A 142,286-nucleotide genomic window follows, 5' to 3' on the forward strand; every position below is an offset into this window, starting at 1 on the left:
CTTTGCCTTAATTTCTTCACCTGTAACTCGAAGATACCTTAGGCCCCTTCCAATAAATAAAATCCTAAGATTCCTTGACCCTATCTTTTTCTTAGGAGATTTCTTATACTGTCATCAATTTGAAGTCATAAAGACCCCGCGTCCTAACAAAATTCCTGAGAAGTACAATCAGGGTGAGATTAATACTTCACTTTGCGTAACGGTTAATAAACCATCTTTATTACAGATACCCATTTGATCCTTCTCACAACTTGCCAGTCAGTACAGCGCAGATATTGCCCATCATAGATGAGGAAGTGAGGCTTAGAGAGGTCAGTTTAGCTCCTTAGGCCTTGTAGCTAAGAAGTAGAAGAGGAGGGTTACAAATGAATTATTATTTTTTTTATGACTGAGACAATTGTATATTTAAAATAATCTGACCTAAAGAATACTCTTTTGAAATGAGTGGATTCTTTTCTAAACATTTTGAGGTTTTTATTTCCCTTCCGTAGGTCATTCCCAAACCATAAAGCACTAACCAGGGTTAGAGATAAGAAAGACTCCGTACACAAAAGAGAGCTAGTGTCCCTCCAGACTGGTGAGCACTTCCCTACAGAGGATGAGCCCTTCCATTACACGATTTATTTCTCCAGGGACTAATTCAATCCAAGCATCAACAACGAAACACAGACTATTACGTTCAGATTTTTAAGAAAATATTATTATAGTTAGTATCTAAGTGTACGATTTACGCAAACCAAAATTAAAGAAAAAAACTCACCCACCATCCTAATCATATCAACAAATCAAATCCTTTATTTTCCTGTATTCTCTGCCAGCCTTCATCTTTATATATATATATGTCTTTGCGGGTTGGACTTATAGTGTACATGTTTATTTTAAAGTATCGGGAACCCAAACTTTCATAAGAGGAAGTCTCCATTTTAATAACTGTCTTTAGATTATTTTTTTCATCCCAACCGAGTTTACTTTGTGTTTGCTTATTGTTTTCTCTTGAATTTCTATCTTTTTCATCAGAAGTTCAAAAGGTATCCAACCTGGTTTGAAGGAGATGTTTTTGGGTGGTTTTTGAATAACATACAGTGGGGACGGTCATTACTTTTATACTACCAGGACTCCTGAAACCAAACACATCTAGGGATTTTTCCAAATTTCTAGGCATTCGAGTGACTGAGGGACAGCTGTCTGGAGGTAGGAAGTTGGAGGCTGAAATGAGGACCTATATGGTTTTTCTAGCTTCTGGACCCCTTAATTCTATGACAATTCCTGGTCAATACAGGTTTCCTGGTGCAGATTGAGCAAGAAGTCTTATGTTAAGGGCTAGAAGGGGTTTGCGTGGGTGGTAAGAATGCTTGTTTTCCTGGTTAGTGAATATACCACGAGTTTTATATCTTGTGTTGTCCTGTGGTAACTGAAGCCACTGTTGCCATGGAAAAGGATGGCAATTTGAATGAGATAATTTAGAGTGGCCCATGGAAATCTGACTGGGCAGTTGCTTAATGTACCAGACATAGTAATTGTGACGTGATACATATCACTTCAGTTTCCTTCCGTTGAAATGACAAATAAGTGAGAAGCTAAATTGTAATTTGATGGCTTAATTGTAAAAAAATTAATCTTGGTAAAAATGCTAAAGATGGAACAATTCAGAAGCAATTAGAGGGGTTATTATAAAAATACTATGATTATTTGAATAGCATTTATATCGTAGCTGAAGAAGGCACAGCAGTCCTCAAAACTTTTAGTCCAATTTCCGACACTAAAAATTCTAAATCCAGTCTAAAGTCAGTAGTATAGGGTTTATTCCCATCGATTTCTCAACTTTGTAAACCTGCACACGTTGGTTGGTTTTATCTGTCACGAAATCCTTTATATCGCTTTTATAAAACACCACATCCTTCTATAAAAAGTGACTGGAAGAATCTAAAATTGTAAAATTGCACGTGCCTGAGCAGAAAACTCCTATCCTGGGATTTTCTCACAGGCGTGCCTAAACCGACCTCTGCTCCTAGCAGGTAAATTGCCAGTGTCAGCCCAGAGGAAACCCTGTTGTGGGATTTCTTTTTTCCCCTTAAGCTGATCACTTTTTAGGAGGAGTCCCAGCGGCATTCTCTAGTCCAAAGTCCTGGCCACCAGATTACCATCTTTTTCACCCATTTGCCAACGCCCCCCCTTTCCAAAAGCCCTTTTTGGAAAAAGGTCCTCTCGTGATCACCCTGTTCCATACAGTTCCCAGCGCCCCGAGTCTCCGAACGGCTTCCCCTCTCCAGTCCACGATCCGGGGTCCCCCAAACCACTAGAGAGGAAATTCACACCCCTCGCCCCCTTGCCCCGCGTCCCGAGGAGGCGCTGGGGTCGGGTGTGGGTGGGGAGGAGCAGGGCTTCCCGGGGTCCCCCGTGGGCCCCTTGCGCCCCCCCGGAGGTGTGCAGGGGGAGGGGAGCGCGGGTGGGTGGGACCGGGCCGGGTGGGGGAGGGGAGGGGGGAGGAGGAGGAGGAGTGTGTGTGCGAGCGTGTGTGGCTGGGGGAAGCCATTGCCTGTTTAATAGTTGCTGTTGCTGCACTTCCGCTTCTCTCCCAGCGAGAGAGAGACACGAGTGGCCAGGCCCAGCCGCAGCCGCAGCAGCAGCCGCCGCGGCGGCACGGAGCAGCCAGACACAAAGAGAGGTACGGGGATCCCCCTGCCGCCCGCCGCCCCCCGGCCGCGCCGCCGGGCCTCGGGGACACCCCGCGCCGCCTCCCCCGACCCGCGCCGCCCGGGCCGCCGGGCACGGGGCCGGGGGAGCGGAGAGGGGCCGGGGAGCCCCGGGGGTCCGGGCCCGCCCGCGGGGGATGGGCAGGGACCCCGGGCCGCGTGGGGTGCGGGGGCCGCCGGCGTCGGGGGCGGGGGGGGCACTGGGGCTCGAACTGTCAGCGCTGCCCCGGGAGCCCCCCACTGGCCGCCCAGGGGGCCGGGAGCGGGGGAGGGGAGGCGGGGGAGCCCCGTTTTCCCCCGGGGCGGGGGCCCGCGGGGATTAACCCCTCCAGGGCGGACAAGCTCATTGTTATTCCTTCGCCAAGGAGGCCGAGTCCCCCCGCACCCCCACTCCCACCGGGGGTGCCGATCCGGCGTGTGCTCGGGACCCCCGCCCCGACCGCGCAGCCCCGAGCCGGACGGCCGGGGGGCGGGCGGCGCGAAGGGGCGTCGGGGCGCGGCGGGGGCCTTGGGCCTCGTCGCCCCGGCCCCCCCCGCCGGCCTCTCCCTTCCCCCACTCGGGCACCCGCTCCCCGCCTCCGTCCCCCCGTTTCGGCTTCCTCTCTTACTCCTCTCCTTCCTCCTCTCCTCCCGACCTCGCCAAACTCTGCTCCTGGCCCCCCGCCTCCCCGCGACCCCCGGAAAGCGGACGAAAACAGCCAGAGGCCGGCCGACCGCCCGGACCTTCCCTGCTTGCCCCGGCCGGGCTCCCGGTGCCCCCGCCCGCCCGCTCCCCTCCCTGCCCCGAGGGGAGCCCCGGGGGGGGCGAGGGAGGGGCTGCTAGCTGCGCTCCCGACCGTTTTCCCACCGCGTCCCCCACTTAGGGCAAAAAATAAACAAGCCGCGTCCGATTTGCGAGAGCCGAGATGGGCCTGAAGACTTTGAAAAGCGAGTGGAGGGCGGTGGGCGGCCGGGTGTACCCCTGGCCAAAGCCCTCCTGACAGCACCCGAGTTCCTTATTTACACTGGCCGCATGGTTTGTGTGTTTCTGTTTTGTTTCCCTCCCCCTGCAGGGGCAGTTTGCGGGGTGGGGTGGGGGGTTCGCTATGTCGGATGACGATTCGAGGGCCAGCACCAGCTCCTCCTCATCGTCGTCCTCCAACCAGCAAACCGAGAAAGAAACAAACACCCCCAAGAAGAAGGAGAGTAAAGTCAGCATGAGCAAAAACTCCAAACTCCTCTCCACCAGCGCCAAGAGGTACCGTACCCCCCCACCCCCAGCAGGCTTCCTATTTCCCGGACTGCCTCTTGCTGCCTTCGGTCTGCCTCCAACGAGGGCAGCTTAAACGCTCCTCACTGTTTATGTGTTCTTAAAAAGGAAAAATAGGGCCTTGGAAGCCTTAATTATTTTTCTCTATTGCTTCTTCTGTCTTTTTCGTTTAATCCTTGTCCACATGTAGCGTTGTGGCTTGCCTCTCCCTTCTCTTGCTGAAGTTTGTAAGAATCCTCATTACTATTATTAGTGACCCCCAAATCTGATTTCAAATTACTTATCCTGTTAATCACTAATCTGTGACCCTCCCCAAGGCTGTCATCCCACCTAATTACTAATACCTGCCCAGACAACTCTATCACAATGAATTCTTACTTCTCACTTCCTCCTCACCTGTTGCACATATGATCTGTTTTGAATAGAGCTTTCTCCACAAATTGCATAAGGAATAAATAACTCATATTAGAGTGAAAAATTTAATAGGTGGAGATGGGTGTTTTCGGATGGAATTTTGAGAGATTTTTCTGACTTGGAGAGTTTAGGCTAGTTGAATGAATCAATAAATGATGTAAAGTGGTTATTCTAGGCTATTTTGGAGATTCTTTTTTGTTCTCTTTGAGAACTTAAATTTACCAAATTTCAGGGAAACTCCAATTTTTTCATGCTATTTCGTCTCATGCTGTAAATGTTTTTATTCAGGTTGAATTCAAGCAGTGGCTTTTTCTTTTCTCTCTTCCTGTCATGTGTCAAGAAGAAGGTACTTTTTACCTACATCATCCTTCAGTAATATCCTCTGATCCCCATGACCCTTAAAGTGATCTATGGCAGATTCGTGGGAACCCCACAAACCCTTTCATAAATCCTGTTGTCAGACGTACAGTCATTAAACTTTAAAGTGGCAAACCAGAAAGGTAGTAAGGATTACTACCAATGGTAGGTTAGAGTTATCTTAACAGCATGTAAAATAAAATGGAACATGAGGCTTTAGATCTTTCCACTGAGAAATGAGCCCAAACTCAGCTTGAATGCTCTCCCTGGCCTGAAATTTGGAAGGCTGGTGAAGTGCTTTGGGGATCTAACCATAGGAGGTTGAAGGAATGACTAGCTTGTTTTAAACAGTGTAGAGTTAAGAGGCAAGATGCCTTGGCAAGATTGTTCTCATTTTCAGAAGGTTAGGCTGATTGCATCTCATCTTCCCAGGACTCCTAACTGGCCCTCCTTGGTTAGCCCTGTGCTGGTTCTCCCAGAGCCTGGCATGTACCCTGCTCAGTTTGATGGGGCCTTCCCTAATCTCCCCTCTTCTCTTCCCAGCCTCTGGGCTCCCTGATCCCTCTTAGGGCAGCTTTTGGCCTGACCTAAGGCAGAATATTTGCTTGAGGTCATTAGTATTTTTATATTTTGCTGGATATCCCTGGTGTACATGAATATATTTGAGGATAAAGGCACGGGTGTCAAATATAAAATAGTCTGCTTTGTGTCAGCAAATTACAGAGGGGGGTTTTTCATTAGACACAATTTGTCCATTTATGCTGAGGAGGTTAAAAACTCATTTGGAAATGCTTGGGAAAGGTGTAAAAAAAAAAAATGGAAGGTGGGAAGCTACCCGCAGTAATTTTACTTACAGGGTTATTTAGGTCCCTGAGTATCTTGCTGAAAGAATGGCTGTTAGTGTAAAGCAAAGCTACGGTTAACAGTAAAGATGAAAAATAGGAGAGGGACAGTGGGAAAGAGTAAGGGTAAAAGTGATGTTAGTGGGACCCTATAAATGCTGTTCTGGGAAATATATTGATTTGGAAGGTAGGTGTTGCCCATAGAATTGGAAAAGGCATATGTACCAGGAGATAGAATGAAAAAGAAGCCTGAATTGGCAGACAGGTTACTTAACTGCATATTGGAAAGTAGTTTCTAGTACACGGTTAAAGGAGAGACGCCATTGAGGGTGAGAATTACTGTGGAGCGTATGTATGAGTTACTCTTACAAACCTTTGACCAGTACTGTCGAAATAGTGCAGATGTTTGTTACAGAGATGAAGTGGATAAAGCTGTCTGGTATTGCACTTTCCAGGTATTAAAGAAGCGACTACTTTTTCAGTGAATATTTTATAGGAGAGGTTGGATTGGCAAGAAGTGAAGTGAAGATGTATTTTTATACCAGTTGTGCACAGGGGAGGATATTTTTGCCCACTTACCTAGGTCCTAACAGATACAGTCATTCTCATAGATGCAGGTTAAGAGTCAGGAAACCAGGGTTCCAGACTTTTAGCCTAACATAACAGTGAGTCAGACAGTGTCTCAGAACTGAAGGGTTTATTGATTGCAATAGAATTGAGCAGGACGCAAGTAGATGTCAGAGATTGTAAAAACCCCTTTCTAAAGTTGACCAGAGTTTTAGGGGACAGGAAGTGTCCTCCAGTAGGAAAGTTTAAAGAACTTCGCTAATCACCACGCCAATCATAAGTAAATTTCTCTTTACTTATATATAGAAAAGTTGCATCCAGGCAGCCTGTCTTCCTATCCTCAAAAAACCTTTGGAGAGAGAAAAGCATCCATCGTGATTGCTTTTAGAGTGTGTGTGTGTTAGTGTGTGTTAGTTTTTTACTACTGTGCTGCCTCGGTGAGCTTTTTAAGTTGTAACATAGCCCTTTAGGGCTTTATGTGACAGGAGCAGGAAAGGTTAGAGAAACAGAAAGACACCGTTCAGAAGGTGGAAGAGGCTTAAAGGCCTCAGACTTTGTCGTATTAATTGATGCTCCAAGCGCCTAGGTAAGCTGGAGACAAAGGCCAGGGCTTGGTGTGAACTGCCTGGTGGCGTCGGCCTAGGCGTGGGGGATGGGCCCTTTGTGAAGTCGCGGGCTGGTGCGGAGATAGGACACCGGGGGGGGGGCGGGGGGGGGCGGTGTCCCGGGCCCTGTGCCAGTGTGGGGTGCAGAAGTGAGAGGGGGTCCGGGCGAGAGCAGGTCCGGGCAGGTGGGCTGGGAGTCCGCGCGGGCAGAGCGGGCGGCCGGTGCACCTGTGCGGGCCGCGGGCCGGGGTGTCCCGGCGCGGCGGCGGCTGAGAGCCGGGGGCCGCGACTTAGCCCGCAACTTCGCCCGCGGCCCGTGTGTGCGCGCGGTGGGGGCGGGGCGCGGCGGGGGCGGCTCACCCGGGGGGTCACTGTGCGGCCTGCACCCCCCCAACCCCGACGGCGGCGGGTCAGTCAGCGCCTGCGGGGCCTCGCGGGGAGCGGCCATGTTGGCTTCGTCCCCGGGGACGCGGGCGGCCTTGGGGGGCGCTCTGCTGGGGATGGGGGGCACCCGAGGGGCGGGGCGCTCTGCCGGGGGTGGGGGGACCCGAGGTGCGGGGCGGCCTAGTTGGGGGGCGCTCTGCCGGGGGTGGGGGGACCCGAGGTGACAGACGGCCTGCGAGGCGGGCGCGTCCTCCCGATACCCTTCCCCGGGTCTCTGATTCCTCCGTGCAGGGCTGGTGTGACTGTGGCCCCTCACATTGTAATACAATTCTGCAAACTAGTGAGGAGCTTCAGAATGACTTTCTAAATGCAAAACTCCGAGAAATAGCGCTGCCTTAGTGTGCGAGGCGGGGTTCGAACCCAGGCCTGCCGGAGGGTGCCGAAGACCACGGCTGGGACTCCCTGCCTGGGTGGGCACGTTCTTTCCTCCACGTGGACTGCAGCCCTCGGGTGCGGGTCCTCCTCCCTGGAGAGGCGGTCGCGGCTGGCGGGGTGGGTTTGATGGCCTTGCAGGTGCAGGCCACCCACGCCTAAATGTCTTTCTCTCTGTCTTCAGGATTCAGAAGGAACTGGCAGACATCACTTTAGACCCTCCACCTAACTGCAGGTAAGCTCCCTTTCCATTTTCTTCTTGTTATATTTTTATCTAGTTTTTTTTCTTTTATTGTTATAAAGTTTTGCTTTTGTTCTTTGGTTATTGTTTGGGTGCCAGCATCAATTAACGACTGAAATTTAGTAACCTCTGTATAATATTTTGATGAGCCGCTGACCATTTCAGTACTGTGTTGAAGAGAAGTAATGGATTTATTTGGAGTGGACACTTTTATATATATGAAACAGAACTGTCAGATGAATTCAGAGATGTTTGCTTGCCTAGTCTTGGATCTTTGATAGGTCATAAGATGCTTAGGTAGGTTTTAGTTTAGAAAATTGCTTTGCTGTCTTAATCTGTTATTCAAGCGCTTTACTAAGTTAATAGAGCATAGAGTTAAATCAAACACTGGATCCTCAAACTTATTACATATAAATTTTGTGTTGGATTTTGGACAGACCAATTCAGAAAATAATTTGTGACTTTGATAAAAAGATTTTGCTTTATTTTATAGATTTAAACTTTTCCATAGGGATGTTTTTCCTTGAAACTGCTTTACTTGGACTGTATACATACGTGTCTCAGTTTGAAAACAATTTGATACCAGCCTTTGAAGGGTTTGTTGGTGACTTGATTTTATTTAAAATAGCCATTTGGCTACTCTTGAGTCAAGATGGAAGACTTAGTTTTACTGAATCAACAGTGAAGTGAGGAAGGACTTATTATATATTACAATAGAGCCATTTGAGAGCGATTAATAGTTCAGTTCTATTATTCCCATAGTTTAAAAGTTAAGTATAACAGTTAACCTAATTCTTAGTTCTCGGGACTGGCATTGGAATGGGATGTGAGATTTCAGAAGTGTACTAAACAGATTGGTAGAGGTAGTTGTTCCTGGCGAGGAAATAATTCAGATGGCTATACACAGAATTTAAAATGAGCGTGTGGAAGTAAATATTCAGGTTGAAAAGCTAAGTGAAATATTTTACTTATTAACACTGAACTTTCTAAACTGGTTAGTGGATTAAATGGAAACTTTAATATTGCCATTTCGGTAGCATGTGCTTAATATTGGTCTGGTGTAGGGTGTTCTTTGGTAAAATTTTGTCTTGTCAGGAAAGTAAGTCATTTTGAGTTTAAAATGCTCTTAAACTATAATCATTCTGGAGGATTTCTCTCAGGGCGTTAAGAATCTTTTCAGACTATTGTTCTAAACAGTGGAGAAATGGGCAAGACTTAGGGTGGTGATGTTTTTCTTTTTTCTTTTGGTAGAACCGCTGTTCAGGTGGAAACCTGTAGCTTCCCTTGGTTGGTTGTGTTGATTGCATGGGCATTCCCCGTGGTGGATCCGTGCTAGGTCGTTACCACCCGTTTGGTATAATGCCTCTTCTGTGTGTGTCTCCTGTGAGTTCAGACAGCTCTAGCAGATCAAATTATAAAGTTTTTAAAGCCTGGTTTCAAAACTAATAACATTTATCAAAGCATAAATAACTTTCTTGTGAATAAGTGTAGTTAAATTTAAACTTGTAAACAATTTGAAGGTTTTCATGGGATTAATCACTTTTTAAAAATCAAAGAAGTATACTTTAGTTTCATACCATTTTAGTTGAAAGTGAGAGATTTGTGCTACTGACCATGTAGAGCTGCTTATCCTTGCAAAACCCTCCTAATTACCCCTTCGAGGTGAAACCTTGAGTCTGACTTGGGGGTCAGGGGAAGCACCAAACTTGGTGGATACTAACTGGTGTTTGGTGGTTGGTGGCGAACCAACGTCAGCATACTTAAACATTTTGGAAAAAATCTCTTCCATTTCAGAGAAAACACTAGGCATTCTTATTCTGCAGGAGAAATGTGTGTTATGTTGACTTTTAAAAAAACTGCCTCATTTTCTGAAAACATTTTTCAGTAGGGCTGATTAGGTAATAAAAACTACATTTCCTACTTCTGGTTGACTTACTAGTGGTATTGACAGAATGTTTTACAGTAACCCTGATATTCAGCCGACTTAAGTGAGTTTGGTTTCATGGTTTGTGTTGGTATCTTATGTGATTGACTTACTTAATATATTAATGTACATTATTATTTGAGATGGAAATGGATAATTAGTTTGGGAAAATTTTTCAACATAAGCTTCCAATTAAAATGTTTGAATTAAATGATGTATTGAATGTATGCATGTTTATTTTTTATAATTTTTAAAAATGTTACTCAGCACGGAAGCTTGATAGCTTGGTTCTTATCAAGTTGTAATTTCATCATCCATGAATTATATTTTGAATGAGTTAAATAATTGGCTTTCAGTTAATATATCTTAGATATTAATCTTTTGTAGGACTGCCTTCAGTCAGTATTCAGTGTATGGTTTTAAATTTAAACACATTAGTATATAGCAGTTGGCACGTAGCAGCTTGTCGATAAACAATTGATTATTGCAAATCAGTGGAAGAATTGCTTCTCTTGAAGGTGCACTGCTTGTGTTCAGTAATTTTAGCACTTTACTTGGCAAAAGTATTTGATAAGTTATTGAACTTCAAAACTTGTGTGAAATGCAATTGCTAATAAAGTTATAATGTATAAGCACATCAAGTTAAATCCTTAATATTCTGTATTATGTTTAGTAGATTTTTTTTTTAAGAACAAAACGCAGAGTATTTTGAGTGAATTTTAGAAATTGCTTTATATTGCCATTTAAATCCACTTCCTTGGTATCTCTGAATTGTTTGGTTATATGTATGTATACAGATGAAATAATTTCCCAACTCACGTACCAGGCCTTTGGTTAGGCTTTTTTCCTTGTGTTTTGGCTCTTACTCGTTTAGGAAAAAATGCTGTCTTAACTACTGTAATGATTTCCTAAAGCACTGAATTGTAAAATTATGCCTTTTAGATAGCTGGTGACTGCTGGGCCACTGGAGTCAATTTCGTGGTGGTTATTTATAGCCCGGGCCTCAAGCTCTGCTAAATTGACGAGTTATAGCTGTGTAACTAACCTGTAGCCATAAATGTCTGTAGGCAGAATGTCTGCACATAATAAATGACAAATTTTGTCCAAGTCCTTTAAACTCCAGATTTCGCTTAGTAGATATACTGGAATTATGAGTAAATACTCATTTAGTGCCTTGAAAGCTAAAAATTAAGGTTGAGGAGAGGGTGCTATTTTAGGACGAAATGTCTTTGAGGAGTCACTAAACTAAATGGTGGAGGATAATAAAAGTAAAATTTTCTTTTATATGATTTGATTAGATTTTGACCATTATTTTCCTGTTTCCTAAGTATGTAAACCCAACTAAGTCACTGCTTTTTGTTTTTCTGGGAGAACTATTAGGTAATCAGATACAGTTGGTTTTAAAGTTTTACAGCTAAATCTCACTTTTTTGAAGATGATTTAAAGGCCACAGTGAAGAGCTTTAAAAATAAATGTAACACAGTTGTCTTAAGAAGTTTGCTCAACCTTCTTTTCCTGATTACTAATAGGGCGGAATGCCCCACTTGCTTACCTCAGTGTTGTAAAGTTGAAATGAGTTTGGAGTTTTCTGTGTGTGCTAACTGGTAATGTTAGAGCTGCGCATTTAGCTCCTTTTAATAGCTCATCTTTTTTTTTTTTAATAACATTGCTTTTTATTGCTTGTGTTTTAAATATAACTTTAAGCCATTACACAATTATAAGAATGTATGTTTTTGAAAAGTTGAAATGCAGAAGTCATGGAGTAAAGAGTGAGAGGTCTGAGGGGGAGGATATGGCTCAAGTGGTAGCGCACATGCTTAGCATGCACGAGGTCTCCTGGGTTCAGTCCCCTGTCCCTCCTCTGAAAATAAATAAATACATAAATAAATAAACCTGATTACCTCCCCCCTCCAAAAAAGAGTGAGAGATCCCCCTCATGACCTCTTCTGATCCTGCCCCTTGCACAGAGATGCTCCAAGTTAGCACAGATTGTTTCTGTGAATTTGCATTGTTTACATCTTGTGGTTTTATGAAACTTCCTGGCATTGGTGGTAGTAATAATGAGATATCAGTTTAGAAATTAATGGCTGCTAACCTTGGACTGAAAAGAGATCCTTTCCTTACAACAGTTAAGGCTTGTATATCCCGTCCACATTTACCATGTTTTAAATTCTTGTTTGGGTATAAAAAAAATGGGTTCAACAGAAGTCATCCTTTCCAAAATCCTCTATCATCTTACCTGCTGAGAAATATCCCTCCTTTTATATGGCTCTCATTCATCTGATGTTACTAAATGCGTTAAGGATATGAATTGTGACTTCAACATCTGAATGATGTTTAGTCTCAACATAATTTTCATTTGGAAAGTACTACTCCAGGGTGCTTCCCTTGATGTGCAAAAGGTCGTGTGGAAAAATAGCACTGGGAGACCAGAGTGTCAACACAAAGTAGCCCCATACCAGGGTCAAGTGCCTGGAAATTAGATCAGCACTTGGGGCCCGAATGGGTGGGAGGGAATTGTGTCCTAAATGAGTAGGAAGTCTTGTGCTCTTATGCTTACCAAAGGACTACGTATGTGGACGGCCTAACTGTGCTGCTGTCGTTTCTCATAAAGTTAAAAAGAATGACCCATCACTTCTGCCCCTAGTCCCAGAAGGACTGAAAACAGGGAGTCAAACAAATATTGAGGCAGTGTTCATAGCTGCTCATAATAGCCCAAAAGTGGAAACAAGTGTCCGTCAACGGATGAGTGGATAAACATACTGTGGTGTATACATACCATGGAAAAGGAATGAAGTTCTTCTACTTGCTACACCATGAATGAACTTGAAAATACCACACTAAGGAAAGTAAGCTTGACACAAAAGACAAATATTGTATGATTCCACTTAAATGAAATGTCTAGAATAGGCAAATTCACAGAGACAGGAAGATCAGAGTTTTCCAGGGACTGAGGGAAGGGAGGACGGGTAGTTACTTCCTGCTGGGTACAGAGTTTGTTTGAGGTGATGAACGTTTTGCAGACAGATAGTGATGATGGTTGCACAATGTTGTCAATGTGATTAATGGCATTGAATTTTACACTTAAAATGATTAAAAATGGCAAATTTTACAGTATATATTTTATCACACAAAAAAGGTAAAAAAATAAAAATAAAAATATACCACTGTTAAAATGTATTTTGAGGTAAAATTGCTTACAGTTTTTAGCAGGCAACGCTTCAATTTTTAGGGATTCATATAAAGGTTACTAATGTTAGATGCCTGTCACAAGCCGTGAGGGAGCCTGTTACACATAAAAAGTCACCGTCTTCAAGGAGTTCATTGTCTAGTAAGCATGGTAAGAAATGCACATACGGATTTTGAATAGTACCTTGGAAACATGGATATTATTTGGGAAGGAGTAAATGCATCTAACATGTTCAGAGGGGTGAGCTATTGGTTTGACCTGGGTGTGAGTGGTTGTGGCTGGAGCGCTTAGTGATCTGGGAAGGCTTCTTGGAGGAAGTGAGAAGTGGGGTGGGGAGGCATAAGGACAGCTGGAGTAGAGGAAGCAGTGTGAGCACAGACACAGCAGAGGAAAGGCAGAGAGGGCCCTGGTGGGCAAGAATAAATACGTCTGTGGCCAGAGAATGAGAAAGTGGGAGAAAGAACAGATCACATTTGTGCTCCTCAGTGTCATGTGAGGCTTTGAAATGTGGTTTACGGATGCTGGGGAGTCACTGAAACCTTTCTGAGCTAGAAGTGCAGTCCAGGTAGAGCTGAATGTCTGGGTAGAGACAAGGTGTAGGGGTGGAGGGGAGCTCTTTGGGAACCGGGAGACTTGCAGGCTGCTGCAGCAGTCCAGGTGGGAGCCACGTGGCCTTCCTGGCTGGGGACAGGTGGTGGCCATCAAAGTGGAGAGGAGAGAGAGGTGGAAAGCAGTGGAATCCAGAGAACTTCGTTGGCCATGGATTTAGATATGGAGGACTTGAAGGGGTCAGAGCCTCTTCGGGTGTTGGGGAGCATGGTGGTGCCATTAACAGAAGTAGATACGGTAGGAGGATGAACTGGCTTGAGGTGATGAGGTCAGATCCTGCTCCCCAGTTTAGTTACTTGCTTTGTTGACCATGTAACACACAGCTTAGCATATTGCTGCCACTTAGTAGGCCCTCAGTAAATATTTGCATTTCGATTGTGTATTTAAGCTTCTTATTAATCAGCCATTGAACTCTCAAATCTGTCTAGCCTACTTTTAGATTAGATGTAAATAGGTTATAAACTACCTAAAAGGCAGGGACCATGATTTCTGTCTTTGATTACAATCCTGCATGATTTTCCCCCCAATCTTTTAAGTTTGAAAAATTCAAAACACAGAAGAGTTGAAAGAACATTCAGGGAACACCCATCTTTCCCCCTGATTCATCAGCTGTTAAGATTTCATCGTGTTTGCTCTGTCTCTCTTATCTCTATATACTTATTTTGTGGAACCATTTGAAAGTGAGCTGCAGGCATCATGACACTTGTGTGTTTAGGTTTCCTTGCGGTGAGTCTGCGGTGGGCTGGCAAATGTAGGGGCTGGCACTGGCCTGGGTGTGTACGTTAGATCTGAGGGTGGGTGATAATAAGTACACCCGATTGCCGAGGGGAAGAGGAGAATTGAGAACCATGCTCTGAGGGATGCTATAAATTCAGGGTGGGAAAGCAAAGAGGACCTGGAAGAAAGAGAAGCAAAGCTTGGGGAGAGCTGCAGCCCTGGTGGGGGGGTGGTCTCTGTGAGCCTTTGAGTGTACAGTTAAGAGTGTGCATTGTAGACTGAGAGGAAAGAAGTGAAAAGGCGAGAGAGGGAGATGTGATGCATTTTGAACCTGCTTGTAGAGAAGGTGAGAGAATGGGCAACTGAGGTCGTGGGTGGAGAGCAGGTATTTTGGAAGCCCGGTGGCCTGGGCTTGGCCTGGACTTGACGCTAGTGGCCTTTTCTAGGGCACTGGAAGCATCTGTGGGCCTTGAGTAACACTCCAGCTACTTGTGTAAAGAAGCAGCATCTGTTCTCTCAGGGTAGACTTCAAGTTCCTTGAGAGCAGGGACTATGTCTTTCCATCCCTACAATGCCCACGAAAGAGTAGATAAACCATACATATTTGTTAAATTAATACACAAAACACAAAAACCTAATTCGGGTCTGATGGTTTAAGGGAACGTCCTCATTACCCTCTTCAGAAAATAATGGAAAGAGCTGGGGAAATTGCTGTCGCATTTTGCAGCTGGCCATGGCTGGCCGTCTCTCTGAGTTGGCACCCAAGCGGTTCTGGCAATTTTCACCTTCCCGGAATCCCAGGAGCTCTGGGCTGCAGTGTGATACAAAAGACAGCGCTGCGGGCTCGACTGAGAAGATGTGTACGGAGAATATCAATACCTCCGATCCGCCTGTTTTGACTTTACAGGACTATTGTTTGCCAACAAATGCGTGTGGGTTTAGGGGTGCCGCGTAAATTGGGCTTTCCAGAGACGTTCCCCCACATCCCAGAGCTGTTCCAAGAGCTGGTTATGTTCGAGATGCTGGCGCCCGCCTGAGACATCTGACACATTCCCCATCATCAGTGGAGTGAAACAGGGTTTCATAATAAGCCCATTCTTATTCCGCCTCTCTTATGCAGTCATGCTCTAAAGTGAAACAAAAGACCTAGTAACTGGTGTCAGAATATGCTTCTAATCCTCTGGGAAACTTCCTACTCTGCAGGCTAAGAAGCTCATCAGAGCTCCTTGCTTGAGAACCGTAATCCAGGAAGTGCTGTGTGCTAACGGCTCCTTTCTCGAAGCATACATGCACGTGATTGTGGATTGCTTTGTTGAGTCCACGCCACAGGACGTTGGTGAAAAAATTTGAGGAAGGCCAAAGTGGTGTCTTACCCAGGCAGGAAAGCGCTGCAAAGCCAACAGTTTTCATAGGCAGAGCATAACTGGGAGTTGTCACTGGCTTTGCTACCTGGGGCAGCATAGGGTTTACTAATACTTTAATTAACAAAATAGTTAAAAGCTGATTTCTGTCTGCTTTCTAAAGAACCTGAATATGACAAAATGAAATTCCAGGCCAAAAGGAAGGGGCTGTATCATCCAGCTCGTACACAGCATTCAGCATTGCGTTCGTTGCAGGCGTCACGTCCGGCTTGACCATGGTGACCTGTGTCAGTACTACACTTAAATTAGAGGATCTCCAGCGTTCGCATGACGGCCGTTACGTGTAACACGTGGACGTTGGGGTTTCTATTTAAACTGACTGGTGGAAAATTGATATGGGATGGACCCAAATAAGTTCTATAGAAAAAGACATGGAAGTGCATTTTCAAATAGCAATAGATAAAGCAGCTCAGAATGGCTTTGCTTAGAGGAAAGTTACAGAGTGGATACAGCTCAGAAAGTCAGAATTATAATCAGGAAGCAGTGTGTACATGAGTGACAGCGGCGTGAGCCAATCAGATTCTATTCATTTAAGATGCAGGCAGGCCTCGTTTTGTTTCTCCAGATTGTGCTTCGAAGATAACACATTTTTTGTAACTTCAAGATTTGTGGCAACCCTGTCTTGTTAAGTGACAGCAGTTTTAGCAATAAAGTGTCGTTTAAGGTGTGTCCGTGGCTTTTTTAGACATAGTGCTGTTGCACTCTGAGACTGCAGAATGGCGTAAACGTAACTTCCGCGTGCTCTGGGACACCAGTATGTGTGACTCACTGTGTTGCTTTATGGCAGTGGTCTGGACCCGAACCTGCATTTTCTCCAAGGTGTGTCCTCTGTGTGCTGCGCTCTGTGGGTGACTGACACAAACCTGGCCTCGGGCTTATGCGGCTTGAGTTTTAGTAGGCAGTACAGACCGTATCCAAGTTAGAGGGTTAGTAAACTGTACAGTAGTAAACCATAGGCTGGTAGAAGAAAAATTAACAGTGCAGTAATGGAGAATAATTGTGGGTGGCGGTTACTTGGAGAAGACTTAAAAAGACATTTAGGAAAAGACCTGAAAGATCAGAAGCAAGGAGATACACTTGTGAAAAGAGCACATCCTTGGGAAGAGCATCGCAGACAGAAGCACAGACACCGGCTGTGAGCTGGGGAGAGCCGCATGATACAGGAGCCTGTAGGCCAGGGCAGAGTTTGGATTTTATTCTAAGAACAGTGGGAAGCCATTCAAGGTTTTGAAGCAAGGAAGTGACATTATTTCAGTAGTGATTTAAAAGTCTTTTCCTAGCCTCCTTGCTAGCTGGGAGGAAGGCACGAGTTGGCTTTATTCTGCGCAGCTGGTGATAGTAGCTAGGACTGAGGTGGTGGCACTGAAGGTGGGTTTAGAACACCTGGACATGTGGATGGATTGCATATGGCCGATGAGAGAGGACCAAGAATGGCTCCAGGTGTCTGTGGTTTTAGCCGTTACGTAGATGATGGTGCTGTTTTATTGACAGGGAGAAGATTGGAATAAGGTTGTGTATGTGTGTGTGTGTGTGTGTGGCAGGAAAGGAAAGTGGGTCTTTTGGATGTGTTAGGTATGAAGTAGATGCCAGTGAAGCATCCAAATGAAGGTGTCAGATAGAAGTTAGCTATAAGTAACTGGAGTTCAGAGGAATATTGTGAACCCAAGACACATAAAAGCTTGAGATACGTATAGGGGCTCTTGACTGTCTGGGGAATACCTCTAGCTTACCTAGAAAGAAAGGGTGTGGTGAGAAGGGGGCTCAGGATGAAGAGTTGGACATCTTTAATTAGAGCTTGTATAGTTTGAAGGAGAAGCCAGCAAAGGAGACTGCAAAAAAAAGAAGGAAAATCACGAGAATATGGTGTCAGAAAGCAGTGAGTGGGAAGTGTTTTGAGATAGAGTGATCGTCAATTTTGAAATACACTGTTGAGGTGGAAAAAGATGGAGACCAGCAAGTAACCACTGGAGTATACAGCTTACCAAATTTGTTGTTAATCTTCAAGACAGATCCAGCGAGGGGCTGATTGTCAAGAAGGAAAGGATTTTTTTATTTCTGTTACTTTTCCCAACTAGAAGATTTCGTTGTGTTTATCAAGGGAAGTGATTCACTATTAACCAGATTTTTAATACTAATGTAGAATTTCTTGACATTGTGTATATTATTTCCCTTTGTGAGGGGTGTGTTCTGTCATTTTCAATGGATAGTCAAAGGAGTTGAGGAGGGTTCCTTTTCTCTCCCTTTACCAGATAGTGCTTTACTAGATTCAAGTCCCTTGTGATCTTTATGACTAACATTGTAGCATGGATACTGTATGTAAGTAGTGCAGGGTTCACATATTACAACTTGATGAATCCCTTTTGCTGGACTTAGTTTGAAAATACTAAGCAGTGGGTAAATTGGAAAATCAGTAAATTGCTGCTACTGTCCTTGAACTTTTTTTTTACATGCTTTGACTTGCATCCATATTTTGTGCTCTTCACCCTTGTGAATACACTAGAATGAGTGGGTATAAGTGTTTACTATTAACACAGCATGTTATTCATCATATTCAGTTTCTTTTCATTCTTTTAAGATTGGCTGTTGTGTTAATGTTTTATACTGAATGTACCTGGAACTCTTAAAGCATCATATAGGCATCATCTTTCCAGGCATCATGTTTAATTAATTTGTTTCAGATTATCCCAGGTCCTCTTGGTCCCAAGTAACTTGATAATTGAGATTGTCCCCTTTTCTGAGGTTGACTCCCAAGACACATACTTGTAAATTCCATGCAGTAAGCTAGGGGGCAATCAGACACCTAGAGTTATTGTTGAGTGTGGTTAACAGCTTCATATGAGAGTGTCCCAAGATGCAAGTGTTTATCTCAGTTCTTCCCATCAGAGCAGTGTGTTTACATAGCGGCTATGTAAAAAAATTCAGATGCCAGATTCCCATTCAGATTTAGAGGTATGGGGGGCTTGGGGGAAGAGTTACACAAACATCCTGAGGGATCTAGCTGGTGTCTTTTTATTCACATCCCAAAAGTTGTCAATCAAAGCACTACATTTTTAGTCTCAAAAAAATGGTATATTTCATTGACATTAACTTTGTTTAAAAGTGGGTTCTTTGGGTTATGATTGGTATTTTTCACATTTTAAAACAATTAGAGATAATCTTCTAGTATGCCCTAAGAGTAAATAAGTAGTTGGAGGAGAAATTACTTATGATATCCCTTATTCAGATAACTTTGACAAATTTCTAAGGTAAAATTAGCGATATAGGGTAATCATTTTTATCTGTATAATGTGAAGCTTCAGACTTGAATCCCGGCTCTGGGTCACTTGGTGAGATGCAGGCAGCTGGTAGATTGTGTCCTTTGGGTAAGTCAGTGACTCAGACTGCCTGGAAAAGTGACAGCAGAGTTCTGGGAGCATTGAGGGTAGAATTAAGAAATTTTCAGGATTAGGAGACATTCTGCGAGTGCAGAGTGCTGGAATCACAGAAGCATTAGGTGCTGCCAGAGGAAAGCAGATGGTAACGTGTGGAACCACAAGTGTTTTGGCTGCATGGAACTTTCCTCCCCAGATAGCTCAAGTTTCTCCTACCACCACTCATAACCCTTCCTCCTTTATAGAAATGCATCTCTGTTTTTCAAGGTAATTTATTGGAATTGGCTTTATAAAATTTTATTTCTTAGCAGACTTTGCTAGAACACATTTATCCTAAAGAAAAGGAGATTGTTGAATTGGTGTACATCAAAGACCCTAAAAGAAAACATTTGTTTTATAACAAGCACCCAGGAGGGTTTTTTAAAGATAAGTTTCCTCTACGCTAAGTAAATATTTCAACAAATGTATGTTAAGTGATTATAATAATGTGTGAGCAGAGACTGGCAGTAAAATAGCAATACCATATATTACTTAATAGTATGTGATACTCCTCTGGCCTTGGTGCTTTTTCTGAGTAACCTTTTGTATGAAAGTCCTCAGAATGCATAGCTTCATCCTTCAGCTAGACTGGTAGTCCCCCAGAAAGTGTTTCTTCTTTGTAGCTTAGTATTCTGAGATGTTTTCACATCTAAAGTGTATTTATTATGTAGTAAACATTGTCAAGTGATATAGACCAGTCCTCATATAAACTATATGTCAAAGACACAATTAAAAAAAATTTTATTGAGTTATAGTCAGTTTACAGTGTTGTGTTAATTTCTGATGTAGAGCACAATTTTTCAGTCATACATGAACATACATACATTCATTGTCACATTTGTTTTCACCATGAGCTGCCACAAGATCTTGTATATATTTCCCTGTGCTATACAGTATAATCTTGTTTATCTATTCTATATATACCTATCAGTATCTATAAATTTTGAACTTCCAGTCTGTCCCGTCCCACCCCGCTTCCCCCAGCAATCACAAGTTTGTATTCTATGTCTATGAGTCTGTTTCTGTTTTATATTTAAGTTCATTTGTTGTCTTCTTCTTTTCTTTTTTGAGATTCCACATATGAGTGATATCATATGATATTTTTTCTTTCTCTTTCTGGCTTACTTCACTTAGAATGACATTCTGCAGGGACATCCATGTTGCTGCAAATGGCATTATGTTGTCATTTTTATGGCTGAATAGTATTCCATTGTATAAATATACCACAACTTCTTTATCCAGTCATCTGTTGTTGGACATTTAGGCTATGTCCATGACTTGGCTATTGTAAATAGTGTTGCTATGAATATTGGGGTGTAGGTATCTTTTTGAATTAGGGCTCCTTCCCAGGAGTGGGATGACTGGGTCATATGGTAAGTCTATGCCTAGTCTTTTGAGGAATCGCTGTACTGTTTTCCACAGTGGCTACACCAAACTGCATTCCCACCAGCAGTGTAGAAGGGTTCCCTTTTCTCCACACCCTCTCCAACATTTACTATTTGTGGACTTTTGAATGATGGCCATTCTGACTGGTGTGAGGTGATACCTCATTGTAGTTTTGATTTGCATTTTTCTGATAATTAGTGATATTGAGCATTTTTTCATGTGCCTGTTGATCATTTGTATGAAAGACACCATACTTGTTAGAACCAAAATTTGAAATTGGTTTCATTCTGTCTGGTCATATTGTTGAACCCTGTGTAGATGTGGGGTTTTCTACTACATTTTACTGTAACTGTTTACATCTAGGTATACTGGGAGGAAATTCTGTGTTGTAGTACCTGCAAGTTAAAACACATGACTGAAAAAAAACTGAACAGCTATTAAGATCTTGGAGTCCAAATTAATTGTTAGGATGGAAGTTTTTGTGGCTTGGAGGATTGGATGCTCCCGTCTCTGTTTCTGTGTCCTGTTTCCTGTGAGGTGTGTATTGATGAGTGGATTTTCATCTGCTCTCTCCGCCCTTTCGGCAGACAGCGCACCGTTTGTCTTTTTCCAGGGCCGCTCTTGAAACCTTCCTACAGTTAGTGTTACAGTCCAACTGTCATTGCTTTCCCAAGATTTAAACTCCCCAGACTGGTAGTGAGCCTCTCCAGGGCAGTCATCTTCCAGTTCTGAAGCTTCTCTGATACCCGACAAGCCCCAAATCTAGGGCATGGCATGAGGATGGTAACATTTACCAGTTGTCGTTTGGCCTGAAGGAGCATAAAAAGAAGTGCCGTCTCGTTGTTGAATGGGCTAAGTCGAATCTCAGACACCTGGTGACAGTACTGCAGGCATAGTTGGCATTGACCTTTCTGGTTAAAATCTTTGTCAGTTCACTGTTGCGTTTCTTTTGGTTTGTTTGTTTTTTGAGGGGAGGTAATTCACTCTTGGGTTTCTGACTTTTTCATGCCCTGGTTTGCTTCCTCCCCTCCCTGTCCCTTAAAGAAAGAAAAGTTAGCCAGTTGGGTGAAGTTTTCTCAGAAATTTCTTCTGAACATACTCACTTGGGCCAGAAAACAGATAGTTTGTGACACTTGACTTTTCAAGGAAGAGAGATGATTGTGTGTATCCAGACTATATATATGAATTTCTGTTGGCCTGAACTTTTGAAGGTATGATTCATTCCCCAACAGGTGTTTACCAAGCCCACTAGATTAGTAATTATGTTCCTTGAATGGGGCTTTTTTTTTAAATTGAAGTATAGTCGGTTTACAATGTTGTGTTAATTTCTGGTGCCCAGCATAGTGATTCAGTTATACATATATATAATTCCTTTTCATATTCTTTTTCATTATAGGCTTTTACAAGATACTGAGTATAGTTCCCTGTGCTATACAGGACCTTGTTGTTAGCTGTTTTAGGTATAGTAGTTAGTATCTGCAAATCCCAAACTCCCAATTTATCCCTTCCTCCTTCCCCCTCTGGTACCCATCATTTACATCATGAGAATTGTCTGTAATAGTAACAGATTTTTGTTTGTTCCAGTTAAATCTGACCACCAGCTTTGCAAGTGTATTGAAGCCTGGCACGGTTGTCAGTGACTCAGCTGGGGTGGGCCGGGCAGTCTCCTACCTGCCCCACCTGCGCTCCCCGCCTGCCTGTTTTACTGTAACTCAGGCTGAGCAATACACATCATTGACGACACTGCCAGTACTCTGGTTTGTGCCCGCCCTGGCTTACTCCACTGTATGGCGCTTTGACTTAAGATGCAGCTGTAACCAGCTGCTCCTCACCACATTCAGTCGCTCATCTTAACATTCATTGGGCATTTCCTGGTGTGCCAGGTACGGAAGACAGAGCAGTGGACAAGCTCTCGTGGAACTGACATTCATGTGGAGGGAGGGACAGTTTTAAAAGTGCGTAAAACAGTTCTCATCCCAAGAAAAAAATTTTTCTGTTTATTTTTGTATCTGAATGAGACGATGGATGGTCACTGAACTTACTCTGATAATCATTTCATGATGTTCGTAAGTCAGATCATTATGCTGTACACCGTAAACTTATACTGTGCTGTATGTCGGTTATACTGCAATACAACTGGAAGGAAAAAATGTACAAAAGTAATTGCAGAAAACAATACTAACAAATTAAAACGGGCTAATGGCATAGTGAGCGGCTGGGCAGGTTGGAGTCTTGGTAGGTGCCATTTTAGAGAGATGGCCCTGAGTGACGACAAGGATCCAGCCACCAGAAGGGCATTTTTAGGCCAAAAGACACCAAATAGAAGGGTGGACATTATGAGCGAGGACTGAGAGTAGTAGGAGGTGAGGTAGGAAGGGCTCAGATTGTATTAACTTCAGCAGAAAGCCATTGGAGAGTTTTAAGTAGAGGAGAGAGATACCACCATCCTTGGCCTATATTCACACAAAATTCCCAACTCATAAAAAGAGAGCTTATGGAGATACTCTTTGTAAATATCCTTTTTTTTTGTTTTGGCCTTATGAACAGATTCACTGACATTTCTTTATATAGCATTTCTGTTATACCTGGATATAATATACATCTATCATACCTGTTGTATCTAGATGTCTTATATCTGTTATATCTAGAAATTTTATAAAAAATTAAAGACACACTACCCCAAATTAGTGTCTGAACCTGTGAGGGGCAGTGTAGCTGTACTCAGCGTGTCCTGACGGGCTGGTCAGATGAAGGATGCGGGCTCTGCAGTGCGCGTGCAGCGTTCAGAGCCCACGGCAGCAGCTGCTTCGTTGTCTCTGTAGTCTGCTTGCCCGGCTTCCAGCTGAGGTGCAGACAGCCGGACCCCACCGGTGTGGCGGCTTCAGGAGTCTGGTTTCTGCCTCTTCAAAGCAGGAACAGCAGATGAGAGCCTGGGGGCGGGGGGCAGCCTGCTGGATACCCTCCTAGGCCCCACGGGGTTAGCTGTGGTATCGAAGAGATTTATCTGCATGGTGTGAAGCCCCACATCTGTGTGACAGGACCGTGCAGAGTGCTCTCCAGTTTCCCTGATTTGGTTGGTGCTCTGTGGAGTAATGGTTTTGCCTACTGTTTAGTTATGGCAGCTGAAATAGTTTGGCTAAAACCGGGCATGTGGGCCAAACACAGGTGATAGGGCTAATAGACAGATTAGAGCAGGGATATGATATTCTTAGGTATGTGTCTGAAACTTTTAAGCCTCTGGTTTGGTTTGTTTTTTATGCTATAGAAATGGCCTGTGAAATGAACTGTAATTCTAGCATATCTTAATAAGTGATTACAGGAGGCTTAGAATTGCATTGGTAAGAAATTACATCATTTCTTAGAGAAGGGTACTTTTTTAACTGAAGGACTAGTTCTCATGACTTGTTCAGCTGAGCTAATAAGAAACAGTTAAGAAAGAGGCCCTTAGGAAAATTTTTTTGCCACCTACCATTTTAGAAAAAGTTACACGACATTCAAAATTCATACCTGTCATTCAGAATTCTTAAGGGGACAAAATTTCAGTGGAAACATAGCATGGGTATTTGCTCAGAGGGAACCTACACCAATAATACAAAATAATCAGAAAGCTTCAAGTAATTTATATTTAACTTTGAAGTGAATCTTGATAATTATATTGCGGAATGATATGAATGTGTCCAATATTCTGAGTATTCTGGGTATTTTGTATACTTTATACAAAATGATGAAGGAACAACGGGGAAGCTTGATTTGTGATATTCTGGGCAACTCTTTAGACTGACTATGCACATCTGTTTCTTTTTGCTTCGTATTCTGTGCTGTGGAGATTTTAAAAATAGAATAAAATGTGGATAATAACTACTGCAGCTAACACTCAAGTCAGTTTATGATTTATGATTGTTACCCTCATTTTGCAGACGAGGGAAGAGAAGCTTTAAAAGGGGTCCGCAGCTTGCCCCGGGTAGCCTGGCTCTTGCCTGGTGAAGCTGGTGCTGAGGGTGCAGCCGGCAGAGTCTGTCTGCCCGGCCATCATGCCCTTCCAGAACTCTGAATTGTGGACCTCGCTTCACCTTACGGCCCGTTCAGTTTTTCTTCAGCAAAACTGTGCTTAGATTTAGAAAGACAGGCTTATTTCACAACTTAGCTACTGGTATGTTTCATCAGGCTGGCATTTACCCCTCTGCATGGTCTCCAGCGTAGGCGTGATCATCATGGCATTCCTCTTGACAATTGAGGGATGCCACTTGCCCTGAGAATCAAGTGCCCCCAGTTCCTTATGTGATACATAAATGCCTTACAGCCTGATTCCAGCTTTTCCCCGTGTTACTTCACTCCCCCTTTAACTTACTGTGTTCAGTCTGCTCCCCGGAACGTCCTTCTCCCGGTTTCCATCCTTAGAGCCCAGACAAAAGTGATTCACCCCACACAGCTCTGAGCTGAGTCCCATGGCACCCTAACCCGTGCCTTTTCACAGCATTCAACACATGCAGTTACGGTCATTTGTGTTTGTCACGCCAGCAGAATGAGTTGTTAAAAATCTGATTGTTTTATTTCTATTTCTTGTGCCGAACACCAGGAGGTGCCTAAAAACTTTGACTGATTACTAAAACAAATTACAGATTTGATTAGTAGTAGTTGTGTAAATGTTACCAGTGCATTTCTTTAGATGTTAACATCAGTCACTAACAAATTATAGTCAAGTTGAAGTGATTAAACCACAAAGTCAGTTTTGATCTTTCATTGGTAAAAACAAAACTATTTCTGCTACTTTATGCAAATGTAATATTTATCCTTAAGATTTTAAATGTAGGTTTAATTTTTAAGAAATAAACAACATACCTAGTGATTTAAAATTCAGATCCGTTTTACAGTAAGAAAATGGGATCGTTATTTGGGTATTTACCAAAGCCAGTTGAAGCATTTGCTAGTAAAGGCACTTGAAGTTGTTGCGTTATAGATAGAATAAGTTACTTCCGCGATAAAATGTCAGAGTAACAGCCACCATCAGAAAAAAAGATTTGAGAATTTTTATTTGACTAAAATGATAAGCTGCGCAGTTATGTGTGCCTCTGTGTGTGTATAGCACTGAATTAGACTGTGGAGACACGAAAGTGATAGACGCTCTCAACATAAAATGACATAAAACAGGCAGTGAACAAGATACTGTATATTAAGTTTCTTTGGTGACCCTAAGGTTATCTGTGTTTGATTTTTTTTATTCATAATTCCTTTTCATCTGAAGTGTGTCATGTGACTGCAGGGATTCCCAGACCCCCGAGGAAGAGAGGAAAGCCCGCCTGTGGCTGGGGCTTACCTGCAATGCTGGGGGAGCAGTTGCTGGGGGCTGGGGAGGAGGGGACGAAAGCCCCTCATGATTCTGCTGTGCCTGGGGGGCAGTCCCTCCCTCTTTTCTTCTTGTGGGGGGGTGGGGGGAGGAAGTACTGCAGTGGAAGTTGTATCGATTGAGGGAGAAGGGAAGGCAGAGGCCTTTGAAGGATATGAGCTGAGAAGGGAAAGGGGTCTAGAGGAGAGAGGGTAAATTTCTCCTGAGGTTAGAAGTGGGGTTTTGCTTGTTTTTCCCCACAGACTACATTTACATCCCCTCATTTGCTCTTTTGTACAAATAAGATACATCTGAAAGAAGCAGGAAAAAAAGCAAAGGAGGAACCATGGACTGATTGGCTCTGCTGGACCTGTATTCCTAGAAAGAGGATCCCCAGAGTTTGCCCTTACTTCGGAATTTCTAGAGAAGCCCTGGCGTTGTAAGAATATGGCCACGCTACATGCTCCCCGTTTCCCCTCTCCTTACTACATCGATAGCTACACATTGGGAGTTTTGGCTCTAGAATAATTTAAAAGACATTTTTGCCAAGAAAACATCTTTGGAAAAAATCATGTATGTATGATTTGTTTTAAACTGCTTCCTGGCCCTCAGAACTCTGTTTTCCTTCCTTCCTTTCTTCTTTTTTTTTTTCAATTTATTATTCTTTAATGGAAGCACTGGGGATTGAACCCAGGACCTCCTGCATGCTAGGCACATGCTCTGCCTCTGAGCTGTACCCACCCTCCTTCCTTTCTTCTAATTGACGTATATAGCACTGTATTAATTTAAGGTGGGCAACATGATGATTGGATATTTGTGTATATTGTGAAACGATCACCACAGTAAGTCGAGTTAGCACTTGTCACAACACATAGTTACAGAATTTTTTTCTTATAATGAGAACTATTAGCAACTTTCCTCTCTTAGAAACTTTCAGTATACAGTACAGTGCTGTCAGCCTCCGGCTGTATATTACATCCCTATGACTATTTTATTACTTAAAGTTTGTGCTTTTTGACCACCTTAACCCATTTCTCCCCCACCCCCAACCCCGCAGCTGGTAATCACCAGTCTGTTTTCTGTATCTGTAAGCTTGGTTGTTTTTGGATACTTCGTGTTTATTAGTTTGTTTTGTTTTATGATTCCATGCACAAGTGAGATCATATGGTATCTTTCTCTGGCTTATTTCACTAAGCGTAATGCCCTCAAGGTCCATCCGCATTGTTGCAACTAGGAGTAGTTTTTGAACTCTTGGAGGAAGAGCAGTGTGACTAATGTTGGGGTGGGGGCCGGTTTGGGGTCTTGGTCGTGCAATGCCTGGTGCTGTGGATTACCCAGCACTGCTGTTCTCGCTCCTTTACTGCTCTGCATTCACTGAGATGTGGAAGCTGCCCCTGCCTGGGGGTGGTGCTCCACTGCCCTGTGTTTCCCCCTACCACCCAGTGCTGCAGGGAATATGTGGAGCCAGATGACTGACTGGTCACAGCGGGCGCATTGGCTCCCCCACGGAGTTGTGGTAATGGGACTACAAAAGCAGTAATTCTTACTATTAGGCAGTTACTATGGGGAGAGCTTTAAAGTATAGCAGCTCATTTAAAATTTAAACCATCCCTATTGGTAGGTACTGTTATCCCCATTTTACAGGTGGTGAAATCAAGGCACGGGCTCTATATAGCTGGTGAGTGGAAGAGCCCAGGCAGTCTGGTTCCAGGGTCCATGTTCTCAACCACTCCACTTTGGGGATAGTAAGGGAGTTCAGTCTGATACCACTTTTGCTATTAGTTAAGACTCTATGTTGCAAGCAACGAGAGTCCAGTTCTAACTCATTTAGGTAAAAAGATAAGATTATTAAAAGGACATGGAAGAATGTGAGTGATAGCTTAAGCACTGAGATGTTCTGGTTGACAAACCACAGAAGCCAGGGATTCTTTGCATCGCTCATCTCTGCTTCTCTTGGTGAGGGTGCCTTGTTTCTCCTCACACTGCGGGTTGCTGCTGGCTGCCCGCGCCATGCCTGGAGGAGCGGGACCACGGGCAGCCGGGGAGAAACTGACTCTTTTTTTTTTTTTTTTGCCAATTCTCAAACTTCTGGGTGAGGGGCCAGTTAGTGCAGTTTGCTTAATTTCTGGACCAACCAGCTAGTTTGGTAAGTGATCCAAATGGCACCAGGGTTGATTGTTAACTTAACAAAATGGAAGACAGCTCTTCATTTGGCTCTTCATAACTGGCCAGTGTGTCTCCTCAGGACCCTAAGCACTCTGGGGACGGGGACCATGCCGCCACCTAGCTGCACAGTGCTTGGACAGTGGTGACTGCTTAGATGCTTACTGAGTGAGTGAAGGGCTACAGGAATAATTTTCCTGAGAAAGGAACACTTCTAAAAATAGAATTCAGTTTTCTGATCATTGTCCAGGGAAGGGCACAAATACAAATAGTCTGTTGGAACATTTTCAGCAAGGGAGAAGGGACTGTATTTTTTTGGATTTTGAAATAGTGAAGTTTATTTTAACCGCACAGCACCACATCTCCGGCTCCTTCCCCTTTCCTTCCCTTTTCCCTCAGTCTGTATGTTTGTTTCTCAGCTCTGCCTTTTATTCTGTGACTCCCTCTCTCTCAGCAGAATATTACATGGAAATTTTTAATTTTTATTTTGTATTTTTGAAGTAGAAATTTTGTCCTGTGTAGTCCTAACCTTAAAAATGAGTAGTGGGTGTACCTCCCTTGAAAACAAACCATTTGGTAGTCATATATTAAAAAGTGAGAGTTTAATAAACTTATCCTAGTGGGGAAGATTTGTTTCCTAGACACTTTTGGAAGCAGCTACATTGATGAGTTAACTTACATGTAATACATAAATAAATTTAGTTCATTATTTTAGAGAATAATGTGTTTTCCCCCATTTTTAGATTATTAATACAATGATTCAGCCTGAAGCAGTAGCTAGAGTATTACATTTGATGCAGAGAGAAGGATGGTGGGGAGCAGGGGCCCCATTAGCAAAGCTGGAGGGGAGGGTAAGTTTTAAGTTTTACAGCAAATTTTGTTGCCTATGTAAAGAAAAATGATGGTCATGACTGTGAAGAAAGAGGCTGATTTAAGATACCAGAAGTTTTGTATCAGAAAATTCAGCTTTGATAGATGACTTAACAGGTTAAGTCTTAGTCCGTGTGCAACGTTTTTTGAAATGTCTTTGGGCAAGGCCCACAGTGCCTCATTATACAGTTGTGCAGTTATCTTTGCTGTCATGAGAGCTTGATTTTGAGTCTCACAAAATGTTCATCCAAATCTTAACTCTGCTTCTTAGCACTGTACCCTTGGGGCAGATCATTTAACCTCTTGCAACTTTATTTTCTCATCTATAGATTGGAGACAATAACCCCTATCAAATTCTCCTTCAGAGGGCAAATATTTGTCACCATTTAGGATGATTTTTCTAAAACAAGTCAAGTCACTTGACTTACTCACTTGAAGTCCCATAGCCCTTCTGCACTCACTGCTAACCCCCTTCCTCTGGTCTGCTCTTCCCTTCGAGGTTAGACATTGAATAATTTTTTCCTTTTCAGTTTTATTTTATAATTTTTAAATAAATGTTTTAATATTTATATGATGGGTGAATTCACTTCAGGCACAGTTTCTTCAAATAGGATACATCGGGATGCTCATGACACACAAGACTCACAGCTTTTCAGTTGTGAGTTAGGATGTCTTTACCTAACGTGTGAGCAGGAGAACAGACCACGGATCGAACCTGTTTCTTTTCTAACTTTATAATGTAGGAGGTCATATTTCAGAAACTCAGTTTTAATGGGGTAATTCTGGCCAGCTGTAGTTAGTAGGTTTTGGGTTTCCTAAAACCTCTGACTCCTGCCATATCCTTTAGAGGCTTTAAAAAAGGAGGCTTTAAACATGGTTCCCTTCCCCTTATTTTAAGTTACGGAATTTCTTTTTAAAGTTAAAGCTATACTGTATTTTGTTTTAGAACTTGTGTTGTTCCCTGGATTGCATACAGGTCAGTGTGAGGAATCACTGCTCCAGTTGATAATAGTTAAGAAAAAGATACTGAGTTACTTACTTGAAGTAATTGCTTAAAAGCAATCTAGCATTAAGTGTTGTATGTGTTTAGTGCGGTGGTTCTCAGTCCTGCTGCTGCCTCAGTTATATGTAATATTTTAAAAAAATATTCAGATGCCGGAGCGCACCCCACTAAACCGTTGTCTCCAGGGGCAGGCTCAGGCATCTGCATTAAAACAGGATGCATGAGCCAGGGGTGAGGGCCAAGGAAGTGATGCATATTTTGCATATGGTAGACTTTTGGTCCCAATTTCTGTTTTTATTATATAATATAAATTGTTAAGTAAAATAGAATAAAAAGTCATTCAATTTTAGAAACTTATTTTTTTCATTTTTCAGACTTGTAGTAGAAAACCTCAGGGTAAAGACGTGTAGCTTTATCAATTCATAAATATTTGTTTTTGGTGAATTGAGGCTGGATTAAATTTCAGTGTGAGGTTCCATGCATAATGTATAGAAATAATCCTCAGAGTGAATGATTTATTTCAATACGTAATAGTTCTATACTTAAAGGCATTAGGAAAAAGGTGGGGAAGGGTTCAGTGTTCCTCTGAGTTTCAAGCTATGTCTAACAACTTTTCAGCTGCTGCTTTTATGATCTGCTTGTAGCAGACAAGATATATGTATTTCAGAAAAAAAGTTTTGAGCATTTACTGCTGATGTTAAGGTTACTTTTTATGTTCCATGGGCCTTTTGCAATGAAAGCTACTTAGATACAGGTGAAATGTATGGAAGCAGCAAGAACTAAAGCATTTTAAAGTCTTGTGAATAAGTCTGGATAGCAGTTTTTGTAACTGAAGTTATTAGGTGTATCTCAAATGAATATCCAGCTAATAAAATCAGCCATCCATTCCTGGAATTTAGGAAACAACTGATTTAGAGTGCTACATAAAAATTATTTTCTCCGTTCACTTATTGCTTATAAGTTTCACCTATAATGCACTCACCCATTAAACGTCAGATGTCTTCCACGTGTCCGGTGCTTTATTGGGGAAATACATGTAAACAAGACTGGCTAGGCCCAGGCCCTGTTGGAGCTCTTAGTCTGGGGGAGCAAGGGATTTTAAACAGGAGGCAAAGGGGCTCTAGATGTTACTCTGAAAGCTGTGAGGTGCTTTGATTCTGCTGGTCAGAGGCAACTCTTGTTTTTTCTTCCGAAGAGCAATACTGACTTTTCTTGGAAATTTTAGAGCTGGAAGGGAACTTAGATCTAGTTCTGTTCCTCATTTTACAAGTAAGAACACTCAGGGCTAGGGAGGTGATGTGCCTTTCCTAAAACGGCAGAGCCGAGGAGGACTGGGGTGGGTTAGAACACCTGTCTCTAACTCCCACCCCTGTACGAGTGAGTGACGTGTGACAGTGTGGTGCCCAGAATCTGTTCATTCAGCACCTTGCAGTGATCTGCTGTGTGCTCTTTCTGTGATGGAAGCTGGCATTGCTCAAAGTGAAGAAGATAAAGCTCTCATCATTAAGCAGTTCCCAGTCTAGGGTGAAAGACAGGCAGCTTTGAAAAAGAGTTCATAAAGGAGTTACTTGTTTAGCGTGTGGATTAAGATGACAGGTTCTGGAATTAGACTGAGTTAAAATCCTAGCTCCCTCTTAATAGATGTATAAATTTAGGAGAAACATAAATCTATGCCCCTCAGCTTCCTTATCTGTAAAATGGAGTCCAAAATGCTTGTTACCTCATAGATTAGGGGGATTTAAATATATATTGTGTGTAAAGCACTTGGAACAGTGCTCTGCTCATTTATAATAGCTAGTATTACTATAAAAAGCATTTTTTAAAAAAAAAAGTATTCTATTCTTTTTTCCTGTTGTACATGAGGAAGTTGAAGCATAAAGACATTAAATAACTTGCCCGTGGTCACACAGCTAGATATTTTGGGGGCCAGGATTTAGAAACAGGGAGTCTAACCAAGTGCTCTGTTTAGGGGGCTGAGCCATATTGTGTTCGAAACTCAACACCAGTACTAGAAAAGCTCTCAAAATTCTAAGCATCCAGTATTCTGGTGTCACAAAAAGATAGTAATGTGTTAACTGTGAAATATTTAGTGATATATTTGCTTTCTTCTGAAGAGAGGAGTGACTAAATTTGGGGAATGTTGCCTGCTTCACCCAAGTCCAGCTTGCCACGTATTTTATTTTTAGCCACTGGCTGATCCCAACTTGAAATTCAGACGATTTCTGGTATGTTAAAAATCACAAGTGTCTTGTTGCATTTTATAAAGCATTGGACACAGTGTTTGGTTGTTGGTTTTGGCTTTTGGTTTTGTTTTTTAATTGGGGGGGAAGCCTACATCTGATCTGAATGAGAATGGTTTATTTGATAAGCAGCATTTTACCAACCTCAGTCTTTTGAGGAACTTTTAACATAAAGAGGATTAAATAGTATATGGTATATGCTTTCAATGGAAGACAGACTGGTCATACGGAAAATTGAAAATCATAAATCTTTATCATTCTATTGTAAATTTCCCTTTTTTTCTACCTATCCATTCATCTCTGTTGCTTTATACTACACAGTGATATTTTTAAGTCCCTGCGGAAGTTTTTCATATTGTTTAGTAAGTGTCTAATAAAGTGATAGCTGGTACCTGACTTTTAAAAAAATATTTAATATGGCTTTCTTTTTCAAGCAGCATATGGTTGGGCCTTTCCAATCTGACACTCTTTGTATTTAAATTGGGATGTTTAGACATTTTACATTTAATGTTATTGTAGATATGATTGGGTTTAGTCTACTGTCTTACTGTTTGTTTTGTTTGTCCCATCTGTTCTTTTTCCCCGTTTTCCTTTTTTCATGCTTTATTTTGGTTTGAGTTTGTTTGTTTCTAATATATGCTTTGTTGGATTACTGGCTGCACCTTTTTTTTTTTAGTGGTTGCTTTACAGTTCATATAATGCATTTTAAGCATATTACAGTCTGCCTTCAAGTGATATTATGCCCCTCTAGTATAGGATCCTTCAACATTTCTTCATCCTAACTGATGTGCAGTTATTGTCATAAATTTTATTTTCACATGTTATAATCCCCATAATACTTTGTTACTATTTTTTGCTTTAAATGCTTGAAATAATAATTTATTATCTTTTAAGGAGATTGAAGAAATAAAAAATTTATATTTTCTAAATATATTACTATTTCAGGCATTCGTTATTCCTTTGTGTAATTCCAGATACACACCTGTTACCATTTTGTCCACCGTCTTTTAACATTTCTTACAATCAGGTCTGCTGATGATGAATTCTTTCAGTTTTTGTATATCTGAAAAAATCTTTATTTCACCTTTGTTTTTGAAACATTTTTTGGGGTATAGAATTCTGTGGTAACAGGTTTTTCCTTCAGGTGCCTAAGGATGTTGCTCAGCTGACTTCTGGCTTGCATCGTTTCCTGTAAGAAGTCTGCCATCATCCTTACCCTTGCTCGTCCGTGCAACGTCTTCTTTCCCTGTGGTGCTTTTAGGATTTACTGGCTATCACTGGTTTTATGCAGTTTAATTATGATCTGCCTTGGTGTAGTTTTCTTCATGTTTCTTGTGCTTGGGGATTGTTGGGCTTTGGATCTGTGAGTTTATAGTTTTTATCAGATTTGGAAAAAATTGTTACCTTTAATTTTTTCAAAAATTTTTTCCTGCTCTTTCCCGCTTTGTATATTAGGCTACTTGAAGTTGTTCCACAGCTCACTGAAGCTCTGTTCAAAATCTTTTTTTTTTAAAATTTTTGTCTGTTTCAATTGAATAATACCTATTGCTGTATTTTCAAGTGTATTCATCTTTTTTTTTTTGCAGTGGTAATTAAGTGCTGTTAATCCCATCCAGTGTGTTTTTCATCTCAGATACTGTATTTTTAAAAAAAGATTTTGTTGTTTTATTTTGTTTTGTTTTGTTTTGTTTTGGTTTTTGGTTGGTTGGTTTTTGGGAGGATGAGATAATTAGGTTTTATGTTGTTTGTTTTAACAGAGATACTGGGGACTGAACCCAGGACCTTGTGCATGTTAAGCATGCGTTCCATCACTGAGCTACACCCTCCCCTCCCTCAGATACTGTATTTTTTATATCTAGAAATTTGATTTGGGTCTTTTTATAATTTCCATGACTCCACCTAGTACATTCAGTTGTCTGTCATTCATTTAGAACTTGCAGAATAAAAACAGTTCTTTGTCAATTTTATTATCAGTGTCATTTCTGGGTCTGTTTCGATTGATTAGTTTTTCTTCTCACATTTTCAGTTTTTTTCATATCTGGCAATTTTTTATTGAATACCAGACATTGTGAATTTTACCTTTCTGGGTGCTGGATGTTTTTGTATTCTTAAATATATTCTTGAGCTTTGTGGTTGAGATGCATTTAATTTACTTGGAAATAGCCTGGTCCTTTTGAGGTCAGCTTTTAAGCTTTGTGAATGAAGAGTGATGAGAACAGCTGGCCAGGCTCGCTTTTCCCTTTGCTGAGGCAGTAGTACCGTTGTGAGTATTTTACCCAGTGCCCTGGGAACTAGGAGGTTTTTCTTCTCTAACTAGTGGGAACACAAACTGTGCTTAACCCTGAGGGAGCCCTGGAGCTGGCCCCCCTCTCTCATGGGCGTTCTTTCCCTGGTGCTGGGGGCATGGTGTCTCTTGTGCGTGGCCGGTTGGCGCTCAGTCAGAGCTCTGGGTTCTCTCCCTGCACAGCTCTCTCTTCCCCAGCTCTTGTCATCTCTGGCCACCTGCGTTCTCTCTCTCTGCACTGCAGGGGCAGTTGTAGGCTTTTCTGTGTTCTGTTTTGTTTTTTTTTTTTTCCTTTCTCAAGAATCACTGCTCTGAGCTGCCTGTTGTCCAGTGTTTAGAAAGTATTACTTCATGTATTTTGTTCTTTTTTTTCCCCCCCAGTTATTTAAAGTAGTAGGGTAAATTTCATCCCTGTTACCCATCTTGGCCAGAAGCTGAAGTGACTTAAACTTAGACCAGGACATTTTTTCGTAATTAAAAATTAGTTATTAGAAAATAGTACTTTTATGTTATTCCAGTTTTTAAACATTTATTATAATAATACTTTTAGAAATATGGATGAACTGTTTGAAAAAACAGAAGATATGAAGTTACTGGATTCTTGTCATAATGACTTGGAGGTGGGAATTAAGCTTATCTTAAATAGCTTGTGTTAAATTTTATCTGCTATAAATGAGTAAGAAGTTTTATTTAAAATTTGTCTTGATGTTTAGAGAGTGGTACTATTTCTGGCCGTGTCAACTGCACTTTGTAATTTTAGTTGTTTTAGACTGTTGGTTTATTTTTTTTCTCTTAGGATAAAGTGTGCTTTGAGTACCTCTCATTCCAATATGATGTAGGTCAGGCCACATCAGAAAAATATGTGTTGATTATAGTCGGATTTAAATGGCTAGGTTGTTACAGATTACGTTTCAATTTCTCACAGATTTCTGTTAGATTTGCAAATGAAATATTTTGAATCTGATGGGGAGAAATGTAGATGTCATATATTCGTCTCTTGTACTTTCTCATTTTTCAAAATTGCCTTTTCTAAACCAGTGCCACTCAGCTGTGGGGTTCTGGGGCTACATTTGTAGTCACCATTAGCCAACACCCCCCCCCAACTACTGCCTTGAACACAGTATTGCACTGTACTGTTCTGACACGAATTTGAAATTCTAAGAGTGAGTGAAAGAGCCGCATGCAGCTGAGAGTCCCAGTTTTATATCATTGTCCTGGATCTTTTTGTTCTGTGGAAGTGTTTGGGTGGTAGTGGTTTGGAGTTCCGGCAGGAGAGGGATGAAGGCGTTCTGGGAAGGTGATGAGGGGGTGATTGGAGGGCAAGAAAGAAGAGTCTCTGTTTAAAGACTTGAGGCATACAAGTTAGTACTTGGATTATTCTAGTGATGTTAGCCTGGAGCAGAAAATTAATCTACCTTAAGACATTTATTGTAACTAGATAAAAGTAAATATGGTATACCTTTTTCGTTTGACTGTGATGGGTAGTAAATCTCAGATTTAACAGGCTTTATGTTCAGATCAGGTAAGAAGCTAGATTTGAACTATTTCATGGCCCGTTGAGGTTTTTGTGGTTTTGAGTGAATGGCAGTTTTTGTGGCATGAATTCACAAAAGTTGTAAGTATATCTTTTTTGATTTTTAAAATTTTGATCCTTAAAGTCATATGTAAGATTTTATACTTTTTGAGAGAATAATGATTCCTTATTATAGAGGGGTAAATGGAATAGACATCTACAGCTTAGACTTTTCTGGAATAGGTGCACAGAAGCTTTATTTTTCCTTCCTGGAATATTTAATCATTTTACTTTGCCCAGCGGTGAGGGAGGCCATTAGGCTTATTTTTAGAGGAAGTGCTGGGGATTGAACCCAGGACCTCATGCATGCTAAGCAGGCTGTGTACTACTATAACATAGTATATATCCTATATATATAAGTGTAAAAATATATAAGTATACTACTATAGATGACTGTATTTAATTCTGCTCATTATTATAATATACCATAGTATATAAACTATATATATTTTATATAAATATATATTTTAAAATAAATATTATAGCAATATAAAGTATGATATAAAGCTGTTTTTCTGGCAGGAGCATAGTTCGAGGACAACTTTGTCCAGATTTATAAGATTAAAATTGACTTCCTTTCTATCACCCCAGTCTAGGTTTTGTTGGGGCTGGAGAGAGGGAAGAGAGGAGGCTTCTAGGTTACCAGAATACCTGGACTTAAGTTACTTGTGAAGTTAACTCCGGGTTTTTTTTTTGTGGGTTTTTTTGCAGGGAGAGGTAATTAGGTTTACTTATTTATTTTATTGATGGAGGTACTGGGGACTGAACACAGGACCTCATGTGTGCTAGGCATGCGCTCTACCCCTTAGCTACACCATCCCCTGTAACCCTGGTGTTGTTAACCACAGGTTATGCAATTCCTGACATACTGTCTAGCACATAGTAGATGTTAAATATTTATTGATTGACATTCTGAACTGTACATAGTGTTTGCTGTTAATAAAAGTGAGTCAGTGTGTGAACCGCACAACCCTGTGGAGCACCATTCATACAATGACGCTCTAGACTTTCTCAGTTCTCTGCTTGCTTGCAGAAATGTGTCTTGAACCGTGGTGCTTACTCCTGTAGAGTGTGATGGAGTATGAACCAAAGTTACGGATTTGGTTTCTGTTACACACAGTCTGCTTTCAGTGATTGAGAGCTGGGCTGATGTGCCCACTCCCTTCTCCACTCTCACCTGCCAGTCTTTCCCCCTCTGCTTCCTGTTCTGTTTGAAATTAGCATCTTTTCCACTTCCCCCGGAGCATCCGTATCATGAGCGCCGTGTACATCTTCCACATCACTGTCGTCTTTACTAGTGTGTGGCAGTTAGAACAGGAGACAGGACAGTCCAGATGGCTCTCAAATCTATCTCCGGCCACCTTCACTGCCCTCTGGAGTCAGTGTTTCCAACCAAACGCTGGAACTTAAAAACAAAATATGTCAAAAACCCAATTCTTCTTTCATGCAAATGCTATTCTTGTGTTCCGCTGTCTCTAACAGTTCTTGTAATCTGCTCTCTTGTGTTCTTGTGTTCTCTCTTTAACAGTTTTGTATTATTTACCCAAGTTAACAGATACTGCCATTTTTATCCTGCATTCTGGTTGTACCACTACCAATTCAGAGTGTCTTTTCTTTTTTTTTTTTTAATTTTACTTATTTATCTTTTAAGCTTTAAAATTTTTTTAACTTATTTTTTTTAAATGTTTTTTTGTAGGGGGATAGGTAATTAGTTTTATCTCATTTTTTTTTTTTAATGTTTGAACCCAGGACCTCCTGCATGCTAAGCACATGCTCTACCGCTGAGCTGTACCTACCCCACCAGGCTATCTTTAAGTTTGATATTACTTTTCACCACTTGTAATTTCGTATGCTTAGGGCTCCTTTAATAAAGGTCTGTTAGATATAGAACTGGACTATGTAAAAATAATTAGTGGTGGCGCCATGGCCTGTGTGTGGTTGAGGGTGGTTTCTGTGAGGTGCAGGCTGCTGTGTTAGTGCTCCCTCCACACACACACAAAGGTTGGGACTTTGTATGAGCTAAATTCCTTTTTTTCTTTCCTTCTTGCCTGTTTTATTCCATTTTATCTTGATTTTCTACTCCTGTTAGCCCCCGAAGCACCCATTCTTTTTTTTTAATTCTTTTTGGTGGGGGAGGTGGTCAGGTTTGTATTTATTTAGTTTTATGGAGGTACTGGGGATCGAACCCAGGACCTTGTGCATGCTAGACGTGCCCTTTACCACTGTGCTATACCCTCACCACCCCAAAGCACCCATTCTAATGTGTTTCAATGTATTACTGATAAGTGTTCTTGCTACTTATTTAGTGTGTTTGTATTTTTAATGTACATAAATGATGTTACCTCATTTTCTTTCCTACTTCTTCACTAAGCACAGTGTTTTAAGCTCTCGCCCTGTTGCTATGCGAAGGTCTAAGTCATTGCTTTGGTCTGCTACCTAGTATCTGTGGGGTGTGTCTGTTCTGCCTGCAGAAGCCCCGGTTGCTTCCGGCGCTCCATCACCGCTGGCAGAGCAGCAGCAAGCGTCCTGGTCTGTGTCCTCGTGTGGACTTCTGTAAGAATTCAGTGGCTGGGGATCATAGGGTTTGCTTAGATTTACTTAATGTTGTCCCTCGTGGCACTCCCGAATGCTGCCCCCGTCTCCAGGCCCACTGCTAGCAGGGCACGGGCATTCTCATGTCCCCGAATCCCCTTGGCATCTTCTGATTTTTTGATGTTTGCCCATCTACAAGTATAAGGTGGTATCTTGTAGTTTGATATATATTTTTCAGGTCATACTACTTGTAAGCCTCTTGTCATATACTTGTTAGATTTTTGTGTATCCTGTTCTGTGTGTTGCCTCATCATCATTTGTCCACTTTTCTATTAAAATTTTGTTTGGACACCTTAGTAATTAAACCTTTGTTCTAGACTTTGCAAATATCTTCTTTCTCTCTGACCACTATTAGCTTTATAATATAATGATATTAATTACCCCCATTATAAATTTAATTCAAACCTAGTCTAAATTCCAGTTGGATTTTTTTTTTGAGGCAATTCTATAAATTTAAACTTACAAGTGGAGAATATATGCACAAACAACGAGGTCAGCCTTAGAAAAAGAAGAAAAAATTGTGGGGCTGGGAAGGGAGTCGCTTTACCAGATAAGAAGACATGCCCAGTATTGCACTGTTCTTACTGCCCTGGGCTTGTGGTAAGATACACCAGTGATGTTGACATAGAGTGTTTAGAGACAGATGTGTATTTGTAGCATTTTAACGTATGATTATAGAGACACTGGAAAAACGTTAGTGGAAAGGATGGATTATTTGATAGATGGTGTCAGGAAAACTGATTCACCACAGAGGGGACTAAAACTGGATTCCTACCTAATACTGCAGATGAAGAGAGATCAAGGTGAATTAGAGACCTATACTGGCAAGGTAAACTATAAAGGTAAAGAAGAAAATGTGACCCGTAGGCTAGGAGGAGGGAGGCCCCCCTCTTACTCAAAGGGGCCTTTGCATGACCGTCCCCCTTCCCTGAGCATCTGTAGAGGAACAGTCCCCATCAGTGTTTTCTGACTATGTTGTATACATCAAAATTATTTGTAGTGGCTGTTAAAAATGAACATTCCTCTTTTCTCTATCTCTCCCTCCCCCACCGTTTCAGTGTGTGGAGGGGGAGGGGTCTGCCTTTTTCTGAAGCCTCTAGAGCCGGGGGTGGCAAACTTTTTAAGTAAAGGTCCCAATGGTAAATATTTTAGGCTTTGCAGGCCATGTGATCACTATTAAAACTACTCAACTCTACTCCACTCACAGTACAAAAGCAGCCATCGACAATGCAGAAGGGAATGCACATGGTAGTGTTCCAATGAAACGTTATAGATACTGATAAAATGTTAGTGTCACAAAATATTATTTAGAATTTTTTTCAATTATTTGAAGGTGTAAAATTCACCCTTCTTAGCTTGCACATGGAATAAAAATGGGCAGTGGGCTGACTTGCCTGTATGAGTCATAGTTTGTCCACCCTGCTCTTGAGTGATCCCGAGGCAGCTGGAGTTTGAAAACCAATGCTCCAGGTTATCTGATAGAATGAACTGTTATTGTCTACATTGTTTTGAGAAATTTCGTGTTTCGTAATAATAAGAACTTCCAATACTTATGAGGAAAAGTAGTTCTCGATGCTCAGGCAGAAGTGATTGAGTAAATGTTTTATGGTCTAAGGCAGTACTTGGTTTTTTAAATTGCTCCTTAAAAAGATTCAAGAATGAGTGATAGAAAGGGAAACTGGGGAGGTTAAACTATATTTACTATGTCCTGAAGTGTACCGTTCAAGATGGAATTCTTAGAGATGAGAAATAGAAACAGCCTTTGTTATCTGAAGTAATGATAATGAGGTGTCTAGCTATGGCTCTTCTTAAATTGATTTATCAGGATGAATAAAATAAGTGCTGCCCTGAAGTAGTCTAAGGGCAGGGACGAGGTGCACTGTATGGGGTCAAAATGTTTTAATCAACTTGTTATATACTTATGGAAACTTCCAAAAGAGGACTTTCCTATGCAAACTTGCGTAATTTCCTCCTTAAGTTGGTGAAATGGTCCTTCTGATTGATGTTCCAAGAAGAATAAACTTCTCTTCCCTTTGGTTCATCAGTAGGGTGACCATATAGTTATCAGTATTTGTGGCAGGAGGATCCTAGGCAGACTAAGATGTGCAGTGTGACGTTGTTCACCAGGCACATAGAACACTGGAAATACAGGATGGGGCAGCCCTTTAAACTCCTGGATCAAAATAAGATGTCCATTAATACCATCTTTCCATAGAACATGATGATGTCAGAATGAGCACTTTCAAAGAAAGTAAGGGTTATGATAAATATTAGCAAGCAAGGTAACTGTAACTGAAATGACATGTATTTTTACACCCAATGTTGGAGACACTCTATGGCGTTAATATTTTTAAAAATATATTTTATACATTTGTGTATGTGTTTTTTTTTATTTTAGTTTATGGGAGATACAATAGACAATTCAAACAGTAGAAAGAGCTATATAGAAAACGTAAGTTTTCCCGTGTCCACCTCCCAAAGCACTTGCCAGCGTGCATCCTGTGCAGGTTACTTTAGGTATATTTAATCTGTAGGTAAACACACACACACCTCCCCTACCTCTGTTTTTATAAAGACAAATAGCAATATGTTACAGGCACTGTTCCATTACTTGCTTTTTTCACTTGAGACATCTTGGACTTTTCCCACTGTTTTTACAGCAAGCATTGGTGGTAGTATCCTGATTTATAAGTGAAGAAACTCAGAGTTTAAAACCTACTTAAAGGTGATATATATTAAGTATTTAGCTAAGCAGGTACTGAATAAATGTTAGGTCTTATTGTGTTCCCTTGCCCAAGTATGTCTTTCTCCTTAAGGAGCTTGAAGGAAGATAATCACAGCACTTCAGGAAAAACAGTAAGACAATTATTAAATGTCCACGTATGGGGTATGATCAGTAACTGTCCTGGCAGGTCAGACATGGCAGAAATCAAAGTGTAGTCATGGGACATTTTTAGATGAAGGTAGTGAGCCTGGGGAAGGATTTAAACAGAAGGCCAACCGGAAGGACCTTTAAGAAGGGAAGAGAGAGGGCAGAATTAGCAAGAAAGTCCTAACTGGAGCCAGAGTGGGAGGTGGTGGTGGGGTGCCATCGGTGCCACGTGCCTTTTGTGGCTGGCTTCCTTCACTCAGCGCTGGGCTCTCCAGGTTCACCCATGCTGTGGCACGTACCAGTCCTCAGTTCCATCTGTGGCTGAATGATACTCCACTGCTAGGATATACCACATTTGGTTTATCCATTCATCATTTGATGGATATTTAGGTTATTTCTACTTTTGGCTGTTATGAATGGTGTTGCTATGAGCATTCACGTGCAAGTTCTTGTGTGTACATGTTTGATTTCTCTTGGGTTTATGTCTAGGAGTGGAATTGGTGGGTCAGATGGTAACTCTGCTTACCATTTTGGGTAACTGCAAAACTGTTTTCCAAACTGGCTGTACTATTTTACATTCTCATCTAACCAATATTTGTTATTTTTGTCTGTGTTTTATTACAGTCAACCTAGTGGGTGAGAAGTGGTGTATCATTGTGGTTTTGGTTTGCATTTTTCTTTTTATTTTAATTGAAGTATTGTTGATCTGCAGTATTATATTTCAGGTGTACAGCATAGTGATTCAGTAATTTTACAGATTATTGATCTGCATTTTTCTAATAGCTAATGATGTTGGGCATCTTTTCATGTGCTTTTTGGGCATTTGTGTATCTTCTTTGGAGAAATGTATGTTTAGATCCTTTGCCTGTTTAAAATTTCTTTCTTTTTATGACAAATTTGAGTTCTTTATATTCCAGATAAAAGTCTCTTACCAGATGTATGATTTGGAGATACTTTCTCCCAATTCTGGTCTTTTTATTTTCTTGATGGTATTGCTTACAAAAGGTTGTGATTTTGATAAAGTGTCCAGTGAAGTATTTTTTTCTTTTACTGTGTGTGCTTTTGGAATTACATCTAGGAAACCGTTACCTAACCTGGAGTCACAGATAACTACTCCTATGTTTTCTTTTAAAAGTTTTACAGTTTTAGTTCTTAAATTCAGGCCACTGACCTGTTTTGAGTTCATTTTTGTGTGAGGTGTGAGGAAGGGATCCAGCCGAATTCTTTTGCATGCAGCTGTCCCGCGGTCCCATGCCATTTGGTAAGAAGACTTCTTTCTCCATTGAGGGGCCTTGGAGCTCTTGGTGAAAGTCAGTTGACCATAAATGTAAGGGTTTGTTTCTGGACTTCCAAGTCTGTCCCATTGATCTATATGTCTATCCTTAGGGCAGTACCATACTGCCTTAATTTCTGTAGCTTTTTAGTAAGTTTAGAACTTGAGAAGTGTGAGTATTCAGCCTTACTCTTTTTTCAAGATTATTTTGGCAATTCTGTTGTTTGTTTTGCGGGGGTAATTAGTTTTATTTATTTATTTTTTTAAGGTGGAGGGACTGGGGATTGAACCCAGGACCTCATGCTTGCTAAGCACATGCTCTACCACTTGAGCTATACCCTCCCCCTATTTTGGCAATTCTGGGTGCCTTGCATTTTCTTACAAATTTTAGGGTCATTGTCAATTTCTTTTTCTTTCTTTTTTTTTAAAGTATGATCAGTTTACAATGTTGTGTCAATTTCTAGTGTACAGCACAATGCTTCAGTCATACATGAATATACATATTCATTTTCATATTCTTTTACACCAAAAGCTACTATGAGATATTGAATATAGTTCCCTGTTCTATACAATATAAACCTGTTTATCTGTTTTATATATGCCAGTCAGTATCTACAAATCTCGACTCCCAATTTATCCCTTCCTACCCCTTTCCCCCCTGGTAACCTTAAGTTAGGATCATTGTCAATTTCTGTAAAAAAAACCCAGCTGGAATTTTTATAGGGATTGCATTGAATCTGCAGAAGAATTTGGGAAATGTTCATTTTAATTTCTGTCTTAATGTTTAATTTTGATCCATGAACATAGACATCTTTTCCATTTGTTTGTCTTGTTTAATTTTTTTGGTGATGTTTTGTAGTTTCCAGTATACATATTTTGCACTTTTATTAAATTTATTCTTAAGTATTTTATTCTTTTTGATACTACTGAAAATGGAATTTTAAATTTTTGTATTTTCTGGTTATTCATTAATAGTGTATGTAGAAAGACAGTTGATTTTTTTTTTGTATGTTGATTCGATACACTTGGTAACCTTGCTCAGCTCTTATATTAGTTCTCACAGTGTTTTAATTGATTCCTTAGGATTTTCTCTATATGAGATCATGTTACCTGCAAAAAGAGATGGTTTTACTTCTTTTCCAATCTGAATGCTTCTTATTTTTTATTTCTTTATTTTTTTCTTGCCTGTTTGCCCTGGCTAGAATTTCCAGTACAGTATTAGGTATAAGTCACGACAGTGGACATGCTTTTCTTGTGGGAAAAATATTCAGTCTCTCACCATGAAGTATGGCTAGCTCTGGGGTTTTCAGTGTCTTTTTAAGAGCCAGACTTTCTCATTTTGATGAAGTACAGTTTGTTAGTTTTTTCTTGTATGGTTCATGCTTTTTGTTACCTAGGAATTCTTTCCCTACCCCAGGATTGTTGAGATTTCTCCTGTGCTTTCTCTAGAAGTTTCATAGTTTTAACTCTTAAATTTAAGTTTGTTCATTTCTGTTCATGATTTAGTTTTTAAGGTTGAGTGCATATAGGAGAGTCGGCAGGGAAGGGAGGTACTTGTTGCTGATTCTTGTTTCTTGGTAATGAATAAATTGATGAGAATCACTAAATACCTGTAAACCTGTAGCCCTGCTTTGTACAACTTTTGCATTTGCTAGTCTGCCAGTGCACCTTTAAAAGCCCTGATGGTGTGTTTTGAGGAACACTACTCATGACCATCTGTGATGATCACGTGTCATCTGTCCACCTGACATCCCCTTGGGGTACCAACACCCCTCCGAGTGATCCTTCCTGTTCCATCGAGAGCCCCCCCTTCCCTCAGTAATGGTGGGAGCATGAGTCAAGCCCCGCCCACCAGAGCTCTGCCTCCTCCTAGCAGCACTGATGGTTCCAGGCAGGGTGTTTGACCTTCTCTGAACTGACTGGAGCTGTGGCAGAAGTATTGGGGAGGGCTGTTTTTAGAAGGTCATCCCTTCTCCTGGGGTAGCTGTTAGTTGGATGTGACCCTTTTCCAAGGCATCATTTGTGGAGAGCCTGTCTCAAAAGAAAGTCACCCAAAGTTGAGGTGAGATGCTGTTAATGATGCTATTTGTCCACGTGGGTCTGCCCTTGCCCGATGCCCTCCCTGGGCCTTTGCAGTTGAGTGGGCCAGTGAATTGTTTTGGCTCAGGCTCATTTAAGTCAAGTATCTGTGCCTGTAACAAGTAAGATATTAGTCTTCTCAAGTAAATGTCTAATATGTAGGAATTGCAAATGAGTTAGGATCTGTTTTATTACAACATAGTAAAGGAATAGTAACTTCTGTAGGTGCGCTGTGGGCAGAAGCAGCTCCTTGTGGTTTTTACAAAAGCTTGGAGATCCTGATAAATACCTAGGATTGTGACACTGCTTTTGTGGGAGTCCCATGGTTAAGTGAGAATTAACTGAGAAGTATATCTTCTTAAGTGTCTGCTTTTAATGAATATATGGATTAATTATTCATTTGACCAACTTCTTGATGGTATTTTATGAGAATTAAATGCATAATAGAGGCTTCACATTTACGAAGGCAGATTGTTCCCTGAACAAGTTAGGATTTTCAAGTGTCATTTTTATTACTTTAATTATTTTGTTGAGACTATAGCTTGAAGTTAAAATGAGGAGTATTTTCCACCTTACAGAGACCTAAAATACCTACTCTGTGAATCTGTATCTAAACGTAAAAAAGAGTTCATTGTGTGGTGGTGAAATTAAAGCAGGCTTAAAGCAGTCCTTGGGCTTGAAAAGGTAGCTCTCTAAAACACCTCTTTTCCTGTATTTGGTTAACGAAGGGTACGAACACGAACTTCCACCATCTTACTAGTGTTTTTTATTTTCAATTTTATTAAATTAGTACATAGCTTAATTGATGTAAGTTAATTTTTATATTATTTGACTTCAGTGTGATACCCTCATTCATTATGTGGAATTTTACTATAATTTTGACCTGTGAAGTGAAAAGATTAACTGGATTATTGGAAAGCCAAAATGTAGCTGTAGATTTTTGTGGCAGCTGTTATTGATACCCAAGTAAGCCGTCCTTATTTCTGTGGAAGTTTTATTACTTACTGCTTTTAAAATAATTGTGTGGGTTTGAATAGCACTTTCGGGTCAGAGCCACCTTACATAGCGGCACGTCCTTTCCTTCTCGAGGCTGAGTCCGGTGACACGGTGTGAGGGTGGCATTAGCCCTGCTGTCCAGTTGAGGAAGCTGAGGGTTGTCCTGACTTTAAAGTGTACTGTGTGTTTAGTTGTGTCATGCTATTAAGTGTACTTTTAAAACTTTTGAAAGCAGTGTAACCCTTTCTTAAAACAGATTTTAGGGAAGTGAAGCATTGATACCATTAAAGCTTTCTCTCCATTTGGAGTATGGTTTGAGTCGTTGCTTTGCAGTAAATAGTATTTTTGTAGTGTGTTGCCAGGGCCCACTGACTGTAAAGACAGCAAGCTAACATTTCCTGCCACGTTTGTGTCAGATTCTGACTTGCCTTCTCCCTTTCTCCTTCCCTTGATGCACACAGTAAAGCTCCCCCGGACCTCACGTGGATCCAGACGCTTCCCTGCAATGCACCTCTATACCATGGCAAGGCGAGCTCCTGCTGGCTTTGTCCCTTTGCCTTGGTAGATCAGCAGGGACGGGGCTTTAGAAAGGGGTGAACAGGGAGTTCAGAGGTCAAAGGAGAATCAGAAAAGCAGTGTCATGATTGGCAAGAAAGGTTTAAGATGGCAGGGTCAGTCAGTTCTTGACAAAAAGGCTGGTGAAGAAAGCGGGAGATGTCATTTAATTTTGAGACTGGAAGCTCATTGCTAGCCTCTAAGAGACATTTACTGCAGAAGAGTCAGGTAAAGCAGGGGTAAATCTCGGCGGTGGCGATGTAGGTAGAGTTAGGGAGTTGGCACTAAAGGGCAGGAGGACGCTGGACTGGCAGCTTGAAGGGTGATAGAGGGGTGTGGGGGGATATTTTAGGCTTTGTTGAGTTCTGTTTCTCTTTTTGCATGGGAGGTTTGAACTTTTTGTAACCAAGTGTTAGATTCATTGATAAAGTAAGAAAGAGAAATTTGATAGACCACATGTTTGTCTTGGAAAGAAGCACATATTCTGAAATGAAATGGAAAAAGAAGAAAGAGGAGTGAAGATACAAACATCCTGGTGGAAGAACTGAAGTGAGAGGGAGCAGAGAGGTGGAGCTGAGTGAGGAGCCCTTACGGACAAGGCGCTCAGTGCTTTAAGATGCTCTTCTCCAACGCTGTGCCTTTCGGTTGCCTGTCAGACTGCAGGTGTGTGCCAGCCAGGACAAAGTCACAGTCACTCTGTTTAGGACATCGCTGGGCACAGAGGCCACACATCCCCTGCACTTCGGAGGGGCTGTCTCTCATCCGTGTGCTGTCAGCCTGCTTGTGGTCTGGAAGCTCCACGTGCCCGTGGTAACTGCGTCCAATGTGTTCCTCCAAGGAGCGAGTCTGAACTATGGAGGTACCTTGGCGGTGAGAGGGAGACATGGCCCTGCCTGGGCCCTCTGGAGGGGCTGCGGCCTGAGGACAGCGGACAGGCGCTGGGCCAGAGGAGCCCCAGGCTGGGGCCAGTCCTCTCTCCCGTGGACACCGCTGTGGTGGGTACCACCCGGGGCTGTGAAGCTGTCACTAGGAGTCACCTGGCGACTCCAGCATGTGGGGGCTTAATGCAGGCTGCTAATTTTATCTCATCTTGCAAGGATTTTGAAAACAAAACTGCAGAATAGGAGAAACTTGACATTAGAACGAAGGACAAACTTTTAGTTGAGTAAATTGAAATTTATGGAAAACATAGTACTTTATCCCTTTCCCTTTATTCTTTACCGTTTGGTGAAAGCTTTGTCTTAGACTTGCGGGTGAGAACCGCTGAGCTCCAGCGCGGAGGCCGCTCGTTTTGGGAAGCTTGTTTTAAATATTTGTCACAAGCGAGAGGGAAGGCGCTCTTGTGTTGATTGTGCGTGCGTGTGTGTGTGTGTGTGTGTGTGTGTGTGTGAGAAGGGGAGATGCCTGCCCTGGGAAGCTGTTACGTGGGCCCATTTCCGAGCCCCCTGTACTGGAGCTCACACCCACCTCGCTCCCTTTACCCGTCTTCAGTTCACCCTCTCTTTCAGTCATCTGTTGTTGGCCCTTCTGCTGGCAGTTTTACATCTTTGTGAATCTTGTAGAAATTTTGTACTTTGCGTAATGTTGAACAAATACTCCTGTCTAAATAGACATTTTCAAATTGGTTTCTACGTGGAACACGTTGGGATTCATTTTGTGCTGCCCACTTGCTGCCCTGGGTGGCGCCCCAGAGCCTCCTGACTCCCTCCTGAGGAGGCGACTCTCTCCTGGAGCCAGTCCTCCGTGCCGAGCCACCCGAGCACAAGCGTCAGGGTCTCCCGAGGAGGAGGCTCTGGCTGCCTGCCCGCGCCAGCAGCTGTCCCCTCGGGCGCCTTCACCTTGGCCTAGCACGCGGACCTTCTGTCCCCGATCAGGTTTCTATGGGGTTGCGGCTGCTGCTCCAGGGCTGTTGACTGCACTGCACTAACTTTGTTGTTTTGCTAAACAAACCTCCTGCTCTGATTTTGTGCTCTCCTTTCAGCGGTGTCTTAGTTGGTCTGCCTCCCCAGGGCGTGGTGCCGGGCGTGCTGTTCACAGAACCGCACAGTGGTGAACATTGATGGCTGTCCCAGGTTTCTGCTGATGTTCGTTTTATCTCATGCTTACGTGGTGTTGAATGTGCCTGTTGGTGAGTCTTTAAACTTGAGAGCCCTGGTTCTGAATAGAAGCACAACCCAAGCAAGCTGCTAGATAAACTGTTTTTTTTTCTTTTTATTCATTTTGCTTAACTGTGTTTCCTACCAGTATACTTGCACCTTTATTTGCTGCAAGTCATAAACCCATTTAAACAAAGCCATAAACCCATTTAAGAGTGCTTTTAAAAGAATATTGAATACTAACTTCTTGAAATAAACAGACAAGACCTAAAATAGCATGTACACTATATTTTTAAACCATTGCCTATAACAGCAAGCAAATCAAGCATATAGTTAATGGTATTTTCTCAGCTAAAATCTGAGTATGTGGTTTGGTTGTTTTCTGAAATGTTAATATATTGAACATACAAGATCATGTACATAAACTCAACGTTTTGTTTATTTAGCAAATAATGACGTAGCTAAGTGCTACTTGATCGTACTTGGAAAGGAGCTTGGGATTTCTGGTTAATGGTATTGCTGGGAAACCAGGGAGAGACAGTGTGTGAATGTGTTGATATATTCAAAGGATCTGTGGTTTATTGATAACCCTTCAGGATTGTTACCATGAAGTGACTTCCCCAGAGACAATTTTGTTCTCGCTGTCACTGCTCTAATCCAGATTGTTAGATTTCGCAGCCTCTTAATTAGGCTCTCTGCTTCATTCAGTGAAGGTGGACTGTGTAGCTTCCTATTTCTGAATAGGTTGATGTTTTCAGTGCTTGGGGTTTTCATGCTTCTTAAAAGTGACTGTTTTCGCTACACTCCTGTAGGCAATGCAAAGCTATTAAACCCTAAATTGCTTGGTAGGCATTTAAGGTCCTCTGTGATCTATTCTCATTTAGTCATTCCAGTTCCATTTTCGACTACATTCCTGCAGGAGACACATACATCACACACACCTCTGTACCAAAATTGTTCATTTTGGTCCCCCCCCGCCCCGCCCTGAAGAAAGCCCACTCGGCTTTTTAAGCATAACGTAGATTCCGTTACACCGTGAAACCTCCCCAGTTCTCCTTAGAGTGAACTTCTGGACCATCTCTGTTCCTGTGTGGTGCTTCTGTTTCCATTTTAGTCTGCATTGTGCTGTGTATGGTGCACTGTACATTAAACTGTATGTAGGGAGTCCGTAATACTAGGCCAGTGGTTGATGCTTAATTTCTGGGAGCCAGTTGGATGCTCATTTGAAAAAATAGCTCATAGTGCCACATACTGTTGTGCTTGCAGGAGCTTGAGTTGATAAAGGAGCTGTGTCACAGGGTTTTAAGATGTTAACTTTGTTTTTCTTTTCATCTTTTCTCTTAGTTTTTATTTTCATTAAAATTATATACCAACATAATCCAGAGAGTCTAATGCTTTAAGGTTTGTTTCACAGGAACAGCTGTCCAGCAGCTTTCCTCACGCTCTGCTCTCTGGAGGCGGCTCCTGGCACCTCTTTGAGCTGCTTGTGTTGCTCTTAGCGCCCTGTTTTTAGGTGGCGTGTCCATGTTTACTTGCTCTTTCAGTTTTGGCAGTAGCTCTAGATTCACAAGAGTGGTGAAGATCTAGTTATTTCCTCCCCAGCTACCCCCCCCATACTTTCTTTTAAATGTATTTTTTATTGCTTTTTATCACCTCTCTTCTGTTACTTAAATTTTTTTAATATACATGTATGTACTGTTCATTGTGTCTAAGAACAGTTTAGAGCTTTAGCTGTTGAAACTTAAATGGTTATCAAAGGAATAAAGCCAACCACAAGATAAGAATCAACAGAATGCAGTAATAAAGGACAGTCAAATGTGCTTACATGTATTCAAGAAATCAGTCATCTAAGTTATAAATACTGAGTAGTTCATTTGTGTCCTTTTTTTAAGATTCCACATATAAGTGATATCATATGGCATTTTTCTTTCTCTTTCTGGCACACTTCAGTTAGAATGATGATCTCCAGGTCTATCCCTGTTGCTGCAAGTGGCAATTATTTTATTCCTTTTTATGGCTGAGTAGTATTCCATTGTGTATATCTATACCACATCTTCTTTATCCAGTCATTTGTCCATGGACATTTAGGTTGTCTCCACGTCTTGACTACTGTAAATAGTGTTGCTATGAACACTGGAGTGCATGTGTCTTTTTGAAGTACATTTTTCTCTGGGTATAAGCCCAGGAGTGGGATTGTTGGATCATATGGTGAGTCTGTTTTTAGTTTTTTAAGGAATCTCCATCCTGTTCTCCATAATGGCTGCCCCAATTTACATTCGCACCAACAGTGTAGGAGGGCTCCTTTTTCTCCATACCCTCTCCAGCATTTATCGTTTGAAGGCTTTTTAATGATGGGCATTCTGGCTGGTGTGAGGTGATAGTGTAGTTTTGATTTGCATTTCTCTAACAGTTAGCAATACTGATCATCTTTTCATCTCCCATACTCTTTTTGTTTATGTCACTGTTTGTTACAGCACCGTTTCTACTGTGTGAACATTGTTCACAGCTGTACATGGTACTGTGTACCAGGGTGGCAAAACTGTGATTACTTTTTTTCCTGCATAACTTTTCCCTCCTGGAGTTAATTTTTCTCTCCCTCTTTTCCTCCTCTTCCTCTCTCCCTACAGCCTCTCTCCCTTCCCACCCCATACTTCTCCATACTTTTACAATTTCAGATGCTTTCATGAATGTCTAAACCTCCTCAAAAGACAGGCAGGTGCTTTGGGTATTATATGAATTTCCTATTATCTGAAGAAGTCTGTCCTGGAGCCTCCGACCTGCTCAAGTCTAGGACCACTCAGTCTGTGCTCGGCTGTCCCACTAGCCTCTCTGGATATGCTCTCTACTCTCTGTTCTGTCTGCTCTTCATTGAATCTTGTTTCTTTTCTCTTTCACTTACCCCCAGTGTTGCTGTTCAAATCCAAAGGCAAGCTGATTGATTCCTTGTACGTTGTTTCTCCCTGAAAACTTGATATGTTTGTTTCCCCGCAGTGTACTGTGCCCCTTTGAATTTGAAAACTTATGTCCTGGAAGTTTTCTTAAGTTAACCTTTGGACTTCCTCTGTTTATCCCTTCTGGATCACACTTACTGTTCAAATCTTGGACCTTTTTATGATCCTTTAATCTTTATATTTTTTCTTTCTGATTTTTTAACTGTCTTTTTTTTTTACTTTCTTGAAAGATTTCAACTTTACCCTTTATTCCATTTTTAAATGTTTCTGTTTGCTTTATTTTTAATTTCCAAAAGCTTCTTTTTCCTTTTTTCCCCTACTTCCCAGTTTTATTGAGATATAATTGACATATAACGTATTAGTTTAAGGTGTATAACGTGATGATGTGATATGTGTATATACTGTGTAATGATTACTACAGTAAGTTCAGTTAATACCCATCACCACACACAGTGACAATTTTTTTTCTTGTGATGAGAACTTTCAAGATCTCTCAAATGTATTGTTACCTGTAGTCACTGTGCTGTGTATGACATCCCCAGGATTTATTTTATTATTGAAAGTTTGTGCTTTTTGACCACCTTCACTCACACACACACCCCCATCTTTTCTGAATGTTGTTTTAGCCATTTTGTTGTTTCACTGAAGCAGTATCTTCTATTCCTCTGGATATTAATGATAAGTTTATTTAAACATTTCCTTTGTAATTTCTGATCTAATTGATCAGCTTGCAGTTTGTTTTGCTCTTTGTTTGCCATGTTTTGGGTAGCCATCACTTAGGGGAGCCTTTAAAGTCAGTCTGTGGCTGTTCCGTTGCCCCAAGGAGCCGGCCTGGGGCATGAGGGCCAGGCTGTGTGGTGGGAGCGGAGGATGGAGACTGGCCAAGCGTCACTTCCCTGCCCTCATCCACGTTCGTGTCCCCGGGTTCTGAGGCCCTCGATTTCAGCCTCTCTAAAATAAACCTCAGCCTGACAGGATTTCTGTTGCGGTGTAACAGATAACTGCGACTTTAGCAGCTCCCAACCGTACACGCATTTAGGACCTACAGTTACCGTGGGTCAGGAGTCGGGGCACAGCGTTGCTGGTCCTCAGTTCAGGGTCTCCGGAGGCTGTGACCCAGGATGCTCAGGGTTCACGGCCGGCAGTTGAGGGGAGGGTTCCTCTCCAGTCGCCAGGGCCAGTTTCCCGTGACTCTTACTGGGCCTGGCCTGACCTCGGCTGGGGTGATGCTGAGGGACAAGTGGTGAGAAGTCACCTGTCCTGGAGGGTCTCAGAACTCTGCTCGTATCCAGTTGGACACAGTCCTTATTCTAGAACCTTTCCCTGCATCGCTTTTAACTTCCACAGGCACTTCAAATTCCTGACACTTCCGGGGAGTTCATGCGGCGTGATGGCCCACACGGTGTGGGCTGCTGGGCGTGGGCTGAGCTTTCCTGACAGCCAGTTCAGGGTTCTGTCTGGGATGGCTCACGTCCTTTACGACTTGTCTGTTGTCTGCCAGCTTCTGTTGACCTTGCTTCCTTTCCTGCTCTTCCCATCTTCTTGGGTTTATGCCTTTTTAGAAAGTCTCTTGACTGTCCTGCTGGTGGAGCTTGGAGAAGAGATTGAAGTTGGTAAGTGTATTCAGTCACTGTCTTTGTGCACGTGTTCCAAGGTGGCTAATTCCCTCCTTAGGTTAGGGTTTCATTTTCCTGTATTTCTATTCTTTACCCTTGTTCTACAGTCCTGTGTGTGGGCTCCTGGTCACATTTTGTCCCTGTGAGCCAAACTCCTCGCCTTGGGCCTGGAGCAGTTGCCTCCTCGCCTCTTAATGAGAACTTTTCTTGCTTTTTGGCCTTTTCTGTAAAGCTTATCCTGAATAGGCATATATTTCAGCAGTTAGTTCTCTGAGAGTGTATTTCGTATAAAATTGGAAATTACTAGCTGACATTTTTGTCAGGACCCTTTTCTGTTTGGGGATAATGCTTTGTACTCCCTTCGGTATTAAATGATTAGAATCATTTTAGGAAGGGACTGTTACTAGCATGAGGTTACATATGCACTACATGTGTTCATTTACAAGCCAGAAAGGTGGCTGGCCAGTGGCCACCGGTGACAGTCCTGTGTGTCTGCTTACCAGTCCCGGTACTGGACTTGGGCGACTTGGGCAGCTGTGAAACGTCACATGTGGACGCGACACCTGGGCCTCTTTGGCACCGGCTGCAGCACCTAACTGTTAAAGCTTCTGTTGCTCTGGCTGAGCCGGAAGGGCGGGTGTAGAGAGCAGGACAGAGACCTGGCCGTGAGATTCAGCAGTGAGAAAGAAGCCAGACCTCCCCTCCGAGCCCAGCCCTGTATTTGACACACAGGGCATAGCTTCAGCCATTCAGCCTCTCGGCCCTCTGCAAATATGAATAGCCTTCCCTTTCTCTCCTGGCCAGCGGGGGCCAAGAAAGCAGCCTGCGACTCCAAGTGCAGTAAATAGCTCTCCTCACCCCCTGACCTGCGATTTCCTGGTGGTTCTGAATTGTAGATCCTGCAGAGGCGCGGGAGGTTGCGGAGGCCTCAGCTTCACAGAGCTCTGAGCAGCGGGAGGTGGCGCACCCTCGGGCAGGGCCTGACCTCCGCTCAGTGCAGGTCGATTCGTGATCGCGGGGCCTCCCGGTGCCGCTGTGAGCTAGAATGGAGCGGAGCGGAGCGGATCCGAAATCCTGGGCTACGACCGGGACCAAACCAACTTCTGAGCTGGGGAAGTAGATGTCATGTTCTATACCCGTTTTTAAGCCCCCCTCTTTTTCTCTCTGCAGTTTAGGAGCATAATATTTGGACTGTTACTCAGTTAAACTCATGCTTGTTTCCCAAAATTATCTTTTGATTTTAATTAAGCTAGAGTTGTGTGTGTGTGTGTGTGTGTGTGTGTGTGTGTTTTGTTTGTGTTTTGAGTGAAGGTAGATTTATTCAGAGAGATACATACTCCATAGACAGAGTGCAGGCCATCTTAAAAGGCACGAGAAAGGCTTAGAAGATATTCCACAGGCAGAATGTGGGCCATCTTACTCAGAAGGGAGAGAGCAGCCTTAGAGCCTAGGTCAGCTAGGAAAAAGGAGATTGGCCAAGCTGGAGATTTTCATCATTTTTGGAGTTGTCACATTATTTGCACAATCCCCTCTTCTCCACACTAAGTGCTCCGTGTGGTATGTATATATGTTCAGTTAAGTCATTTCTACAAATAAAGGGAATCAGTTTTTAAGAAATTTTAGTAACACCTCTTAGCAGATCACAAGATTTTCTTGTTCCTGTTTAATTCCAGCCTCCATCCAAATGGGACAGAGAAATGAAATAATAAAGTAGGAAAGGCAGACTAGTAAATGTGATTAGATGGACTTGGCGGTGAGTCCAGAGGAGGCAGTTTTATTAGAAGCTCTGTGAATACAGTGGAGAGAGTACCAGTGTAGGAAAGCCTGGATCGCATTGGCCAGAACTGTGACTTCTAGCTTCTAGGACTTTGTACAAACACATCACTTAACCTCCTGAATCTGTTTACCCATCTTTAAAATGGAGATAATGTTATCTTTCCTGATACAAAAGATTTGGGTAAAGATCAGAAAAGTCAAAGTTTATGAAAGGATTGTGGAAATGGTATGTTTCTCTGCAAAATGTTAGGTATTTTCTGCTTTTGATTTACGTTGGTTCTTGGAATGATATTTTAAATGTCCATATATTAGGTCAGAACAGACATATCTAATAAGTTCTGGAGAGTTGAATTCAAACTTTGTTTTGCTTGTACTTGGATAAATGTTCATTTACTTTATTAGGGTGTGATTTACATACGGTTAAATTCACGCACCTCAGTCTTGCATGTTTTGACTCTTTAGATAGACTTTGGACAAACCGAACAGATGATCTTAGCTAGCAGCTGGTATTTGGTAGGCGGGTCTGCCAAGTGGTCTGTCAGATCCCCCTGCCTTACTTTGAAAAGTACCTACCTCCTGCTGTTGCAGGAAGTGTGAGCCTCTTTGATTAGCACCATCGGGAGGGTTTGTAGTCTCTGAGCTCTGCCTTTGAGATCAAGGCAGAAAGAAGCGGGTAGGAGAGAGCCCTTGAGCTGAAGAGAGGAGGGAGGAGGCGGCAGGGAAGGGTGATGGCACCGCTCAGCTAGGTATGTCCAAGCTTGCAAAGTGAATGTTGGTGGGAGCTTTTATGACAGGGCTCCGAGCTGGGGATGGGAGCAGTCACAGTCATTTCCTATGGCTGACTTATTTGAGCTCTTCACCCAGAGATGTGGTCAACCAGTGGGCCGCTGTGGAAACTGTCGGCCTCAACGAGCAGGAATGAACTTGTCAAGTCTCCCTCCGCTCCTTGGTGATGCTGTTCTAAACCAGTCTGTGGAAACTGGGCTCGGATAGCCTAGATCGAGTACCCACCAGTCCCCTAGAGCCTTAAAGCACTGGCTTCCTGGTCAGAAGCCCTCCTCACCCCAGGGGAACCGTAGTTACTCCACTTTCTCCGTTACTTGTTCTACTTCTGGGTGGATTAGATTCTATTTCTCCTGCCCTTTGTAGAAGGGCAATACATTCTTATTGTAAAAGTGAAACATGATCATTTTTTAAATCCCAGTCGTTTAGATCTGTTTAAAGGAGAAAATAAATCCCCTGCATCTCACCCTGTAGGTGTGATCTCTGTTCACAGTTTGGTAATATGGTATTTCTTACAGAAGTGAGGTTGCTCTGCCTGCTGTCAGGAAACCTGCTTTGTCAGTTAAGCGTCCAGTATGGATTTCTTTAAACCCTGTTTAGTGTGCAGACTTCATCTCTCTTAAGAGCTGCAGAGTGTGCATACTACAATTTATTTAACTTATCTCCTGTTGATAATTTAGCTTGTTTCAAAAACTTTTAAATCATACAGAAGGTTCTTATAAATATCCTGATACTGTAGCCATGTGCACATGGCCAGTGATTTCCTCAGGTTAAGTTCCAAGAAGCAGAATTTCTGTGTCAAAGGGTATCCTGGGTTTATATTTGAATATGTTATGCCTAATCACAAACTAAAAGGACTGCTAATTTGCTCCCCCACAAGCAATGGAAGAGTGTCTGTTTCATCATACAATTAACACAGATTTTCAGTCTTACATTTCTGTGAGTCCTAATAGGAAAAATGTGCCTCGTATTTAATTTGCATTTCTCTGAGTCTGAGTAAGATTAAGAATTTGTTTATTGGCCATATACGTTTCTTTTGAGAAATGCCTGTGTACTTTTGTCCGTTGCTATTAGCATGTTTAACGTTTTTCCAAAGTCAGGATGTTAACCTGTAATCATGCACTGCGGTATCTTCCCCTCACCCTCTGATAAACTGTTTCTGGTATCTTTCTGTGAAGGATCTTCAGTTTTCGGTAGTCACGTATGTTCATGTTTTCCTCTGTGTGTAACTTCGTTGGTGTCTGGGCTTTGGTTCCCCCAGAAGGAGGCCGTTGAGGATTGGAATGCAGGTAGTTCAGTCGTGTGAGGAACACAGGAGGAGGTGGGAAGGAGGACGGGAAGAAAAGACTGTCCGTAAAGATGCCTTCTTAGCCCGCTCCCAAGCAGAAGACACCCGGGGGGAACTCCGGGGACCTGGGTAAGCGCTTGCCCCGGTTGTCCTGCCCAGCAATCAGCTGTTGTTCGAAGGCTCCTCTTGAGAAGTGTTCCAGTAACTTCTTGCTGTCTTACAAGAACATTCTAAACTACCAGTGTAAAACAGCGGCCTCCATCACAACCTTGTATGTCTGGGGCCGACTGGGCTGGGAGGACTCAGGTGACCGGGGGCTGGGACACCCGGGGTCCTCGGGCCTCCCCCACTCTGCATCTGTCCGCAGCGTCTCTCCAGGATGTAGGTCCGGGTAGTCAGACTTCTTATGTGAGATGTAGGGCTTCCTAGGTGCACAGACAGACAGCTTGGGGGAAGGGAGAGACCATCTCACCTTCTAAAAAATGACCTAGCTTGGGGAGTCACACTGTCTCCCTTAGGGAGGGCAGTTAGACTCTGCCTCTTGGAGGCGTGTCAGAGAACCTGTGGGTTGTGTTGTAAAGTTACCACCGCGTTAATTTACCTGCACTTCCTGCCCGTTGCCACTGACCGAAAAGCTGTTAGACACAGAGGCAGAGACAGGGCTGCTGGCGTTTGACAGAAGCTTGTTGGAACCTCAGGCCTGGGGACGCGGACAAGGCACCCAGGGCCTCGGCTGCAGGGCGTCCAGAGAAGAATGTCTCCCCACCCACTTCTGTTTCCTTCTAGCGCCTGTTTAAAGCTTTTAGTTTTTGTTTTGTTTCTTTTAACATGTGATGGGAATGAGTCAGACACTTGTTTCAATGGTTAGCCACTTATGCCGTAGTATTATTTTAAAATAATTTACCTGGCAGTTCTCATTGTTTCAGGACCCCATTACACTCTTGAAAATTATTACAAATACCAAAGAACTTTTTTGTTTATGTGGTTAATAATTAAAACCAAAACATTAAAAAATATTAGTAATTTATTTTAAACTAACAAAAAGCATGTTAACATATACTCCATTTTCCAAATATAAAAAACCTAGACAAGTGGTACTGCTTACCGCATTTACACATTGCTTTAACGTCTGACGTAAGGACGATCCTGTGTGCTTCTGCGTTCAGACGGTTCCCGGGTCACACTGCACGCCGTCTCAGGAAGACTGCACAGTACGACTGTGGGAGATGGAGAGGGGAAAAGGCAAACAGTGTTTTAGAACTGTGAAAACAGTTTTGGCCTGTGGGCTTGCGGAAAACTGCTCATCTGGTCTTTCCCTGGTAACGTCAATGCCAGCTTTAGCTGAAGGCGTTTCATCCTGCAAATCCCCATGCGCTCTGTGCGGAGGGAAGTTGTAAGGAGCTGGACCTCAGATGGGAGACGCCTGCTTGCGGTGTTTACTCAAAGCCCTGGAAGGAGGAGGCGGGCTGAGGATGAAGAGCAGAAAGGCAGCAAGATGGTAGAATCAGGAGCCGGGCAGGGGCTCCAGGTCGATCGGCAGTGCAGGGATGTGGCCTGGGGCCCCTCATAGATAGATTAAGCATATAACATCCAAATTGGAACATTTGTAAGGGCAATAAAATTTTAAATTATTATTAAATAAAAGCTTTATCAAACAATAAAATAACTACAGAATTCACACCATGTAATAAATGATCCCCAAAAGCACTGCAGCAGGATAGATCAGGCAGCTCCCTGGGCTCTGACGAGATGTGGAACCTCTTTCTTGAGCATTTACACTCCTGTCACTTCCCCGCCTGCCCCGCCTGGGGCTGTGCAGACAGCAAATGTGAGCGGATGGGAACCTTTATGATAATTGCGTAGCCAACGATGTGCTCTAGAATCTTTTCTCAGAACTGAGTAAGACCCAGTCAGTTCTTTTTTGAGAATTTTGGTCTTTAAATAGCTTTCCTTGTGACACCGTTGCTTTTGAGGACCAGCACTAAATGTGTGGAAGGTACCAGTGTTAACAGTGTGCCTTACCCCCCAGAAAGTCCAAACAGGACACTCGATTTCCGCCCAGCTGCCTCTCCTTTACCCTCAGTACAGTTAGCATCCTGATAGAAGAGCTGCTTGTGCTCAGCAGACCCTGTGGACGGAGAACTGGACTCAGTTGATTCTGGTTACAGTTGACTCTTGGACAACACAGGGGTTGGGGGCCCCTTGCACAACTTCCCCCAGACTTCAACTACTGATAACCTACTGTTGACCGGAAACCTTACCAATAACATAAACATTAACATTTATTTTATATGTTGTAGATATGTCTGCATTTATTTTATGCATTCATGGCATACCTAGGTTTTTCTTAATTTTTCAGTATTTCTTGGCTACACAATTCAGCTATGAATTTTCTCAAACTGTCGCAGGTCTCCCCAAATTTTCCAGTATATTTATTGAAAAAAATCTACTCATAAGTGGACCCTCACAGTTCAAACTGGTGTTGCTCAAGGGTCAGCTGTCCTCACTTAGATGGCGGATGTATGTATGCTAATAATACAAGCACTGCCCTGAAAAGTCAGGGCTCAGCCACTTGATGCTAAGGCAGACACCGCAGCCCTGCTTTCTTTTAGTGGGAATGGATGGGTAATCGCCTTAGAACTTGTGCTCTGACCATTTTTCTTATTTCTCTGGGAAAAAAGCAAATTAGAATTGTTCTAGGTCAGGCTTGTGTAGTTCGTGCAGAAAAGAGCTATGGTCTGGTCCTCCTTAATCCTGAACAGCGACCTGTTTAACCTTGCATAGGAAGGTGGCTTTTGAGACACTGGGCACCTTTTCATTCTCCGTAATCATTCCTGTGTGTCGTCCCCACCACCTGATTTTTTAGGCCCTTGGCTTGGGGCTGCTTTGCCATTTCACTTGCTTGCTGCCTACTCCCACTTCTGTACCACTAGTCTCGAAGTTAAAGCACACTGCATAGCTCAGTTCACTAAAAACTCAGTACTCAGCCGTCCCTGGTTGAGAATAAGGAACCCGATGGCCACGTGGGTTTTTAGGCCTGCAGTTCTTTCAGTGTCCCTACTGGAATATCTTTCAAATTATCTTGAAACTAGTTTTCTTTTAAAAATTGTGTCCTTACTCTGTGTGCATCGAATTCTTTTTCAGAATTGGAATATAAATTTTCAGAAGGGCTCTGTGGCTGCTTTTTTTCTAAAGCAGTACCATGTAAAATAAAATGCCAATTGAATGGCTAGCTGGGCAGGACTGAGCTTTTAAGGTGTTCTGTTTTTTCACCTATCTGGAAACGTCGTCATGTTATCTACACAGTGGTACATGTTTTGACCAGCTAGTTAAATATTATTAATTGCTATTAGGCCTACAAGCCCTGTAGTCTGTGAGGAAAATTACTACTGTCTAGAAACTGGAATCCGATGTAAGATTGTGTGCCCACATAGCTGTAGCATTCTGTGTAAGTCATCTACAGGCAGTCTGTTCTCTTCTGATTTGGAACAGATTTCAGAAATGAACTCTGCAGCTTCCGCAGGCCTCACATCAGCCTAGGGCTTCATGAAGAGTATGGTACAAATTCCTTTCAGGTTTGTCTACTTCCTGCCGGAGGAAGACCGTAGGTGCCCTTTCCCCAGTGTTGGCATAACAGGACTTCGGGGGCTTTGTGGGGAGGCTTCTTAGGGACATGGATCACACTATTCCCAGTTTTCCGTGTGAGTTAGTTTTCCCTCTTACACGTAGGCAAACGCACCCTCTGGACCCGCTCTGTTCCAGCACACCTGCTTAGATGCACAGAGGACCACTGATGCGAATTCTTATGTGAGCACCAGCCCTTGTGGGGAGTCCCTTGGGTTGGCCCTTGGTCTGAAAGTTCTTTCCAGGGGCCAGGAACCTGACATACGTGCCAGGCTGCACCACCTTGTTTGTATGAGGAGGCCCCTCGCTTACTGGGAAGGACTGTGACAGTGGTTGTGCCCTCCTTTTTAATAGCCCTCACCAAGCCATGTCACTCGCCTGGTGGTCACTTCAGTGAGGTTTTCTGATTTTTCAAGTTCCTTCTGCTACTCACTCTTAGATTACAGACGGTTACTGTTTTATGAAGGGATGCTGAGGACAACACATTTTTTGTTTTTGTTTTATAAAATTCCTCTGGTTGTGTTAAGTAGATCCCACGGAGAAAGGCAGCTTTCATTCCCTAGAGAGTGTGTCTACCGGGAGGTGATTGTGGGAGGTGAGGATTCCTTCTGGTAGATTGGTAAGATGGATTCATAATATTTTATCACATTCTTCGTGAATTTCTTAGCAAAAGAAGAGTATATTAAGAATGGACTTTGGGCGGTGTGTTTGCTGTGGGGAGCACAGCTCTGGTTGTGGATCTCCTCCTGTAAACATGCCTGAGTTCCGTGCATGCTGTGGATGTTGATCTCAACAGAGCTGAAGCAGCAGCAGGTTGATACTTGTTTCTTCCTGCAAAGAATTAGACAGTGAAGAAGGGAGCTAGATAATACAAATAGTAACTTAGAGCTAGAAGATTAGAAAGCAGAGTCGGTGTTTATTACCACTTAATGTCCTCCGTAGCTGGCTTCTCAAACGTCACTGGGCTTAAGAATCATCGGGAGACCTCGTTAAAATGCAAATTCTGATGCTTTAGGTCTGGGGTGGAGTCCGGGTCTGCATTGCTAGTAAACACCCAGGGGATGCTGATGTTCTTTGTCCGGGGGCCACATTTTGAGTAGCAGGGGTCTGTAGAGCATTGGGGCATATGCCAATCTAACTTTTAATAATAACTCCTGTATAATAAATGCTTTTTTCTGTACCAGGCCCTGAGCAGTAAAACATCAGAGGATGGCACTGGAGTGGGACAGTAGAGATTCAGACTGAAGCTCTTTTCTGCTAGCTGAATTTAGAGCACATTTTCCCTAAGGCAGGATTCTCAGCCTTGGCACTGTTGACACCTGGGGCCAAGAGCATTCTTCTTGTGGGGGCTGCCTGCCTCTCCCCACCAGGTGCCAGTAGCACCCTCCGTCCTAGTTGTGACATCCGCCTCCTGCAAGGAGACATCACCCCCGATTGAGAACCACTGCTCTGAAGCTACTGTAGAAATGTGGGGGTCGGGGGGATTTTGGGACGTGAGTGATGCACTTCATATAAGCAACTAGTTTGCTTCATTTACCATGACACTTCTACAAAGAAGAGGAAAGCATGTGGACTAGCCAGGCAGCAGTCTGCCACACCTGCTCTTCTGGGGATGATGAAGTTCACTCCACGTACCAGTTCTCCGTGTGCATGAAACGCCAGTCGTTGCACTGTGGGATGCTGTCGGGGTTATTTGGGGTGTTTAGATGGGTACAACCAAGCTGCTCCTTTGGTTGGTCCTGGGCCTCTACCCCTTCTAGGAATACGCTGGCACACTTGACAGCTGCCCCTCCCCACTCTCGCTGCTGCTGCTGCTGTCGCTGCTGTCCACGTGCTGCTTTGTGGCATGTTAGCTTCCCATCCTCTCATCCCTCACTTTTTTCTAGGGTGTGAGACCAGATAGTTAAGTTTTTTAGGATTATGCTTTAAATAACATCTGAAGTTTGGGTTTTCTGTGCTTGTAAGCAAGGGTCATTGCTCCCAATAAAAATTTAAAAATTGGTCAGATTGAAATATAATTTTTAAAAATGGATTATAATTTTTGCCTTGCTCTTAGGATGTTCTTTGTAAGAAATCAGTGATACCTTTTGAAAATTGAAGTGCAGCTTTGGTTTCTAACTTGAAATGGAAGCACAGTATAGTCTGGAATGAATTAGTACTGAGGATGGGAATGGGGAAGGAATGAGAAAAACACGATTTTATAACAAAACAAAATGAAGCTTAAACATTGGCCTACGTGGTTATCTTGGAAACGTTTAAGTCAACCCAGAGTACACATCAGACTCTAGTAGTAAGATTGCTCTAATGATAGTTTCTTTTAATTGGTTTTATTAATTTCTTAGGATTACATCTTAAATGACTTGTATTAATTACATTTTATACTGTTCAAATTCTACTTAAAACCATATGCGTTAAGCAAAAGTTACTACCAACTGATAGCTCTCTGCGTTGTGTAATTACCAAGATAGTGTTAATGAGACAGAACTGTGGCCTCAAGCCGCCCTGCCCGCGGCCACCGGGAAGACGGGTCCCCGGGTTGCCCGGCAGCCAGGAACGGCCATGAGGCGGGTCCTGGGCTGCGCTGCGTCTGCTGGTGGAGACACAGGGCCTCCCAGCCAGCCAGCCCACCTTCCTGTGCCAACAATAGGTTGTGGTTCCTGACAACCCCTGCATTGTTGGTGTATCTGCACGAAGTCAGAAACCCTTAATTGTGTCAAGAAAGAAAAAATTGTGTCAAGTAGAAATTATTATTTCCCTTAAAATGTTCACCGCAGCTGTATTTATTTTGACTAGAAGGAAAAAACTGAATTAACAGCACAGTTCTTTTTGCCTTGTATAAGAGTTCTATGTATTACACTTTGATTTTCAAAAGCGTTTTTGTTACAGAAAGAAACACCCTGAGAGGCAGAGGCGTGTTCTGGTTTTGCCCTCTCAGTCTCAGCTGCTTGCAGATCCCAATCAGTCAGGGTTCAGTATCCTCAGACAGGAGTACGTGTTTTTTTTGTTTCCATCTTTCCTTAACATCTTAAATTCAACCCCCCATCTTTCAGTTCAGAACTGTCCACTTCCTCATTACTTAAGACTGACTAGTAAACTCCTACCAGTGTTTAAAATTGGAGTTACATTTCTTACTGTGAAACCGAAGTATCCTCTGTTAAAGGGAGGGGGCGGAAGGCCGGGAATGGCGTGCTGGCCGAGGGTAAACCCAGCGGGTAGTTCCGCAGAGAAGCATGTGGGGTGCTGGCACAGGCCTTTCCCTGAACAGCCTGGGGGAGGCTCCTCCTTGACTGCGGCCTTCTGAGAGCTGCTGACTTCCACCTGCATCCCTCCCCTCCACCCTGTGCTCCCGCCGGGGCTCTGTCTGCCCAACTCTAGACCAGGAGATCCTAACTTTTGCAGTGAGAGTGGAAAGGGAAAAAAAGCAAAAGTTTTGCAGGCCCCTATATCATAATTTTTTTTATTCTACGATTCAGAAAATGCATGACAAAAAGCTAATTCATCCAATAACAGCCTTGAAATGGGCACCTAAAGTGTTTGTTCAGGCAGCATTGCTGGGTCTTTGCAGTGGGTTCTCAGACCCTTCACCGTGATTTCCAAACCCCCGGGGTAAGGACCCACAGGCCAGGGATCCGTGCCATTGAGTCTTTGACAAAAGCTCCTGTTTTATGCTGTATGATTTCAACTACATTTGATTCTACTCCACTTAGTATTATTTTTCAAAGTTCCATAGATTATTTTGATGAACCCAGTGAAATTTGGAAACCACCAGTTTTTTGTACAATCCATAAAATCTGTAGTGGTATGCTGTTAAACCTTTGATCTTCTTTTATCTTTTTCCTGTACCAAGGGTCAGCAGAATTGGGCCCATGCCAACATGTCACTTCCAGGGTTAGACTGACTTTGCTGTTATTTTGCAGCGTGGGGGTGGGGACTCTCAGCATCACCACGCTGACTGTGAGGAAGACAGTATGGCTACTGATGCATGTTCTAGATGTCCTTGCTTCTTCTCTTGGCCTTGGTTCCTCACCTGTAAAAAGAGGGATTTAGAGTAAATGACAGCCTTTTGCATTTAAGTCTTAGATACCAGGAATTAGATACAAGAGAAGAGTTTGTCTTTTTATCTGCAGCGTCTGTGTTAGTGTCTTCTTCATCTGCCTAGTCACTTTTCAGCTAACTCCAATCTGGTAGAAGGTATCATAGCTGTATCAGCCGGTGTCTTTAGACTTCCTGCCCAAGCACACTGCTGGATGCAAACATGTAGGCAGGTAGGCAGACTTAAGATGCCCAAGGACCAGTTCTAACCTCAAGACAATCAGCAATCAGCAGTACCCTTTCTCTAGAGGTGTCACTGCATGTCTTTAGAGAGAGAGGGCCGATGAAGAGCTCTCCCTACATCCCACCGTATGAAGACTATGGTCAGATGTCACGCAAAATCCGAAGTCATCCTTTTTTTTTTTTTTTAACTCAGAGATGGTCTCTGCTGCATGGCTTAATATTCGAGACAGTGTGAATTAAATGATCTCTCTCTCTTTACATACATGTAAAACAGGTTTTTAATACTTCTGGGAATTCCCATCACAAGGAGATACTAAGGGACAATACTGTTTGAGCCAGTGGGAATAATTATTGGCGACCACTGCTGTTCAATGAGATTACCGTGGGTCTGTTGTATTGTTTTAATTCTCAAAACGTTCCTGAGAGGTGGGTGGTTTACGCTGATGACTTGCTCAAGGCCACACAGCTAGTAAGTGCTCGCTCAGGGCAGCATCTGAACTCCTGCCCCCTGACCAGTCTGGGCCCTGACATTCCCCACTGGCCCCTGTTCTTTGCCTTCTTTTCTCCCTCCTTTGTTGCCACACCATGTTTTTCCTCCCCAACTTTCTTTCTTCTGGTTTTCTTTTGAGAGCTCACTCCCCTCAGCTATATGTTCCTGTTGTTCCTTCCACTCCAAATTTCAGACTGAAAGGGAAAAAACCCTGTGATGGGTTTGAGGAAAGTATAGGGCTAGAGGTAGGTTTTTTTTTTTTTTTTGCCCCTCTCCCTTCCTCTTCATCTTCTCTTTTTCTTAAATGAAGGAATTGAACTTCATGTGTAACCGGTTAGCAGAGGGACACATTGAAGACAGAGTTACCATCTTGTTCATTATGGAAACCGGGCCATCAGTAAGTGTCTGAGTGAATGAATCCAATTCACACCATACATTTATTTAAGAGAGTTTGGCCTGCTCTGTAGGAATTATTCTGTGTTGACTGGGACGTACAAATCTCTCCAAGTGAGGACTTCTTGTTTGGCTCACACACATTGTTACCCTTGAAGCAGCTGTGAATAGTTAGTTAGGTTTGAAAATGTGAAAATGTATAACTTAACACTTGACACCACCACCCATGTTATCACCCTGCTGGGGGCAGATCTTTCTAAATGAATAACTAATACCCTTTCCCAAACTTGTCTTTTTCTCTCCTCTCAGTATCAGAGTATTGCACTTAAGTTGCTTGGACAGGCCTTGGAGTTGGAGGGTCCATATTTTTATATTTTTGTCTATTAATATGCTTGAATACAGAGAACTCTGTAAGACAGCACGATGCTCCAGAACGGTCTCTGTGGCCACTGCTGCGTAACTAAGTGTAAATGACACGGATCTAACAGGTAACAGATAGATAAACGTCCCAACTAATCCGTAGAGAACCTGATACAGGATTCAACATATACTGGAATGAAAATTGAATCACTGGATACCTGTCATCCTTCTCCCACCCAGTGTGGTTTACCCTGTAAAGAGAATTGCAATCTGTTGGACTCCTTTTAGGGTAAAATTGTGGAGAAACGAGAATAAGGAGGGAGAGCCCCAGTCAGTCAGAAATGACGTAGCTGTGAACAAAAATTTGTCACTAATTTATGTTAATGTAATTCTGTGTGCTGAGTGGTGTTTCCTTTTTCGGAAAGTATTGTTTGCATTTTCTTATGTGTCAAGAGGAGGGTTTGAGAACTGAGGGGATTTCCTACTTCTTCACAGCTAAGTCGGCTTAGAATGGTTTCAACATTCTTTTACCATTTACTTGACCTAAAGGCCAGTGGGTCGTTGGAGCCTGCATCAGAGTGAGTCTGAAAGGTACTGGTGTTTCATGGAGAAAATCCACACATTAAACAAAAAGGGAGAAGGGGTGATCTCCGCCCCCTCCTTTTTTTTTCTGACACACTGTAAGAACTGGGATGTGCCACCATCTACTCACCTTCTGACATATCACTTCACAGTGCTGGTCCCAAAGGCGACAACATCTATGAGTGGAGGTCAACCATCCTAGGGCCTCCCGGATCTGTGTATGAGGGTGGTGTCTTCTTCCTTGATATCACTTTTACGCCAGAATATCCCTTCAAGCCTCCAAAGGTAAGATGCTCCCCCTGGTTATGCCAAAATGTACACACTCCCATGAAGGATTATCGAAGCTTTTAAAACTGAGTTTTTAATCACAAAAAATAGATTTCTGTTATATAACTGAGTTTTTAATCACAAAAAATAGATTTCTGTTATATCTTAACAAATCTCTAAGTACATTTGAACATATACAAAACGCTTCTTTGGGTGACTTTGCCTCATTTGGCAGGGGCCGTTTCTAAGAGTAAGTGCTTTGTTTTGATGGGGCGTAAAGTCCTGCTATGTACAGTAACAGTCAGCAACCCGTAAATGCCCTGTTTCCCACTCAACGGGACAAGTTTTTGAACAGATAGAAATGGTGTCAAAATATCTATGCACTAAAACAATTAGAGAGTCAGAATCTCCTACCAAACAAAGCCTTGGGTTCTGCTCCCTGTCATCCTTTGGTCGAGTGCAGATCCTCACCTCCAGGCTCTGGTTTTTCTCATCAAGGATGGGTGGGGACTGCTCAGGTCACCTGTCTCCTGTGACACTCAACAGTCTGCGGGTCTTCCATTCACAGTCTGAGGGAAAACCTCTTCTTAGGGATGGGGCAGACTGCTAAGTAGAGGTACAGCAGCAGCTGCAAGAAGTGATTGAAAGTCTGTCATTTAAAAAAAAAGGTGGTAAAGTTGTAGGTTATTTTTACTTTGGAATGATTCAGTATGTTTCACAAGTAAAAATTAGCAGATTAACCAAAATAACCCTGGCTCGTGCGACCTGGCGCTGATTGATCTGCTGCTGTGGTCCTCACCCTTTTCTGGCTCCTCACCCTGCAGAGACTGTTAAAACGAATCCTGCGGTTTAGGTGGGCAGGATCTAATAGAAAGGTTAGAAACAAATCTCATCTTCAAACATAATTTTCGGATTTTGGGGTGTGTGATCATTGTTTGCTAAGCACTTTGTCTTTGTGTATCCACTATGTTGTACCTCTGAATTACGACTCTAAAGCTTGCTGGGAAGCCGTGTAGTACTAGCAGCCAACACAAGAGGTCAGCAAACAATTAGTTATTCAAACGGAAATGTCAGAAAAGTATTTAAAACATTAAAACTGCTAAAGATGAATTCAAGACATACTGAAGTTACCTTGCTTTTTGTTGGCAGACTATTATTACTTTTTAAATGACATTGAAAATCCCTGAGATTGTATCAGTGAATTTTCTCATCTCAGTTTTATTAAGTAGTCTCTTATTAGCCTTGGTTAAACTGTTATTGTATTTCTTTTTAAAAACTTTCTTTTACAAGTTTTAATTAGGGCCACTTAATTGAAAAGATGATTTAGTAAAAAGTTTCACTGTTTGCTGTTTAAAATTTTTAACACTACCTTATTTTTTAGGTTACATTTCGGACAAGAATCTATCACTGTAATATTAACAGTCAAGGAGTTATTTGCTTGGACATATTGAAAGATAATTGGAGTCCAGCACTAACCATTTCTAAAGTTCTCCTTTCTATCTGCTCACTTCTTACAGACTGTAATCCTGGTAAGAATAATTCTTTGCCTTGTTTTATTCCTCCTCACCTGGAAAATACTTATTCTCTACTTAAACTAAGATTTTCTAAAGATACAGTTCAGATTTTATTTTTGTACGAGCTTTCAAAGGCCAAAGCCAGTTGCTTTTTGAAGAAAGTGCTTATTAAGAATTCAGTCTACCAGTTGAAAGACGCAGCGGGTTCACCACTGATACATTCTGGGAACAAGCTGTTACAAACTGAAGACTTACATAAGACTGCTTTAGGTTTTTACATTTTCAATCATTCTCCTTTATTTTTTTCACCTTTTGCATATTTCCCGTACAGTTCTCCAAAACCACTCTTGTACATGTTGAGTCATCTGCGTCTGACCTCACCTCTGCCTTCAGGTCCACCCAGCTCTGGCCCCATGGCTGCTTACTGGGTGGTGGTCCACTTTGAAAGGGGTGTTTCTCTGCTGTATACTTGGTGTTTACCAGACTGTGGTTTGTGAGGGGTGCTTAATTTCCTCGTATTGAAATTTTTTTCTAGATAAATCAGACGTAAATTTATTAAAGATTCTATTTAGGTTTCAGGGAAACACTGTACTTAACTTAATCAGAAGTACAGGTTTTCACCTGGCAGATTTGGCTCTTTCTGGGTAAACAGTGAGGAGGTAAATGATGTTGCACTGCAACAGCCCTGACCTGAGGACTTGACGATTTTCCGTGTCATATGTTAATTGGTGCCATTGAACAAAAGGTCAGAACATAGCTGGGATGTTCACTGTAGTCTAGGGCCAAACACTGCACACCCTAGCACAGAAGAGCCAGAAACCCTCCAAGGGCTGGTGTTTGCTGGGAGAGAAATGAGGATCAAGCCAGACCAGCACTAAAGCTTGTGCCTTCTGTTTGGATGAGAATTTCCCCACTGTGTGCACGCTGGGTTTTTTGAAGGCTAGAAGGAAAAAGTCTCCAGAATGGTGGAGTGGTTTGATCACAGCTACTTTGTACATTCCTTCCCAAGCTGTCACTAACTTATTTGCTAAAACTTAAAATGTTCTTTTCCTTTCTTCAAAGTAATCTACATTCTTTTCTTCCAGCCGACCCGTTGGTGGGAAGTATTGCCACTCAGTATATGACCAACAGAGCAGAACATGACAGAATGGCCAGACAGTGGACCAAGAGATACGCTACATAAATTGGGTTTTCACAATTCTTTACGTTATTTGTCTGTCACAGAGAGAGCTGCTTATGATTTTGAAGGGGGGGGGAGGGTGGGAGTTGGTAAAGAGTAGGGTATTTCTATAACAGATATTATTCAGTCTTATTTCCTAAGATTTTGTTGTAACTTAAGGTATCTTGCTACAGTAGACAGAATTGGTTAATAGCAACTTGTAAAACTGTCATTAGTTCTGCAGTATTAGCTGATAATGGAGTACAAAGAATAGACATTTGGGTTCAGTCGCTTGTAGTCTGTAAATTGAAAACAGCTTAATTTTGTACAGGTTACACACATGGCCATTTATGTAAAGTCCTTCCAAGACTACATACTTTTTTGTTTGAAAAAATTGGAATTTGTTTTCCCTTCTTGGAAGGGAATATTGATATTTAACAGCTTTTAGAGATTGTCATCTCATATATATAAAAATGGACCCGTGGCGCTAAGACACCATATAGGAAACGAGTAGTGATGTATTTTCTTTTATATGCCAGTCTACTTTATTGTGGAAAGGTAGAGGTATCTGAATCAGGACCTGTGAAAACCTGTAGTAAAATACCTTAAGCTGTTACCTGTAAGGCGTGGAGTAGGCGTTGCTCAGTGGATTGGTTATATGTTGTGGACTTAAGTCTGCATTTGTTACTGTGCTAATAAACAATGTTAAAACCACCACCTACCAGTGCTGTGTTCATTTCCTTTCTTTTGCTTTCTTTTTTTTTTTTTGTAGTTCCTTTTCCCCTGACAGATCTTTGCTACTAAAACCACCTAGAAGTAATGCAGACTGAAGACATTGGTATTGTTTGCCCAGCACCCATGTTAGGCTTGGTACATTACTGTATACAACATCCTCGCAGGATCGTGTGTGAGGTGCCTTAGCAAAGGTCAGATAATCAACCCACTGTCTTTCAAAGACAGAGGCCTACTGCATCGTCTTAAAAGTATTTTCCAACTTGCAGGTGCTGTGGTGGTAAGTACATGGAGAAATCAGTGCTCATAAATAATACGCCACATTAGAGACCAACCTGGCAGTACCTAGGTGTGCGCATCCTCTCCAGAGAAACGCGCCCAGGGGCCCAGGGTGAAGGCACGTACATCTTCACTAAGCCTGTCCCGAGAATACGGTCGCTCCGTACTGACAGATCTAAGCCGTGTTCAGTCGAGGAGCAAACTGCAGGGCCTGGTATTATTACCTATCTTTAAATAACTGTAAAAGTACCCATCTGTGTTTGAAAAAAAAAAACTCAGCAGTACCTGGGAGAGAAGATGTAACCATATCTGACTGGCAGTATTTGTGATGAGAAATTTTATATAATTATACATCAGCTCGTGCTGCCACCACGTAAGTTCTGGACCTTCTGTATGCAGTAGTTCCTGGATGGGACTCGCTGAACGGAGCCAACTGCGTCCAAAGTCACTGAGCCTCGCCTTAGTAAGTATTCACGATGCTATTTATTTATCTCATATTTTACACTTAAAATAGTTAACTACTTTCGTGGTTAAAACCACTAAGTAGCTTGCTTCCTTTTACAATTAGTTACAATATTGTCAACTTGCTTAATACAATTAGCTCCATTACTCAGGTCTTGCCAACATGTTTAGAGAACCATGGCACAAACTCAGATATCTAATCTGAAAACTTCCAGAAGGTACAGTGTTCCTTGTGGAAAGTGGAAGCTTTGCTGTCCTTAAGTGCTTAGCAGTTTTCTAAAGAAGGAAGTAACAGTTTGAATGTAGTTATACCACCTACTCAATTCATGGTAAACATAATTTGAACAAAGCTAAATCATAGGTTTTGTTCTATTTAGCATGATCTCCACCAGACAAAATTTAGCTCAAATTAGTACCCACATTGTTTACTGTCTGTGCCAATTTGGACACACACACAAAAATGTCATTTTATAATCCTAGACATTAGAAGATTGGTGAACTTTAAAAAAAAAAAGAAAGAAACTTACATTTGAGCTAAGAAGTCTGCATAAAGTTAACCCCAGAATGACAGCTTCTGAAACAGGTTAAAGGGGAGGGGAAGCTACCCACAGGAATATTTGCATACTACTCAAACTTTATTTTATTCTTTTGACAAGTGCAACATAATTATAAATAAGGTGCTAATTTCAGGGACAAGTTTTAAACAATGAGAACGTAAATATATTACTTCATATCAGGCAGTAATAACTTCACCCCACTAACTTCATTATAACTGAAAGTGCATTAATTACTTCCTTGGGATATTTCCTAAGGACCACAGGTAGATACAAATGACCTATGTTAAATATGTTCACGGACACCCAAAGACAGTCAGTATACAACCAACAGTTGTGGCATCATCAATTTTTAGTTCTCAGAGCTAGAGTTGCCTTTGTTTTTCCGCCCAGGCAAAGGGAAGCTGGACTTGCTCTGGGGCTGGGAGAGTTTGCTGGCTAACAGAGTGAACGGTTCAATCAGAGTCCTCCGATCTGTAACCGTCACCTCCCACAGTCGCACTTTCTCACTCTTTGCCCATTGCTGGGCCACTTCAGCATCCACTTGTCTCTGCTCAGAAAGGTCAATTTTGTTTCCTAATACAACAATTGCCACCTGAAAGAAAAATGGATAAAAAGATCACACTTTGCCAGCATCAGTTCCTAGGCAAAATGGAGAAATAAAGAAAACTGTCTCGTTTAACAAACTGCTTCATCGAAACTGACCCTCAGATGTGACCTGAATGGTAGTCGGACATTCCCTTCACTGCTTCCTCAGTGCCTTTTTGTTAAAAATGCAGGCACTCCACAGGTTGCTATGAAACATCTTAAATTAACAACAGGTGAAGTTGCTCATCGCAGGTGTGGGTGGAAGACACGCGGGGAAGTCAGCGTCCAGGGTACCGACGAGGGCCTGACTGCAATGCGTCTGCACCGCGGTTCAGCTGTACCTGCCGTGTGGGAAATCTGCAGTGTGTACTTGAGAACACAGTGGGACTCCCGGAGCTGTGAGAGTTCTGCACCCCTGGGACCTGAGTCCACAAGAACAGGAATTTTTGTTCTGTTCACATTATTCCCAATCACAGAAAAGTGCCTGATGCAAGCACTAAGTATTTGTTGAATGTATGACCCAACAGGAACATTATACAGTAAATGCCAGGCAATCAGTTCTTCAAAGTGGAATGCTTACTGCACACCGACCAGAACACGGCAGTCACAGCTTGGGGGAGGGGAGGAGGGGACATCCAGATGTTCAGACAGTGACTCTTAAGATGATGGGAAAGTGGAGGAAGGGCAGCAAGGGTTGTCAGAGAGGCCTCTGGGCCATTGCTGTGTTCCTGCCTTTAACTTGAGATCTCGGTGCTCCAATTAAGGCCCTGCCTTCACGGCAGGATGGGAGAGCAGGCCCCAGAGCTCCGCTTTCCTGGCACATCTCATAATCCTCCAAATCTGAGCAGAAGCCCTCCTGTCATTCCCCGCCCAGATTTTCATCCCCGTGTGTATCTCCTAGTCTAGCCTTCCTCTCCCTCACTTCTCCAGTTGCAGAAGCTGTCCCACTTTGCCCCTAGACTTCAATAAAATCCCTTCCCTACGTCCCCCAGCTCTGCGCCCCCTTCCGGCCTCCTGGAAGGAGGCTCAGCGCTGCGGTACTCCCATGGCGGGCTGGGGGAGCTCTGGTGTCGTCCTCATCTCAGCGCTGCCTCCAACCACATCCCTCCCTGAAAACCCTCAAACTGAAGGTGGCTGCTACTGGTCTGTGGCACCTGCTACCTGCTCCTCAGCCCACACGCTACCTTTCCTGTAATTCCTAGTGACTTCACTGGCCACATGGATGACCCTTCCAGTAACCTTTGCTTTCAGTTCTTCTCTAAAGACCTTAATTATCCTCCTGACCTCAGCCATTCACTCCCATGAACACATCTAGCTCTTGCCATTGTTCCTGCTCCCCTCTGATCTCAATTCCAGAACCTGCTCTGACCTCTCCCTTCCAGTTCTAAACACCCCAAGGCCCACGATCCCCTGGCTCCACTCCCCTTATCACTGTCCTTCAACCTCTCTTGCGTCTTCAGTCCCTCACCCATCTTAGATCCTTTTAATTCACTCCCTTGCCTCATTACTGCATTGTGTTCACCTGGTAAACCCCTTTGTTAAGTTTAACTATTACCCTTGCTTTTTGCCCACACCATTTACTGACCGTGGCTCAAGAAAAACGCAACCCTGCTGGCTGGTCCCAGTTCGTACCGCCAGCCTGAAGTGAGATGGTGTTCTCCAGCAAACACATCACATTTCCTCCATTTCCTCTGTAACCAGACAGCATATCCCACCCAGGCCCTTCCCCAGCCTCCAGCATCTCATCTTCCTTTCCCCTCCTTACCCTCAGCCAATGTCTCTAGTTTCAGCAAGAATACAGAAGCAATCAGAAGGGGAAGTTCCCCGTGCGCCTACCCACATCGAACAACCCTATGGTCTTCTAAGCCTATGTGTGCCTCCTCTGGAACCATTCTCTTTAACCTGGACACGGATATCACTCCAGCAGTCATCCCTCCTCTCCTGCATGTTAATTTTCCTCTCCACTGAGTCATTCCCATTGGCACACAAACACAACGCGCTCTCTCATCTAAAACACAAAACCTTTTCACACATCCTCCTCCGGCTCCTCTCTCTTCCCCTTTATGGGACGATATATTCACTCTGTGACTCAGAACACTTTGAAAGAGCTCAGTTTTCAGTGCTCAGTTCTCTCACATCCAGGCCACAGACCTGGTCTCTGTTTACTAGAACTGTTCTTGTTAAGATCTCCAAGTTACCTAAGGCTGCTCACGTCTTCATCCCCAGCTTGTCTGATCTATCTGCAGCCTTGACGTAGCTTGGGCAGTCCCTACTTTTAAAGTGCTGACTAGACTCGCCTTCTGGGGCATCCTTATCTTTTGGTTTCCCTCTTACCTCACTGGCCACTTCTTAGACTTCTTTGCTGGCTTCTCCTCAGTTCTCCAACTGGTAAATGCTGCAGTGCTCCGGGGCAACAACATTTCAGCTAAACTCTGAGCTTCTCACCTCCTCCCCCACCGTCTCCTGTCAGCACAGCATCCCAAGTGACCGTTTTAAAACAAATCAGAAGATGCTCAACTTCATTCATATCAAGGAAAGTGAAACTATTAAAATACCGTTTCACCCAGAAGAGTCACAAAATCCAAAAATTTAACCACACGTTGTTAAGACTGAAGACACAGGCATTTTCATACCATTCCTATGGGCGGTAACTTGGCAAGATGTTTATCCTTGACTCAAGAACTCCATCTCTGCTGACTGATGTAATTACAACTACCCTAAATTGTACAGAATAATAAATTATAAGATTATTCACTGCAGCACAGTTCACAATAATGGCTGGAGGTAACCTAAGTGTCCATCAATTTGGGACTGGCTCAGTAAATTACCATACATCTTTATCCACATAATGAATACTATGCATCAGTTTAAAAAAAGGCATCTGAGTATTGTTATGGACAGGACTCCAAGATACATTATATGAGAAATACCAGGTGCTGAACAATATGTTATACCTTTGGTACAACAAAAAGGGAAAAATAAGATACATACATTTCTATTTGCTTATATTTATATAAAGAAACTTTGGAAGGACACCCCTAAACTAGTAAAGTGGTGAACTATAAAAAAGACATGCTTGAGGTACAGGAACTTAAGGGGTGGGAACTGGAGTTCACCAGAGTCCTTTTTATACATTTTAATTTCTGAACCACGTGCAAACATTACCCATTTGTTTTTTTAAAAAACAAATATGAAAATAAACAAGTGCAACCCAAGCTACATCATGTCATTCTGTCATTCCTTTGCTTCCAGTCCAAAGTGTCGCCCTCACCTCCTACCACACTCCCCCCAGCCGCCCATTCTGGCCTCGGTGCCGTCCCTCAACATGACAAGCTCCTGCCGCCCCTGCGCCCGCTGGCGCCTCCACCCTCCAGACACCAGCATGGCTCTCCCTCATGTCCTTCAGATCTGTCAGTCACCTTATCAGGGAGGCCTTCCCAGATCACCGGACAGAAAACAGTACCCTCACTCCCCACTCCGCTCAGCTTTCTTTCCTACACAGCATCCCCCTTCACTGCCTCCCCTCTCCCGCCCCCAGGCTGAAGCTTTACGGGAGTGGGGACTCTTACCCACCGCCTTCCCTGCACCTCACCGAGAACACGCACGTAGCTCAAGGAGCAATGCTGAATGAACCTGCTGCTTAAATCCCCGTAACAACCATGGGAGAAAGGTACTGCTATCATCCTCGTTTTACAGATAAGGAAACTGAGGCAGAAGGGGTGAGAAGCAGAGCTAAGATTCAAGTGTCACGTATATGAGGGCTTCACTGAACTATTCTTTCAACTTTGTGGGGGCAGGAAGGGAATCTAGAGGCTCCTCTAGAAGGTAAGAACAGGACTTCTCTGTCTCAGTGGGGAAGATGAAACGCGGGGAGGGGAGCGAGCATTCATTACTTGCCTTTTTGTATCTTTTGAAGATTGAACCTTATGAATGCTATCTATTCACAAAGTGAGTGAGTATTCAAAATAACAACAATAAGTGAAATATCAACAACCCTGATGTCCTTCAACAGGTGAATGGTTAAATAAACTTTGGTACGTACATACATACCATGGAATACCGGCCGGCCATACAAGAGCGAATGACGGATACACACAACCACCTGGATGACTCCCCGAAGGAAAAAAGCTGACACCAAAAGGTTACAGACTGTGTGGTTCCGTTTATGTTAACACTCCTGAAGTGACAAGGTCACAGAAACGGAGAACAGATCAGTGTTTGTCAACGGCTAAGGAGGGAGGCGGGACGGGAGGGAAACGCGTGGCCATAAAAGGTAACATGAGGGGTCCCTGCAGCGACGGCCACGTTCCCGACTGCACACGTGTCAGTATCTCGCTTGTGTTACTGTACTACGGTTCTGCACTGTGTTAGCACTGGGGAAAGCTGGGTAAGGAATCTATTATTTCTTAAAATTGCAAGTGAATCTACAATTACCTCAAAATTAAAAATTTAACATAAAAAATATATATATACAAATTAGGTTAAGAACATCCGGCCGGTGCTGCTAACCAGCTCATCATGTAGTGCCCTGGACAATGAGGACTCAGCCATGAGAAGACCTGGAGAGAGATCTGCCATAAAAGAGGTCCGGGCAGGGGAGCGAGCAACGGAGAAGGGGAACAAAATGCTTATGCTGGAAAGACAGAAAGGAGACCAGCGTCGCTGGAGCGCAGTGACAGGAACAGAATGCCAAAGATGAAAAGAACAGACCCAGGCCAGATCATCCAAGGCTTTACAGACCATACAAAGAACCTTATTTTCAAATGGTAAATGGATAGAATCCAGTAATGATTTATTAGTTTTTTTTCCCCATTTCTTTCCTCCCACCTTTTTTAAAGGCTGAAGATAATCCTATTTATCCAGGGATACAATAAAAAGCCCTAGGAAATGGTGATCCCAAATAATACGAAATGAACTATGTAGTATTTAAGATATGGAGTCATTAAAATCCAACTTGTACATGGTGACAGAGGTAAAGGCAGAAGTCAAATGCTGGTCCTGGTTGAACTCAGTCAGCCCTGTATTTCCAGGGCTAAGAAAAATACGACGATTACAGATACTGTGAATACAACTTAATGCTTTTGAAATAGTTTAATTGCCCAAAAGTTCATGCTACAATTTAAACAGTGCTATACTTCATAGTTGACATTGTTAACATACCCACTTACCTCTTTTTTGTCTTTGAACTTGTCAATTTCTTTCTTCAGAAGCTCCACTCTTTGAAAGGATTCAAGGTTATTCACACTGTACACAAGAACAAAGCCATCAGCAAATGAAAAATAATGCTTCGGCAGCTCCACGCCTTCCTGTAGGCCTCTGGTGTCATAGAGATGTAACTGTTCCTTTACCCCCCGATCCGTTTCCACTGAAGCCATATACACATCCTCCATTGTTTCACAGTCTTCCATTCCTGGGATTAAAAAGAAATTACTTTTATATATACAAATAACAATCACTACATTATTTACCTGAAACTAATATAATGTTACGTCAATTATACTTCAGTTTTTAACAAAGCAATTACTCTTTTTGGATAACTCAGTACCAATTGTTGCGTATTTTCTTGGCCTTTAGAAGTTGGTTTTCTAGGTTCCATATTTACTACATACAAGAATCAGATTTCCACTTACTAATTTCTTTACAATGAAAGGTAGTTGTTACAGTAAATGAACAAAGTACTTTTTAAAAAATATTTCTTCTGTGTAGAAATAAAAGTAATAAAAATTTGGCAATGAGATTTACTATTACATATTTTTTAAAAGGGACTTTCAAGAGTCAAATAACTTAATATCTAAATAAGAGAATCAAAGGCTACTTTTCTTCTTCGTCAGAGCCAAGGACAGGACCTGGGTAAATTTGATTTTTCTCTGTAAAACTTCCACTATTTCTAGGGTCTGTTTAAAGAACTCAAAAATTCACATGGCCAGGCTGGGTCTTGGCACTAGACCTTAATTCCCAAGTACCTACTGTGCACCTTTGTACGAAAGTCCTTTGAGTACTTTAAAGTAACAAGATCCTCTCCACACTTGTCACCTGTTCCTCCCCCTTGCTTCTGTCCCTTGATCACCTCCACCTGGTCAGTCTTCAGCATTCTCTCTGAACAGGGAAAGTATGGGTGAGAGTTATCGTAAATCAGCCACTCTACTGCTGGGACATCTGCTCTATCCACTGCCTCCTTCCATTCCCACTGGCACAAGCCCTTAACAGTACCTCCACCTGAACTACATCACCTGAACCACACAAGCCAGTAAGGATACCTTCACCAGAACTACCGCAGTAGCTCAGGAAACACCTGGTAAAAGCCTCCTATCCTTTCCAGACTCTGCTGAAATATCAAGCCTGTGGATCCTCTCCTGTGGATTATCCACTCTCCTCCGTTCTGCTCTTACTGTGCCTTGTACAGGGACTGCCATTTTATACTTAAATCTCCTCCTATCTGTCCCCTCCAAAGCTGGAGTGCAAACACACTGCAGAGTCAGGACTGTGGCTAATCTATCTTCATAGCTCTGAGGACTAACAAATTGACCTACATACGTGGAAAGTCCTTAGTAAATGTCTGAATGAATGAATAAATGAGTGAGCTCATAATTGATGTCCCAATTCCATTCCCTGCTCGCCTGACTGATGAGCCTTTTAAAATGCATTTTACTTTGCCCTATTTGTGCAGGTTTTGTCTCTTCAACTAGTCTGTAACTTCCCTGAGGGACAAACCTTTCTGTGTGCACGGCAAGTATTCAATAACCATTTGTTGCCAAGGGGATTAAGGTGAGAAGATTAACAATTTGAACTGTACTGAGTAGGGAGAGAGAGAGAGAGAGAGAGGTAAGAGAGGTATGGTATGGCCCCACTTTTAACTATGAGCTATATCCAGATGTAAAATCATCTGGATAATATTCTGTACCACTAAAACACTCTATATTACACGTTGTGAAAAACTGGCTATAGTTTTCCTAAACCTAAATACTGTAGCATGATTTGTGACAGGTGCCATACATAAAATATAAATAAAATCTCCCAAAAGTATTAGATTAAAAGGAATAATCATGTAAGGATAAACAGGCTGGCTCATGAGAAACCAAAAATTTACTTTCATCAGCATAATTCTTTACATTAAGAAATGTTCGGGGGAAGGGTATAGCTCAAGTGGTAGAGCACATGCTTAGCACACACAAGGTCCTGGGTTCAATCCCCAGGGCCTCCTCTAAACATAAATAAGTAAACCTAACCACCCACCCCCTAAATAAATAAGTAAAACTTTTTTGTTTAAAGAAATGTTTGATGTTTAGTAGGGGACAATTATTTACAGGTCTGAGTATATCATCCTGTGATAAAGTAGTATCTTAAGGAAATTAAAGGTTCTTCTATGAAGACACAAACTTACTGAGCTTTGATTATAAAAAAATTTAAAGGCACAATCCATGAAGACTTTTGTTGTGGTGGATGTTTTATCCATTAAAAGCCAGTCTGGTTCCTTTCCTCCCCCACTTAAGAAATTCTGTTCCGCTATAAATCAGGCAAAGTTCCGGCTCCTCACCAGCTCACCTGACCTCCTCTCCTACTCCATACTGCCGGCCCCTACCGCTCCGCCACACCAGTGGAAGACTAAGGATGCAGGAGGTCCTGGGTTCGATCCCCAGTACCTCTTCTAAAAATAAATAAGTAAATACACCTATTTACCACTCCCCCCACCAAAATTTTTTTTTAATTAGAAAAAAATAGGTGTTTTTTCCTTGCCCCTAATTTTCCCCCTCAATCTCTGTTGACTTCTATGACCATTCTGGTCCCTCTGGAGCACACATCACTTGTGTGCCACCTTCCTTCTTAGGTTAGTATGACCAACACAAGACCCCTAGCAGTTTCCAGAACCTACAGAGAAATTAAGGAAAAATAATCTTACCAATAGTGTGATTCCCATAAAGAAGCTGCTCCAAAATTGCCGTTTTCCCCACAGAGAGCAAGCCACAAACCACAACCTTACAGCCTTTTCCCATTTTCTCTTAGGATATCACTGTAAAGAGAAAAGAAGATCTTTAAAATTGTGTACTGTTAAAAATCAACCTTCTCTTTTTCTTTCTATGTTTAAATTTAATAAGTAACACGTACAAAGGGGGGAATTTCAAATATAAAAAAGATACACAAAATAAGGTATATCCTTCCAAACCCCATTCGTGGTCTCCCATTGGTTTCCTTAGAGCAATCAGTGTTACTGGTCTCCTATCTATCTCCGCAGAAGTAAGCTAGGAAAACAGAAGATGACGTTATAGATAAGAATATGTTTGTTTTCAAAAAGAATAAACACATTTTACACAAAGAATATTTCAATACTAATTAAGTCTACAGAAATCCAAACTGAATCCTAGTAGATGAAAACAATCCTTGAAAGACTGCCTGCTCATCTGTATTTACCTAGAAAAATAAGCAAGATGTAAAAATATAAGGAGGCATGAAGATAAAAATCTGGATAGAAAATGGACGTAATTTTTTAAAGAAGCATTAACACTATCAATGCTTCTGTCAGTCTTTTCTCAGGAGAGTGAGAAATTGAATTTTGGTCTCTTTTAGTCAGACTTCTTTTTGAGTCATAGTTCTTCAAGCCAGAAAAACTGATCAGGCACTTTAAACTAAAAGAAAAGGAAAACTCATTTCTCCCAGCTTCCTAACACATCCAAGGAAGAGCAAGATGGGGTAACATTTTCTTCAGTTTCCCTCAAAGCTTTTATTTTCTGGAAGGCAAGATACCAGAAGCCAAGACAGAAAGGAAAAAAGGCTCATTAAATGCAGCAGAATAATCTGGTAAGAGAATTTAAATTTCCACATTGCCTTCTGCCATCTCCCTTATTTCCAATTCTCTTACCTAGCAGTGTGGAACTTGCAATAACTGACTGAAAGGGAGGCCATAGCTCCTTAAAGTCAGAAAACAAGAAAGTTCAAATAAGCAATCAAATAAAAGCGGTGGTGGGCATCTTTCTGTATGCGTGTATGTTGCACATTACTGTTTTTTTTTTAACCAAGAGCTAAAATATTAAGCAACAAATGAACTTCCTTTAAGTCTTCTCTACTTTGTTTTCTCAAAGTCTGTAACTTTTTTATTAAGGTAGAGTTGATTTACAATGAGTTTCAGGTGTACAACATAGTGATTCACAATTTTTAATTATACTCCATTTATAGTTATTATAAAATATTGGCTATATTCCCTGTGCTGTACAATATACCCTTGTAGCTTACTTATTTTATACATAGTAGTTTGCATATCTTAATCCCCTGCCCCTATCTTGTCCCTCCCCCTTTCTTCTCCCCCCTGGTAATTAGTTTGTTCTCTGTATCTGTGAGTCTGTCTCTTTTTTGTTATGTTCATTCATTTGGTTTTTTTTTAGATTCCATATATGAGTGATAACATATAGTATGTGTCTTTCTCTGACTTATTTCAGTAAGCCTATTACCCTCCAGGTCCATCCATGTTGTTGCATCTTTATGTCTGAGTAATATTCCACTGTGTGTATAAATATGTATACGTACATACATACATACATATACACACACACACACACACACACACACCCCTTCTTTATCCATTCATTTGTTAATGGACACTTAGGTTGCTTCCAAAGCTCAGCTATTGTAAATAATACTGCTCTGAAGGCTGGGATGCATGTATCTTTTCCAATTAGTGTTTCTGTTTTCTTCAAATATACACCCAGGAGTGGAATTGCTGACTCATATGGAAGTTCTATTTTTAGTTTTTTGAGGAACCTCCACACTGTTTTCCACAGTGGCTGCAATTCCCCCCAACAGTGTACAAGTATTCCTTTCTCCGCATCATCACCAACATTTGTTATTTGTAGTCTCTGATGACAGCCATTCTGACAGGTGTGACTTGGTATCTCTTTGTGGCTTTCATTGGCATTTCTCTGATGATTAATGATGTTGAGCATCTTTTTCATGTGCCTGTTAGCCATCAGTATGGCTTCTTTGAAAATGTCTATTCAAGTCTTCTGCCCATTTTTTGATTTTTTTTATATTGAGTTGTATGAGTTACATTTTGAACATTAACCCCTTATCAGTCATAGCATTTGCAAATACATTCTCTGATTCAGTAGGTTGTCTTTTCATTTCGTTGATGGTTTCCTCTGCTGTGCAAAAGCTTTTAATTAGCTTCCATTTGTTTACCTTTTGTTTCCTTTGCCTTAGGAGACAGATTTTTCTTAAATGCTGGTAAGATTTATGCCAGTGTTCTGCCTATGTTTTCTTCTAGGAGTTTTATGGCTTCTGGTCTTACATTTAGGTCTTTAATCCATTTTGAGTTTATTTTTGTATACAGTGTTAGAAAATGTTCCAATTTCATTCTTTTACATGTAGCTGTCCAGTTTTCCTAGCACCGCTTATTGAAGAGACTGTTTTTCCTCCATTGTATATTCTTGCCTCCTTTGTCATAGACTAATTGTCAAAGTCTGTAATTTTTTATGACCTAAATCAGACAAAGCACATTATCTCCTGACAGGAAAATTGTAATGATACCATTACTGTGGTGCCGTAATAACACAGCACTCACTTGCAGAGCAGTATACTACATTTAACCAGTAGATAAATAGTCTCTTACGTGATGTAACTATTATTTCCTGGGGGGCACGCTTGGGCTCCTTCTGATAAATCTTCCCAAGAATATTTATCACTTGCTTCCAGGAGAACCACTTCTCTTAGGGAATTTCCTTTTTATTTTTCAGTGTAAGTGCAATAGAAAAATTCTCAGTCTTTATAAGGGCAGAGTTTTGTGTAACGCTGATCATCTATGGTAGGGTATCACCTATGTCAGCAACTATGGCCTGTCCAACAAGGTTTTCCATGCATACTTCTGAATTTGATTTATGTTATCTCCTTTATCATAGGATTCCACTCTCTATAAATTGTGGTCTCCTGTAGGTTATACCATTGAATCTTTCTTTCAAAGAGTTTTTAATAACAGTTGCCACCTAACCACATGAGAAGAAGGTAAGAAAGAAATCTTCTGGAGTATAAGAAAAATGATGGCAGCAACAGAACTCTGCTGTCCGAAAAGGTTGCTGCTGGAATCTAAATTCTGGTTTTTCTATTGTTACTGCTCTTCCTCTGAAATTGTCTTAGCCCCAGTAGAATTTCTACATACCAATCCTTACCTCCTCGCCCCTTTCTATTAAATCAAGAAAAAAAAAAAAAAAGTCCCTTTACCACAAATTATATCAATCTTCAAAAAAAACTCCAGTGCTTTAAAAGGGCAGGTACATACTGTAGTTGAGTGAAGGAGCAGTTTTAAGGAAAGAACATCCCATGATTAACAGCAATAGACTCTCTGTGAAAGGGAAGCAAGTATGAATGCTGGGGCCTGAGGCGAACTGAAAAAATGCTGAAATCCACAGAATCCAGAGAAATCCAGAAATCAAAAATTCCTGAGGGTCTTGGGAAGTGGTCTCAATATACCTGCTTTAAAAGGGGTATACTACAATTGTACTTTCTTCACTCATGATACTAGGATTAGCAGATAGAGTTTGATTTAAAATATGCATTATTTTGTATTTGTGTGTGTGTAAAATAAATTGGGGGATTTATTTCAGGATTTCAGAGAAGACCTCATCAAGGGCAAACAGTAAAAGTAACTGAAAAGAGGTAACTCTAGGTAAAGATTTTAAGGTCTTTTTAGGAAGGAGAGAGAAGGAAAGAAATAAGACCGAGAAGAACATGTTAAATATTTTATAGCATCAAAAAGCAAACAAAGACGAAAGGGTAAGTGTGATTAATCAAAGCACACCTGAAGCATTCTAGGTTCCTAGGTGTCTTCAAATGGAAAACAATACTACTACATAAAACTGAAGATCAGTCACCTGCTTCACATCAATTTAAAAGTATGAATTTTTTTTTTTTTGGGTTCTTGGATTTTTATTGGATCAGGAGGGGTCTGAGGTAAAAGTAGGAATTCTTGAGGTACAAACTACTATGTACAAAATAAACAAGCTACAAGGATACACTGTACAGCACAGGGAATATAACCAATATTTTACAATAACTATAAATAGAATGTAACTAAAAATTGTGAATCACTGTCATACACCTGAAACTCATATAATATTGTAAATCAACCAATAAAAGCAATTTTAAAAACTACTAACTCCTTAAAGAGTTAATATCTAAAAGATTTTAAATGAATAACATTACATACAGATACAAAATACTTAACTCTCTATACATGATCATGATGGTAGGGGCTCACGTTACATATAAAGAAGTACACATATGCATCTCACCCTTATATAAAATCAGATTTACAAATAAAAACCACCAAAAGCTTCGTTCTATAAGCATCATAACATTTCATAATTTCCAAACACAATAAATACACACTATTTCCTTCTAAATGCAGAAAGAGGTCATCTGCAGTACCCTGAAAGGGCAGGGGATCATGTGAATAGACCCTGTGGGTGGCCAAACCTCTTAGGTAAATCGAGGTTCAAGAGTTTGAAAGGGTCCAGCACAGATGGATGACCTTTAAGCTTCCTTCTAACGCTGCCATGCTATGAGAGCAGAAATGGCTGACCCAGAAACTGCGTCAACACAAGGTTAATACAAAAAGCAGTAGTTACAGCTCCTTGTACAGCCCCTACCCTAAGAAACTGCTGGAAAATAAAATTCAGCTGTGACCTACTAATCGTTGGCTGATGTAAATGACTAAGAGAACATGCTTAACAGGCAAAATCCAATGCAGTCTTAAATACGTACTGCTTTGCTTTCCAGGCTAATCAATACTGTTGCTAGAGAATAAAAACATGGTCTGATCCACTCTGTAGAAAACACTGAGCTGGGTCAGTATTCTCTTGGAAGAGACATCAGAAACAGCTACCCTACATTGCCAGTACTTCTGTTCTTCCCTCACAGACATCATTCTAGTTTTAAAGTAGAACATAACTTTTTTATGCAAACAGGAAAATATTAACACTGAAACACTGTTAACTTCAAAAGGAGATATTATAGATCTTATTATGTAAGCATCATGAGGAAAACTACACTGTGCATTGGTTTATGTAAACATCATGTACTGTGTGCAATGCTTTCACTTATCCATATATGAATACATTTTATATACATAAACATATATTAAAAGAGTTTTGCAAACAATACTGCACATAATAAAATACAATAAGCAGATTCCAGCCTACCGCACTTTTATTCATTCAGTAAATATTTACTACAGTCTTACCCTAATGCCAGGCATTATGGACAAAGTAGGAGGCAAAACCAAAACCTCAGGAATCTCAAAATCAATTAAAAATACCAATCCAAATCTTCCAAATTGCTGAATGAGAAACTGCAGGCTATGAATTAAGAAACAAAACAGCAAAACCTAATTAAGAAATTAGCAGTGATGAATCACATTGCCAGAATCTTCTTTCCAAATGATTATTCCCACTTTACAATCAATTGCTCTTGACTAATGTTTCTCACACCCCACATCTGGTCCAGCAATAAACCCTCTACCTTTGAAATGAAGCAGTCCAAGGCCCCGTCTTCTCTCACTGATCTCTCAAAGATGTCCATGACATAATCCCCCAAATCTATGAGTATTCTACTTTACATGGTGAAAAAAGGACTTTGCGATTGTGATTAAGAACCTTGAGATGGGGAGATTATCCTGGACTATCTGGACCCAATGTGATCACAAGTGTGTAAGAGGGAGACAAGAGTGTCAGAAAGTGAGAGATTTGATGATGCTATACTGCTGGCTTTCAAGATAAAGGGGTCAGCAGCCACGGAATGAAGCTGGAAGAGGGAGGAGGCAGAGTGGTAGTGTGTGCTTAGCATGCTCGAGGTCCTGGGTTCAATCCCTAGTACCTCCATTAAAGAAGTAATTAAGTAAATAAACCTAATTATCTCCTCCAACATCCCCCCAAAGATTAGAAGCTGGAAAAGGCAAGGAAATGGATTCTCTCCTAACGCCTCTAAAAGGAACATAGACCAACTAACTTGATTTTAGCCTAGTGAGATTTCTAACCTACAGAACTATAAGGCAACAAACGTGTGCAACGTGTGCTGTTTTAAGCCAGTAAATTTGCTGTAATTTGTTACAGTAGCTGTAGGAAAGGAATACCACCTTCTAACTAGTCTCTGCTTCCACATTTTCCTTTTCTCCTTTTAGCCTCAAAGCTGCAATTCAAATCATCCTTTTAAAATGCAGGCCACATAGAAGGAATTTCCTCAGGGGCAGGGTGCATGGTCCTTGGTTCAATCCCCAGTACCCCCATTTTAAAAAGTTAATAAAATAAAATGCAGGCCACATGACGTCACCCTCCTGCCCAAAATCTTCCAATGGTTTCCAATCTCAGAAAGTTTGAAAACCCAGAGTCCTCCTAAGAACCTTCACCTCTTTGAAGCCATCTGCTACTTTCCCTGTTCCTGTATTAACGTGGGCGTGCTCCAGCCTGGGCACTTCAAGGCTTTTCTCAAATGTTACTTCTCAAGAAGACTCATCTTGAACATTCCATGCAAAATCTCCACCCCAACCTCAACACTCTCTACCCCTCCCCCCCCTTATTTGTCCTTAGCATCTTATCACAGAACGTAATAATCTTACGTTTATTGCCTTTCCCCCAGAAGCTAGAATTTCTGCTACAACCACTGCTACATTCCTAGCTGGCACAAAGTAGGCATTTGTTGAATCATGTAAGGGCTTTTACAATGGTAAAGCTGCAATTTAAAAAAAAAAAAGGAAAATACGAAATGGGGGTAAAAAATAACCAAAGCCGCTGTTTTAGAAGACAAATGATTCTCTTAAACCTTCGCCACACTTACGCTTGGTATTTGTAAGAGAATTAAGCCATATGATTTACCAAAAATGAAAATATTCTGTAGACGCAAAAAAGCTAATCACTTGTTCGTCAATAAAGAACGCAACACAAAACGCCTGCATTTTCTCGGCATTTTTTCCCTTAACACTTGCACCTGCCAACCAGTTCGCGGCACAAAAATATTTCGCTTTTCTAAAAAACCGTGGTCCTGACATAGCACATCGAGGACAAGATCTATATGCAGGAGAGGTAGGGACCGCAGGGACCCGCAAAAACGCAGAGCCGCCCGCATCACCCCCCCTACCCAACGCCAAACCCTTTTTGGGGCAAAATCCCTCGGAGCTGGGCCTGCGGGAGCTGAGGCCCGAATCGCCCCGGGAGGCGGGACGCGGCGCCCACAGCGAAGCCCCCGCGACACGAGCGCCCCGTTTGGGCCCCAGAGGTCCTCGTCCGTCGGGGTAAAGCAGGGGACCAGCCCGCAGCGCGTGAAGCGGCCCCGCACGACGCTTCCTGACAGTCCTGCACACCGCGCAGACCCCGAGGAGAGCGTCGCGCGGCCTGCGCGGCTCCACCGCGGGCTTCGGCCGCCGGAGCCCCGCCCCCAACTTGCCTCCTCTCGGCAGCGGGACCGCCCGGACACGCACTAGCCGAGACCTCGCCGCTGACTGTCGCCTTTAGCCTGGCTCCTGCCGGTCCAGTGCGAACCCCGAGGAGCAGGGGGCGGGACCCTCCGCGAGGTTGCGCCCAATCCCGGCCGAACTCCGCCCACCAGGCTCTCGGCCGGAACTACATGTCCCATGAGGCTGTGCGCGGCCACCGCTCTCTACCGGAAAGAGGCTCGCTGAAGTGGGGGAGGAGCGCAAAAGGGATTGTGGGAGGAAGGCTCTTTCCTTTTCGTTTGGCGGCAGCCATCAGGTAGGCTGTATTGGGATTTTCGCTACTCCATCCGTCGCGGATCTCTGTTCATGTGAGCCATCTAGGCTCGGGGACCCTGCGTCCTTGGGGCTCCTCCTGCCTCCTGTGCGGCGCGGGTTTGATTGGGATGCGGGGCAGCGCGGGTGTGGAAAGGCGGCCCCTGAAGCGGGCTGGGGGATGCTGTGATGGCGGCGCGAATTTGAGCTGGCTCAGAGCGTGAAGGAAAGGGAGGGAGGGGAGGCCGGACGGAGGGCGTCCTAGAGCGAGGCCGGCGGGCTGGGTGGAATATGCTTTTCTTCGAGAACAGTCCTTGGCGGCAGCAGCTAACCCGGAGGTCTTGGCAAGGCCTCTTTCAGGCCGGACCCTGGGACGCCGCCTGCCCCAGTCATCCGCCCCCTTGGTGCCCAAGGCTCGTTGCGCTCGTTCGTCCCGCAAAAACGTGTCGAGGGCCGCCCTGCGCTGCCTCCCGTGGACGCGGAGGTGCAGGTTGAGCCGGCCGTGCCTTGCTATTCGTGCAGAGCCATTTCATCGGCAGGGCTGTTCTCGTCGGTGGGGAACTAAGATGGACGGACGGGGTCTTGTGCTTGAATGGATTATGTTTTTAACACCCGTTTATCTCCAAGGTGAGCCGAGATGGGCGCTTACAAGTACATCCAGGAGCTATGGAGGAAGAAGCAGTCCGATGTCATGCGCTTTCTTCTCAGGGTGCGCTGCTGGCAATACCGCCAGCTCTCGGCGCTGCACAGGGCCCCCCGCCCCACCCGGCCCGATAAGGCGCGCCGGCTGGGATACAAGGCCAAGCAAGGTGAGTGGTCTGCGGGGATGCTTGGGTCACAGTCAGCTCCCCGGGGGAGGCTGCAAACCCGCGATTAGGAAGAAGCATTTGATGCTGGAACATTAGCAGCAAGTTTGTTTTTTGTGGTTTTTTTTTTTGGTCTAGGTTATGTCATATACCGCATTCGTGTGCGCCGTGGTGGCCGCAAACGCCCCGTTCCTAAGGGTGCTACCTACGGCAAGCCTGTCCACCATGGTGTTAACCAGCTAAAGTTTGCTCGGAGCCTTCAGTCTGTCGCCGAGGTGAGTGCTTTTTCAGTGGTACATGTATTGGTCACCAACTGGAGATAGTGGGGAAGGATTAGAACGGTTTTTCTGATGGTTAATTTGTACCTAGGTGAACCCTGTTGTGTTTAAAATGGGGCTGGTGATTTTTTTTCTTTTAACTTAGTGAAGAGTTGCTGTTGGAGACTCTTAGTCTTTGTTAGGAATCTCTTTGCTCATACGTTAAGAAAGTGTTTTATGATTAGTGTGAACCTGTGGAACGTACTTTTCTTAAAGGGCGATAACTTTGTACTGAACTAGTAAAGTAACTATGCTTTGTTGTAGAGGTTGGCAAACAAGGGCCTGTTATTCTCCATGAGCTAAAAATGTCTTTTTAAGAGAAAACAAGGTTGTGCAGAAGAGACCATAGTGGGCTTCAAAGTTTTCAATAAAAGGTAGCTGACCTATTGTAGTAGAAAAATACGTTCCAGAATACTAAATTTGGTTAGCCAGATATTCCTAGCATTCATGCCTTAGGAGGTAGTCAGAATGGTTTCAAATCTAAGGACGTGTTATTTTGTAGACAGTATGCCTTGTCATACTCCCTCCAGGAAGCGAATCAACCTTACGATATTTATGTATGTTACAGTCTACCTTATCACACTTGGTCCCAGCCTCTGGGAGATGCTTAGTAAATACTTGAGTTGTTTTAAGTGAGCAGCCTTAGTCTGATGTCTAAAGAGAATTGCTTCCTGATTGGATGCTAGGTTGTGTGGGAGGCTGACCTTGGGCCTTTTTTCCTGTTCTAGGAGCGAGCTGGACGCCACTGTGGGGCTCTGCGGGTCCTGAATTCTTACTGGGTTGGTGAAGATTCTACATACAAATTCTTTGAGGTTATCCTCATTGATCCATTCCATAAAGCTATCAGAAGAAATCCTGACACCCAGTGGATCACCAAACCAGTCCACAAGCACAGGGAGATGCGAGGGCTGACATCCGCAGGCCGAAAGAGCCGTGGGCTTGGAAAGGGCCACAAGTTCCACCACACTATTGGTGGTTCTCGCCGTGCAGCTTGGAGAAGGCGCAATACTCTCCAGCTCCACCGTTACCGCTGATATAAGTAATGTTTGTAAAATTCTTACCTAATAAACAATTTAGGACATTCATGTCTGCTTAAAAGTGGTTTTTAATTTGTCTGTTAAAACTAGTCTGCAGATTGTTTCATGAATGCATTGTCAAATTATGAAAGTTAAAAGTGCAATAATGTTTAAAGACTAAGTGATGGTGTATCTTGTTTCTAATAAGAGAAATGCTTTTGTCTTTGCTTTATCTTATTAGGGAGTTTATATGTCAGTGTGTAAAATGCTGTTTGCTACAATAGTTGTAAAATAAATTCTGTTAAAGAGGAAGTGCAGAAATTAGCCCTGTAGATTTGTTGGTGCATGTGATGAAACCTACAGCTTTATTGGGGTGATGCAATTCTCTGCTGGTTTACTCTAAAGTGGCTGTCTTACGGAGTTTGGCAAAGACAAACTTTTAAGTTGGATTTTCCTTGGAAATGTGGAAGGTGTCCTGATCCTTTACCATATGTGGAAAAAGTTCACTAAGGGCCCACATTTTTAGATGTCATCTACTATTCCGTTTATGTAACTGCCACTTCTGAGAGGAGAAAAGAAAGAATGCCACCATTTTTAAGATAATTGAGTAAACCTGTTACAAGAGAGTTCTCATCAAAATCTGGTTAAATTGCCTTGCCCTCCGTGGTACCATTGATCACATAAAAGGTGGAAGCTCCTGGTTCAATCTCATAAATAACTGGGATCTCTAGAATATTGAATTTCATGCAAAGTAGTAATGATATTTACACTGCTATGTATTAAAACTGATGAAAATTGAACATTAGGTGAGAAGGAAATTACTAGCCTTAAGGTTTGTAAACTGTAATGCTAGGATTGGGAAATTGGTATTTGTTGATACCTTTTGATTGTGGGAGGACAGAAAAACCTAGATCAAAAATTTAAATGTTTTATCTGTAATACTACTTTGTGACCATTTTGAACCCTCCAAGCTATCTTAGAGGGGAAAATATGGTTGGTTTTGTTTAAAAGTAACATTGCTAAGTCTAATCAAATGTCATCTTGGGTCGAGCCACTTTATCCATTCCCATAAGGCTATTGAGAAAAGTCATGTAGTTGGTGTCAATACAAGTTCATGGTTTCCAATCTAACTTTCTGTGTTGTCTACAGTTATTTTTCTCATCCTGCTCAAATGACCCTCAAGATCTCAAACATTCTACTAACTTGCCAGGCTACCAGTTGTGCCCACTTTAACATTCAACATTCCACCACATTTTGTTTGCATCATGGCTTCCAGTAGACTAGGCTTCTGTTTCCCAGGGTGGGTTTGAGTGTGCAGGAAATATGGAAAAAGGAATTGCCCCAATTCTTGGTTTGCTCTCTTAATAGGTGGTTTAATTTTGAAATCTAATTGCTGGTTTCCTTGAACCAATTTTTCTCGTATTTTCTTCAAGGGTCTTTTGAAAGGCTCACCTAAATGATTTTCCGAAAACATGTAGCAGGCTCACAAAACCTAGAGACGTAGATTTCTTCCCACCCACCTCAAAATAAAATCTTAAACCGTATTTTGTGTGTTGTAGAGGTTCAACTATACATATAGAATAAATGTCATATTAAACAAATGGACCTGCTATCTTTTGTCATCTAATGGATGCTTTAAAGCAAACCAAATAACCCACAAAAATAAAATACGTGATGGCAGAAACATTCCAGAGTTTCAGGGAAAATAAGTGTAGTGCTTAATCTTGGGTTTTTCTTCCTTGGTTCTTTGGTCCTTGCATGAATTCGAAAAACTCATTTTTTTCCCAACTATTCAGGGTGCTAATTTAGGGAGGTGGGGGTTGATTCAGACCAAAGGCCAGCATTAGGTATCTCCCAGAAGGGCTTGCTCCTGTCTTTGCTTACCCTGCCGTTAGTCTCCACACGCAGCTAGAGAGAGCGGGAAACTAAAGTCTGTATGAGTATCTTCCGTGATTTTCCCACTCTGCCACCACATGATCGTGTGTCCTGCTGTTCTCATTCTGTGTCATCCCATCTTTCTTGCCGTTTCTCAGACACACCAAGCAATCCTTCTAATGCCTTTATGATGGGAAAACACAGATACTTAATGTCACCAGAGGCTTTCCCAGACTACTCCACAAGCTGCTCCTGTGTAGTATTTCTAGAGCAGCAAATGACACATACCCGAAAGGTTGTTAGAATTTTCTTCAGAATTAGAGCAAGTGGTTTCTTACAACCCCACAAGATGGAGGGTCTAATTTTAACTCACCCCCTTTGTCAATGAGCACAAAGATGAAGCGATTTGCTCAGGGTCACACAATGGCAGTCTGAATTCATGTCCTCCATGTGAACTTATTTTAAATTTTGATTAGGCAATACACTGACATGGCTGAAACATCCCAAAAGATAAAAAAAAGGTCTACAGGAAAAGTCTCCCTGCCCCCTAGTTTCCCCTTCTGGAGGAATCAGTGTGATCAGTTTTTTTTTCCCGCTATCAGGAGATACTTTAATAAATGTACAAATATAATACATATGTATTGTTTTCTTTTTTGCCCAAATGGTAAGATACTATACACACTGGTTTTTCTCATGTAGTTCTGCATCTCAGAGCTTATTCTGTATCCTCATTCTTTGTTGTGGCTGCCTGGTATTCTATCATATGGATGTACCATAATTTGTTTAATGTGGCCCCTGCTGATGAATATTTAAGAATTTTTTCCAATCTGTTGCTTTTATAAAAAGTTTTTTGCATATATCTTAGTTTACATTGTTCATAGATTTTAGCTATTGTTACTAGTGCTGCAGTGAACATCATTACTATATGTACAGGTTTCAACCTAATTTTATACAGGAAAAATAAACCTAAAATAGAGACTCTTAGTAGGAAACTGATTAATTTTCAAAAAAAAATCTGCGTCAAAGGTAGCATGGTTAGCCTGTACCTTTAAAGCTCATCATCAAAGCACTCAAATTTAATGAAGCAGCTGGAACACACACCTCATAGCCCACTCTCAAATCCTGGTAATGGGCAACTCACCATCCATCCCCCAACCCAAACTGATTGATCATTTAATTTAATTGCTATGCTATGAAGATCTGAACTTGTTCGCTTGCAGTTCTCCTTGTGATTTAAAGAGAGTTTCATTATTGGGCCATCCTAGTTGGTTTAGAAACAGTAATTGATGGGTAATGTAATTATCAATCATCTAATCACTAAACTTCTTTCTTTGAGACTGTAAACATACATACTGTTTAGATTCCAGAGGTTGATTATTAACTAAGCTAGGAAGTTTCACTTATCAGAAAGGAAAATTCGAAAAATGATCATCCCCATTAAAGAATTCAGTCCAGCGGCTCCCAGTTGGATTCTGTGGGGAGGATCTGTTAGAATCCATTGCTGTCAACACATCCCAGTATTAACATTGTGATTAGAATGAAAAATGTTTAAATGCTCTGCCTCCCCGTCCCAATTTAGTAGTTTTTTAATGTGTCCATTCTTATTTAGCTTTTGAATGGGGTACAGTGGTACAATGACTGCTCATGGATTTGCTCCTCTGTGCTCCACTCTGTTCTTGTCCTTCCTTCTCCTTATAGTCAGTGAACTGGAGGTCCTCAAAGTCAGACCAACAACAAAGCCCAGGACAAGACCATGAAGGGCCAACCCTAAAAGACAAAAACCACCACTAAAGGTGTTAGCTGCCAACTGAAAAGTTTTCCTCGCGGAACTCATCCTACAATGTAACAGTTGAAATTAACTTGTCTAAGGCCATGAGACCACTGTTTTTATGTGACACATAAAATACTTCTGAAGTTCTGAAAATACTTTCAGCAATAGCATTCTCATTGTTCCCAAATAGTGCTCTTCCTCCCATTACTCATCATGAATGTCACCAGGTGTCAGAAAAGCCACTGCTTATTTTAATAAAATGAAACTTTCATCTCAAAGTCTGGTTTATTTGGGACAGGTTCCAAGAGGGGTTGGGGAGCTGGACTAGTCAAGATTCTTTTGACTTCCTAGGGCTCTTAGTGGTCACCACTACCACCACCATGACCTCCCCTTAATACTCTGTAGAATAACTGGGACCAGGAGACATTATTTCAAGAGGATTTTACTTGAATCTAAAAGGTAACAGGAAGGAAAGAACTAGGTATACATCCAACTAAATAATATAGTTTTACAAGATAAGGAATACTCTTAGGGACTCACTTTGATGCCTCAAGCAAGCTTCTTTGTCTCTCTTGTGCCTGAATCTCCCATGATAAACATGAGGGACAATGTGGTCCAGCAGTTAAGGGCAAGGATGCTGAAGTCAGACTGCTGGAGTTCAACCACCATTTCCTGGACCAGTCACCTCCGGCAAGTGGCTTCAAGTCTTTTAAGTATAAATTCTGTAATGTGTAAAGTAGGTAAAACAATACAACCAGACTTTGTCAGAATTTTTCCAATTCTGCCTGGGGAGAAGGAGTACTCTAAGAGCCTGGATGTCTATGTCCGACTTTGTAGAGAGAAATATTTCTATAGTGGAACAAAGGCACCTATTAGGTCAAGACGACTTGAGTGAAATTTCTCTTATGAGCCAGTTCCCTTCCCTCTAATTCTGCATTTCCCCAGGCAGTCACTTAAATGGTAAGTCGGTCTTCCAGCTGGACCAGGAGTAGCTCTGTTTCTGCAGACCATAGATCTGGATTGTCAGTTCATACATCACTGATTTAAAATGCTCTTATCTGAATATTAGTGCTCATTAACCCTCCAGTCCCTAATAATTGCTTAGTGAACTCACATAAAGCTTCTAAACATATAAAGTGTTTTTAATTCCAATGTATGTCATAACTGACTTACATATAAAAATAAATCCTGTTGCATCTTGATATGATCTAGAAAGAAATTTTTATACTAATATTTTTCCCTAAAGAAGTTGAAATTTGTGATAGAAGTGGATTCCAAATCAGGGATGTGTGTGCTAATGGTTTATCACAGAAGTGCTCTCAAGGGAAGTTGACAGGGAAAGAGAAGCCAAGTCCCAGTGTGATTCCATCTTCCAGGGGGTGGTTTCTGCCTGATTCCACCAAGGAAACTGGCTTTCACACTTCTGCACCGGTCAGTCAGTCATGGGTTGGGGCTCCCCTGGGAGAATGTGAGCATCAGGTAAAGTGGTACCTGTGGCTTCAGGGCGACCTCCCACGAAAGTCACAGGTGGCATGGTGGACAGAAGCTGAGTAGGACAGCACAGAAGCAGTAACAGGATCTAAAGGAATCTGGGCACCGACAACATCTGTGTCAAAAACACAACAATTTCATTTTCCTCTCTCTAGTTTTTTTTTTTTTTTATGAAAGCATTGTCATTAGCAATAATTTCTTCGGTCAACATTTCAAGTATAATAAAATCAGTGAACAATTTTGACTGAATTAACTAGCCTTGGATGTTTTGGAGCTGCTCTTAAAATTTAACCAGGTTTAGGTAAATATTTCAATGAGGTGTTCAAAATACATTTATGCCTCCAGTGGGGGCATAATTACTTAATTACATATAGTCTCTCCTAGATACAATGATTTTCTAATAGTTAATTAAATATTGTAATTTCTAGGCCAAGGATGTTAAAAAAAAATCTCAGTTATCTTAAAATAAATGAAAATATTCTTAACGAGCTTACCCTAAATCACTTTTCATTTTGAATAAGTAGTAAAACATGTTTGACTTCCTGGCTAATCAACTGTGGAGAGTATTGTAAGGAGTAGTAAGTTGCTTTAAATTCTTGACAATATTATTTAAGGGAATATTTAAAATATCAATTAAAAATTAATTCTAAAAACTATTTTCTAGATTACCTGTAAAATTATTTCTATCTTTAAATATACTTACAAATATATGGGTCTCTCTAACTTCTTAAACATAATTCTAACAAACAAGAATTTTTTTTTAATTAGAGAAAATTTGAAAAATACAAAAAATAAAAAATTACCTGAATTCCACCATTCAGAGAGAAACATGTTATTTGATTTCTTCTCTTCTGGTTTTTTTTTTTTTTTTAACTAAAATTATAGAATTTCTACCTTTCAAATGGTTGAATCGGTAATTGATAGAACAGGTAACCTGGACAACTCCCCCTCCGAGGACATCTATACAATACATTATCCATTTTTATAATATAATATTATATATATTCACATACATATATATATGCACATATAAGGATACAAAATAAATATAAGTATATAAAATAAAGTGTATACACAGGTGACCCAAAGAGAAGGCAGCATTCAGCTCTGCAGAGGCTCAGCAACACTGAGAGCTTCAGTGGGTTAGAGGGATTTAAAAAAAAACATAGGAGGAGAAGAGGGTGTACTGCAAGTTATAGAGTACGTGCTTAGCATATACAAGGTCCTGGGTTCAATTCCCAGCACCTCTTCTAAAAATAAAATGAATAAGAAAACCTAATTATACCCCTCAAAAAATTTTTTTAATTAATTAATTTAAAACAAACAAAACACCGTAGTGACCCCAGTTCCACCAAGCAGCATGAGAGGAGGGTCCTGCTAAACCATCCGCACTAGGATTGGAGTTGCCCCAAATCTATTCTCCACAAAGTAGCAAGAGTGACGTTTTCTGCAACTAGCCAGATCATGGCACTCTTTTGCTCAAAACTCTCCAGTGACTTTCTGTCTCAGAGTAAAAGTTTTATTAAAAAAAAAATTTTTTTTAAGGACAAAAAGACTACAAGACTCCTACAGTACCAGTTCTCAACCCTATTTTTGAAAGGACACAACATCCTTTTTTTATAATTGGAATTTATGATGCTGTCTTTACTATCACGATATGAAATTTATATATAACTAATCTACAAACAGAATTTCAGAAAAATCAATATAATGCCCAACTGTAATATGAAGGAAAAATCAAAGTTATCTATAATGAAACCATGTGTATTGCAGTATGTGAACTCCTGCATACAACTCAGTCAGAAGGTATTATGGAGTAGTAAGAAGGTGTTTATACCTTTATGCAGAATTACTGGAATACAACCTGATACAGGTGTGTATGCTATCAGCCACTCAAATGCCTTTGGTGATCTGATTTCTGAACGGTTTAAAAACTCGGTGAAGTCCCCAACAAAGTCAACAACCAGCGTCTCTTCATTCGAAAGGTAACTACACTCCTAGAAAATACCATATACAAGGGGAAGGTATAGCTCAATGGTAGAGTGCCTAGAAAGGACAAGGCCCTGTGCCTCCATTAAAAAAATAAATAAATGAACCTGATTACCTCCCCCCAAAGAAGAAAAAAAATTATTTGTTTAAGAAAATACCATATAAAAATTGTAAAAAAAAAAAGTTGGGGGAAGGTATAGCTCAGTGGTAGAGTGAGTACTTAGCATGTACAAGGTCCTGGGTTCAATCCCCAGTACCTCTGTTAAAAATAAATAAATAAACCTAATTACATCCCCCAAGGGGAAAAAAAAACCAACCAAATAACTACAAAAGCAAAGGGAGATTGAGGTTGCAGACAGAATAAGGTTGCTAATCAACTGAATTTGGGATGGGGAGATTACCTGTGTAGGCCCAATGTGATCTCAAGGGTCCTTTATTATTTTTTAAATTTTTTAGCGGGGGAGGTTATTAGGTTTATCTATGTATTTATTTGATAGAGGTACTGGGGACTGAACCCAGGACCTCGTGCATACTGAGCTTGTGCTCTACCACTGAGCTGTACCCCCTCCCCAACCGCTTCCCGCCTATGGTCCTTTAGATAGAGGGAGGCAGAAGAGCATGCCTGCAAGGTGAGAAGGACTTGGCCCAACATTGGTGGAAGGGGAGTGCAAGCCCAGGGCTGTGGCAGCCTCCAGAAGCTGGGAGAGGCAGGAAAACAAATTCTCCCCTTGAGCCCCGGGGAGGAACATGTCTCTGCTGACACCTTGACTTTAATCTGGGGAGACCCGTGTTGGGACTTCTGACCTACTGAACTGTAAGACAGTAAGTGTCTATTTCGTTAAGCCACTAAATGTGCGGTTACTGGTTACAGCAGCAGTAGGACCCTCCCACGGTACTGTTTTGCTGGCAGCCTATGTCATTATTCTCTCTCCCACCCACACCTCCAGAACTCTGTTTCTCTCTGCGGCCACGTGGTGAACCACTCTATGCTAGGAGAGTTTCTCAGTGGGGGCATTTTGCCCCCCAGGGGACCTTTGGCAATGACTGGAGACATTTTTGTCACAACTGATGGGGGCGGGGGGATTGGTACTGGCATCTCTAGAGGATGGAAGCCAGGGATGCTGCTAAACATCCAGTATAATGAACAGGACAACTCCCACCCCCTCCCTCAAAGAATTATCCAGCCCCAAATGTCAGAAGCACCACTCAGGGGAAAACCTTGTTCAAAACATACATCAGCATATTCATAGAATATATGGGGCTGGGGGATAAGGTTCTACATTTAAAGTATTCCTGTGTCTTCCCCCTCCTCCTTCCTAACCCCTGCTTTTTCTTTCTTTCTTTTTTTTTTTTTTTCCTTCTGGTCTTTATTCATCCCATGCATTTTCAAAGGGGTAGGTAATAGTGCCCTTAAGGGGTGAAAATTGATTCGTGAGGGGCAAATAAATTAGTTATTACAATAGTTTGCAGCCCTCTGAAATGCAGCCCCGCCTGACAAAATCTTACTCCTTGGTACCTCATTTCTCCCATTATGGAGAATTTAATTGACATTTAATATTTTTTCCCTTAGGTGAGTGATAATGGGGAAAAAAAGGTTGAGAAACACTGCTTTAGCTAAAGTGTGTCATCAATCCTGTCCAAGGATGGTCTTTTCTTCTGACCTTTTTCTATTAGGTTTAAGGGGAACTTACCCTAAGCTATTAGGGTAGTTATGTTGCTTAGCAAAGAACATTAATAAATAAATATTTTTGCAAGCTAGTAAGTTCATTTTTATTTAAAAAAACAAGCTTTTGGGGGTGATTAGATTTATTTATTTATTTGTTTGTTTGTTTTTAGAGGCAGCACTGGGGATTGAACCCAGGACCCTGTGAATGCTAAGCATGCACACTGCCACTTGAGCTACACCTCTTCCTCCTTTTTTTTCAATTTAGTAAATTCTTTTTTCTTTTTTCTTTTTTTCAGAATCTCTTCTAGACATATTTAAATATGTTCAGTAGTGTTAAGACTCTGTGTGGGGGGGGATAAAGTTAACATTTGGAAATGATCAATGTCAAAGTCAAAGACATTATAAACTGACAAAAGAGGCATTTCTGTCAGGGCATTCTAAAAATGTGTTTGCCCACGGAAGGTAATATTCGAAGTAAAGATAGAACCTCATAAACTTGAAAAGGAAAGTGCTCATTGAATGTTTTATCTGTTGTTAGAGAATCAGTCACACTGATTGGTCATGTGATACTGAGTCCCTCCCAACTCATTCTTTCTTTTTTTTTTTAAATTGAAATATAGTCAGTTTACAACGTTGTGTCAATTTCTGGTGTACCGCACATTGCTTCAGTCATACATGAACATACATATATTCGTTTTCATATTCTTTTTCACCATAAGCTACTTCAAGATGTTGAATATAGTTCCCTGTGCTATGAACTATGAACTTGTTGTTTATCTACTTTATATATGTTAGTATCTGCAAATCTCGAACTCCCAATTTATCCCTTCCCACTCCCTTTCCCCCTGGTAACCATAAGTTTGTTTTCTATGTCTGTGAGCCTGTTTCTGTTTTGTAAATAAGTTTGTCTTTTTTTTTTTTTAATTCCACATATGAGTGGTATCATATGGGATTTTTCTTTCTCTTTCTGGCTTACTTCACTTAGAATAACATTCTCTAGGGCCATCCATGTTGCTGCAAATAGCATTATTTTATTATTTTTTTATGGGTGAGTTCCATATTCCACTGTATAAATATACCAAAACTTCTTTATCCAGTCCTCTGTTGATGGACATTTAGGTTTTTTCCATGTCTTGGCTCTTGTAAATAGTGCTGCTATGGATTGGGGTACAGGTATCCTTTTGAATTAAGGTTCCCTCTGGATATATGCCCAGGAGTGGGATTGCTGGATCACAAGGTAAGTCTACTTTTAGTCTTTTGAGGAATCTCCATACTGTTTTCCCTAATGGCTGCACCAAACTACATTCCCACCAACAGTGTAGGAGGGTTCCCTTTTCTCCATAGCTTCTCCAGCAAGTAAATTCATTTTTAAATGTGCATGCTTATGAATTTTTTAAAAACTACATAAAGATGATGTACAAACTTACTGTTCAGCTGCTAACATCTAATTTAAGATATTTTCCTGTTTTTACCTCTTCTTCATTTTTCCTAGGACAGGTCATTAATTTGAAGAAGGAAAATCTAGTAGAATGCCACAGTAATGAATACAGAACCACAGATACTGGAAATTCTAAAATAGAAGATTTTCAGTTTCACATCACGTAATACTTTTTGTTTTCTGTTAAGCAATACTTCAAAATTTACCTACTTATATTATAATTATTAACAATGCTTAAGAGAAGTGTTTAGAATTAGGTCAAAGAATGGCACAGTCATGGCCTGAACTTTACATTAGTCCAAAAGGAATGGGGAGGGTTTCTTTTGTGTGTATATCATTTGTTCTTTCTTTCCTTCCATCACTTATGTGCAGAAACTTTTTTTTCCACAAAGAGAAAACTAAACACCTTCTTACCTTTCCTCACCCCCCGAACAAACCAGTCCAATAAATCAAAACCAAACACAAATGTAATTGTAACCTTGTGTTTTGTCCTGGGTATGAAGTAAGGAGGGAGCATGCGCCTTGGGCAGCTGTGAGCCACCCTGTCATAATGACACTTGTGATACTGGTTCTTTGAATGATTAAATGATTACTCGGTTATTTGAGTGATGTCATCCTGCTGCAGGTCCTCTGGCTATTTTGCTTTCATTCTGCGAATGTGTTAAAAATTTAAGTCCCAGTTTGAACTTTCATTTATGCTGAGATCAGCCCAGTGGATTGCCTCATTATACAGCGCCTGCAGGGGTGGCACTTCTGGGCAGGCAGCCAGCTTGCTCTCAGGGCAGCAGGAACAATTTCTGCTCAATTTACAAAGCAAAAGAATAGGCTCCGGTTGACCTGCAAGGACCAATTCTGCAAGAATGAGTGCTCACCAAAATGATGATTATTCACAGCTTGCCCCTCTTCCTGAGAACATAAAGCATTCTTCAGAGATATTATCCCCCTTCTTTAAATGAAAGCACCCATCCTGGCTCTCTTGTAGGAAAAAAAAAATTTCCCCCCAGAGAAAACCAGAAGACATTATCTAATAGATTTTCTAAAAACCGATAAAAGGTTGCTAAGGGATGCATGTAATAAATGACTGCTAAATCCTGGACGAAGGGTGAGGCACAACAGTGATGACTACCCAGTAGGACCCACTCCAACCTAATTCACTCACCTTTTCTTTTCTTTTCTTTTTTTAAATATTTTTTTTAATGGAAATACTGGGGATTGAACCCAGGACCTCATGCGTGCTGAGCATGCGCTTGCTCTACTGCTGAGCTATACCTACCCCATCACTTCTTCTTGTACCTTAAAGGTGATGGTAAAGATTCCTTGGTTCTTCTGGTTGTCCTTGCAGGTTATGCAAACAAAGATGAACTGGGTGAAGTCAGCCTTCCAAGAGTGGAATTGAGCCTCTGTGCTGCTTACCGAAGCCCTTCCAGCACAAGAATGTAAACTCCTATGAGCTGTGAGCTCTGCTTTTCCTTTCCTCATCTTATTGGAGTGACTTCGGGGTGTCTGCATTTGTCCTCTGTTGCTTCTGTAAAATGTTAGAAGTTTAGTGTCATAACACAAACATATTATCTTCCAGTTCTGGAGGTCAGAAGTCCAAAGTAAGTGGGTCTTGCTGGGCGAAAATCCAGGTAACCGCAGGGCTGAATTTCTTTCTGGGGCATCTAGGGGGAGATCTGTTTGCTGTTTTTCCAGCTTCTAGAGGTTTGCCCACATTCCTCGCCTTGTGGCTCCCTTCCATCTTCAAAGCCACCAGGGGCCAGTCTGCTTTTCCCCAGCCTGTACCACGCTGATGCTGGCTTTCTACTCCCCCGCATCCCAGCTGATTTAACAACCTGAATTTATTTATTTATTTATTTACTTACTTATTTATTTTTAAATTTTTTGTGGGGGGAGGCAATTGGGTTTAATTATTTATTTTTAGAGGAGGTACTGGGGATTGAACCCAGGACCCTGTAAGCATGTGCTCTACCACTTGAGCTATACCCTCCCTGCCACCTACAATTTTAATTCCCCCTGTCATGTAACAGAAGATGCTCATAGGTTCTGCAGAGTCATGTCACAAAATGTACACGCCTTTGGGGGTGTTGTTCTGCTTGCCACAGCTTCTTTGACTGTCAGGCAGCAATGAAACAATTGAAGCATCAACCATACTGCTCTCTCTCTCTGCTCAGTAAAACTCTCCCTTCTTTCTTGTTCAGACACCTTTGCACAGACTTCATCTCTCAGGATCTCTTGTACCTTTCTTTCATCTCCATTCTCCCACTTGGCCCCCCTTTCAACTGCCTTTTCCCTATCATCTGAATTTCTACTCATAATTCAATCATAAGACACCACTTTAGTGATGGCATTTCTGACTCTTCCATGACATCTGTTTCATTCTTCCATTACAGCTCTTTCTACGCATCATTCATTTATTTGTCCATTCCACAAATATTTATTGAGGAATAACCATGTGTCAGGAAAATGAAATACACCAGTGAACAAGATGTATAAGGTCCCTGCTCCCCTGTGCCCCCTATTTTAGTAGTGGTGACAATAAACAAGTATGTAAATAAAATAATTTCATATAGTGACAAGAGTTGTGGAGCAAAAGTGGCTGAGGGAAACATGTTCCAGGCAGGAGGAACAGCAAATGTAAAGACCCTAAGTTGGGAATGAGCTTGGGAGGTAAGAAAAGGAGGCCAGTGAAGCAGGAAGTCAGGGAGAGTGCAAGGGGATAAGGTTGGGGAAAGAGGCAGGGCCCAGGTCACATGGGACCATCTAAGCCAGGGGAAAGACCTGAGATTTTATTCCATGGGAAATGAAGAGCTATTGGAGGGTTTTAAGGTCGGGAGTGACAAAGTTTGATTAAGCTTTTAAAAAGATCACTAAGAATGGATGTTGTGTGGGATGGCGAGAGTAGAGGCAGAGAGATCAATTAGGAGGCTGCTGTCATTGTCAGGATGAGAAGTTTATCACGTTTTTCCATGAACTAGAAAAACAGAAACGAACAGGGTTAAAAAATTAAATTCATAATGATTCTTACAGTAGAAATAAAACTGACAATGGCTAAAACTTAACATGATAAGTTTTGTGGTCGACTCAAAAATAATAGAATTAAATCTGGGTGAAATGAAAGTCTGCAAAATTTGGTAAACTAGATAGACTTGGAAGAAATAAGTCCTTGACAGAAATCTTAATGGTTGAAGTTCTGATTGAGGAGAAAAAAAATCTGATCAATGAAGCAACTTTTTTAGATAAGATTTTGAGGGAGAAATTTGATTTTTAGGAAAATAATTCCAGCAAACCAAAGTGAAAATGTGAACTATTTGAAATAGTTTAATTTCACCATACACAAAATTGATCAATTATTGATTTGTTCGGCAATAGATTATTCAAGTCAGATTGGCCTAATGGATTTCTCTAATTCATACTTTCTTGCTGAAAATTTATCAATGTTGGGATAATTTTGACTAAAATATTTGAATTCATAAGCTTGTCAAAGAATCAGCTCTCTATGGGTTTGAAATGACTGCCATTAAAAAAATCCTATGGGTTTTTTAAGGCTAAATTAGCAGAATCAAAATGGTAAGCTCCAGGGTGTAGCTTAATAGAAGAGTGTATGCTTAGCATGCACCAGGTCCTGAGTTCAATCCCCAGTACCTCCATTAAGAGAAAATAAATAAGCCTAATTACCTGCTCCTGCCAAAAAAAAAAAAAAAAGCAAAGTTGGTAGACTCTCTCTCAAAATGGTAAACTCTAAAATTTTTTAAATGTAAAAATTAATTTAAATTCAAATTTTCAAGTATTTTCATTGTAATACTGATATAAAAATTTGAAATGTTTTTGAAGATGTACAAAGTAAAAAGAAAAAAAAATCCATAACATCACCACTGAAACAAAACCATTGTAAGCCTTTTGATGGATTCTTCCAATCTTTTCTTATACATATAATTTTTTTTAATAGTTGTCATATGACTTCATATGCAATTTTTCATACTGATTTTCTCACTGAACATTAGATTATTGACATTTTCATGGTATTACCTCATCTTCATAAACATTCTTCTTAAAGGTCAGGGGGAATTTATTCATATTTTCTTTTGGTTGGGCAGTTAAGGATTTGCCAATTTTGTAGTAATAAGTAAACAGAGCTATATATCATTTCACAAAAAGATTAGAAATATTTAGGATTATTAGGACAGAGTCCCAGAAGTGGAATTATGGGGCCAAAGGATTCTTTATTCTTTTAAATTTTATTATTTTTAGGGGGGTAGATAATTAGATTTATTTGTTTATTTTTAGAGGAGGTACTGGGGATTGAACCCACGACCCTGTGCATGCTAAGCGTGCTCTCTACCACTTGAGCTGTGCACTCTACCACTTGAGCTATACCCTCCTCCCTTTTTATTCTTTTAATTTGGAAGAAAGAGACTGATTTCCACTAGTGATACCCTGACCATTGAGAACAGTGAGAAAGCAAGTCCAGCACCTAATAACAGCCCCTCTGTACTTCTCTACCAGTATGTTCTCTACTGATTATCTTGGAAGATGACGATGTTTAAGGGGAACTGAACAGTTTTTGTGTTTAAAGTAAGTTTTATTTTCATCAAGCTAAAAAATTTACATACTTTAAGTAATCAAATAGTACAACAAGGTTTACGATGAATAACAGGGGTACCCTGCCCTTTCTTCCCCATCCTTAACTCTTTCAGTATCTCCCTGGTATTTCTAAATGATATCCTTAAAAATTCTATTTCTTTTCTTGTTCCTAGTATGTTGTTTCTTGGTTCTTATATTCTTTCTCTATGATGATAGAATTTTCCCTCAAAAGTCTAGTGATCCACTGCTATCTGTTTATATATGAATGGAGCATTAAAAAGCTGATTGGATGTGTATGTGAGTGTGTGTGGTGTGTGTGTGTGTGTCAGGGAGCTCTAGGAAACTGTGTTGGCTGCAGTGCTTCAGTATAGGATGGGATCTGTTGCGTCACTTATGCAAACTTTCAACCAATCCCACTGTTTGCAGTCTCACTTCTCACCTTGAACTCAGAGAAAATCTTTCCAGGTGTTGGCTCTACTAGGCCATGTTTATTTATCTACCTATTAGATCCCTGTGGCTTCAGGGGAATCTGGACATGTTTGAATTTTCAGTGTCCTTGATCTGCTGATTGCCTCTTTTGTTAGTCATAGTCATCGATCACTGAGTTACCAATTATCCTAAGTCTTATTGGCTTAAAACATCAACATTGATTATCTTACCTTTCTGTGGGTCAGAAATCCATAGGCAGCTTAACTGGGTTCTCTGCTTCAGGGTCTCTGTGGGCTAAAATCAAGGTGTTGGTTGTGGCTGGTGTTCTCTTGGGGCTGAGCTGGGGAAAGATCTGCCTGAGCTCCCGCACTGCTCGTTGGCAGGATCCAGTTCCTTGTTGGCTGTTGTTCAGCCAACAAGTTCTTTACTACGTGGGTCTCTCCAGAGGGCAGCTCCCAAGGTTGCTGCTTGCTTTATCGTGATGAGCAGGTAAGAAGAGCCAGAAAGAGAACAAGATAGTCTCAGGCTTTCATAAATAATCTCAGAAGTAACATCGCATCACTTTGCTATATTCTGTTTTTAGAAGCAAGTTACTACGTCCAGTTTACACTCAAGGTTCAAGGGGAGGGGATTGTACAAGGGAGTAAATACCAGGAGGTGAGGGTTCTGGGGGACACTCTTAGAAGGCTGCTGACCACGTCCCTCCAGAGAGCACTCCTGCTGCAAAAACTCTGTTTTCCTGTCTAGCAGAGCTGACTTCTCAGAGTTCACTGTGCATACAAGTCACCAGGAGCCCTGGTTAGCAGGCAGATTCTGCTTCAGTAACTCCAGAGCAGGGCTTGAGATGCTGCATTTCTTACTGGCTCCCAGGTGATGCCAATGCTTTTGGTCTGGGACCACACTTTGAACAGGGAGGTAGTAGATGATCAAAGTGCCTCTTAGCTTGCTCCGAAGAAATTACATTTGGCCTCTTTGCTAAAATTCTAAGACTCTCTTCCCATACAGAAAAGATCAACGTTAGTCCACAAGCCCCGTATGTTAGTTACAGATGATAGTCTTGGACCTCCCCATGTTTATCTGCAGTGCCTATAAAACAGTGAAAACCAGGTATGTAAATAATCAGTATGCAGTCTGTAGGTTAAGTGGTAAGGAATTTCCTCTCCAATTTTCTTTCATAGAAACTATCATGAGGAGGAAAAATGAGTTTTTATATGAATTTAGAAGCTCAGAGATGGTCCTGGATATTGATCGAGATTTAAATCATCATCCTATTCTTACTACTATCGAAACATTTTGTATTTCTTACACAGCCAGAAAGGAGAAGGGTCTAAGCCTTAGAAATATATTTATTTTTTAGATTGTTAGTAGGTAAATTTATAGATAATTGGCAAAGTTTCACTGGTGACAAGCATAATGATTTAATGATAATAGTAGGTTTCTCCTATAGTCTATGGGCAGAAATACACCCACCCCTTGAGAAATAACTGAAGTCAGAAGCCCAGGCATTGTGGGTTATGCCTTAAAGCAAAGACTTCCTTGCATTTAGAATTCTATCCTGTCATATTCCATACATATTACAGGGCAGAAATCCTGCTTGCTTGGAGGCACCATGCAGATAACCTGGAAAGAGGCAGCCTCTAAGCCTTGTGTGCTTAGTCATGTAGGTGATACAGTGACTGCTTAAGCCGATCAGTTCTCTGGTGGTAGATGCTACTGGTCTCTAAGCCAGTGCACCAGAATCACCTGGAGGGGGTGTTAAAATACAAATTGCTGGCATCCCCTGCAGAGTTTCTGATTCACTGTGTTTGCAGTTGTGCCCAAGAAATTGCAATTCTTACAGCATCTAACAGGCTGATGCTACTGATCCAGTGGCCGGGCTTTGATAAAAATTCGTCCGGATTACCTTCCTAGGGAGGGAAGGAAGCACTGAAGAATCCACCAGCTGAGGAGAGTTGCTGATAAACTGAGGCTGAGAGGGGAGGAATTGATTGCTGGAAAAAGAGACACCTGAGCCTCTAAGTCGCCCGTGAGTGTTGGTGAGAATTTGGGGCAGAGAACTTAGGAGGACAGTCAGTTAATGGAGCCACTCCAGGACAGATTCCACCGCTGGGAGGGATTTCTCAATTAGATGAGTTTTCAAAAGAAGACAGGAAAATTAGATGGGAAAATCTGTGAGAGGACCAGCAATATGTATTGCTCCTTTAGTGAGATAACATGCCCCGTTGTTAGAGCTAGCTTTTGTACTTGATGCTTTTTTCTTCACCCCTCCTTACCAGAAAAATTATTGTAGGTTTGTTTTTTCAAACTATGATAGAGAATATTGAAGATAATCAGGCATTTCTTATTGTATTTTTATGTATTGAACTGCCTTGCAACTTTTTCTTTATTTTCATATTTGTTTAGTATGTTATTAAATCAATGGAACATTTGAAAAAAATTCCACTAGGGTACCCAGATGGCATTAGATCTGCACTCTATTCAATGAGGCATCTTGGCCAGATGGTTTCTGCTGTGGATGGGCTTGGATTTTTATGTGACGTTGCATAGATTGCACTCATTACATGTAGACATAAAACTGTTTTCTTACTAGATTCTTCTCTGAGGGAGCTGTCCCATTCCAATGCCATCAGATATTATTGATGTTGGACGATAAAGGACTCAGAAGAGGCGACAGACTGGGTCTGTATTTGAAGTGTCATTCTACTGACCTTCAGCTCCACACAGCATAACCTCAAAAATGGAAGCATCATCTGGAGTGGAAGCCTTTCTGTGCCCACTTGTTACCTGATTCATTCCTGTCTCTGGAGCATCCATTCTCCTTATCCTAACACTTAGAAAATGCCATCAGGAGAGGGGATGAAAATGTTCACCTTGAGAAGTACAGCATCTTAAAGCTGAGACTGTAATGTGGTCCTCAAGTCAAGGTGAACTGTGTATGCTACTCTTTAGAATTGTTCCGTTTGAACAGTGACAGCTGCACAGTGTGTTCCATCTTACATTCTTTTCACAATATGACCTTGATGCTCCTCTTATGAAGAGATGAAGTCTGTGTGCCCTACCTTCAAATCTCTGTGTGCTTGTTACTTCCTTTGTAAGCAATAATGCAGCAAAACTGATGCTGCCTGACTTCTGAAGCTCAGGCAGAAAAGGTGATGCAACTTTTGCCTTGTTCGCTGGGACACTTAAAATGGAGCCCTGAGCTGCGCTGGGAGCATCGTGTTGTAAGGGAGCCCACATGGAGACACCACGTGCAGAAGCCTTGCACCTACCTGGAGAGAGAGAATGGCTGGGCTGGCCCTTCGCGCTCCAGCCCCTGCTATCTGGGCTCTGCTTACTGTCTGATTGCCACTAATGAGAGACACTGAGCCAGAAATGCCCAGCCAAATGCCTGAGCCATAGAAACCATCAGAGATAATAAAATAATTGCTCCATTTAAAACTGCTACGTTCCGGGGTGTTTGGTTCCACTGCAGTAGTAACTGGAATACTCCTGTAAGAGGAGAGGATGAGTGGAAGCTACATCCCTGAGGTGTCCTTAGTTACTAATAGAAAAAATAGACTCTGATGTAATGAAGCAAACATAATGAGATACAGGTCCAAGTTAAGAAGTTAGAAAAATCAAATTAAAACAGAACAGAAGGAGAGAGATCAAGATAAAGAGCAGGGAAATAAAGCAGAAAAAAAAAAAAAACAACAGAGTAGGGAGGGTATAGCTAAGCATGCACAAGGTCCTGGGTTCAATTCCTCAGTGCCTCCCTTAAAATCAGTCTGATTGATTTTATACCTAATTACCACCCCCTAAATAAACAATACATTTTAAAAAATGCAAAAAAGGAGCAGAAATCAGAATTGAAGACAAACACTGCACAATGAATCAATAAAACCAAAAATTGAGTCTTTGAAAAAGCTAATAAAGTAGATACATCTCTAATAGGACTGATTAATGAAAAAAAAAGCACAAATGAACAAAATTAAGAATGATAAACTATAGAACTGTTAGAGGGGAAGAGACAATAAGAGAATTAGACACCTTTATTCCAATAAATCTGAAAACTTAAACTTCAAACATCACGGATACAATAATAATTTATCGCACTGACTCAGGACAAGTGAGAAAGTCTCTGAATCTGTAACGGTGAATATAACTACCATGAGTTACATGTGGCTTTTGACCCTTGAAACATAGCTGGTGCAGCAGAGGGACTGAATTTTACATTTTGTTTAATTTTAACTAATTGAAATTAAAAAATGGAACAGTGTAAAATATTTTTCTGTTCAGCACGACTGTTTCAGTAGACTGTATTCCATTTTATTGCATCTCATGAGATGTTATTACCGCCTTGCAGTGCGTGTGTTAGAGGTGTGCCTCGTTTCCAGATTGCACATAAACACATCACTCATCGTGACGGTGTCAATGGATTTACTCAGTCTGAACGATTTTTTTTTTCCTACACACGGATAGAATATTGCAATATGTTTACTTGTATATTTTATGAAGATATAAAATGAGAAGACATGATTTACACAGTGATACCTATATAACTGGTAATTAGGTTGAAATGTTTATTATTTACTTATAATGTAATTAAGTTCTTTTTCTAGTTAAAAAAAAAGTATAGAAACATTTTGTTTACGATAAAAGCACAATTGGCAATGAGATAGAAGCTAGTACTATGACCAAGGCAGTAGAGACCAAAAAAAAAAAAAAAAAAGAGCCTGGAAAAGGTACATCACAAATATCATGATGCTGAATAGCAGTTGCAGATTGCTGCGGCAGAGGAAACGGCCAAAGCTGTTTGTTGACATGTGATGATGTCACTGCTTTGTCACATATATGCTGTGCATGCTTGTGTTTTAGACACATCCCTGTTTTCATTTCTAATAGATAGATATCAATAACTATAGCCCAGGAAAAAAGCACTCTGTGGTCTTCAGTAATTTCAAGAGTGTAAAGGGGTTCTCAGATCAAAATATTTGAGAACAGCTGCTCCAGGGCACAGTGGAGGTGAAATTGAAAAGGGAAGGGAATGTGGTTTGGGGAACTAGCTGGATTCATTAGAATAGTTTAAAATGAGGAATAACCTTAAACATTTTTAATTGGCCTTAGCTTTACGGAAGCTTTTATTTTTTCTTTTCTCTTTCTCCCAATGCCTCTCCTTCACCCATGTCCAAATACTGAAGTGTCCCTATTTCACTTGAGTTTGGAATGAGAGCACCCTTATGTTTAGGCTCTCCTCTCTTTTATCCGCAGCCAGGTTGACCGGTCCTGTGTTCGGTTTCCCAGGGCGCTGGTGTCTATCACTGGGGTATAAGGGTTGATGAGGTAGCTTTCCCAGGAAATTTGCATTTTTTTAACAAATGACTTTTGAAGAGACAGCCACTCTCTAACTCTGAAGAGTTAGAGAATTTCTTACGGACTGACCCTTAGGCTCCATGGGGTTCATAACAGAGGCTCCTTAGAATGTCGGCAGCAAAAGGCAATTTCTACCGCAGCTACAGCACTCTGGGGACCGTCCAACCCGGATGCCACTCAGCATCCTCCGCTGGCACTTACGAGTCCAGTGGCCAATGGTGTGGCTGGTGACTGACATGGGCTATTGCTTTGACAGCTACCCACAAAGCCTCAAGGGATGGAGGCAACCTTCAAAAGATGTGAGGCTCATAGACAGATTTTATTTCACAGGCATTATCTTGCGAGAGAGGGGCCAGCTTCCTTGGCAATGGCTTATTTTTACTTCCACTCTTCTCCTTTTCAAATGTAAATGTTAGTATCTTCTTTCTCTCTCTTTTTAAAATAGACTTTACCTTTTAGAGCAGTTTTAGGTTCACAGCAAAATTGAATGGAAAAGTATAGAGTTCCCACATACATCCTGTCCCCCCAAACACATACAGCCTCCGACACCGTCAACGTCCCACACCACAGTGGTACATTTGTTACCACTGATGAACCTATGTTGACACATTATCATCATCCAAAGACCACAGCATATATTAGAGTTCACTCTGGGTGTTGTACATTTGACATTTATCCCCCACTGTAGTATCATGCAGAACAGTTCCACTGCCCTATAAGTCCTCTGTGCTCTGCTCTGCCTTTTCATCCCTCTCTCCCCACTAACCTCTGGAAACCAATGACATTTTTTAACTGTCTCCATAGTTTTGCCTTTTCCAGTGTCATACACAGTTGGCCCTCTGTATCCACAGGTTCCACATCTGTGGGTTCAACCCACTGTGGGCTGGAATTCTGTACTACATGTTCCTTGAGGATTGGTCATGGTCCTCACTCCAGGATGCAAGCTATTGGAATAGTCACTCCCTGGAACATTGCCAGATGCAAAGAGGGCATGGTACAGCATGCTTTTAGAGCTTTTGCTCAGAAGGTTGTTGGAAGCAAGTCCCATGGGCATACAGTTAGCCCTCTGTACCTGCAGGTTCCACATCTATGGGTTCAACCAACCTCAGATTGAAAATATTTGGAAAAAAAAATCCAGAAAGTTTCCAAAAGAATACTGGCAACGATTTACATAGCATTTACATTGTATTAGGTATTATAAGTAATCTAGAGATGATTAAACATACAGGGGAGGATGTGTGTAGATTACAGGCAAATACTACACCATTTTATATAAGGGACTTGAGCATCTGTGGCTTATGGGATTTGCAGAGGTACTGGAGTCGATGCCCTGAGGACTCTGAGGGATGACTCTGGTTGGAACCAAACAGCATGGCCTTTTCAGGGTAGTGTCCACTTTATGATTTCTGCCTTCTACACCGTGTATATTTGCCTCATTTTACCTGTGCAGAAGCAGGTGGTGGTTGATACCTAAAATGAAAAAGCAAGCTTACAAAGTGTAGCCCGGCAAAGTCTTGCTTCAGCATCACAGAGTGTGATACAGTGCTGAGGTAGGGAAGGAAAGAGGACCACACTGAGTAGAGAGCTGTGTAGAGGGGGCTGCGGAGGGCCTTAGAGAGAAGCAGGGCTCAGAGATTGTGCAGGGCTTTGTAGGTCAGCTTAAGGCATTGGAGTTAAAAAAAAAAAGCTATTGGAGGGTTTTCACAGAGTAATCAGATCTCATTTACATTAAAAAAAAATACACTGACTGGTGAGAATGACTGTAGGTGGATACAGGAGCATTTTCCCTGTTAGGGAACTATCACAGTAGCCCAGGCAAGAGATTTCTGACGGTGGTTTTACCTGGAGAAATAGTAATGCTGATGCAGAGAAGCACAAAGACTGAAGACATCTTAGGAAGGTAGAACAGCTCAGAATCTGTTAATGGGTTGAATGGCGTTATAAAAAGCAGTGAGCCGGGGAGAGTATAGCTCAACCGGTAAAGCGCATGCTTAGCATGCATGAGCTCCTGGATTCAATACCCAGTACTCCTCTAAGAATAAATAAACCTGATTATCTCCCCGCACCAAATAAAAATAAATAAATAAAATAAACTTCTAAAAAAGCAGAGAGAGAGAGAAGAGAAACCTGATTTGCTGACTTCAGGAAGTGGGAGATTTACCAAAAAATAAAGATTGAGATGGGATAGGGCGTGCAGGTGATGGGGGGGTAGGGCGAGAAGTGAAGTTTCTGGACATAAAACGTCTTACACATTCCATTTTCTTCAACATTTTAAGCTGAAAATTTCAAAGAGCAATTTGGAAAGATTTTACAGAGAATACCCACATACAACATCTACAACCACCACCTTCCTATACTTCTATCCATCTTTCTTCTGTAATGCATTTAACTGGCGGACATCAGTGCACTTCCCTCTTCATACCTCAGCACATGTCATTTGTTTCTAGGTTTTTTTTTAATGTAAAACTTACATACAAGGTGAAATGCACAAATCTTAAGTGTGCATTCGCTGCATTTTGACATACATTTGAGATGCCTAAAGGACATCAAAGGGGCGTAATCAAACGGGCTGCTGGATACACAAATCTGGAGCTCAGAGGACAGGTCACGGTTTGAAAATAAAATGTAAATTCGGCAATCATCAGAACACAGGTTTATGTGAGCTACTAGACTGGATGAAGTCACCGAGGCGGGTGTAAAGGAAAGAGATTTGGGCTGTGTCTGCAGAGCCCCGCGTTTAGAGATCCGTCGGTGGGAGAGCGGACCTGTGGGGCGGTCAGGGGTTGGCCCAGCCCCGGGTCCTGAAAAGCGGGTCTCCTCGGCGCCACCGGGCGGTCTAGGTAAACGTCCGAGGCGACCTGAGGTGTCACTAGGTGGAGGAGGGGGCAGGTCTCGGGAGGTGTACGAGGAGGGGACTCCCAGCCCGAGGCGGGAAGGTCGGCCGGGAGGAGGGAAGTGCGGAAGAGGAGGGAAAGCAGGGTGAGGGCGAGCAGGCGTTGGCGGAGGCCGGGAAGAGGAGGGGGAGGGGAGAGGCGCGGGCGGCGGGAGGGGGCGGAGTCGCCGCAGCGGCCGGCCGAGGGGCGGGCGGAGGGAGGGGGTGTGTGCGCGGGTCACATGGTCGCGGCTGCCCTCCCCGTCAGCCGCCCTCGCCGCCGCGGTGCGCTGGCTGCAGGAAGCCGCCGCGCTGCCGCTTTGTTGTCAGGGACCCCGCGAGGAGCGCCGCTCGCCGGCCGCCGCCGCCCTCTGTCCCCTCAGCCCGAGCTCCGGCCGCGGGGCCTGGGTCCGGGCGTCCCGCCCGCCCTGCCCATGAGGGGGCCCCGCGACCACCGCTGCCTCCAGCCCGGGGCGGCGCGGCGCTGAGGCGGCGGCGGCGGCGCTGCCCCCTTTGCGGGAAGCGGGCGGCCTCGGCCCCCTCCCCGAGGGCACCATGGAGGTGAATGCGGGTAAGAGCCGACTGCGGCGGGTGGGGCGCGGCGGAGGGGCGCGCGGAGCCCGTCGGGGCCCTCCGAGGGCGGCGGCGGCGGGGGCCGGGGGCCGGTGGGGAGGGCCGCTGCTCGCCGTGGACTCGCCTCGGCCTCGGCGCTCGTCGCCCCCCGGGCCGCCCTTTCTGCTCCCCGCGACGCCGCAGCGCGGCCCGGCGGCGCCGGCCCGGCCCCCCCCTCACATGGCCCGGCCGCGCGAGCCACGTGCGCGCTGTGTTTACGTTCGGCGGCGCGCGGGCCCCGGTTGGCTGGGCGGGCGCGTGACGCGGCATTACATAATGGGCGCTGGGGCGGCGGCGGCGGGCGGGGACACGTGAGGCCGCTCGGCTCCGTGACCCACATTCCCGGGGGCCGCAGGGACACGTGGGGGCGGGTGCACGCGCGCCGGCCTGGAGCGCCGCAGCCCCGCGGGAGGCCCCGCCCCGCCGGAACCCTCGGGCTGTGACGTGGCCGCGATCCCCTCCTCCCCCGCGGGGTTGCTCACTGCGGAGGAGGCCGCGCGTGCGCGCCGCGGGGACCGAGCGGGCGCGGATGGCGCCGGGCACCGCCGCCCGCGCGGCCCCGAGGTGACCCGCGCGCGGAGCCGCGGCCTAGCGGGCAGTGAGGAGGAAGCGCGGAGCGTGGGCGCGCCCGTGGCCGAAGGAGGGCCGGCGGGGAGGGCGTGGGGCTTCCCCGACGCCAGACTCTCCCCGGCGCTCGAGGGTGCGTGGCTCCCGAGCGACGCCCGGCGGACGGGCCCACAACCGCCCTCGTGGTAGTGCTGCCTCGAATTTGCAAAAAAATAAAAAATAAAAAAAAATTCATTGTTTCAGTGGCCTCCTCTGGGCCGCGACCTGCCTTACACGCCTTCCGTCACAAAAGCGGGCCGAAGGTCCCCTCGGGCTGGGAGCCTGTGAGCGGGTACTGGCCTTAGTGACTCAGGTGACCCCGAGTGATTCCCAGGCCTCCCGTAAGGCTGGCTGTTGCCAGTTCGCGTAGTTTTTTTTTTACACTCATGGCTCGCAGGCCTTCCCCGAATCTGATTAACAAAATTTGACCTGATCAGTCCTTCTCTTGTCTTGTTTCAGCGCCACAGAACAATTCCGGGTTCCCTTCTGCCCTTTGTCTGCCCCTGGACGAAGGATGGCCCTTCCCTGAAGCCAATGAGGTTGCAGAAGCAGCCAGTTATTTTTTTTTAAGTTACGTGTTCTAGAAACCATACCCTCCTAACATTGTGAATTTTCCACCAACAGTGAAAAAAGTCATTTTTCTGTGTTTTCGTTACCTGTGGGCCTACTTACCCCTTGGAGGATAGTTTAAAAATTTGAGTAAATCTATCATGGAATTGAAGTTTCACTTGGTCAGAATTTAGAGATTGTAAGGTTCAACCCCCTCTAACCCAGCGTAAGTGAATTCTTCCAGCTTTGCAATCGGACAAGGTGGGCGGCCCAGGTGGTTAGAAAGGTTTTTTTTTCTGTTTTGAACTTTACTGGAACATAATGTCCGATGTTAATTTTGGCTTTTGTGGCTACAAATGATTACATTTCATTTGGATGATTATTGACACCGGCTTCCTGCTCCCATCCCCTGTCAGTTCTTCCATTGTCAGTTCTCAGCTCTTGGTCCTTGCTCTGTTGTTTTTTTCTGATCGTCATCCTTGTTACCCTTGGGGATGTGGCACCCAGAAGTGAACAGGCTCCTGTGGAAGTTGTTGGACGGTTACCAAGTTCCAAGCTGGGAATTCTGCTGTAAATGAATTCTCTGCAGGCTTGTCCTCTGTGGCATATTGCTTTGCTGACTCACAGTAACCTTGCAGTCAACTAGAACCTTTTCATGTGAACTGTTTTGAAGCTAGGTTTCATCCATCGTGCAGATAATGGTTTGACCTGAACTGTAGGAACTTGCGGTTACTCTTCTTAAATTTTCTCTTACTCCTTTTGGCTTCAAGGTAGGTTGTCACAAGCTGTTACCCAGTATACTAATAATTTCTGCCATCCTTCTGAGGGAACTTTGATAAGCATTCCCTTTAACTTCCTCCCGATTGTTGTAAATGTTGCTAGGATGGGGCCGAGTTCAGTGCTGTGTGGCACACCTCTGTCTCCTCCCTTTGGGTGGATACCATTTTATTAGTCAATACATAGTCAACCAGTGACCATTCTCTCTGTCCTATAAATCATGACACATTGTGTCTCTGCCCTCTCCATGACTAATACAGATGTGAAATAGTGAAGTTGTAGAAATTGACTCCACATTCTTGTCACAGATTTTGATTGAGTATACCAGTTTTTTTTATTGCACAAACTTCATAACCACGGCTGTAATGCACATTTTAAAAATTAGGAAAACATTCCCACATTCTTATCTTTATAAATCTATTCTACCATCTTTCTCCAAACTTGAAAGAAAACATCAGAGGAAGGTAAGAGTAAAGAAAACTTCACTTGGAGAGAGAGCAATAGATAGTGGGAAGAATCAGAAGTGAAGCAGGAAGTTGCTTGACTAGTCATTGAGTTAAGGGATTCAGAAGGTAGCATGGAAATAAACCTACAGAGAACCCACTGGGTGCAGATGTCACCTTCAAAACTGAAGGAAAGAAGATTGGACGGAGGGTTGGTTTTGTTTGAACTATTCTGATCGAACTCTTCCAGTATAATGATGGTAAAATAATAATCACCAGTTATCTGTTGAGCATTTATATGCCAGGCCCTTTACATGTGTTACTACTTTGATACTTCACATGAATTCTATGAAAGAAAGTACTGCTGTCACTACTTAAAGGTGAGGGTCTAAGTAAATTGAAGTTTAGTAACTTACCCAGGCAAGTGGAGAGCGTGATTTTGAATCCAAAAAGTCTACTTGGGGACCACAAGGTAACTACTGTGCTGTGCTAGGTTTTAGCCATAGAACATTTGAAGGTATATGCAAAACTTTGGTGGTCCTGTCTTCTTGAGGGTGAAGAAGATACTGAATGCATCCATACAGTTTGCAGTAGTATAGGGTCATAGCTGGTGGAAAAAGGACAGGGCTCAGCAGAGCCTCCCAATTTCATCATTCCTCTTTTTTTAATCTTGTTGCTAGTATGGTTTTTTCCCCAGACACTAGATTACACTACCCCTGTGCCCCCCCCATTTACATGAAGACAAGAACACTGTTTTACAAGATAAGATCGTTTTGGTTTTTTGTCACTGTGTTCTTTGTTTTCTTAAATAATCTCTTACATGGTATGTCCTTTAATAATTTACATATTCTTTAAGATCCCACTTGTCACCTTGGCTGTGTTCACCTCTCTTGATCTTTGCCCTCCATAGTGCTCTTGTGCCATCAGCAGGTCACAGTAGTTTGTATGAAACATTGCTCACATTGCATTGGAATGAGTGGTTAACATAGCTGTGTCCTCAGTTGGCCTATAAAGGCGTTTTAGGGAAGGGACCATGTTCTCTGGAGCCCTGACACTAGCACACAGTTGGAAGTTTAGTGCTTCATTAGATCCACTCTATCATCCTGTGAGTAGAAATTATTAATAACTTACTTTTAAAATGAGAAAACTAAAGCTTTTTAAGAAAAATTTTTTGGGGGGGACGTAATTAGGTTTTTATTTACTTTTGATGGAGGTACTGGGGACCGAACCCAGGACCCTGTGCATGTGAGGCACACATTCTACCACTGAGCTATACCCTCCCCCTGAGAAAACTAAAGCTTCTTAATGGTTAAAAATGTTTTGTTTTAAGCCACAGGCAAAAAAAAGTATAGTCATGACTTGAACATAAACATACTTTCCAGGATGACGGGCAGTGGGGAATTTGATGATGGGCAAGTCTAGAATTAGAGTAAGAAAACCCCAGTATCTGCAGGGACAGTAAGTGCTTCCCAGCAGGACAAAATTGGATGTTGACTATTGGCTTGTCTGGAGTTGACCACTGGGTAAGCCCTAGCCTGGGAACCTGGCCCAGCTCCAGGGTCCTTTTCAACTAAAAATAGAGAAGACTCTGCCTCAGCTAATTTTAGCTCAAGGCAACTAAGATACATTCTGCCTGTTTCTGGAGGTGTTGGACTTGCTGGTTCAGGGATTTGACCTTTCTTGCTTTATCGTTAAAAATTCTTCGTGTAAAAAAGCACATTTATAAACACCATTTCTTTTCAATCTTGTAATAACTCAGGCAGATATTCCCATTTTGTAGAAGATGACTCAGGTTTAGAGAGACTGAAAGTGACTTGCTTGCCTAGGTTCTCTCAGTAAGAAACAGTAGTCTCTACTCTGGAATTAGACAGCCTTGACTTCAGCCCTGGCCCTGCCACGTGGTAGCTGTGTTACTAACCTCTCTGAGTCTGAGTTCCTCTTCTGTAAAATGGGGTAATGGAAGTCAACCTATAGGGTTCTTGTGAGGATGAAATATGATGTGAAATTGTGTCATTTTATTCTCGACATTCTTGGTGATTTGTGTTTTTCACTTCCCTTTCTTCATTGAGTTGAGGAACTTCTAGATGTACTCCTTACCTTCTAGGAAATTAAAATTTAACCTATTTGGGTTGCTCACCATCAGCTTGGTAGATTGGTGTCTGATACGTGCTAAGACAGCCAAGTCAGTGCCGAAGGTTTTGATAAGAGAATGTAGCTGCCTCTCGGTGGATCATCTTTGGTTCCATGGCTCCTGGCGCAGATGCTTGTTGTAAATGATTGTTGAACTTCCTAAAGACAGGAATTGAATCTTAACTGGATTGATAGTAGCTCAGTAATTTTTCTTAGGTGTGATTTTGGAGCTTTTGCAAAGGCAGGCGCGATTTGGGTAATTAGTAACAATACCTTCCATTGCCCAGTCAGGGCTTTAATCCGGTTCTTAAGCCGTCAGGATAGCGCGTTCATTTCCAAGCGGAGGTGGAAGACCTTATGAACAGAAATGGCTGACTCAAATGCTGGCCCTAGGAAGGCCTTACTTTCTCATGTTTTGAGAGAATGAGATGTTAGTGAATTTACTACCTAAGGAAGTACTTCAGACAGCTGTGAATTTTGGGGGGATTTATTGAGGACTAAGGATAATATTTTTCTTTGTATCCCATTCTGAGCAGAAGCAAGTGTGAAAAAAGTAGCAGTTTGCTACCACCTGGAATTTCTAATGGGATCTTCAGATCTCTAAAGTTTTATAAAAACATCTGGCACAGTGGTTTTACCCAGCACCATGACATTTGATAGGCTTCCAGGTTAAAATCATTTCTCTTTGGACTCCTTGTGTTAGGGATACTCAGGCAGTTATGTCTGAAAAATCAGCCCTGAAAGCTGTGGGCCAGTTTGTGCTTGAATTCACTGGTTGTAGCCGTCCTTGTACTTCAGCGTGCAGAGAATCACCTGGAGAGCCTGTTCAGGTGCTCAATCCTGAGAGTGCCTTCTGTAGTCTAGGCGGGGCCTTGGAAACGTGTATTTTGAAAAAAGCAGCAGGTGATTCTGATGATATTTATTTTGCATAATCTCTCCGAATGGTGGAATAAATTCAAAGTTAGGAATCTCTTTCTTGTGTTTGGAGTGTTAGGAGCTTTTAGATTTTAAAATCAGTGGTAGATGAAATTCCTATTATTAAAATTCCCCTTGGTTGCTTTTTCTCCCATGGAGCACAGATGACGTAGTTGGCTTGGGACAGTGGTTCTCAAGCTTCGCTGCGATTCAGAATCACCAAGGTGATTAACGTTTCTGATTGAATAGATCTGGAGTGGGGCCTGAGAACTTGCATTTCTAAGAGAGTTCCAGGTGATGCTGACGCCGCTGGTCCAGGACCACACTTTGAGGATGACTGGCTTCGCTCTGGGCAGGTGATAAGCACATGTCAAGGGCATTTGGAAATGGATCAGACTATAGAAAGAGCAGATTCATACCTCCACCGCAAGACTGATGCCAGGCATATGCTTCAGGAGTGGAAAGTGGATGAACTGTCCACATTGTTGATATTTTTTGTCTTTAAGACTCAAGTACATTTAGTTGCATTTGTGCATATTACTATGTATGATGATCACTGTTGTGTTTCTCTTGGCGTAGTAGGCACCTGTTTTAACTTCTCTTCTGGTTTGTAATCAAACTCCCTGAGAGTTGTGGTAGCATTTTACTTCTCAGGGCTTCCCGGCATGGATGTATATAATTGGTACTTAAATATATATCTGGCTCCTAATGTCAACATGACAGACTAAAAGTGACTTAAAATTCCTTTGCCTTTTTTTGTTCTCCGTAAACAGAAATGTCTTTCTGTTCTTTGGAATTGATTTGGCTACAGCATTTTGCTCTGTGTGTGTGTGTGTGTGTGTGTGTGTGTGTGTGTGTGTATTTGAACTTGAATGACTTAAAAGTGTGACTCTTAACCTAAAAAAAGATTGGGGAATCATTTCCCTCTAGCAAGGAAGGTTTTCATTTCAGAGTGAATGCTTAAATTGCAGTTGTTCCTTTGGGAATGTGTAAAATTCTCCACTTTCTCTTTCAAATAGTCATCTAGGTTCTCAAAAATGCCTGTTTTACTTGTGACTTCCTAGTGATGTTTCATCCTGTTAAGGATCTGTCCATGTTATTAGATGTGGGCTTCACAAAGACAGAGAAGTAGGTCTTAGAAATCTTTATGGCAGGCTTATTACCTGTAAAGCATGTACAGAGAATTAAGAGACCCTAGGTGCTTATAGTCCCTCTTGTTGAGAAATAGATGGAAACAGGAAAACAGTAGGTTTAAATAAAAGTTCAAGACAGTGATGGAAGAAAGATAATTAACCTTTGTATCTGATGCACATTGAAAAAGCCAATACATGTTTGCTGACGATGGAGAGAGAAAAAGAAACCACAGCAGAACTCGGCAGAGAAGATGAGAATTACTTGTTTGGCCTGGGATTCAGAAAAATAACATATTTGGCCCTCAGGTTACTCTTGCAACATGTTATTGCTTTGAGGGAAGAAGTTTGAAATTATACCCTAAGAGTAATTCTAAATGCTATTTCTTAACCTTGCAGATTTACAGTCTCTAAGAGGTCTGGGCCAGTTTTCAGGGGGTTGTGGAGGTTACATGAATGAAGTTATGAAGAGTGTTCTGAGAGTAGCTCCGTGAAGAGGGAGTTAGCTTCCAGCGTGCATTCTCCTTCCAGCCTCTTTGACATTTACTGTAAATAGTGAGTCAGGAAAGCAAGTAGTGAGTCTGGATTCCTTAAGAGCTGCTTAGAGTTAAGGGTGTCTGCAAGTCCAATGGCAGAAGTGTGTGGAGAGAAAAGAGTGTTTTCTTGGAGTTTAGTGGATAATCATAGAGTCTTCAGGGAGCATCAAAACAAAGATTTTGGGAGCAACGGCCGTGAAGGGTTTTTCATTTCCGGAGAAATTACTTTATCTGGAGTTCCAAATGTTAATCTGTTCTTGACTGACCTTCGTTTCAGCCAAGTGCTGGGGAAGGTAAAGGATGAACTCATTGTTCTGGGATTGAGTCATATAAAGGTATAATGAGGGAAGCAAAGAGAGGGCGAGAACCAGATTTTTTCACGGCCAAAACAACCTGTTGACCCTAAACTGTGTCATTCAGGAAGGTTTTTCATTCCTTTTAGGAATAGATTGGAAAATGAAAAACTTTAGGTTTGAATCTGTATATGCTCAGAATGCCTAGTCAGTGGGAATTATATGGCTTTGAACTTCGAGGAAGCAAGAGTAGTAGGAAATAGGGAAGGAAATAAGTTACTGTTTCCTTTTGGGGTAATTTTAATCATCAACCTGTTTCTAAAGTTAGTGTCTTTACTGTTCAGATTTGCAAAAATAGAAACTATATGTTATCGTGTGTCTAATTACCTGATTTGACCCTCTTTTCTAGGAGGTGTGATTGCCTATATCAGTTCTTCCAGCTCAGCCTCTAGCCCCGCCTCTTGTCACAGCGAGGGCTCTGAGAATAGTTTCCAGTCCTCCTCCTCCTCTGTTCCATCTTCTCCAAATAGCACTACTTCTGATAACAACGGGAATCCCAAAAATGCTGACCTCTCCAACTCTGAAGGCATCCTGAAGAAGGATCGAATCGATTGTTCTATGAAAACAGGCAAATCGAGTGCACCTGGCATGACAAAGAGTCATAGTGGAGTGACAAGTAAGTTACGTTGGCTTCCTAAGGGTTGGTACCGCTAACTGTAGGCAGGGCTTGCTTTATCAGCTGTTCATTTGGGGGACCATTTTATTTTTGGGTGTAATTTTCACTCTCTTCTGGGTAATCATAGTTGAGTGATTAGATAAGAAATCATTGGTGGTCTTAAAAGTTGCTGCCTAGGGGCTGTCATAATTGAGTCTTGCCAAGGAGCAAGATACGTGGCTACGTACTCTGACCATGTTTTCTCTAGGGTACCCCATTGCACAGCACTTCGGCGCTTCTTAGTCTGGTTTTTAGAACAGAGTACTTACTCGTGGAAAAGGGTTTGTGTTCATGCAGTTGGACCTAGGAACATTTGGGATTAGGAAACAAAGGAGGATTGGGACAGCCAAATGAGTAGTGGAAATTTGGACCCCTGAGTGAGGGTGGAGGTAAGATGGGCCGGTACAGGGCAGGATCAGGAAGGAATGGGGCCTGTCTGGTGCCTTCAGGTGAGCTCAACTGAGTGTCTGTAGAGCAGCCTGTGGAGAAACCCCTTGGCACCTTTATTGATTGACATCTCTGCCTGACTTCTTAATTCTTATCCAGCAGAATTGTTTTCTTAGTTTGGTTGCATATCTGATGTAAAGTAACTCTAAATAATCAGTGTATGTTTAAAACCATCAGGGAGGGAAAAACCAGCTCTGTGAGATATTTTTGGCAGTGCCGTAAAATGTTTAAAAGAAAACCACGATTTCTTTTAATTTGTTAATTTGGGGTAAAGATTTTTCTTTTACATTATAAACATAGATTTGTATATTAAAGTACTTACAAGTTGAATAAAACAAAATATTCAATTGTAAAGAAAATGAAACAGTTGTAGTTTTTTCTTCCAGCTTTTCACTCTTGTGTCTGTTTGTGCCTTAGAGTTTAGTGGCATGGTTCTACTGTGTAAAGTCTGTGGGGATGTGGCGTCAGGATTCCACTATGGAGTTCATGCTTGTGAAGGCTGTAAGGTAAAGCATGCTTTTGTTTCTTTAAGCTACTGATTGTGGGATTAAAGTTAGGTTTGCCAGTTTCCACAACTGACAGTCTGAGAGGAGGAGAGCAATCAGCTGCTCCTCTTAAAGTATCAAGCATTTTATATTCTGTATAGACATAACTTGTTTTGAAAAGTATATTTTAAATTCGGTGAAAGTATTTCTTTTTAAGATTTTGATCACAATAAATTTGCTATCTCACTCAAACTTCAATATGGTATGAAATGTTTATTTGTTACTGAATCAGGCACTGTTCCAAATGAAACAGCAGGGAGCAAAACAGATAAAGTGCTACTGCCTGTTTTGGAACTTAGTTTAAACAAACTTTGAATAGGTCTCATCAAATACTTAGACATTCTGACATGTCAGGTACGAGGAGTTGGGATTGATTCCTAAATACTTGTGAAAATGTGGTATCAGAAGTAATCCCAAGTTTATAAAAGAATCTTGAATATAAATGGAGCCCTTGGGAAAGCGCATTTTGTTTGTAAGTTTAGTTGCGTATTTCTGAGTCAGATAATTCCAAGTGAGATGGCCTGTACTGCCTGCTTTTATCCAGGGACTCTCTCTCTCTGTCTCCTTTTTAATCTGGCACAGCCCTTTCTCTTGAGTATCTAAAATTAACATGGCCAAGACATGTGCTCTTGCTGTTCTTGGACTGAAAGCCAGGAGCAGGAATCCAGTTTGGCAGGATATGGTGGGCGAGCAAGATAATGAATATACATCATGAAAGAAGAAATATTTTCTAGGGTGGCTCTGAATAAATTGTGAGCTTGGTAGCTCTGAATGGTTGAGTCACTTTTTTTTTTTTTCACAAAAATGTGAAATAACTGTGGGACAGGCATTATTCTCCCTTTATATTTATAGCTAGAGAAACAAAAGCACAAGCAAATGAGCCTAATTGTGTATTGTTGATAAAACCATACATAATTGCTCTTAAAGTTGTGTCTAGCTCAGATATTGTAGCATCCAAGTATAATGTTGCAGTAACAAAGTATAAAGATGTCGTATCCCCCCGTTGCTAATATAGAGTCATCAAATATGTGATTAGTTATGGTATTCAAGGAAACTGCAGTTTAAAATAATTTTGTTCTTGATTTTTCTGAATAAGTCAAGGGAACCATTTAGCTGGAGATCTTCAAAGACCACTCACAAAGCTTGACCTTAAATTGTTTGCATAGTAAAGTTATTTGTAGCCATTTAGCTGGGAACTGTCTTTCCTAGCCATTAACTGGTCTGTGGGCTGTGGCATGACACTTACCTATCGCTGACAAGTAACCAGGAACACCTGGCCCATATAAGTAGGCCTGTCTGGTGTCAGCAGGTAATAATCCAGGAAAGACCAACAAGTTACTAATGTAATCCTCAGTTCTAGCAAGGGGATTATAGCTAGGGAACACATTTCTCTGTCAGCTTCCTCGAAATCAGTCATTCATATTTTAAGAGTTTTGTCTGTGATTAACACGTTGATTGCCATGTCACCCAAATCTGGGTGACAGTTGTTTCCTCAGGGGCACCCGATCCGCAGTGGGTGATCAATGTGTTAAAAGTATGAGCTGGAAAATTGGCTGCAGGCAGGGCTGGTAACAGGGTAAAGTGTAGTACAAGGGATGCTTTGGCAAGCGCCAAGATTCTCCAAAGGGAAGAAAGGGAAGAAGAGTTTTGTTTGGCTCGTGGGCATAGGTAAGTACTGATAACGGTAAGAACTGAGTTAAATTCTACTTGCCAGTATTATATTTCCCTGTGTTCTAGGCCAAAGTTACTTCCCAGGTAGCTAGTAATATACCTGATAGTTAGGTGTGGGGGGAACCCTTACAAGTTTGTCTAGATGTTTTTAAATAGACGGGGTACATCTTCCTGTGTTCTTAGGGTTTTTTCCGAAGAAGCATTCAGCAAAACATCCAGTACAAGAAGTGCCTGAAGAATGAAAACTGTTCCATAATGAGAATGAATAGGAACAGATGTCAGCAGTGTCGCTTCAAAAAGTGTCTCTCTGTCGGAATGTCAAGAGATGGTATGTTCCCAGTTTAAAGAGTGATCTTCTTAAAGCATATGGAGCTTGGCTTTTATTCCTCAGCATAAACCAGAGCTACAAGCTAATTACCAATGGCCCTCTTGTGCTTAGGGTGAAACAGATTTTAGAGAACACATTTTGATGCCTTGTAGGATGCCAGATTCATTATAAAGTCAAGTTTTAGCATCATCACCCCAGAAACAGCTTGTGGCTCACTTCTTTTCTTGTTACTTGCCTGTGAAAAGACCCATTTTTTTCCCTATACAAGTTGAATACTTTTTCTTTTTCCTTTAAAAAAAAAGAAGTTTTAAGTTTTTCTTTATGTAGGAACCCTTCCTTGGCTTTTTCTTCTTGATTTCTTAGCAGTCCTGAGGGATCAGTTTCCCCCTATTCTGAATTATCTCTGTCACTTCTCAGTCTTGAGATATCTGTATGCTTTCAGGGTGAGGATTCTGAATACACTGAAAGGAGACACACAGTGGAAAGAACAGGAGGCTCTGAAGTGGAGCTGGTTGCCCTGTTCTGGCGCGATCGCTTCACATGGAAAAACGAAAGTTGTGATACTCTGCAGGACTGTTAGTGTTATCTGTGGATGATGTCACTGAAGGATTTGTCTCTTTTGTTGTGCTTACGGAAATCATTTTTTGGATAGTCTCATTCTGTTCCAAGTAACATAGCAGAGGAGTATGAGGTTTTCCAGAGGAATTGGTTTAGTAGAGTTAATTAAGAATTGCTAAGAATGAAGCTTGGGTTTTTCTAGGGAAGGGTCATTTAAGCAATTCCTTAGGTTTCTCTAAGATCTTACTGGCCCAGAAATACAGTATTGCAACTAGGAGTTCTTGAATAAAAGAGTTCAGCAATTGATGTTTTGTATTTTCGATTGTTTGAAATTTTTTTTTATAGCACTAGAAATACTGATCCAAAGTTGATGGATATTGTGATTGCCTCAAAAGAATAAAAATGACAATCAGTTGTGAAGGAGGGAGCAGAGGTAAAGTGTGCAACATGATAAAATTGTCTGTGATAGTGATAAATGTCAGAGGCTACAATTAGATGAGTAAGGCTTTCTTGCTGGGTGGATATATTGAGTTTTTATTGTCTCTAAATATTAGAAAAGAAAGAAGTTTTTCTTTCCCTCATGGATGAGACTGTTGGAGACAGGACACATTCTAAGATAATGGAGGATGAATGATTTTATTTTTGTTTCATTGATTTTAATTAAAATCCAGGAAGGTTATCTTCCAGTAACTACATTTCTGTTGACTGTGGTTTTCCTTTTTTCTTTTTCTTCTTCTTTTTCTCTCTTTTTAAGATTTTCTCTTTTAAGAAGTTGGGAAAGAGGAGAGCAGATCATTTAATAGTTGGGTCTTGTTGGGTCTTGAGAATAAGGTTACAAAAATGAACTGATAAAGGTCAGCTGTTCAGGGAGTGATTGTACTACTGGGTTCCATTAACGTTAGTGGATGTGGGCAGCTGAAATCCCATGTGCCTTCTTAAGAACAGAGCTTTCAGCCCTCTTAGCAAGGTGCTGCATAGTAATGCTGGTCTGCTTTGAGCTGTGATTTTTGTTAGTTAATTTCAAGTTTCTTTCTTGGACTTTGCTTATAAAATACCCAAGAGATCTTCTCCTTAGCTTTGTTTTGGGAGAAAGATCCCCCGCCCCCTTCGTATGGTACATCAGAAATATAGCCATCAAGTTTGGAATAATTTGGGCCAGACACAAATAGATGCTCTTTACTGGTATGATTAGAGGCCAGAGCTGTCAGGACTAATTTTTTGTTATGCTTTTGTACAAACAGGTCTTATTTAGACAGTAGATGTTAAATATCTCTCTCTTCAATAGCTGTTCGGTTTGGTCGTATTCCTAAGCGTGAAAAACAGAGGATGCTGATTGAAATGCAAAGTGCGATGAAGACCATGATGAACAGCCAGTTCAGTGGTCATTTGCAGAGTGACACATTAGTGGAACATCATGAACAGACGGCTTTACCAGCCCAGGAACAGCTGCGACCCAAGCCCCAGCTGGAGCAAGAAAACATCAAAGGCTCTTCTCCTCCCTCTTCTGATTTTGCAAAGGAAGAAGTGATTGGCATGGTAACCAGAGCGCACAAGGATACCTTTATGTACAATCAGGAGCAGCGCGAAAACTCAACAGAGACCATGCAGCCACAGAGAGAACGGATTCCCAAGAACATGGAGCAGTATAATTTAAATCATGACCATTGTGGCGGTGGGCTTAGCGGCCACTTTCCTTGCAGTGAGAGCCAGCAGCATCTCAATGGACAGTACAAAGGGAGGAATGTAATGCATTACCCAAACGGGCATGCCATTTGTATTGCAAATGGACATTGTATGAACTTCTCCAATGCTTATACTCAAAGAGTATGTGATAGAGTTTCCATAGATGGATTTTCTCAGAATGAGAACAAGAACAGTTACCTGTGCAACACTGGAGGGAGAATGCATCTGGTATAGTGAAACCAATTTTTTGCACACCTTGTATCAAGGAAAGCTTTGAAGGCTTTCTTTTATCTGGAGGTTTTACCAACATCAGGGGCAGGGGTGGGGGTGTCAGAAACCCTAAGAGGTTTTACAGAATCAGTTTTGTGCAGTATTTTAGGTCAGGTATTTTTAATAAACATCGTTTGTTGAATGACCTGGTTTCTCACAGAACTAGGTACAAGCATGTTATTTGATACATGCTATGTTTGGGATTGGGATTTTATGTAAAATACGGATCATGAAGAATTGATCCTTTAATTCTTAGAAATCCCTTTCAAGAGTGTTGCATTCTGATTAATCATTACCTTACTAGCTTTGGGATTTTCTCGAAGAGCTGATCCTTTTAGCTTGCCAGTCAGTAGTTCCTTGATTTAGATGGGAATTATTTTCTTTAATCATTATCATGCAAAAAGGTCCTTGGATACAGAACATGGATATTTCATTGTTTGAAAATTTAGGAATAGTTTAATATAATAAGCTGGTTTCTGAAGATTTTCTCAGACTTTATCCTCTGGAATGAGTTAATGTTATTCATATCATTCAAATGTTTTTCATCAAATACAGTAGTCTGCATGAAAGTACGGTGCTTCTATTCAGGCAGAAGTGTGTCCCAAGCAGCAGCACCACGCACTCTGGTCACACCATGAGACCCTTTGATAGTGCTTGGTATTTTCTACAGACAAGTAATTAATATCTTTTTCGTTTTCAAAATAGTTGAGTCTACCCCAATCCTTATGTCAGATTTTTTTTGTCACTTGCAAGTACCTGGAAAGTAATTTTCTATGTTGTTAGACTTCGTGGCTCCCTTAAGGACTGAAAAATGTGTAAGCACGTAAGTTCTAACTTGTGCTATTCTTCATGGAGTCATCCCATTCCTGGTCACCTGTGGAGCTAGTGGGAATGTAAGGACTGGGTTTAGTAATGGCGTACACACTGCGTGTTCCATAGTCCTTTCAGTGTTCTCATACCTTTTGTGCCTTCCTATTTTTCCCTCCCCAGTCCTCATTTAGAAGGTGCACCTTGTATATCCAGTCACTGTGTCCTAATTTAACAAGTGGAGGTCAGTGGTCACAACGTTGTGTATGAAATAAGTCATCAATGACCTTTTTTAAAAAAGTGAGGCATCTCACTGTCGCTTCCTCTTTGAATGACAACATTGTAGTTGTGCCTATTTAGAAAAAAGGGAGTTTTGAAATACTAAGTGTGGGGTTGGGTTCTAGGCCTGTGACTTCTAGGTGTATTTGGGTAAGTCACCAAATCTCTTAAAAGTCTTAGTTCCTTACCTAAGAAATGGTAATTATCATGTCTGCCATAACTAACTGTTGAGAACCAAGTAAATGTGTGTGAATTTGTTTGGAAACCATAGAACCAGTGTAAGGTGGCAGCAGTATTACAAAACTAACTCTTAAACCCGTGCAGCAGGTTTTGAAATAGCTTGTTGCAGATGTCGTTTGCTCAGGCTGCCTCTTTTGTGGTAAGTCAGTTGCTGTTTAAATTCGGTTGCTCTGAGGCTTTCCGTCACAAGGCAAGTAGCAAACGGAGACAGTGCTGATATGGGTAGATTTTACTGGTGTCAGAGAGGGTATTTTCACATTGAGTTTCCACTGATTGGTATGCCACCTTTGGAATGTCTTTACCCCCTCTCACAATTTAAGAGTTTTTCTGTTTTGTGCCCATTAGGTTTGTCCAATGAGTAAGTCTCCATATGTGGATCCTCATAAATCGGGGCATGAAATCTGGGAAGAATTTTCCATGAGCTTCACCCCTGCAGTGAAGGAAGTGGTGGAGTTTGCAAAGCGTATTCCCGGGTTCAGAGATCTCTCTCAGCATGACCAGGTCAACCTTCTAAAGGCTGGGACTTTTGAGGTAAGTTTTACTCATCCTGAATGTTGATGCAGGACATGTTGTATTTTGTTTTCATCCTTTTCTAAATAAGTGTTTGTGGTCCAGAGACAGAAACTACCAACAAAAGCATGACCATCTCAGGATCGTGGGAAGAGACAAGGTAAATTCAGAGTACATGCTGTATTCACAGCACACAAACTCCAAGTTCTAGAATTGCTTCCAGGTGTGGACCTGGGTTCTCCGGAATGTTAGACACCTGCTGAGAGCCTCAGCTAGTGTTTACTCCGTTCAGTGCAGAACACAAAGGGTAAGCAGAATGTGGTTTTAGTCTTTTCGGAGATTGTAGAATATTTGGGGGATGTATCAGACATCCCTTATGTACCACCTCAAGTCCTCTTGGCCTCATCTCACTGTAGAAATCTGTGGCTGCTTTTTCTACTCCAGCTTCTCTTGCTCTGATGCATTCTGCCTTGGCTTGAGGCAGCCACTGTTGCCAACTGTAGTGGAATGCTTCCCTGTTGCTGCTGAGGTGGGGGAAGTCTCAGGACTTGCTCTGAGATCTCTTAAGCATCATTCTGAATTGCAGGGTGGTGGGTGGGAAGTTGATGTCTGGTGGGCCAGATCTTTGATCTGTGGGGGAAGGGTTACGACCTTACTTCTGGATAGTCCCACAAGATTGAGCTCTCAGTTATCCTTGATGTCACGTGGTGGCCAGCTTATTAATATACCCTCTGATACTGGCTCTCTCTTCTTTCCATCTCATTTCCTTTTTCCCAACTCCTGTTTTCACATGTGCCAGCCCACATCCCACATAAACCTTTGCCTTTGGCTGTGTTTTCTTGGGTACTTGGACTAGAACAGAGAAGATGCTTTCATTAAAAAAAAAAAAAAAAAAAAAAAAAAGCTATAGTATAATTCCAAAGTAACACCTATAGGTTACAATTTTCTGTTTAAAGGAAAAAACATCAGACTTAAGATTTAAAGTCAGAAGGAATGTCAGAGTTCAAGTTCAATTCACCTATCTTTGAGGTTAGGTAGCTACAGCCCAGAGAGGTGAAGAGGCTTTTCTTGGATTACCAGTAAATTTACAACACAGATCTAGAACACAAGTCTCATACTCCAGGACTTGCATCTTTTCCACCTTGTGATTTGTCTTAGGTTTTCTGTGTTAGAGAGTTAGCACCATCTTCTTAGAAGGCTCACGCCCTTTCTAGACTGTCTTGGGTAAAACGAGTCTTTGCTTGGGAGCATTGCAAAGGGAAGATGGGTGTTCAGTGTTCATCTGGTTTTGAGGGAAGTGCGTGACATAGATGTCACCGCTTACTGTGCTGGAGGGAGTGTTGTGGGTAAGTAACTGCTGACTAGTTTGACTTGGATTTCAATTATAACTGGGTGTCCAGAACACATACTGTGATAGTTACCTTTGTGTATTGTCTCTCTGGGTTATGGGTTCTTGACACAGACTAATTGGAGTTCATCTGCTGCATTTGGTGTTTGGATGTTTCCAAGTGTCGCTGCATTGAAATCGTGCTCTTCTTACTTGGGGCTTAGAGACCATGTGATATCCTTGGTAGCTTAAGAGTTTTCATGCCTTTGGCCAACACCCAGTTTCAAATTTCCTGGCATTATTGCCTGCTTTAATTTTGAATTTGCATTTCAGAATCTTTATTAATAGAGTATTACAGGACTTGAGTACTTTGCCGCTGCTGGCTGGAATTTTTTTGATGTTGTTCTTGGAATATTTATTGCTTTGTTAGAGAATTTGCCTTAAGCAAATGGTTCTGGGTAAAAATAAACTCAGTTTTTCTTCTACAGCTTTCTCTTGTATGTAGGATGTTTCTTAACTGACTTGAATACTGAGTTATTTCTTGGTATTACTATTGAACTTCTCCAAATATATATGAGTCTTTTTCTTTTTCCAGGTTTTAATGGTACGGTTTGCGTCATTATTTGATGCAAAGGAGCGTACTGTCACCTTTTTAAGTGGAAAGAAGTATAGCGTGGATGATTTACACTCAATGGGAGCAGGGGATCTGCTAAACTCTATGTTTGAATTTAGTGAGAAACTAAATGCCCTCCAACTTAGTGATGAAGAGATGAGTCTGTTTACAGCAGTTGTCCTAGTGTCTGCAGGTAAGCAAGCCGGGTCAGAACCGTGCCGCACCTGGAATGCGGCGAGCAGCAGCTGGCTTCCAGCAGGCTGTGTAGAGGGGAAGGCCTTAAGGAAGATGCTAAACTATGAATCTGTTATTTTTGAATAATTAATTTCTTACGCGTCTACATCGTTACTTCATGGATTTAATTTTTTGGAACATTGTATATCTACAGGAAGGTGTCTCTGATATAATTCTAAGTTCTAATTAAAATATTATATGAGTTACTTCAAAATGTTAAAAGTATCGAGATCCTGTGTTTTGTTACAAAAACCAGTGACTTACGAGTTGTAGGCTTTGACCCAGCTTTGCTGCTGAGTTTTCTGTGGGACGTGGGTAAGTAGTTCCACCTTTTGGGTCTCGGTCCCCTCATCCTCTGAAAGGAAGGGACTGTACTGTGGGAGCCTAGTGTGGGGTCTGGCACGGCGTACATGCTCATCACTGTTTGAATGAGTGGCCAAGAGTTCTGAGTCCTAACTTTTAGTGTTTGTCTGTATGAGTCATCGGTGGTGTTTCCCGGTTTCCCTGCCACCTCGCATTGTGCTGCAGTTATTTCTGAGCCGAGTATTTCAATTCAGAAAATAGCTGTTAAGGCACAGGTAGCAAATTGGAAATTGAGACACAGTGACTTTCCTGGGGACATGTAAGTAAGTACCAGCCATTGTTAGGTATCGCTATCTTTGTTTTAAAGCATTTGTTGAGAATTATACAGTATTTTGATATGGCATGATAAGTTTCCCATTGGATTCCTTCTAAGTAAAAGGCATTGTGTTGAGCCCTGTGAGAGTTGTAAGGTGTGAGTTACAGCCCCTGGTTGTGTGTCAGAGCCATAAATCAGTAACTTACCTCGGTATTCCTTAAGGAGAGTAAGTTCTTTGTATAACTTAATGGGGCTGTCCATCAGTGGAGTAAAAGACTTGATGCCATTTGCAAGCACAATTTGGCTACCTTTTCTGGATTCAAAGTCCAGAGTGCTCACCATTACACCATAGAGCTGCCTTGGCTACCTTTTCTGATCAGCTCTACCTGGGTACCTAAAAAGTCACTTACTATATGGAAATAGTATGAATGCAGTGTGTCAATAAGGGATACCTGTTTCTTAGTAACCTTGTAATGCCTCTTGCACTTATAATTAGTGATAGTTTGAGTTGACATGAGATCACTAGATCTATTATTGTGAAACTAAAGGTGATCCATACTTGTTAACTTCTTTATCTGATGAATATGCCTTAATTTAGGTGCTCAGGGGGAGACAGAGCAGGCATTAAGACACAAGCTTATACTCCAAAGTATTTATGTTCCATTTGGAGAGTCAGAATGAACACAGAAAACCTTGTGTTACTAAACTGTGGTTCTGACTGTGGTAAGTAGTTTTGGGAAGGAAGGTGAGATCATCCAAGAAGGCTTTGTGGGAGGATGAAAGTGGAGCTGAAATGTGAAGGATGGATTATTAAGTTTTCCCAGCAAAAAGTGATAGAAAGGCGTGGTGACAGCACAAGATGGAGAGGGGGAGGGGCAGGTGGCCAAAGACTGCTGTGTATGTCAAGGAGGGAGGGACAGGAGGCTTACGTTACGTGGCACCAGGTTATAGAGTGACAGCTGTGAGAACTAAACAGAGAAGACAAATACAGGGCAGTGGAAAGTCAGTGTCACTTCTTAAGTAGGGGTGCGATCGGGCATGAGCAAAGTGATGCTTTAACGCTAGTTCTGTACTTTTATCCTGGGTGGATTAGACAGGTGAGCTGGAGAGTCAGGTTGAGAGGCTGTTGAAATAACTTTAGGTGGGAGGCAGTGAACTCTCCTAAAATAGATGTGGCAAAGGAGGTAGAGAAGGACGGCTACATCCCAGAGAGAGTTGATAGTTGGGAAAGAAGGGAAGATGGAGGGTGAAGGGGAGTTCTCTGCCAGGAGCTCTGCTCCTGCATTTATGTTTTCCACCACGATTGTGACTTTTATTTTATTTTGAATTTTAATTTTGAAAAAGCCTTGTTTTGTTTTCTGATCATAAGAATAATATGTACTCTTTGAGAAATTGGAAAATATTAAAATGAAAATAAAGATGATAATGTCATTACCAAAAATGATCACTGTTAGCATTGAGGGGTGGGTCTCTCTCCATTCAGCTGTGTCCATTTATCCATTTGCCTGCTTACTGGTATGTGGTACATAGAGAGATGTTTGACATCCTAAGTGGAAAAGGCTGATTATAGAAGAACATAAGGCATTCTTATTTTTGTTATGTTTATATATGAAGATATGCAAGCAACACAAAGATACATGTACAGTTCCATGCATTTAAAATGATAATGTTGTTTCACTTAAGTATATGATAGAGTTCATGTCACATTTAAATCTTGATCACTTAAAAAGGACTATTGTTATTTTTAAAGCAGTATCCAGGCAGGAAAATAAAATTCAGTGACCGTAGAAGAGTATAAATTGAAAAGTCTATCCTTGTATTCCTACCCTGTGCTTCAGACTAGATTTCTAACCATCTTTCTTTTGAATTGTTCTGATGGTTGCCCTCCCAACTCTAAGTACAATGCTTATACCTCTTTTTATTTAGTAGATGCATCTGATAAATAAAAGTACCCTCTCAGTTTTCCCTCTCAACTTTCACTAAGTTTTATTTTTTCAGTCACTTTATTGGTTTTATTTATAAATTTAATGTGCTTACATTCTTTGATCATTCACTTTTGCACTCTCTCAGATAGCTGAGGCAGAATAATCTTACTGTACAGGGAGATAATACCCTCCTTTCCCCAGATCCTGGCTTCTTTGCTCTACCATTTTCTTTTACATTGTCAAGGATTAAAACATTCATATTCTGTCCTATAGTTGTGTCTGTTTCCCATGCTTTATTTATCAGTTGATTTAAAAAAATTGGAAAGTAAAACCAGCATTTCATCATTTTTCAGTGAATAGTGCCCATGGTGTTCACACAGTGGGTTTGAAATGGTAACAAGGCAACATAAATCTCTCCCCTAAACTTGTTCTTGAAGGGAAAGTTCCAAGTGTCAGATAACAAATGGACTATTTATGTTCTCTGTTAATTGCTTAGAATTAAGCTACGTTGTAGTTTGCTTTATTTCCAAAATTGTTTCTCTTGGAATCTGCAGTTGCTTTGTTTTGGTTATTGTTGTCAGAAGAAATGTTAGTTAATGATCTCATTAAATAATTTTATCCTCACAACAGACCTGTGATGTGAGCTAGAACAAGTTACCCTCACTTATACAGGCAAGGCATTTGAGGAGCAGAGGGGTTAAATAATTTGCCCAAGGTCACATTTTTAATTATTGGCTGAGCAGGCATTTGCACTCTCATTAGTCTAGCTTCAGAAGCCTTGCCACTACACTGCTTGTCAACAGAACAGCTGTAGCTGTTAAGGGAGAGAGAAATCTCAAACGTGGCACTTGCCTGGGAGGCTGGAGGAATCCTGATACTGTGGAGAGAAGAGGGATTACTCCTGGAAGGTAAATTCTTCTTTGGGTTGTGTGAAACAGCAGCAGCCCCTTGCAGCCCCTCTGAAGAGCAGAGACTGGAGCGTAGGTGTGAGGGAGGCCCAGGCTCATCTAGATGCAGACTGTAGCTATCCTCACAGAGGGTTTTGTTGAAGGAATTTAACTTCCATCTGCATCGTGGGAACAGTTGGTGAGGAGTGCAAGCTTGGGAGAGGGACGAAGAGCCAGACGGTTAAGGAACTAGAAGACAGCTGTGTCCTGAGGGAAATTATGCAAGTAACAGTGCGGCACTCAGTGCGTCCTGTGGAAGGTGAATTTCTGTCCAGCCTGTGCCTTCTAGTGTTGCAGTTTCTAGAGGACTGTTGCTTACGATCCAGCTAGATTTGTGTGTAGGTCTTTTGGCCTTGAAATCATGGTTTTAGAAATTGAGGTTTTAGAAAAATTTAATATTATTTACATTTTTAGGTATAGGTGTCTGTTTCCTCGAAGGGAGCTGGATAGAGGGGCATAGGTCATCCAAACACAAGATGTTCACTGGAGGACCAGCCTCCCCTGATGATACTAACTCCAATATCCTTTCCCACTTGTGGTTCCTTTTTTTGCCGTCTAGATTATTTTGTTTGTGGGAGCTGCTGTCATTCTTTCCCAGGTGTTGGTGTTGTAAATTACTGGTGATGCAGTGTAAACTGGTTAACTTTCTTCTGTTAAGGTATGAGCTCTCTAAAGGAAGGAATTTTGTTTTGTCCACTGATAATTCCCTAGCACCTATTCCAGTAACCACACACATTTAATAAGTGTGTGGTGAATGAATTAACACATTGCAAGGATGTAAAAGTAAACAATTACTTGAATATTAACGGCAAGGGAGTAGTTTTGCAAAGATGACCCTTATAGTTGCATGGCCAAAGTCAAATGTCAAGAGATCTATCTCACTATTTTGTTTGGAAAATTGAATCCCCCCCCCCCCCCAAAAAGCAAAAATCTCAACAGTCAACATTCAGTTTGTTTCTTTTTCCATAAGAATTAGCACGTAGTTGTAGTCATGATCCAAATTTTACTAAATGTAAGATAAACTTATTTTCATCATTTTTCCTATTTTCATCATTTCCCCCTGTATTTAGAATTACTCAGTCTTCCGCCTCCCTTACTGTTAGATTTTAGTCCTTGTTCTGAGTGTTCGCATTGCAAGTAGGCTTTTTCAGCTGCCAGTTACAGTGGAAAACCTCCTTAATTTCCTTGTAAAAAAATTAAATAAGGGCAAATGGCCAGAGAGTTTTGCTTCCTTGGAGAAGGTCTTTTTCTTATTAATTACAACTCCCTATACCAGGAGCCATTGAATATTTCTTGCACTCTACTGTCACCTATTGCAAAAGGAAGAAATAGCCCTTGTTGATGAAAAAAGTCCACAGGCAAACAACATAGTTTTGGCTAATTTTAAGATACTTTTCTTTATTGCTGATTATACTAAATCATTAATTTATTAACATTTTTGTATGATGAGTTTAGTATACAGTATGCTAAATAAAAGTGAATGCAGATTGATATAACTAGGTAATAAAGTTACATAGTATGCTAGTTACCTATTCCTGTGTAACAAATTACCCTAAAACTTAGTGGCTTACAATGCATACGTTTGTTATCACACACTGTCTGAGGCTTAGGAGTGTGGGTGTGGCTTAGATGAGTGTCCCCAGCTCAGGGCTGCTTAGGAGCTTGTGGTCAAGCAGTGGGCAGGCCGTGCTCTCTTAGGAAGGCTCTTCAGTGCGGGGTCTGCTTCCGGGCCTTCACAGGGTTGCTGGAAGGACTCAGTCCCTCACAGGTTGTTAGACTGAGCGCCTCAGTCCCTGGCTGGCTGATGGCTGGAGACTGCCCTCAGCTGCTTAGCACGCTGGCCACGTCCTAGGGCAGCTCACACGGCTTTCCTCAGAGCACGTGAGTGGGAGAAGGCCTAGGATGGAAGCTGCGTTTTTTTTCCATAGTATTTTATCCATTAGTAGCGAGTCTGGCCCACTCAATGCAGGAAGGATGCACAGGGCAGGGATACCAGGATGAGGGGACTGTTGGGGGCTGTTGCAGAGGCTGCCACCACGCATGGTGACATGCAAATGTGAATATTATTCCTCGTGAGGTAAAGATGTATTTCTGAACCACATTATTCATTTTATTTTGCTAATCCAAAGCAATTGAAATTAGATGGTATCTAATTTGAAAAATCAGAACCTCTAGATTTTTGTGAACAAAGATACCTAAACACTAAAGAATTTTGATTTATTAAGTGTACTATGTGATATATATTTTTGTAATATAATAGCTACAAAAATTTACCATTGGGATTTTAAAACTTTGGTCAGTTATCTTTTGCCTTTGTTCAGTGGATAAAGCCCTGTTTTGAGAATTAATGAGATTGACGAGTGAGAATGGTATTTGTGTTTAGTGTCACTGAAGTGTCCTCTCATCCACCTCTCCTCTGCACTCTCCCTCAGATCGGTCTGGAATAGAGAATGCCAACTCGGTGGAGGCCCTGCAGGAAACGCTCATCCGGGCGCTAAGGACCTTAATCATGAAGAACCATCCAAATGAGGCCTCTATTTTTACAAAGCTGCTTCTGAAGTTGCCAGATCTTCGATCGTTAAACAACATGCACTCTGAGGAGCTCTTGGCCTTTAAAGTCCACCCCTAAGGCCTTTGGTTATTCAGACGTGAACTGATTCATGCTAACTGTACATTGTGTGCTGAGATGCTTATTTCTGTGTGTGCACCGTGCGAGGAGGGAGAGGAGGCCTCGAAGGCAGCACGAGGCTGTAGGCTGTCTGTGATCAGGTGGTAACCCTTTGGGGTGAGATCTCTTCAGCCATGATTAGACATTGCCCGCGTTTCCCCGATAGACCAGTCAGCTGTGTTGCACTTAAACTGGAGAAGTTACACTGAATTAGAGTCACACTGAATGTTAGACTTTTTTCATCTGCCAAAACCAAAAACCATTTTGATCTCCCTGTGGTATAAACATAATGCACAGGCACAAGTATCTGAAGACTTAAAAGTTAATCCTTTGTGGTGGAAGTTCTCTTATAAGATGGAAACTTGATTTCCCCGCAGGACCGTTTGACCTGGTAATGGGAGGCTGTGCAGGTTAGACCTCCTTGTCTCTGTTTCACACTGCCACCGTGAAAGTGTATGGTCCTGCGCAGGTTCGCTGGTTGTGGAAAATGAAAATCAGTTGTGTTCCCAATGGCCCACCTCACAGAGATAATAAAAAATGTCTAGAAAGCATATTTACCTCTTGGGAGATAGGCACTATGTAAATAAGGTAAAGTTTTTGTTATAATCATTCATGATAATTTTTTTTATTTCTGCGCATTTCTTGGAAATCATTTCACAGTCCACACCCATCTGTTATATTCAGGGTTCCTGCATATGTGTGGGGTGTCTATCTGGCACACATATATTCAGAGTTCATGGGTACATCAAATACACAGTATGTGTACATAGTATGTATGTGAATATAGTTAAACATAAATATATTTCTTCACAATATTTTAAACTGTGAAGAGCTTTGTCATATAATAAACTTAAAACAGGAGGTGTCAAAAGACCCAAATTAGGTGCATTTTACCTGTTGATGACGTTAACAACCATTGCTTTAAATATTTAGACAGTAGAGTATTGAGTTTATGCTCTATTTTTGTTTATTTAAACAACACTTAATGTAAAAGTGCAACAGACCATCGAGTCCAAATTTCAAAAAAATACGTATTTTAGAGTTCATCTTTGGTAAAGGTACTAGTTGTTTAAAAGTTCATTCAGATTCTTACCTTGTGCTGAAAAAGGTTGCATTGCTGCCCATTATACACATGCTGCAGCTTGATGATAGATTATTTTGATTCTTTCTGGAGAACCAACCAATGTTTAAGAAAACTGTTTAACATGTTGATGTGTGCCTGAGTGTGTGAGTGTGGATGTGCAAGCGTGTTCTGAATCCACTTGTTTTTCCCCTAAGTAACACTACAGGGAATTTTGTCAAATTAGATTTAACCTATAATTTGAAAAATCAGTTAGTGTGTGACCTACAGGCTTAGAAATGGTATAGTCAAGGACATTTCATCCACATTTCTGATTTCGGGCTTTTGTAAATAGGTAGGATCAGCCTCTTTATGGCAGGTGGAGAAAATCGTCAAAAAGTTGAGGATTTTATGTATGTTTCTCTGTTGCCCTGGAAGATAGCAGTGAATTGGATTTTTAGGTGAAGATTGCCTTCTGTATAATTTTTGGATTATATAAAATTGCGAAAATGAAAAGACCCCACTTTACTGTACTCAGCCTGTTACTTTAATGACATGTGAGCAGAATGCCTTATTTTGTAACCTTGTTTAACTTGTTGCTACTGGGACTTGAATTTCTGTGGCACTAGTTAAGTAAGTTAAAAAAGAGTGAAACCCTCTCATTATTAAAGAGGAAAGGTGATGGTGATGTCTGTAATACAATATAAACCATAATTGTGATTTACCTTGAATAGGTAGGGCTTTTATGGATATACAGTATAGTTTTTGTGAATTCTTTACATGATAGCATTATCTTTTTATAATTTTTTTTCCTAAGATAAACGCATAGTTTTTCTTCTATGGGGAATAGAAACAGCTTTTTCAAGTAATATTGAAAACCTCAAAGATCATGTTGTTTCTTAATTTTTGCCTTTTGCATAAGCCTCTTTATAACATATATCTTTAAAACAATTACTAAGTCTTTAGGAATGTGTAACCAGAACTATGTTAGTATTGCTTATAAAACTTTAGTTAGATTCAGTATATACATGTATACATCTAGGTATAGGTAGATATTTGCATTTTGTCTTGTAAAATTTTATTTGAACAAATTCTTCCTGTAGGTAATGGGAAACAAAATTAGTCGTTCATATGCCACTCGTAGCATTTCTATATTTGAAAACGGCCCCATATTGAAACCTCTACGTCTAAACTTAAACCAGCAGCCTATTACAAGCACATTCTTTGATTGAGTCATCGGTTATAAACTTACTAAATGCAGAGAAGACAACCGATTTAGGGAACCTCTTTGGTGGGACACTGTTGATTAATAATGTACTGTATGAATTAAGTGATGCTTTAACTCTGATTTTACATTTTAAACTTAAAATACGGGCATTATGTCAGCAAACTTAAGGGCATTATGTCAGCAAGCTAAAACATTTTTTTCTGTCCTTTTAATGTACCTCTTTACATGATCTGAGAGAGGATTCAGGCCTTTAGAGAGAGCTGAGGGAAAGGGGAAACGTCTTCTTGGGATGAAGCTTTTCCTTATGGCGACGGCTTAATTACAGTTTCGGAAACTTCAGCGGATTAAGTGTATAGCTTTCGTAACTACATTTCAACAAATTACCATTGTAACTTGATAAGATACAGTTTATTTTATGTAAACATCATTGCAAAGCAAGGTGTAGAAGCTCAGCTAGATGTATCCCTGTGCACGAGAGTAGGTACCTATCTCAATTATCCTTTTTCTTTTCCGGTATAAAGTTTGCTGAATGTACAAGAAGACTTTATCACTTAGGATATAGAATTTTTTTTAGGGGTTGGGGGGAGGGGCTCTGTCAGGAAATTACCGATAAACAAAGATTGTGTTGATTTGATCCGAAACAAAACTTGAAGCTATTCTTGAGCTAACATGGAAAAATACAATGGCTATTGTTTTAAAAAGAAATGATAGAAATATATTATTGACAAGATATGAATTAAGTTTATTTTCTACAAACTGTTATTGATGAAGACATGGATAATATCTTCATGTTTCTGAAAAGTAATCTGTACATGGGGGGAGGGGAGAATAAATATTATTTCTAACCAAGTGTAGTTTCTGGTATCTTTCTATCTTGACTTTTTTGTAAGACCATTTATAACAACTTACTCCTTTCCTTTGACCATAGCAGGATCTCTTACATAAATCTCTCATTCAGCATGGTGGGGTATGTATATGCAGGGCTTTTCTTTTTAAAAGAAAGACTATAAAGTTTAGAGATTTTAACAACGATTGTTACTATTTTCTGTAATGCCCGCTGAATAGCGGTTTGCTCTGTTTGATAAGATAGTCTTACTGGGAAGGGATGGTGAGAGAGGAAGGCAGGTGGGGTACCTGATCTAGACAAGATTCAGCCTTGGTCTTGAATGGGATAAGGAGCCTCAGCAAGACCACCGCCTCCTTTTCCCCTTCCTTGTGGTTGCAGCCATGCTGGCAAAGTTAAGGTGGTTACTTAAATGAGCATTCCCTGCACTTGCTGGCAAGACCAGTAGTGTCCACTACTCTCTGAGTGTGAATTGATGTTAGGTGGAAGACATGGGCGGCTTTACTGAGTGAGTTTGGAAATACTGGGCTGACCAAGGTTACTGAGACATCTCTGTGTCGTTCCTGTTCCCTAACGAGCAAATGTGCATCGAGAGTCCTATAAGGAAGGGCTCAGTGGGATGCTGTTTTTCCAAACTTTCTCCACCAAATAACCCCCGTTTTTTTCTTTGCTGAACTCTTCTCGGGCTCCTTGGAAAGTATGCTTTCAGGAGGGGAAAAACCCTGTTAACCACACTTTGGGTTTTGATCAGAATGTTGATCATATTCTGTGGATTACTGTACAAATTTGTATCATAATTTGCACCCTTTTTGCGTAAGAAACATTGAACTCTCAATATATGTGGTTGATGGAAAACAAAATAGATTGAAATCCTTCCGAATTTTGGAAATGCTGCAGCTAAGTAATTGTGTAAAGACAGCCAGTGCATGGATCTGGTTTCAGTTTTTCCACTCTGCTGGGCCTGTTAAAATTTGTTCCATTTGCTTTTCTTAATCCTTAGTCCGTCCTAAAGCTGGGGAACAACTGCGGCCTGTCCAGGAGCCTCGTCAGAGTTGCTCTTCACAACGGGAAAGTGGGTTGTTTTGGGGTGATTTTTCAGACACTAGACTAGCAGATCCACTTAGAACAACACATTGAATTGAATGGGTGTAGGAGCCCTAAGGGCGGTCTTGGAGGAAGCTCCGAAGTACTCCAGAAGGCTTTGTATGGGGCACGTTCCCCAGGACGTAAAAATGTGCTCAGAATTCGCATTTACCCTATGTTTTAATATAAATTACTAAAGAGGGTGAGATCAGTGTTTAAAAAAATCTGCAAAATACCTGAGATGAGTATGGTGTTCCTAATTTGATTCCTCTCCATTTCCCTACTGGTGTACATAGACTTGAACATGATCTTCCAAGGTG

General features: G+C 41.9%; 4 protein-coding genes, 2 long non-coding RNA genes and 1 other non-coding gene across 11 annotated transcripts; 3 read left to right on the top strand and 4 right to left on the bottom strand.

The window, feature by feature from the left end:
* The first annotated feature begins 2,515 nt into the window (after window positions 1–2,515).
* On the top strand, window positions 2,516–70,155 carry LOC102540481 (ubiquitin-conjugating enzyme E2 E1). 3 transcript variants are annotated; one of them, XM_072949369.1, is made up of 6 exons: window positions 2,516–2,665; window positions 3,746–3,930; window positions 7,728–7,778; window positions 66,651–66,783; window positions 68,147–68,294; window positions 69,365–70,155. In XM_072949369.1, exons 2-6 carry the CDS (start codon window positions 3,779–3,781, stop codon window positions 69,460–69,462), a joined length of 582 nt encoding a protein of 193 aa, XP_072805470.1. In that variant the 5' UTR covers window positions 2,516–2,665; window positions 3,746–3,778; the 3' UTR covers window positions 69,463–70,155. The 3 variants fall into 3 exon arrangements, with proteins under 3 accessions (XP_072805470.1, XP_072805483.1, XP_072805496.1); XM_072949382.1 differs by lacking the exon at window positions 2,516–2,665 and adding an exon at window positions 3,284–3,708 and having other exon boundaries at window positions 3,839–3,930; XM_072949395.1 differs by lacking the exons at window positions 2,516–2,665; window positions 3,746–3,930; window positions 7,728–7,778 and adding an exon at window positions 53,958–54,043.
* On the bottom strand, window positions 63,842–66,760 carry LOC140689216 (uncharacterized). Its single transcript, XR_012064109.1, has 2 exons — window positions 66,629–66,760; window positions 63,842–64,425 (listed from the first exon to the last, which is right to left on the bottom strand). It is a non-coding gene; the product is annotated as an uncharacterized lncRNA (long non-coding RNA).
* Window positions 70,156–70,909: 754 nt separating the features above from the next.
* On the bottom strand, window positions 70,910–87,579 carry NKIRAS1 (NFKB inhibitor interacting Ras like 1). 2 transcript variants are annotated; one of them, XM_072949144.1, is made up of 5 exons: window positions 87,471–87,579; window positions 79,951–80,061; window positions 78,087–78,149; window positions 77,222–77,463; window positions 70,910–72,060 (listed from the first exon to the last, which is right to left on the bottom strand). In XM_072949144.1, exons 2-5 carry the CDS (start codon window positions 80,042–80,044, stop codon window positions 71,818–71,820), a joined length of 642 nt encoding a protein of 213 aa, XP_072805245.1. In that variant the 5' UTR covers window positions 80,045–80,061; window positions 87,471–87,579; the 3' UTR covers window positions 70,910–71,817. The 2 variants fall into 2 exon arrangements, with proteins under 2 accessions (XP_072805245.1, XP_072805301.1); XM_072949200.1 differs by lacking the exon at window positions 78,087–78,149.
* A 76-nt stretch (window positions 87,580–87,655) lies between these two features.
* RPL15 (ribosomal protein L15) lies at window positions 87,656–89,979 on the top strand. Its single transcript, XM_072949295.1, has 4 exons — window positions 87,656–87,775; window positions 88,399–88,580; window positions 88,716–88,852; window positions 89,623–89,979. The coding sequence occupies exons 2-4, from the start codon at window positions 88,409–88,411 to the stop codon at window positions 89,926–89,928; spliced, it is 615 nt and encodes a 204-aa protein (XP_072805396.1). The 5' UTR covers window positions 87,656–87,775; window positions 88,399–88,408; the 3' UTR covers window positions 89,929–89,979.
* A 21,689-nt stretch (window positions 89,980–111,668) lies between these two features.
* On the bottom strand, window positions 111,669–114,154 carry LOC140689498 (uncharacterized). Its single transcript, XR_012064535.1, has 3 exons — window positions 114,072–114,154; window positions 112,345–112,419; window positions 111,669–111,972 (listed from the first exon to the last, which is right to left on the bottom strand). It is a non-coding gene; the product is annotated as an uncharacterized lncRNA (long non-coding RNA).
* On the top strand, window positions 113,550–140,888 carry NR1D2 (nuclear receptor subfamily 1 group D member 2). Of its 2 annotated transcripts, XM_072949491.1 has the most exons (8): window positions 113,559–113,945; window positions 121,775–122,041; window positions 122,945–123,033; window positions 124,927–125,071; window positions 126,915–127,540; window positions 129,254–129,439; window positions 131,341–131,551; window positions 137,516–140,888. In XM_072949491.1, exons 1-8 carry the CDS (start codon window positions 113,930–113,932, stop codon window positions 137,710–137,712), a joined length of 1,737 nt encoding a protein of 578 aa, XP_072805592.1. In that variant the 5' UTR covers window positions 113,559–113,929; the 3' UTR covers window positions 137,713–140,888. The 2 variants fall into 2 exon arrangements, with proteins under 2 accessions (XP_072805643.1, XP_072805592.1); XM_072949542.1 differs by lacking the exon at window positions 131,341–131,551 and having other exon boundaries at window positions 113,550–113,945; window positions 137,516–137,755.
* Window positions 117,570–117,642, bottom strand: TRNAV-CAC (transfer RNA valine (anticodon CAC)). Its single transcript has one exon. It is a non-coding gene; the product is annotated as a tRNA-Val (tRNA).
* Window positions 140,889–142,286: the final 1,398 nt, after the last annotated feature.

The sequence above is a fragment of the Vicugna pacos genome, chromosome 1 (assembly GCF_048564905.1).
Source record: "Vicugna pacos chromosome 1, VicPac4, whole genome shotgun sequence".
Lineage (NCBI taxonomy): Eukaryota > Metazoa > Chordata > Mammalia > Artiodactyla > Camelidae > Vicugna > Vicugna pacos.

Excerpts from the sequence above, each read along its gene's own strand:
- RPL15 (XM_072949295.1), top strand. The coding sequence starts at position 88,409 with ATGGGCGCTTACAAGTACATCCAGGAGCTATGGAGGAAGAAGCAGTCC. Across the intron at positions 88,581-88,715 it reads GGGATACAAGGCCAAGCAAG|GTTATGTCATATACCGCATT; the intron begins GTGAGTGGTCTG and ends TTTTTGGTCTAG. Across the intron at positions 88,853-89,622 it reads GCCTTCAGTCTGTCGCCGAG|GAGCGAGCTGGACGCCACTG; the intron begins GTGAGTGCTTTT and ends TTCCTGTTCTAG.
- NR1D2 (XM_072949491.1), top strand. Across the intron at positions 122,042-122,944 it reads GAGTCATAGTGGAGTGACAA|AGTTTAGTGGCATGGTTCTA; the intron begins GTAAGTTACGTT and ends TTTGTGCCTTAG. Across the intron at positions 123,034-124,926 it reads ATGCTTGTGAAGGCTGTAAG|GGTTTTTTCCGAAGAAGCAT; the intron begins GTAAAGCATGCT and ends CTGTGTTCTTAG.
- NKIRAS1 (XM_072949144.1), bottom strand. The coding sequence starts at position 80,044 with ATGGGAAAAGGCTGTAAGGTTGTGGTTTGTGGCTTGCTCTCTGTGGGG. Across the intron at positions 78,150-79,950 it reads TTATGGGAATCACACTATTG|AGAGAATGCTGAAGACTGAC; the intron begins GTAAGATTATTT and ends TTCCCTGTTCAG. Across the intron at positions 77,464-78,086 it reads GAAGCAAGGGGGAGGAACAG|GAATGGAAGACTGTGAAACA; the intron begins GTGACAAGTGTG and ends TTTTAATCCCAG.
- LOC102540481 (XM_072949369.1), top strand. The coding sequence starts at position 3,779 with ATGTCGGATGACGATTCGAGGGCCAGCACCAGCTCCTCCTCATCGTCG. Across the intron at positions 66,784-68,146 it reads ATCCCTTCAAGCCTCCAAAG|GTTACATTTCGGACAAGAAT; the intron begins GTAAGATGCTCC and ends CTTATTTTTTAG. Across the intron at positions 68,295-69,364 it reads TCTTACAGACTGTAATCCTG|CCGACCCGTTGGTGGGAAGT; the intron begins GTAAGAATAATT and ends CTTTTCTTCCAG.